We start from the raw sequence: 121,836 nt of genomic DNA, 5'->3' as shown, positions 1-121,836 counted from the left end.
ACTACGAAAGTCTGTTCTACTGTTCTTTCTCATTTTACTTGACTATAAGACACATCGAGCATTTAAGAACTTCCGCGGGTGTCCGCGATGTGAATGTGTGTCAAAAAGCACTTGTCAGAAAGTACTGTCTTCTAGCTATATCGAACGCTTTTTAAAAACCATTGTGTGCAACGTGTATTTTCAAATTGTATTCTCGGTCCTTTTTCATTACGTGTTGCATCTATTATACGGCGATTAAACTTGAGCGGCATTTGTGGAATAAATTTTGCATTCATCAAAGAGGGCACGGGATTAGCCGAGCGGTTTAAGGCGCTGCAGTCATGGACTGTGAGGTTGGTCCCGTCGAAGGGTCGAGTTCTCCCTCGGGCCTGGGTGTGTGTGTTTGTCCTTAGGATAATTTAGGTGTAAGCCTAGGGACTGATGACCTTAACAGTTAAGTCCCATAAGATTTCACACACATTTCAACATTTTTTTCATCAAAGAGATCTTCTACCTTCTTCTATTCGCGCTGCAATTTTACGGGGTGTATCATAATCAACAGCGAATCTACATCTATATATATATTCCACGAAGCACCATACGGTGCATGACGGAGGGTATCTTGCACCAGTGCTATTCATTTCCTTAACCTGTTCCACTCGCAAGTGGAGCGACTGAAAAACGACCCTCTATATGCTTCCGTACGACCTCTGATCTAAACTCTTTCAATAGCGTTTCGTAAAAAGAACGTTTTCTTCTTCTCTCTGAGGATTCCAGTTTGAGTTCACTAAGCTTTTCCTTAACACTCGTGTTTATCGAACTCACCAGTAATCAGTCTAGCTTCTAACTCTCCCTTTAAACCAACCTGGAGGGGATTCCAAGAACTCCAGCACTACTCAGGGACGGGTCGTATATATGCTTTGTGCGCTGTCTCATTTGGATATGAACCACACTGTGAATAAATTTTTTCTGTGTTTGTGACCGCATTGTCAATATGTAAAACTACCGACGGTTCGATCACTGTTACAAGTGACCTTCTTCAGGGTGTTTTTGTTTACTGACTGTGACAACGGCCGCGGAAACCTACGTTTATTACGAACCATATCCTCAATAAACCGAAATCGACCGTTCGCCTTCCGTATGCGCTCGATCCGTTTCGTCCCGGTTCGCAACGTTAAGCCTAATATTTAATAGATGTACTGTACCAAGCAGCACACCCATGACACTGTAAACGAACTTCACAGGATTGGTTTTCTTTCTCGCCTGCATTTACTTACATTTTTATAATTTAGAACAAGCTGCCATTCATCACACCAAACAGAAATTCTGTGCAAGTTATCGTGTATGCTCCGACGGCTACTTCAAGACCACCCTCTTCCGTACACCACAGCATCATCAGCAAACAGTCGCTTACTGCTGCTCGACCCGTCTGTCAGACCGTTTATGTGTGAAGGGAAGGAGAGCGGTCCTATCACGCTTCACTGAGTCACTCTTGGGTTAGCTTTGTCTCCGATGAACACTCGGATTCCAGGACAATGTAATACATTCTGGTGCCTAAAAGTGTTCGAGACATACAGTATACGCGACAATCTATTCCGTACGCTCGGACTTTCCTTAAGTCTGCAGTTTGCCACTTCGGCAAACGTTTTGGGAAATCTAGGAATATGGAATCTGCTTGTTGCCCATAATATATGGTTCGCAGGACATCGTGCGAGAAAACAGCAAGCTGAGTTCTGCGTGAGCGGTGATTTCTAAAGCCGATCCCATTTATAGACAGAAGCTTTTGTGTCTCAAGAAAATGTAATACATTCAAACCTAGAATATACACAAGAATTCTGCAGCAAGTCGATCTTAAAATTATTAGTTTGCAATTTGATGATTCTGTTGTGTTACTGCGAAAGTATACTTAATACTAGCGAACGCTTACCCGTGGATGTGGCCGCATTAACATGCTGTTTGCGAAACAGTTACAAAAGTATGGTTACAGGCCCGAGTGTCTTAAGTGTTAATTTTTGTCCTTCTTACTATAAACGTATTTCAATTGTAAACTTCTGAGTTAATCCGTATCCAAGTGTACTCAGTTTAGGCGTAAACCTCAAGCTGCGCATGAGACGTCGTGTCAACAAGTTTCTCACTGAATGTTTCGTTAGAAGTAGAAGGTGATCGTCTTTTGGAACATATATTCTTACAATAAAACTTCACGGACGACCTTCGGTTTCTTGTAGGAGGATGTTCTGGTTACGGAGTGTTGGGGAATGCGGTACCTGTGTGACAGGGCATCATCGGCGTATTCATCTACGACTTCAGTATGGTGTAAGACACATACGTCGAGCAGGGCCTGTATCTTGGCTTCCAAGGTCACATGACCTACTGGTTTTTTTTCTTTCTGGGATCATCTTGAAAGTGAAATGTACAGCAATACAGTTGATACAGTTCAAGAACTACAGAAGAGAATCGTGCAGTCTAATCGAGCTTTACGAGCGTTGTTTGAAACAGTTCGTAGGAAGGAAGGAAGGAAGGGAGGAAGGAAGATTCGATTTAACGTCCCGTCGATATTGAGGTCATTAGAGACAGAGCACAATGTCGAATTGTGTCAAGGATGTGGAGGAAATCGGCCATGCCCTATCAAAGGAACTATCCCGGCATTTGACTTGAACGATTTAGGAAAATCACGGAAAACCGAAATCAGGATGGCGGGACGCTGGTTTGAACCGTCGTCCTCCAGAATGCGAGTCCAGTGTCCTAACGACTGCGCAACGTCGCACAGTTCCTTTTACAAATGTGGAGCAAATCATAACATATAACGTCGTGGAATAGTAGTGTGTTTCTTGTTATGGGCATAATCGGAACTTGAGCCCAGTGAGCTGGGACTTAATTGGAAAACATTTGCGTAAAGTAGGGTAGTAGGTGATATGAAACTCAGTGGTCCGCCGTTACCTCGCAAACGGTTTGTCTGCTGATGTTTGTCTACTAGAACACTTTCCTTCCATTATCGCGTACTTACACTTCTGTGAATTCCATTGTTAATTATGATACCCTCCGTACAGCTGTACGTTATTGATAGTATTCTCAGTCAGTCTAACATCTTGCTCTTGTTCATGGGTTAATACCCAGTTATTTGCCTGCGTCATCCACCAAGCAGATACCGTTGCAGCCACAAAGTTAAGACAGCTGAAACGTACATTAGTGTCTGCAGGGCCTGTTGCTCAAGCATATCTTGATGCCTCACTCACGCTGTTTCTTATGTTTCTGTAATTTTGTGAACTTTCGAGATAGTGTCACACCTGACATCAACTGTCACCAAAGTAGTATCTGTGATTAGTACCTACACTGCTATACTGACGCATTTGTTGTCAAAATGTACTAAATGACAGAGAAATAACTTTTCCTTCTTCTACAAATAACTTGGAGGTAATTCTGAACCATCCCTTGGAGTGGACTGAAAATGTAACTACAGTCTGCAAGAAGGTGACAGCATCGCTTCAGTCACAACAAAAATATAACAAAAACATTTCGCACTTAAAAAGAAGCCAGTAGAGACACTGTTACTCCCCATACTTGACTATGGCCTTGCTATTCTCCAAGAACTTTCATATGACAGCTAACGCAGGCTGGAATATCCGATGAATGCTTCTGAACGATACATTTGCGACGTACTCTTTTACGACGGTATCTCTCCAGTCGAAGAACAACTACCGTAACTATGTGCGAATAAGCGTAGAAACTATCACATTCGACGGCCGCGGTGGCCGAGCGGTTCTAGCCATTTCAGTCCGGAACCGCGCGACTGCTACGGTCGCAGGTTCGAATCCTGCCTCGGGCATGGGTGTGTGTGGTGTCCTTAGGTTAGTTAGGTATTTAAACTTAACTAACCTAAGGACTGATGACCTCAGGTGTTAAGTCCCATAGTGCTCAGAGACATTTGAACCATTTGAATTATCACATTCCATTTTTGCGCTATCGCCCTCACAATCACTATAGTCTCTTATTTACCTTTAGTTCTTACACTACTATCTGAACAGCGGGAAAAATACTATTTCGGAACAAAGCAAAATACTCTCTCTACCATCACATATTCGCCAAATCATTGTCTGTATCAGGAACTCGACAGTGGCACAATCATCCTCAAAATATCAAAGAAATTAAATTCTTTCCAAATTTTAAGACATAGCTGTAGGTCCACCTTCTATCACAATAGGCATATCTCCTAAACACTGTGCAGCTTATTCTCCCTACCCCTTGTCGCAGATTTCTCTATTTACATTATTTTCTAAAAGCTATTCTCACTGTCATTTCAATCTTCTCCACTTCCTTTACCTCTTCCGTTTCTGATAGTACTAAATATGGGTTGAAATGTGCTAATCTGATCTATTATTATTATTATTATTATTATTACTGTCAGTTAGTAGTATGCGCTGTCTCTAATCAGAGGGACTGAAAGTCCTGATCTGGTCAGGCATTCACAGCATTAGTGACAGTACGTGTGTCATATGATGGGAAGCTCTTATCGACTCACATAATATGCACGCCTGGTAAGTGTGTGATTATTCACCACATTTACTTGCGACGGTAATGTATATTTACCACATGACTCATACGCCATTGTATAGTATATCAACTGTCGAGACTACATAAAGATACCAAACATTTGAATGACCGGACGGACAGTTCATAATGTTACAAAAAAGTAAGTAAATAAAAGTAATAGGCAGGACAGAGTGTCGAACACGGCTCGTCAACTTCGCAATCCAATACCGTGACCACTTAAAAACAACGCCGTGGCTGTTATCTTTCGCTCGATTTTGCACTTGTTGAGCTTAGAGCGTTCATTGCTTTTATTTTGCTCTTTTTCACAGTTCAGTACACCTTCTTCCTTTTTTGATGCTTGATCTGCGTTCAGTTTTTGACGGGCTACCCACTGGGGTGCGATGGGGAGTTTCCCTTGTAAGTAGTCAGCCAGGCCTCCATCTTGGGGAACATATGAAGGTCGACATGTCCGGCCTATAAGGAGGAGGCAGATGAATCTCCTATCCAAAAATTTTGAGTCTTATCTTCGTTCCATTTGCAGTACGGGATCGTTCATTGTAGTGAAAAACATGATTCCTTCGGGAATCTTCCCGCGCCGTTGTTTTGGGTTTGCCTTCGGAGTTTTGTAAAAGTTCCGCAAAAAGCCTGTGTTGTCACAGCATTATCACCCGTTACTCTCGTGAATCTGTTGTCAAAGTTCCATTAAAATACCAAAAAACTCTAACGATCATTTCATATCGTCTGCTTGAATAGTTTGGGATTACCGGGAGACTGCAAGAAGCCACTGCGGCAGATTGTAAACAAAGCTCCTGTGGTCTGTCTCCAATGTGCCCCCTCGATATACAGATCACCTCCCAGCACCTCAGCTGAGAATTAGAAAACTGTGTGCAACGGAAACGATTTCGAAATTGATATTATAACAAATTAGTTGAAGGTGTAGTCCTTGGCAAAATCCATTGTAATAAATGGCGTTATGGGGTGAATCTATTTTTTTTATTCTTTTTTTTTTTGGTCATCAGTCTACTGAGTCCGCAGCTCGTGGTCGTGCGGTAGCGTTCTCGCTTCCCACGCCCGGGTTCCCGGGTTCGAGTCCCGACGGGGTCAGGGATTTTCTCTGCCTCGTGATGACTGGGTGTTGTGTGCTGTCCTTAAGTTAGTTAGGTTTAAGTAGTTCTAAGTTCTAGGGGACTGATGACCATAGATGTTAAGTCCCATAGTGCTCAGAGCCATTTGAACCAATTTTGAACCATCAGTCTACTGACTGGTTTGATGCGGCCCGCCACGAATTCCTTTCCTGTGCTAACCTCTTAATCTCAGAGTAGCACTTGCAACCTACGTCCTCAATTATTTGCTTGACGTATTCCAATCTCTGTCTTCCTCTACAGTTTTTGCCCTCTACAGCTCCCTCTAGTACCATGGAACTCATTCCCTCATGTCTTAGCAGATGTCCTATCATCCTGTCCCTTCTCCTTATCAGTATTCCACATATTCCTTTCCTCTCCGATTCTGCGTAGAACCTCCTCATTCCTTACCTCATCAGTCCACCTAATTTTCAACATTCGTCTATAGCACCACATCTCAAATGCTTCGATTCTCTTCTGTTCCGGTTTTCCCACAGTCAATGTTTCACTACCATGCAATGCTGTACACCAGACGTACATCCTCAGAAATTTCTTCCTCAAATTAAGGCCGGTATTTGATATTAGTAGACTTCTCTTGGCCAGAAATGCTTTTTTTGCCATAGCGAGTCTGCTTTTGTTGTCCTCCTCGCTCCGTCCGTCATTGGTTATTTTACTGCCTAGGTAGCAGAATTCCTTAACTTCATTGACTTCGTGACCATCAATCCTGATGTTAAGTTTCTCGCTGTGCTCATTTCTACTACTTCTCATTACCTTCGTCTTTCTCCAATTTACTCTCAAACCATACTGTGTACTCATTAGACTGTTCATTCCGTTCAGCAGATCGTTTAATTCTTCTTCACTTTCACTCAGGATAGCAATGTCATCAGCGAATCGTATCATTGATATCCTTTCATCTATTTACTGAGATCAAAGAGAGGTCTACTTTTACGGTAGTTTGTTGTTATAAAAATGTAAAAGGAGAACCAAAATTTCAGGGTAAGATGTTCTAAAACTGATACACCCAGTTTGTTCATAAGGAAACCATGCCTATCACAAAAGTTCCTACTGTTGGTTATGCTGCCATTGTTTATCAATAGCTACTCATAACTTGTTTTTCCATTAAAAACCACATTGGACGTAACAAATTAGTTTTGATAAACATGCATGTTGTAACCGCAACAGGAACAGTGGCAGGGTTGCCGCTAACGAAAACGTGTCGGGACAGAACGGGAACAGCCTGCAAACGAAGAAGACGGACGAATGGGAATCGAGTTCCATGCCGTATGGCGCGGATTCGAAACCCACGGCGCGCGGTACCAGAATGCAACCCAACTTACTTGATCCACACCTAGAGCTGGCAGATGATGTAACTGGCTGTGCCCGTCTTAGAAATATTTCCTGGGCCACGTTTCTTCTGCCCATCCTTTATACATATGGCTCCAGTAAAACGGCAATTAACCTAGAAAAACCACTTTTCTTCAACGAGGTGTTACGACATGAAGACGATACTGTTGTCTTCAAAACCACTTCGATGGCCAGTACTTAGTTACAGTAAGACTACGGAAATGACGTACCTTTCCACAGTGCAGTCATACTGATAGTGATACGGCATTGCCCTCTTCGGGCACTTTATGAAGCGGCTGGTGGACGATTGCAAGAACTATGCTACGTATGGTTTGCGCCTGTCATCAGTCAATACAAAAGCTTAGTATTTAATATATAGGTGCCCAGTACAGTGATGAGCAGTTATACTCCACGATTTCTCCTTTTTTTGCACGCAAAATTCTGATGAAAATTTGTTCCGAGTTTACTACTAGAAAACAATTCGTCGAGAACTACTACACTAGCATACGTTAGAAACCACCTTCTAACATTGTCTCGACAGCATTTATTACTTTATATCATCCATGTGCTTGTACAGATTTAGTATTTATGTTCTTAACTGTTCTTCAGGAACATAGCAAGATATACCAAGTTAGATTATGAAAGAAGTACAGATATTAGGAAGGCACTGAAAATATTTCGTGTAAATTAAACGGTTGAAGAACTTAAGCAAGAATAGATATCCCTTGTGTTGCGAACGGAGGAATCAGGATTACCACTACATTTTGGCAATAAAGTCCGCAAGGTTAAAGGTGCACTGGAAGACCACCAAAAAGACGGGAGGACTAAATGTAGCTGCAGCAGTAGTACTAGTAGTAGTAGCAGTAGTAGTAGTAAAAGAAGAAGAAGCTCCTTAAGCGTCTGTCATCCATATGAACATAAATTCCATGCTTGTGAATATAGATGGCATGTTCTTGCTGTTTTCACAAGTTTTGTCAACATTTGAAAAATGGCCACATCGTCGATAAAAAGGATTCAAGACAGAAACTGAAACGAAGTTTTGCCATTAGTGCTACGAGGTTCGTCGTTGAGTACAACATCGCAGGCGCTCCTGTCTGTGATGCAGCGTCAATGGTAACCGCAGCCATGGTCTCCGAGTCGATAGTCCATACTGCTGCAAACGTAGTCGAACTGTTCGTGCAGATGGTTGTTGTCTTGCAAACGTTCCCTTCTGTTGACTCAGGGATCGAGACGTGCCTATACGATCCGTTACAGCAATGCGGATAAGATGTCCGTCATCTCGACTGCTAGCGATACGAGGCCGTTGCGATCCACCACGGCGTTCCGTATTACCCTTCTGAACCCACAGATTCCATATTCTGCTAACAGTAATTGGATCTCGACCAACGCGAGCAGCAATTTCTCGATACGATAAACCGCAATCGCGATAGGCTAGAATCCGAACTTTATCAAAGTCAGAAACGGGATGGTACGCATATCTCCTCCTTACACGAGGCATCACAACAACGTTTCACCAGGCAACGCCGGTCAACTGCTGTTTGTGTATGAGAAATCAGTTGGAAACTTTCCTCATGTCAGCACGTTGTAGGTGTCGCCACCGTCGCCAACTTGTGTGAATGCTCTGAAAAGCTAATTATATGTATATCACAGCATTTTATTCCTGTCGCTTAAATTTCTCGTCTGTAGCACGTCATCTTCGTGGTGTAGCAATTTTAATGGCCAGTAGTGTAAGTGTCCAAAGGGCACATTATTTCAGCAAACAATCATGTTGCCATTATAACGTACGCTGATGAGCTAACCACTTGGAGGCTGGCGTGGTGCTTTTATTCCCCCTTCCCCCCTCCGTCAGCCGTTCTATGCACCGTCCGCGCTCAGCGCCTCCTGCCGCTGTCCACCCGCCGACTCATTGCTACGTCCTAGGTTGGTGCCCAGGTACGCGTGGTGGGCTGGCGGCGCCTCTTCTGTTCCTCTGCCTGCACGCGAAGTCAGTTCGCTGTGGGATACCTCCTTCCTCTTCCTGAGGACGGAGCTGTACGTCCTCGGGAGGAGCGGGGACGAGCTACTGGGAGCGGACGGCAGACAGAACGGCAAATAGGAGAGAGAGTACAAGTAGCGAGTCCACCAGCTAACCTAATGATGGCTACTCGGTCGTTTGCCGAAATATTGAGCCCGTCGGACGCTGACATCCGACTGTTCACCCGTGAACTGTTTCGTCATGAAACATGCTGGGCGAAGCTGAAGAACCACATTATTCAGAACTTTAGAGAATCGGCATTTGTGACAGACTGCAGAAAGAATCTTCCGCCACCAAAGTACCGCGACGACACGATAAGAGAAATGAGGGCTCGTAAGGGGTCTATACACAGACCCTTTTTCATCACTCCATTTGAGAGTGCAACAGGAGAGGGAATGACTAGCAGTCGTAAGGCACCCTCCACCACGCCTCATACGGTGGCTTACAGAGTATGTATGTAGTTGTAAACGAAGAGGTATTTTGATTAACACCTCCCTGGTTGCGTCACTATTAACTATCGCTGGCCTCCTGCGGACATTTGTCCAGAGACAGTATCCAGACAAATTACGCTGGACGTACAGATCCCGTGTGGGGTCACATTTTGCGGATTCTGTGTTGTCATTCGAGAGAAGTAGAATCAGCACTGGTGTTTCAAATGTTGCCGGTGAAAGGACACCGCGTACTTTAGGGATAAGACGAACACCGTCTTTTCAGATATACCTGCCGCCTCTATCAGTGAAGCGAGAGTGCCACTTTCCGCACATAACGGAACCGCGACAGAACTTTTTTATTTTTTATTTTTTTATTTATTTTTTGGTAAATCAGAGGCATTGGTTTACTACAGCGCCATCAGAAGCCGGACTCTATTCACTGACAGTAAAGGGAAATTAGCAAACGCTCCCACTAGATTTTTTTTTTCATGTAGATGTGAGAGCTATGTATACTTAAACCATTAGCCGTTGCCGCTGCTACAAATGCGGTACGTGTTTCATTATATTGCCACGTTCCACGTACGCATACAGCGACATCTGTCCATCGAACGCTTTCACATTTTGCACTCTTCGCGACCCTTTATCAGCAGACAGTGTGAAATAGTGTAGTGGTGAGTTAATGGGGTCGTGCTGGGGAACAGAACCGTTTACGCGCCTTCGTGGTTCAGACTCCCCGCCGTTTGACTAATGTAAGGGCAAACTTGGCCAAGGCACGTTTCCTTCGCCACCCTCTCCAGTGAGATCGTGTTGTCCATTCCAAACCATGTACAGTTCAGCTGAAAGCGTAACTAGTGGCTTCATTTCTTTTGTGAAATTGGTTCAATAAAGAGACATCGCAACAGGCCGACATCAACAGCAATCAGTTATGTTAGAAAGCTTTTGTTACGGCCTCGTTTACAATGTTTAAATCATCGCAAAGAGCACAGTAATTATCCTGCTGTTAAAAGGTAGAAGTGTGCTGCAAAAAGTTTCCATAAATACGCTAAATAGTGTTTATCGCCTATAGTCCTGATATGTTTGTGTTAAAAATACCCGTTCGCGTGGCCTGTCCGTTTCCCGTCTTCGGCATCTATTCCGAGAAGAGATGCCGACTTCTACCTGTACGCAGTGGAGGGTTGGTTCAAACATTTCTGCTTCGGTGAACTTCACACAATGTCATAAGTTATATAGTTAGTAGGGAAGCCTAAAGTAAGTATTATGAGATGATTAACTGACAGTATGAGTAGTTACATTTTGTTACGTAATAACAAGTTCATGAGAGCAAAAAAAATTTTATATGTAAACTGTTGTATTTTTTTTTCCAAAGCGTTCATCTTTAAAATTTGTAGTCTTTTGCATGGGTTCGGGCAGTGGCACCTCAGGCAAGCGCATGGTTTTGGAAGCATACAGCGCCGGCCTGTGTGGCCGTGCGGTTCTAGGCGCTTCAGTCTGGAACCGCGTGACCGCCACGGTCGCAGGTTCGAATCCTGCCTCGGGCATGGATGTGTGTGATGTCCTTAGGTTAGTTTGGTTTAATTAGTTCTAAGTTCTAGGCGACTGATGACCTCAGAAGTTAAGTCGCATAGTGCTCAGACCCATTTGAACCATTTGAATCATACGGCAGCTCTTTTCAAATTGTTAAACTCGCTGTCGACGAATGTTTTCCGTCACAAAAGGTAACTGAATGAAGTCATTAGGCGGTACATCTGGTGAATAGGGCAGCAAGGCGTTAACTCCATGTCTTCCTTCGCCTCTTGATGAACGACCTACTTTTGTTGCTTGCAATTCACCTTCGAGCTACCAAATAGTTGGGTACTCCTTAGTTTCCGGCTCTTCCGAATACATCCATACTCATTTAGGATGTTGTTCTCGGATTCTGCGTTACCTCGGCATTTCCTTGTAGCAATTGACTTGAGCCTGCATGTCACAGTACGTCACGTGCCGCAATGTTCCGCACAGCATAGATGGTTTCTGAAACACCGGCGGTGTTTGGTCAGCTCTCACGGATTTCGTCGCTGACGGAGACACTACCACTACGATAATCTACAAACCAACTGTAAGTAGTCTGTCCTGAAGGTGATTTATTACCATAACATAAACGGAGCGATTTGTGGCATTCAAAAATGGTTCAAATGGCTCTGAGCACTATGGGACTCAACTTCTGAGGTCATTAGTCCCCTAGAACTTAGAACTAGTTAAACCTAACTAACTTAAGGACATCACAAACATCCATGCCCGAGGCAGGATTCGAACCTGCGACCGTAGCGGTCTTGCGGTTCCAGACTGCAGCGCCTTTAACCGCACGGCCACTTCGGCCGGCTTTGTGGCATTAATCCTGCGCTAGGCCTTTACGAAAATCATCCAGCGAAAAATTTGATTTCTTTCAAAAGATTGTTTGTTTAAACGCTCGTTGTAAATAAGATAGTCTGCCAAACTGTGAAGTGCTATTGTTTTAACAGTAACAAATGACTTATTTTCAAACAACAGTGATGTCACATCTCATTAGCCGATTCTAATGGTCGTTTATACCAAGTTAAAAGACAGGCCTCGGGCAATTGTACAATGTACCAGCTGGTGTCAAAGCAATGAACAATAAATACATTACAGGAGCACATAAAATCCCTCTTCCCGTAAGTGCAAGTTTATTTGGAGGGCAGCTCACGCACACAGAAAACATCATAGCATTAGTTAAATTTATGTAAGCCCGCCCGCTTAGCCGTGCGGTCTAACGCACTGCTTTCCGGGCGGGAAGACGTGCCGGTCCCGCGCACGAATCCGCCCGGAGGGTTAGAGTCGAGGTCTGGTGTGCCGGCCAGTCTGTGGATGGTTTTTAGGCGGTTTTCCACCTGCCTCTGCGAACGCGGGCTGCTTCCCCTTATTCCGCCTCAGTTACACTAATATCAGCGATTACTGTGCAAACACTGTCTCCACCTACGCGTACATCATACCTACTCTACCACGCAACTACGTGAGTAATTGGAAATTTATTTGAAAACAGGAATTGATGTCTACTTGAGTTGGTTTCAACTTGAAACTGGTTTTTGTTAAAGCATCTTCTTAATTTGATTTCACTTATTGATTTTTGGTGTGTACTAGAATAGTAATGTAACACACACATTGTTAAATACAGTACCGGTAAGATTTTCTAGATTACAAGACTTTTGAATTTGAATAGAATATTTGTTCCTAGATACATGACCACGTTGTACCTTCGATTAGTTACCCACATTCTGTGAAACCTTACTTTTCCAGAGTAATTACTGAATTTTTTAGGTAAAGACTAGAGCACCCATAAAGTGAATACTACAATTTTAGATCCGAATATGACGACGTATTAATGTTCTAGTACAAGGCTGGCTGGAGGCAGAAGTCTGACAAGTGTTCCAAGATCCATCACTCTTCCGTACCTCATATTATGCCTTTGAATTCTAAATTAATAATGTTGTCTTAAAGGAAAGTTTGTAATGATGCATCACAAAAACCGCTCGAATGGGAATGGACTATATTTTGTTTTCGGTTCGAATATTTGGCATTTATTGCTCGCATTTATACTTCATTTTATACTCGAATTGATTCATAAAATCTATCATAATTTTCATACTTCCCATTTGTATTCTAAATCGTTTGGACTATAGAACAGCTGAAAAATATATAATCAGTCACTGCCTTTGAGCACCATTGTCCTGTTCTTCACGAAACATCGACACAATTTTAAGTAATGTTGCAATTTTGGGCTTTCCATTTTATGTGCAATGTTTTCACGACCCACCTGGTCGTTTGTTCACGTGCTCCGAGCTATGCTCGCTGTGGAGTCCACGTAGCGAAAACACATAATAGCACAACTCTTCGCGCCTGAAAATGAGGACAGGATCGACCGTCAAAGTATTGTGTGTAAAATGGAAACAACAACTCGGCTGAATACGCTATGGCCCACCAAGTACGGAAGATGGATGAGCACCGACAGAATGATGGTGGACTCCTCAATACGCTGACTTTCCTAACAAGGTTTCGAGGTGAACACGTTGCACCTACGTTAGCCAAAATTGAGCATACGACAGCGATCCTCAGTATTAAGCATCGCGCAAGCCCGGAGGTAGTACACAGAATTCGTGACGACCGACAAGTACTACACTTCAAAGGATGTTCCATTTTTTACATGTCGGCTACACTCTCTGCGGAATGGGCTGATATTACGACGTAATCGCAAGGAGAATAAGTGCACGTCACAGAGCAAAATTTGTTCATTTATACAGTAGAGCAGGGTAAGATGGAGGGAGCCGTACAGTAATTAATATCACAAACAAACATCTGGACGTGGATACAGCGATGATTCTTACCAAAGGGGTTATTTTCAAGCCCACTCCAAAAAATGTTACCTTTAGCAGATTACATGAGCACCATGGGGCATGTAGCAGCTTCATCCCCACCGGAAGCATCAGAAGGGGTCTGCAATGACGCCTGTAGAGCTCATGCCAAGATGTCAGTATGCAAAATCTCCAACAAAAAACGAGTAGCTCTGAGAACATTTGTGAGAGGATGAGGGGGGGGGGGCACGACAAAATAAACTCTAACTTTGCTAGCAGACAAGGGCAGTAGTACGATAAAATTGAGAGAAAGATGAGTCAGACTTGCTACACCACGTCATTAAAGGTCCTGTAACACAAGTAGCGGTGCCACCATGACGAATGGATTTGCTAATGCACACAATAAAGACCCATGTGTAATAATACTGGCACACTTACGTATCGTGGTGTGCACTGCTGTTTATAGTTCTGACACTCCAGTTAAATCAGTTCATTCCTCTCAGACCTCGATTAAAAAATATGTGCTAAGGTTGCAAATGCAGACGAATTATGGCTGCCATGGTGCTGTTGATTATTATCACACGTACCATAGCGACCCAGGTGAATATCTCCCGTAGTATAATACTCCCGCACAGGCCTGCAGATGTGCCACGGTTCGTGTTTTGAGGAGCCGTTCGTCTGGACTACAGCGTATCCAGAGAGGACCATCGACATGGTGTGGAGAGAAACGTATTTGATCCCACACCTTTTCACTGATCCGCATTTCAATCTCGAAAATCTCGTCCGCACTTCAACCGTAAGTGACGGTGGCGCTGGGTGTTCATTGGAACACGCAGGGAACCCCGTGGTCGACCCTGTACCTGGTCAGATATACCACATATCACATCCTAAAAGAACGGCACGTCTCCTACGCTTTCTGTGATGAGGCGTAAACGTCTAGTGTGTTTTCGCCTACTCGTGGTTTCGGTGTCCTTCAACCACTTCCCAGAGATGCTCACGACAGTAGCAAGCGAACGGCCGACTAGCTTCCTCGCCTCCCAGACACCCGTCCCCATGCCCTTGGCAATGTGTCCTTTCTCAGAGTCACTTACAGCTGCGGATATCCCCATTTTCGGGCTCGATCGTCGCTGGAATGATTCCCCATTCGTCTCTTATCATTTCGTATGTTTTTCTTGCTGCGGCACCAGGTTGCATACAATCTCGTAGTGGGCAGTGGTCATAATGTTTTATATCGTCAATGTACGATGGTCATTCAATAATTAAAGAGACAAATTGGTCTGGGAAAAACCGTTGGCAGGACAAGTTTGGTACTTTTATTGTTTTAAGTTGGCATCACTGAGATAAGCCCTGATAAGCTGACGTATCAAAATTGTTTTGTTTATAACTTCAAAAAAACATTTGAAGATGGCGAGTACTCTTGAAACGTCCTCATTAGTTGAACAACGTTCAGTTATTCGTTTTTTACTTGCTGAAAGCGAGAAACCAGTGAATAGGTACTGTAGAACGTCTAAAGTTTGTGGTGAAGGTTGTATGAATTGCGCAAATTTTTACATCTGCCGGCCGCTGGTGGCCGAGCGGTTCTAGCCGCTACAGTCTGGAACCGCGAGACCGCTACGGTCGCAGGTTCGAATCCTGCCTCGGGCATGGATGTGTGTGATGTCCTTAGGTTGGTTAGGTTTAAGTAGTTCTGGGTTCTAGGCGACTGATGACCTGAGATGTTAAGTCCCATAGAGCTCAGAGTCATTTGGACCTTTTTTTTTACATGTGGGTAGAGCAGTTCAAAAATGGTCTCGACTCAGTGATTGACGAACACCATTCTGGCCGACCAGTTTCAAAGCCATCACTTGAAAACTGAATTGATGACATTATTCGTGCCGACCATGTTGTGACTGTGGAAATGATAGTTGATAAGATAAAAGTTAGTAGTGATACAGTTCATAACAGTATCCGTAACAAGCTGAAGTACCGTAAAACATGTGTAAGATGGGTCCAAAAGGAATTGACGCGGCTACCTAAGGAAACAGGGTTGAGTGTGTGCACAGGGCTAAAGGAACGTTATGAAAGAGAAGGCGAGCACTTCCTCAACAAAATTTTAACCTTTGATGAAACTTGGGATCATTATTTTGAGCCAGAATCACCTCCCAAGAAAAAATTGAAACACAAGCATTAGTAGGAAAAGTCATATTGATGTTGACGGTGTTTTTGTGATTATCTCGAAAAGCAGCGTACAGTGAAGAGCCACTACTAGTCGGATTTGCTTTTAACCAAGGTGAAGGCAGCCATGAGAGGGAGAAGTCGTGGATCTCAGAGGAGAGGTGTGATTCTCCAGCACTACGTCATATCGCTCAACTAACCTGTGAAATCATCGACAAAATGGGCTGCAACGTAGTCTCATCCCCCTTACAGTCCTCATTTAGGACCTAGTGATTTACATTTTTCTGGTGCACTGTAGGAGACATTGCTTGGTAAGAGGTTTCAGACAACGAGAACGGGAACAAGTTTGTTGGAAATTATTTCAAACACCAAGTTGGAATAAAAAAGCTTGTAGCCCGATGGAACAAGTGCATATATGTTCAAAGGGTTTGTGTTGAAAAGTAGAAAAAGTATTCTTTTGTAAAAATAAGTGCTTTTTTCTCCAGACCAATTTGTCTCTTTAATTATTGAATGACCCTCGTATGTGCCCATAAATTGAGGGTTCGTGATTCATAAACAAAACATTGCGTCACATTCCACGGTTGAATATAGTGTGATCGGACAACATGCACATAGCATGGCTGTACTGTACCACTTTATGTTTCTGTAATAGTCAGTGTGGACCGAGGACTGTACTTCTTAGAGTGATTTGTGCATCTGTTGCAGCGCTATTCTAACTTTAACGAATGCTGAAGGGAAAGTGAATATGGTTAGTGTACACTATACATGGCCTGTTCGCCGGAAGACAGCAGCAGTTGAGTCAGGACATGAATGGCGTCTATAGCACAACTTGACAGCTGTGGAGGATAGTAACACGGGGACGAGAGACTCGTAGTTGGGTCATCAATGGATCTCTTCTTCAAATCACTCTAAAGTCTTATTTTTCCTTTCATTTTTTGTTCGGTTCGAATACCTACATCATTTAAATATAAAATATAGCGAATACGTACCAATTAACCCCCATATAACTATTTTTATGAAAAAAAATGCATGTGTTCTTGTTCCTGATTACGTATCACGTAAAAATTCCAGTTTCTATTTCAAATATAATGTCTTAATTATCTATATTTCATAGAAGATGGTTAATAAATATGTAATTTTTCAATTTAAACGATCTTTATTAACAATCTTTTATGAACGACCGATAATTAAGAATTTATATTTGCATTTCATGTGTGGTTGAATTAGAAACAAGAAGACAGGCATTATTCATAAAAAATGATGTTTAGATATGTGTTAAATGCATATATTCAATAAATTTTATATTTAAGTGATGTATATTTGAACTGAACGAAAAAATAATAAGAAAGAAGAAACGTCATAGTGAGATTCGAAAGAACGATTTTCTGACGACGCAGCTACCATTGTTCGACATTAGTGTACGAGACACACAGCCCCTCGTGAAAAATCACCTTAATTTAGAGAATTAAAGTTCCTTGGAAATATTCAAAGTCGATTTGTTCGGGAAATTTTGAGAGCTCCATCGAACTGATTTGGGAGAGTGATACTTGAGTAACTGTACATACCATGAACATAAAAAACTACAAAATCCCGATAGTCAGGTGATCTCCTTTTGAGATGAATGTTGCAGCCTGAAACCAGCACCACGCACTGCCGCTCCTGCTGGTCATTCGACACACACTGTGATGGATAACGTTGTCGCATGTCGCGCTGAATGGCCAGAACCACGCTATGGTAAGCTGGTGTGCATCGTGTAATGTCAGCTGAGTGCATCACGCCGTGTATTGCTATTCCGTATGCCTCTGACATATTGTAACGCCACCCAGTATATGCCATAGACGTTTTGCCGAAATACTTTGCTTCTGTATCACTGTGCAGTCGGACAGAAGGATTCCGGAAAAGACCTGTGTTGTTTCGTTTATCTCGAAGATACCTCAACTTCTTTTCGGATGGAGTACTGTTGGCTGGGTAAGAGAGCTGACGGTGTTACAATCTTACTACCATGATGGGTTTGGATCAGAGTGCTCTACCCACCTTCTGTTGCACAATCTGTATGAATCATCATCATCATAATTTATTGCATTAGCCGGCCTTTAAGGCCTGTAACAGAAAAACAAAAGAAATAATCGTAAATAAACGAAAACGGCGCGTCGTAAGAAATTATAAAACAAATTACAAAAAGTTCAATAAAAAGAGAGGTTAGTGAGCCACAACAGTGGGGATATCTACACTGGCGGTCTCTGACTTCCTCTTCAAAGACTGTCGTCTCCACTTGCTTAAGGATTGTTAACACTCGGTTCTTCCATAGCGTCTTTGGACGTCCTCTTGGGCTGTGAATGGAGGACTCGGTATGGGAGGGATCTGTCAGCTCGAAGGATGTGGCCAAACCACTGTAGCCATTTGTGTTCTAGTATTCGGCCAATGTATAACCATATAAAAAACCGTCTGTTCTACTGTCATGTTCCTCCCTCTGCCATTGGTGTATGTGTTGTTCTTAGCATAAGTTAGTTTAAGTAGTGTGTAAGTAGGTGTAAGTGATCTCAACAGTTTGGTCCCTTAGGAATTAACACACATTTGAACATTTTTACTTTCATGTACAGCTGAATCTTTATGTCCTGTTAAAGAATATGCTATTAGCGTTAATTATTAGTTGATGAACTTTTTCGTCGCTTCACTTTTATTAGTCAGTATGGATCCCGGATACTCGAGTTCTTGAAATCGTTCAAAGTTATGCTTGTCAGCAACAGTGGAAGGAAGGAGAGCTTGACTGCGTGGTAAGAGGAGATATTTGATTGTATCATCTTTCACCAGCAGTACAGATATCTTCGCTTTGTGGAGCAATCGTGTAGTATTAACAGCTACTTCCTCCACAATGTCACCAAGAGTCATAACATCGTCAGCAAACGCCAGCATTGTGTCTGCTCCCGCCATCTCTGATCCTCTGAATTGATCAGTGTCACGCCTTTCTTTTTATCCAAGACAATGCCGAATAGTATTATACTAAAAATGGAAGCGATATTTACAGCTTGAGATAACAACAAGCGTTACATATATACGAAAAAAAGGACAGTGTGAAAAATGTAATACTGGCGAATGGTGTTTTGGAATGCAGAGCTAGGTGGATGTAGTATTACATGTAGATAACCATCCAAGGAATACAAAGCGTTAAGCGGCAAAAAATCATGAACAACAGTTAGCGTAAAACGTCGTTAACCTATAAATGTCATAGACGTAATTGGAATCAACCTAATGATTAGCTGTACCTATACAATATGTACTATAGATCTTCGATTTATTTTCTAGTTTTTCAAATCGATTCGTTCAAGTAAGACTTTGTTGTTTTTAGTATAATGGCAATAAATTACAAGGTCTTTCGTGAGGTCCACTTATGTACAACACTAAAACAATTTTCCGCTTCGTGCTTCTCTTCCCTTGACGGATTGCTTTTGTCAGTGTTACAACGTTCTTTGCACCGTATACATATTTTTATGCCTTTTTGTCCAGTGTAACACGTATGTCATAACAGTTGGTAGTGGGGTACTGGCTCATATTTATACCCTACATTGGAGTTAACTGTGTTTTCAGTCAGAAAACCAATTTTAATTCCGTTTTACGAAATATGTAGCTAATTTATCAGGTATTTGTTTGATATATGGTAATGCGGAAAAGAAATAAGAAAAATTGACAGTATAAGTAGGAGGAAAACTATATTAATTAATCAAGAAGGGGGAAAAGAAAACAAAATATTCCAGCTTATCACATATCACGCACGGTCATTCGTAGCTAGACTTTGCAACAAAAATAAAGGATCACTTTTTCGAAACCCGCAATTGTGTCCAGTTCTGACACATAGGTTCAAAATTAGGCGTAAAGGTGTCTACAACCTTCATCTGTAATGGTGCAAAAGCGCGGCGCCTTGCGATGTCACCCTCGGGTTCGGAGGCGCTTCAAAGAGCAAGGTGTCGACACATCCAAAGCTAAGGTCACACCTCAGAAGTTATTGTAAGCTGTACAGTGGGTTAATGATGTCGTATCCCCTTTTCCCCCCTTTTCACCCCTTTTTATGACGCCTCCTGCTGCTCAGCGCACTGCAAGCTGTGGATTACTACTGAAAAATGTATGGTAATCAATGCCACAGGGGAAACTGGTTTGTACGCCCCCTCCCTCCCCCGCCCCCGCAGCGAGGCCTCACCATGTCGATTCTGAGCGGCGGTGTGGCTGAAATACGAGGGTAACTCGGAAGGTAAGGAACGATAGGTCGCGGAATGAAAACCACAGTGAAAATCCGATGAAGTTTTGCACAGGCGTGTTGGGCAGTGTCTCCAGTATGCCCGTCGATCGCGTTACGTCCCTCTTTTTGGTTCTGAGCACACAGGGAGCACATAAATATACGTAGAACGATAGTCTCTCCCGCCAAGTACGAGGGCCTGTTGAGAAATGTCGCCTCAATCTATGCAGCCAACATTACATAAGTGTTGTGCGGTTTCTTCTTCAAGACAATTCTCTGCCGCACTCTGCATGGACAATAAAAATGCTCCTGCATAACTTTCAGTTGGAAATGTTTGATTAACCACAATACAGCCAGAAATTGTCTGCTTCTGAGTTTCATCTCTGCTCACATGAACCGCTGGCTATGAAGACAACATTTTGGCACAGACAACGAGCTGTAGGCCAGCGTAGAGAATTGCTGGAAGGCACTGGCGGGTGCCTTCTATAACGAGGGTATTGGAAAGTTGGCACAACGCTACGAGAAACGTCTAAGTCGGATACGCGACTATGGGGATAAGTAGCTGGAAGTTGTAGCTAACCGTTGCAAACGAAACAGTTTTGATTTTCACTGTGGTTTCCATTTCGCGACCTATCGTTCCTTATTTTCCGAATAGCCCTCGTATTTTCCACGGCCACCCATAAGAACTGTGTGATTTCGATGCTGGGTTGTAATTTTGCTCTCGATCACAGAGGCGTCAAAGAAGCGGTGAAATGTCGGTAAGAGGAGTATGTGACCACCTTCCCTCCGTATGAACGTCCACGGTGGCGTCGGGCAGAATTGTGGTGAAATGTGGTGCCAGTGTGACGTCACTAACCCACCTTGTACTTCATACGAACGTCTTTTTATTTGGCGTGTCTACACCTCGCTGTTTGAAGCGTCCCCGAGACCATGAGTGACTTTGCAAGGCACCGTGATGTAGCATTACGCAGGAGGGTTGTAGGTACCTTTGAACCTAATTTCGAACTTATGCATCGGCATGGCACACAATTACGGGGCTTCGAAAAAGTGATTCTCTAATTTGGTTACGTAGTGTGCCAGTGCGGTTTCAGAAGACGACTGCTGTAAATATACAGGTCCGTAAGGAACAATGAAACATATTAGTGTACAGAGAATTTTTCCCACTTTTTATACGTAATACACACCATGCTGTAGTGTAGAGTGTTCCTCAATGGGATGGTTGTTGTTGTTGTTGTTGTAGTCTTCAGTCCTGAGGCTGGTTTGATGCAGCTCTCCATGCTACTCTATCCTGTGCAAGCTTCTTCATCTCCCAATACGTACTGCAACCTACATCCTTCTGAATCTGCTTAGTGTATTCATCTCTTGGTCTCCCTCAATGATTTTTACCCTCCACGCTGCCCTCCAATGCTAAATTTGTGATCCCTTGATGCCTCAGAACATGTCCTACAAACGGATCCCTTCTTCCAATCAAGTTGTGCCACAAACTCCTCCCCAATTCTATTCAGTACCTCCTCGTTAGTTATGTGATCTACCCATCTAAACTTCAGAATTCTTCTGTAGCACCACATTTCGAAAGCTTCTATTCTCTTCTTGTCCAAACTATTTATAATCCATGTTTCACTTCCATACATGGCTACACTCCATACAAATACTTTCAAGGGGATGGTAATGTCAGAATATATAAAACTCATCTGCTCCGTGTGTCTGCAGATGGGCAGCCCAGTGAACAGATTTTCTGAGCGGGCTGCTCGCGCCAGTGCCACATAACTGAATCGTTTGTGAAACTATCGTAACCAGCAGAGCCCGTGGTGGGTGACTGACCCAGTATGTCGACCTGGGGCAGCCACCTGCTGGCCCGCACGTTGCCAGGCAGCCGCACACCGGCCGGCAGCTGGGAGGCGTCGCAGCGCAGCAGCACGCGCTGCTCCAGGGTGGACAGCGCCTCCAGGATGGCGCGCATCTTGTCCAGCGGCAGCGTGTGGAACGGGATCAAGCTGCCGAATGACACGTACACCGCGCCCTGGGCAGACCCAGACAGGAACTGCTACATGTCCTGCCAACAGACAACCGCCGTCCATACACCTCCCTCATTGCGGCCGCGTAACTAACGACTTCAGACCCCGTGTCTAAACTCCTCCCTGTGCCTTACGAGAAGACGACGTGTGGAGCGAAGTAAAAAGCCGTGTCCGTTACATGCAGAATGTGTCAAAGATGTTGGGTCAAAATTATAGAAACAGTGGACAAGTAGACGAGTAATTCTTCAGACGATCGCGGCGTATTTTATCTTCTTCGTACTTGGTCTCAGCCTATTCCTCTCGAATAGTGCGGAGGCGGTCTCCGAGCTTAACGTGCGATGGACGGATCGCCATAAATTGTCACATCTTCACTCACTGAGACACTAACAAGGGAACCTCCTCATCGCAGCCCCCCCCCCCCCATCAGATTTAGTTATAAGTTGGCACAGTGCATAGGCCTTGAAAAACTGAACACAGATCACTCGCTAAAACAGGAAGAAGTTGTGTGGAACTATGAAAAAATAAGCAAAATATACAAACTGAGTAGTCCATGCAGAAGGCAGAAGATAGGCAACATCAAGGATTATCTGGGGTCAGGAGCGCCGTGGTCTCATGGTTAGCGTGAGCAGCGGCGGAACGAGAGGTCCTTGGTTCAAGTCTTTCCTTGAACGAAAAGTTAAATTTTTTATTTTCAGACAAATATTTTGCAAAGCTGCACAGGTACACAGAGCACTATTGTTTACGTGATCGTGTTCAATTATCAAAGTTCAGGCACTCACACATAATCAACTTCGCTCTCCAAAATTCCAGGACATGTTCAGATTTGCTTGGACATATGCAGGATTTGACGGTCTACAAACGGAAAATTTTGAAAACGTTAAAAACATATGTTTTGACAGAGCACAGGGAAAACTGTGGGACTGTGAAACTGTTGCATTCATTTGTTGCAGTTTATGTGACAAACTCTTATGTTTTCATCACTTTCTTGGGAGTGATTATCACATCCACAAGAAAACCTAAAGATAGAAGAATCTTTTTACTCATTCGCCAAGTGTACAAGTTAGGTGGATCCTCAACATATTCCTGTCATGTGACGCACATGCCGTCACCAGTATAGTATAGAATATATCAGACGTGGTTTCCTGTGGAGGAATCGGTTGACCTATGACCTTGCGATCAAATATTTTCGGTTCCCATTGGAGAGGCACGCCCTTTCGTCTACTAATCGCACGGTTTGGCGGTGCGCTCGCAAACCACAGACAATAAAGTTATTACAGTGAACAGAGACGTCAATGAACGAACGGATTGATCATAACTTTGTGAAAATGAAGAAAGTAAACTTATCACTCGAGGGAAGACTTGAACCAAGGACCTCTCGTTCTACAGCTGCTCACGCTAACCACGGGACCACGGCACTCCTGAACTCACAGCCTATTCCTCTCGAATAGTGCGGAGGCGGTCTCCGAGCTTAACGTGCGATGCTGCGCATGGAGTACTTAGTTTGTATATTTTGCTTATTTTTTCATAGTTCCACACAACTATTTCCTGTTTTCTCGATTGATCTGTGTTCAGTTTTTCATGGCCTATCCACTGTGTCACCTTATAAATAAATCTGAGGGGGGTACGATGGGGAGGTTCCCTTGTAAGGAGACGTTTTGAACTCAGTACAGTGTGATGGTGCAAAGCATGGTGATCATGAACTTTACACGAACATATCGCCTCACCTCGCCGGGGAAATTCTAGGGCTGAATATCTTTTACACCACCAGGATTCCAAAGGCGTACCTCCGAAACGCAGGCGTGCATCAGCGACCTCATTTACGGAGGAGCGTTGGCAGATCTACGTAAAGAGCTGAGCGCAGTCGCTAGCTCACTGGACTCGCGTCTGGCCATCCAAATGTAGTTTTTCCGTGATTTCCCTATTTCGACTCAGGCAAATGCCGGGATGGTTTTTTTAAATGGCACTGCCGATTCCTTCCCCATCGTTGACACAAACCGAGCTTGTGCTCCGTCTCTAAAGACCTCGATGTCGACGGGACATCTTCCTTCCTTTTCGTAGAGATTTGTGACATCGTACTCTTTACGGCGGCTAGAGTAGTGATCCTGTGTATCCCTCAGACGCACCGATGCCACCATAGGCTGGGCATTTTGCTGTTCGCGGAACATCTGAGTGCTGAAATGTTTCGTGTGATCGGAACTGTAAGTGGTTTTAGCGGTACACTCAATATTGATACTGTTTGTACAGATTGTGTACCTTATCTAAAACATGATTAGTCCACTGCTTATAGACATGCTTTGTCTCGGAAATTCCATGACAAAACTAAAAGGGAACAGCTTAGCTATAATACTTCTATTTATTCAATTCGATAGCTGTGTCTCTGAATATTTATAACACAGTTGTTTTCGGGATACAACCTCAGACACTTTCTAGACGCTGCCAGTAACCTGACTCGCAAGCAGAGTGCGTATCTACATCTACATTTACTCTCTTCAAACCATTATGAGGTGCATGGCAGTGGGTACTTCCATAGTCTACACAGATGAAGCCTTCAGTACGACAACACCACGCAGCTTTGGAATGGACCTCCAGACTGACCGTATGAACGTTTCGTTGTACACAAAACACAAAGCTGTTTTACTCTCTATTACATGCCGCTGCACTGATATCTTCGTGTTTAAATACAGACAGATGTAATTTTGGCAGGTGTTGAAAATTATGCTACACGAAAGCTAAAAATTATGCAAGTGTCAAGTATAGCACAGAATGTATGGTACGCACATACATGTTAAAGAACAATTTTTTAGCAGCAACAAATGTAAAAGATGATGTTGAATTGATGTCATGTATTAAATATAAGATGCACAAAGTCTTTTGTAAGGTTATTGTACTATGGCGTAATTCGACGGAATTTCATTGTTTTGGAGTCCTAAAACTCATATAGCCAAAACTCAGTCTTCTTATAAGAAAACCATACCTGTCACCAATGTTCCAACTGTCAGTCGTGCTGCCATTGTTTGGAATAGTTAGTGATAATTTGCTTTTCCATTATAAACTTTACTTTGGATGTATAAGAAAATTTTTACCAACAGCACTTTCAGACGGAAAATAAATGTGCACACAGTTCCAGAAGACTTGCCACATTTATGCAAATATTGTATATACACGTACGAAATTTACGTTACATACACAGAAAGTTGTGTTCTAGTTGCTAAATTATTCGTTAATGACACAGTTGTTACGTGGAGATAAGTATTACGCTCTCAATGTAATCCTTAAATGTGATGCGCTCCATTCCTAAAAGTCGCCTGCGGCACAGCCACCTGCCGCACAGCGGAGTATTGCAGGTTGCCACACTTTCCGTATGACAACAAAACAACTGCGGGAGTCCATATGCCCGGTAGTTTACTCATTGCTGGAAAAAAAGAGTAAGCCAAAAGCCAGAAATATATGCCTGCGACAAATAACAAAAAAGAAAGGAAACCGAGAGACTGATTCTGATTGTGACATCTCTTTGAAGAGTGATGACAGCATGGATGATGTCGATCTCTTTGGAGAAATCACATCAGCTCCTATTGTAATGACTAATCCAGCAGATATAGGTGGATGAAACTATATCTTGGCTACATTTAGAGGAGGAAAGAGCAATTCATACTGCTACATTTATGCCAGCACCACACAGGAAGTGCTGGGAAATGACTAGAAGTCAGAATCTGTAGGCAACGGTAAAATAGTTTTTAAAATTAAACTTAAAAGCCATTTCTCATTAATAAGAGTGATATGATAGAGGAATCTACAATTCCTCATGTTGATACACGGGTGGGAAATATTAAATGAGAGGTCTGTCTTGTTGGTGTTCAGGAAAAAGAGAGAGAGAGGGATACACAAAGCAGAATCATTACCTTTCGCCTTTGTATTAGTGTCAATATATTAAGTATAATTCTAAACAAATTCTACTTGTTGCTGGTTGACTTTATACTGTTAAAAACGCGAAAAATAAAGAAATTTCTGTAGTTCACTGTGACATTCGTTTCATGCCTTAAATATCCTACAAATATCCGCCACAGAGATCTCCCAGTTGCATATATGCATCTTTTCTGTGTCTTCTATCTCATTTTTAAGACCTCAGTATTCTGTCTTCAGCCCACATAGCAACATAACATGTGCATCATATTCTGGGCCAAGTGTACCAATTTAAGAATTTCTGTCCAAAAGATAGTAAACTGTTTTTATTTTTGCTAGTCTAAAATTGTAACTTCAAAGTATTGAACAAAGTGTCATTTTAAAGCAGCCCTTACTTTGTTAATATTTACACTTCCTTTTCTCACCGCTACTCCTTTTCTTTCAAAACTACAGACAATTTTGTGATTTTGTATCATAATTGTTTCATCTTATGCTAATGAGTTGTATTGTTTGACAAAGAACACTCTATTGATGAAATATTTTGCTACATTCATTGCAGATGTTTGTACGTGCAGAAGCAGTTACTCAAAGAGCAATCTAAAAAATTATGGGAAACAGGAAAACTTGCGCAGTGAGAACTCAACTTCTTTTTACATAACTGTTTTAAACTTTTTGTGGTAGGATAAGATTGTAGTTGATGTTGTTTGAAGTTGGTACATAATTTCCTTCATGCTGTTTTAACACCACAGTTTCTTAATCAGGAAAAGAAACATGTAAAAATTAGAATCACATATATGAGAACAAGGTGTGAGATTGCTTGGATGTAGGTTTACATGATTTATTTTCAGCTGTGCTGTGTAAGAAAGTAATAAGTTAACAACTGTCAGCCTTTACGGTACCTTGAATTTTTGGAATTACTTCCAGTGACAATATGTGGAAATATAATGAATCGTTTATTACACTGTGATACAATTTGTTACTTTATGCAATCTTACGTACATTATCACACGTGTCTGTATAGCTGCTAATCACATTATTAGCCAGTCATTTCTCTTACGAATTTTTTGCTCTCTCTTCTGTATTCTTTCATTACGATCTTTTCCGGACCCAGACTTTGCAGATAGGTCTGCGATCTTTGAATGTCCAGGGAAAACATTTTACCAGACATTGCACACCTTACAAAAACTTAAGTCAAAGCGAACACAGGTCTTATTCCGCTGAATATAGCACTGCGTCAGTAGCAGGCCGTCTTCACATCGGTGCACTTATCATGTCTCCAGCTTGTGGTATTTCCCATTGTGCCACTTATTATGGGTTGTTTCTTTTCCATTCTCGTACGAGGCGAGGGAAAAATGATTGTTTACACGCCCCTGCGAGTGTTGTAGTTAGTCGACTCTCGTACTCATGATCCCTACTGGAGCGATGCGTAGGGGGTGCAGTGTATTCCCAGAGTCATCACTTAAAATTGGTTTTTGGTACAAGAAGGCGATCATGTTACAGTTAGCATCTACATTAAAGCGCTTCGCCTGCCTGTTTAGTTTTTCCAGCGTTTCTGCGACTTCCCCCATGTGTCAAATAGACGTGCTGCCATTATACGGATACACCCAATGTCTCCCGTTACTCCTATTTGGTTCGGGTCGCACGCACTGGAGCAATAATCGAGGATGGTTCGTATACTGACTGCATTTTCCTAGTATCCTACCAGTGAACAAAAGACAGCCTCATGGTATACCTACGACTGGGCCTTATTCTTCGGTTTCATATCGATAAAGTTGTTACACACAGGTATTTACATAAGTTCACTGATTCATTGAGAATGTAGGCATAGAATACTATGTTGTATAATTTTGTGAAGTGTTAAATATCACATTTATGAATATTTAAACCATGCCGGCAGTCTTTGGACTACTGTGAAATCTTGTCAATATCCGGCTGCATATTTGTGTAGCCAGGTTCAGACATCCCTCGGCTCAAGATTCCTCACAAACACCAGCCAACGAACTGCCCAGCAAATGTCAGGACAGCTCTGATTTCATTAAGGTTTTGACAAGTTCAAGAGTCGTTGGACTAAAATTATTTGTATACAGCACTGAAATGCCTTCAGTAACTGTAAAGCAATTGTGGACAATATGGCCACACAAATGAAGAATTTATTTATACTCAAGAAGAGCAGTTAGAAAAAAAAGAGTAAACATTGTTCAAAATGGTTCAAATGGCTCTGAGCACTATGGGACTCGACTGCTGAGGTCATTAGTCCCCTAGAACTTAGACCCGGTTAAACCTAACTATCCTAAGGACATCACAAACATCGATGCCCGAGGCAGGATTCGAACCTGCGACCGTAGCGGTCTTGCGGTTCCAGACTGCAGCGCCTTTAACCGCACGGCCACTTCGGCCGGCCAGTAAACATTGTCTCTTAAAAGTTATCTTCTACGGTCGACCAACATACATCAGAAAGTCCTATGTATGTGTGTCATTTGTGTTAACTCTCGTATGTATGACTGATACATGTTCTTGCAGTGTGATTTACTGTTTGTGTTGTTATAGAATGAAAGGTAGATGAAGTCACTGAGAAAGAAAGTAAGTCGGTTCCAATGGTTATAATAGAATAAAAATGATTTTAAGATACGGAGCAGTGTCTGTTGTATCACGCTTCAGTATTATTTGCCCGTAAAATCCTGCACAATTGCACCGTTGATGCACCGTTAACGAATCTAGAAAGCTATAGAATCAGAAGTCGCTACAGAACCAGTACTGTGCAACAGATGGTCATTTTTTTTTTTTACATAGCATAAACTCTATGCTTAACGTCTTGTTGATTTTGTCTTCTTGCAAACTGAGAATCAGCAGGTCAAATTAGTCCAGTTCAGTGCAGTTTTTTGCATGGTGCTTCAATTACATTTACAACAATTTGTCATGATGTAGAACTTGTCCTTAGATTCATAAACAGTGTGCATTTTTTCTGTGAAAACATGACTAAATGCTGGTCATTTTCCAAACTGGTTTTTATGTTATTGTCTTAATCTACAACAAAATTTTTGGAACCATGACTCTTGATACTAGACTACTGAAACACAAACACAAAAAATGATGTAGAACGTCCTCATGTTAGTTGTGCATACTGTTACATTGTGCTTCTTTCAATCATTTCCCTTAAACTCTACAGTTGAACTTCGATGACGAATAAAGGAAAAACGTACGACAACACAGCGGCTTCCGCTTTGAAAAATATGCTCTACAAATACCTATATGAAGGTGAACAATACCTGAAGCGTGTTTCGTGTTGTGTCCATGTTAATTTTACACCAAACGTTTGTCCTTTGTGTGAAAGGCTATTGAACATACAGCAGTCAAATTTCTACCACAATTAAGTGCCCACTGAGATTTATCTGAACCTAAAACACGTTCTTCAAGCGCTATTTTTCAAATTTTTTAGAAAACGAAACTATCCAAAATTTCGCACGTTTTTCTTGATTTACAATGTTATCTCGAAGGATACATCACAAACTTTCACATTACTTGCGGTTCCATTGTTGAAGATGGTTGATATCTACATGCATACTCAATGTCATTTAATTATCTTGAATGGTACTTGAGTAAAAATTACTTTTAGTAAAAGATGTTGTATCTGGGGAACCACTTTTGAAGGAAATGACATCAGTTTGAACATGTACATGTTCATGATCAAAAACAGCCTGATGGATATATTTTTTTTTCTTCTGTCTCTGGCGTGTCCTCCCGCTTTCTTTTGCAACATATAGCTAACTGTCCTGCATTTTTGCCATTACTGTCACATGTGTTTCAGCATGTTGCACTCTACAGTTGTCACAATGGCGAAGACCTGAGACCATGTTCTCCCCAGAAATAATTCCTAATTTTTATAACACATAACTCCTGGCAATATTTGCATAATATTGAGTGGGAACAGCATCATGGACATAACAATAATGAATCCTAGAGCTCCAAAGTTACAGGCCCAACCAAAAATCCATAAATCTTAAGGCCCTATCAGAACGATTTTGCTATAAAATCTCCAGGCTACGAAGTTAAGAGAAATGTACATTAAATTTTAAAAAACCAATACAAAATTCATACCTCTTTTTTCAGTGAAACGTTACCAACAAATACAAGGCATCAAAAAACTCCAGATTCCACTCAGTGCAAAATTTATTTCCCTAGACATAGTAAAACTACACAGCACGTACCCCATCAAAGAATCCATAGGTATAAATAAATATAACGGAATGGTATTTCCATCGTACAGCTACAGTGCACAGAAGAAGACCCTCACTCAACCCTGCAGCACAAGAAACAATTTCACATTCGATGGCAAAATTTCCAAACAGGATGTAGGCCTAGCAATCGTACTTTCACATCATATCGGGGCGTGACAGAAAAACACATGATTTTTAAAAAAAGTTCTGAAATCAGTTTTTCAGGAATGTATTTTAAAGAGTATATCAAAAAACCACAAACATTTAAATTTCCTCCAAAAATTCCATTTTTTGAACCACTGCCTCATGTTGGTCCCCTAAACTGTTTCAAGAACATGTCATCTTTTTGATAAATAACATCCCATATATGACTCTCGTAAATCTGCTGGCTATGACAGTCTGTTGCACGGTATTGTTCTTCTAGCTACTTGTCCTTCTGCAGTCTTAAAAGATTCGTTAACCTTCGGACACCGATTGTAGACAAAAACAGAATTTAACACATGACGTTGATGGGATACTGAGCAGACACTACATAATTTTTAATCATTTTTATCCTGCTTCCACCTTTAGAACCTCCATTCGGCTTACTCATTTCAAAAATCACCGACGATTCAAGATGCTGCAGTCGCTAACGCAAAATTTGTGAGTGAATGGTGACGGAATCACTGGCAGAAAAGGGAGTAACGTCATGCTTAACATCAGGTTTGGAGACGACACGGCAGTGATAAAAAGTGAAAGAATTCCGATACTGCGGATGTGTAATTACACAGAATGGTTATCCGAAGGATGGTATCATAAGCTGATTTCTACACACGAAGAAACGTTGACCACATGTATCAGATACTGACATGGATACGAGGAAGACGTTGGTGAGAGTGTAACAGAGTGTAACTATGTAGCGTATGGGATTAGGATGAAAGAAATTATTAGAGAAGGAAAATCTCGTCTATAAAAATCAACATAAATTCCGCAAAAATTGATCTTGCGATACTCAGCTCGCTTTGTTCCAAAGAGAGACCCAGGGTGCCATATATAAAGGCACCCAGCTTGATAGCGTGTTCCTCGCATTACGGAAGTTATTCGGTACAGTTCGGCGTAGTCGTTTACTGAAGAAAACAGGAGCTTATCGAGTATCAGACCCGATTTGAGACTGGATTCAGGACTTCTTAACGCAACTCGTCGTTCATAACGGAACAAAATCGAGAGACGTAAAGGTAACATTGGGAACATGACAAGAGGTGTTACGGGACCGTCACTATTTACTGTTTATTCGTGGTATTAGACGACGAAGGAGGCTCCGTCAGGCTATTCGTACGACCCTGATGTCTGTTGGAAGATTACAACGCCAGAGGACTGTAGCGAAATTCTGCAAGGACCTGCAGGGGATCGATGATTCGTGCAGTGACTGTCAGTTGACGGTGAACGTAAAAGAGTGTATTTTACATAAATAGGCGAATACATATACTACTGTTCCATTACATAACTGGAGATAAATCAGAAGAAACAGTAACAACCATGAGTTACCTATTAATAACCGTGGCGAACGACCTGAAGTGAAATGACCAAATAAAACAAATTCGAGGAAAGTAGTTGTTGGACTCATATAAGGTGAGAGTATCTTAAATGCAATTCATTTACGAAAGAAGTCCCTGACGTAAGTCTCATTCGACTGATTCTTCAGATTCTTGAATATTATTCATCGGTTTGAGACCTGTACCAGGTAGGATTAATGGAAGAGAGAACGAAGATCCAACGAAGAGCGGCGTGTATGGTCACGAGATCCTCACACAGATGCTCAACAAAGTATCTATAGAGCGGTATGTTCCAAGAAGACTTGGGCGACATGTTACTTCCTCCCACAAACGTGTTGCAAAATGACCTCGGTGTGAAAATCAGATAAATTAAACCTCGCACGGAGTGTGCTCACAAGTTATTGTTCCATTGCGCCATTCGTGGATGGAACAGAAAGGGGGAAAATAGTGGTACCAGAACTGTACTCCATCACACATCGTAAGGAGGCAAAATGTGGATGTACAGGAGGGGCAGAGTAAAACAGAACCGGAAAAACTTTTCATGCATCTCAACATAGGCAGCCTGGGTGTAGTGATGTAAGTTGTGTTGCCTATACCAAGGTGCATACAGTACACTGAGCAACAAAGTGAGACGATCACTTTTTCGAAACCCCGTAACTGTCTGCCATTGCGACGCATAGCTTTGAAATTTGGCTCAATGTCGTCTACTATCTTCCCCTGTAGTTATACAAAAGCGTGGCGATCTACAACTTGAGCCTCCGGCTTGGCGATGGTTTAAACACCAATTCAACCGTGCAGCTGCTCTAGCGCCTGCAAGTAGACAAACTTCAACTAATAGCGTCAAAGGGGTTTGCGAACCCTCAGGTGCTGCAGCAGCCTGGCGGCTGAATTGCTGTCGGGGCGTGGTTCCTTAACCTGGTCAAGAAAGTTGCATGGGTCCCACCGAGGCTATTGTCACACTGAGCGTTCTTAGAGGAATACTTTGGCATTTCATTCTGACCTGTCGAACCCTCTCGTGGTCACGCCACAGAACGACATGAGGGATGATAAAACATAAGAACACGTTACTGCTTCGGATGACGGATCCATCCTGCGTGGTACAGCTAGGAAGGCTGTCACTCTGCACTCCAAAGGGGTGAGATCACGGTAAATGGGGTTGCACCCGGCACTGTCCTTTTTTTTTTTTTTTGGTCATCAGTCTAATGACTGGTTTGATGCGGCCCGCCACGAATTACTATCCTGTGCTAACCTCTTCATCTCAGAGTAGCACTTGCAACCTACGTCCTCAGTTATTTGCTTGACGTATTCCAATCTCTGTCTTCCTCTACAGTTTTTGCCCTCTACAGCTCCCTCTAATACCATGGAAGTCATTCCCTCATGTCTTAGCAGATGTCCTATCATCCTGTCCCTTCTCCTTATCAGTGTTTTCCACATATTCCTTTCCTCTCCGATTGTGCGTAGAACCTCCTCATTCCTTACCTTATCAGTCCACCTAATTTTCAACATTCGTCTATAGCACCACATCTCAAATGCTTCGATTCTCTTCTGTTCCGGTTTTCCCACAGCCCATGTTTCACTACCATACAATGCTGTACTCCAGACGTACATCCTCAGAAATTTCTTCCTCAAATGATGGCCGGTATTTGATATTAGTAGACTTCTCTTGGCCAGAAATGCCTTTTTTGCCATAGCGAGTCTGCTTTTGATGTCCTCCTCGCTCCGTCCGTCATTGGTTATTTTACTGCCTAGGTAGCAGAATTCCTTAACTTCATTGACTTCGTGACCATCAGTCCTGATGTTAAGTTTCTCGCTGTTCTCATTTCTACTACTTCTCATTACCTTCGTCTTTCTCCGATTTACTCTTACACCATACTGTGTACTCATTAGACTGTTCATTCCGTTCAGCACATCATTTAATTCTTCTTCACTTTCACTCAGGATAGCAATGTCATCAGCGAATCGTATCATTGATATCCTTTCACCTTGTATTTTAATTCCACTCCTGAACCTTTCTTTTATTTCCATCATTGCTACCTCGATGTACAGATTGAAGAGTAGGGGCGAAAGGCTACAGCCACACCCTCCTTAATACGAGCATTTCGTTCTTGATCGTCCACTCTTATTATTCCCATTTGGTTGTTGTACATATTGTATATGACCCGTCTCTCCCTATAGCTTACCCCTACTTTTTTCAGAATCCGAACAGCTTGCACCATTTAATATTGTCGAACGCTTTTTCCAGGTCGACAAATCCTATGAAAGTGTCTTGATTTTTCTTTAGCCTTGCTTCCATTATTAGCCGTAACGTCAGAATTGCCTCTCTCGTCCCTTTACTTTTCCTAAAGCCAAACTGATCGTCACCTAGCGCATTCTCAATTTTCTTTTCCATTCTTCTGTATATTATTCTTGTAAGCAGCTTCGATGCATGAGCTGTTAAGCTGATTGTGCGATAATTCTCGCACTTGTCAGCTTTTGCCGTCTTCGGAATTGTGTGGATGATGCTTTTCCGAAAGTCAGATGGTATATCGCCAGACTCATATATTCTACACACCAACGTGAATAGTCGTTTTGTTGCCACTTCCCCCAATGATTTTAGAAATTCTGATGGAATGTTACCTATCCCTTCTGCCTTATTTGACCGTAAGTCCTCCAAAGCTCTTTTAAATTCCGATTCTAATACTGGATCCACTATCTCTTCTAAATCGAATCCTGTTTCTTCTTCTATCACATCAGACTAATCTTCACCCTCATAGAGGCTTTCAATGTATTCTTTCCACCTATCTGCTCTCTCCTCTGCATTTAACAGTGGAATTCCCGTTGCACTCTTAATGTTACCATCATTGCTTTTAATGTCACCAAAGGTTGTTTTGACCTTCCTGTATGCTGAGTCTGTCCTTCCGACAATCATATCTTTCTCGATGTCTTCACATTTTTGCTGCAGCCATTTCGTCTTAGCTACCCTGCACTTCCTATTTATTTCATTCCTCAGCGACTTGTATTTCTGTGTACCTGATTTTCCCGTAACATGTTTGTACTTCCTCCTTTCATCAATCAACTGAAGTATTTATTCTGTTACCCATGGTTTCTTCGCAGCTACCTTTTGTACCTATGTTTTCCTACCCAACTTCTGTGATGGTCCTTTTTAGAGATGTCCATTCCTCTTCAACTGTACTGCCTACTGCGCTATTCCTTATTGCTGTATCTATAGCGTTAGAGAACTTCAAACGTATCTCGTCATTCCTTAGTACTTCCGTATCCCACTTCTTTGCGTATTGATTCTTCCTGACTAATGTCTTGAACTTCAGCCTACTCTTTATCACTACTATATTGTGATTTGAGTCTATATCTGCTCCTGGGTACGCCTTACCATCCAGTATCTGATTTCGGAATCTCTGTCTGACCATGATGTAATATAATTGAAATCTTCCCGTATCTCCCGGCCTTTTCCAAGTATACCTCCTCCTCTTGTGATTCTTGAACAGGGTATTCGCTATTACTAGCTGATACTTGTTACAGAACTCAATTAGTCTTTCTCCTCTTTCATTCCTTGTCCCAAGCCCATATTCTCCTGTAACCTTTTCTTCTACTCCTTCCCCTACAACTGCATTCCAGTCGCCCATGACTATTAGATTTTCGTCCCCCTTTACATACTGCATTACCCTTTCAATATCCTCATACACTTTCTCTATCTGTTCATCTTCAGCTTGCGACGTCGGCATGTATACCTGAACTATCGTTGTCGGTGTTGGTCTGCTGTCGATTCTGATTAAAACAACCCGGTCACTGAACTGTTCACAATAACACACCCTCTGCCCTACCTTCCTATTCATAACGAATCTTACACCTGTTATACCATTTGCTGCTGCTGTTGATATTACCCGATACTCATCTGATCAGAAATCCTTGTCTTCCTTCCACTTCACTTCACTGACCCCTACTATATCTAGATTGAGCCTTTGCGTTTACCTTTTCAGATTTTCTAGTTTCCCTACCACGTTCAAGCTTCTGACATTCCACGCCCCGACATGTAGAACGTTATCCGTTTGTAGATTATTCAATCTTTTTCTCATGGTAACCTCCCCCTTGGCAGTCCCCTCCTGGAGATCCGAATGGGGGACTATTCCGGAATATTTTGCCAATGGAGAGATCATCATGACACTTCTTCAATTACAGGCCACATGTCCTGTGGATACACGTTACGTGTCTTTAATGCAGTGGTTTCCATTGCCTTCTGCATCCTCATGTCGTTGATCATTGCTGATTCTTCCGCCTTTAGAGGCAATTTCCCACCCCTAGGACAAGAGAGTGCCCTGAACCTCTATCTGCTCCTCCGCCCTCTTTGACAAGGCCGTTGGCAGAATGAGGCTGACTTCTTTTGCCGGAAGTCTTCGGCCGCCAATGCTGATTATTTATCAAAATTTAGGCAGTGGCGGGGATCGAACCCGGGACCGAAGACGTTTTGATTATGAATCAAAGACGCTACCCCCTTTTTTAAATTTTTTTATTGCTTTTTTTCTTTTTTTCTTTTCTTTTTGAAAACCCTTTAAAAAAGGGCCAAGTGCCACCGCCACTTTTCATCCAATAACAAAAAAATATGGTCCACTTCAGGCGTTGGCTCCTGATAAACCTACCCCAGAGAGCTGCCTATATACCAGGGGAAATATGGGAAATCAAGGTTAGGACTATCCGTTCAAACAAAACAAAATCTTCCTTTTCCTGATTTTTTTGTTTTTGTTTTCATGTTATTTTATTTATTATTTTTTGTTTAGTTTTGTTGTGTAATTGATCAGAGGCCTTCTGCGCCCCGCTGGTGATATGTTGAGTCACGTCTTCTCGAAATTGATGTGTTCCGTTCAATTGTTCAGAAATGTTCATTGGTTCAAACAGGAAACCTTCTTCTCTCTTGGCTTAACACATTCCAGCTGCGAGGTGGGTCGTGGAAAACACTCCCAAGGAAGTTCGAGAAAATTTGTCTGTATTTTGGGTGACGGACAACTACATAATGACGGTCATTGAGATATGTCCAAAAATCGAGTACAGAGTTTACAGTTTGTCCAAATAGGTAGTGAATGGCATGACCGCGAATCCAAGTCACAGCATTGGTCTTTGTTCGAGGAAAATATTCACGTTCCGGAAATAATAATGAAAGGGGAGTAATCCGATCCGGAATGTCCCGCGTTAGAAAAGCGACAATACGACGAATCAAGTGCCAAACCTCCGCCGCCGGTCCGCAAACAAACCGATGTTCATCATTGTCTGGCACTCCACACGTGGAACAGAGAGGTGATTGGGCGAGGTGGATACGATGAAGACGGAATTGCTTAATTTGCTTACCATTGACAGTTAAGTACCAGACAGATTGAACATTCGTGTCAAGGTAACAGGCGAAAACCGCGCGCCATACATGACGCCAGTCAACCTGGGGGAACTTTTGTTGAATCGGGTTAGGTGGACGATCTAATTGGAGAACATTGTATACTGCCTTTGTCTTGAGTAAAAGCTGTCTTGGTAAGGTGAGGCGTAGATAACTGAGTTCAAGAAAGAAGTATCGTATACAATGGAACTGAGCCGGAACATCCGAGATCATCACTGGGGCTGACAGTGAGACCGGCGAGTATGCCGACAGGAGGAGACCAGTGAGGTTCGTTGGGCAACGTGTCCATACCGTCATTGGGAGCTGACAAATAGGGCGCGAGCTCTATCCGGCACGTGAAACAGACCTATTGCACCTCGTTCACGGGGAAGAGCAGGGGTTGCATAGTTAACTTTGAACAACAACCCAGAGCTGACGGAAGATGCCATCGCTGCCAACATGCTACGTGCCACAGTAAGCGGGAAAGGTAGAACTTGTGCTACATGGGGAACTCGGGATGCGATATATATATTGACATATCGAGCTCGTTGGAGAATATCTAGGGATCGAAGGCGATGGTCCATAAGACCTGCTCTGATCATTAAAATGAGGCGTAGACAGTTGATGGCGGCTGAACGCCGGAGAATAGATGAAAAATCTATTCCCAAACAGCGAATGGTATCAACAGTGGTGAGAGGTGTAACGCACTCCACGGGAAGTCCCGTGCCAATGAACATAACTTGTGACTTACGTACGTTTAAAGAGCTACCCGACGCCTCACCATAAGTCGCTACCCACGTCAAAACAGTTCGAACCTCGTCGGCATTACGTAAACAGATGACTACATCGTCAGCATAGGCCGTGCAACAGAATCGGTATCGATCTATGGACAACCCTACCAAACGATGTCTGGGTCCACATAGCAAGGATTCCAAGAAAAAGGCGTACTAAATCGCTGATAGAGGGCAACCTTGACGTACAGAACCTATTTTTATCGGAGGAGTGAGTCTGCCATTGTACATAATCCTGGAAGAGGCTCCCCGCAGAAGGTGCATCACTAACGTGATAACGGCGGCTGGGAAACCCATATGTTGGAGAACGGCCATAAGGAACGAATGGACAACCCTATCAAAAGCTTGACTAAAGTCCAAAGACGCAAGTGCCCCAGAGAGGCGTTGTGCCTGGGTAACAGCGATCATATCCCTGTAGCGGCATAAAGCCGTGCGGATATTATTATCCCCTCCCAAAGATGCTTGGTCTGGCGACACAACATATCGGGCAACGTTTTTAAGTCGTGCCGCCAAAAGGCGAGTGAAGATTTTCATATCACTGTTAAGGAGGGTGAGCAGCCGATAATCACTGATATTGTTGCCACCATGCGGTTTATGTGCAGGAATAATAATTCCTTCCATGAAAGCGTCCGGCACAGGTACTTCCGGAGACATCAGTTCCCGACAGATGGAGGTGAAGGTGGACTCTAACAAATCACGGAAGGTGCGATAAAATTCGAGGGGAAGACCGTCGGGTCCTGGCGAGCGATTGATGGTTCCTGCCCGGATCGCATCGCGGACTTCATCATCAGTCACCTCTGACATCAAATCAATCGCCGCATCTCCTGGGATACCACCGAAGTTGAGCTGTGAGACTTCCTCGATCAACTCTGGGGAATGTGGAATTGCGGCGTAGAGCTGCTGGTAGTGGGCGTGAAGCACATTCCCTATTGCAGATTGGGTTACGTAACGACGCCCTTCTTGGTCTGTTAGGACGGGAATCAATTTTCGGCGTCGATATTGGCCTTCTTGGATGATATGGTACATCGATGGATGTTCATGAGGCATGCGATCAGCAGTACGAGATCGTACTATCGCTCCTTCTAAATGCCTTCGTATGAGATTGGAGATTTGGGCCTTAGCATGGTTCATCTTTGTATGGCGCTCAGGGGAGGCTGGCATCGTGGAGCATTCTCGTAGGATCCTGTAGTAAAAGTCCATAGTGCGCTTCCTCCAGGCGACAACATCTTTGCCATACCGGATCAAAGTTTTTCGAATAGCAGGTTTTGCACACTGGATCCATCAGGATATGGTAGACGGATACGTGGGACGGCGTCTATTACATGTGATCCAAGTGTCTTCTATTAGAAGTCGACAGTCAGGTGAATTAAGAAGTGCCGTGTTCAGTTTCCATAAACCACGTCCGTGCCATACTGCCTGTCTTGTGAGAACAACGTCACAGAAGTAAGCCTCATGATCTGAGAAAGCAACAGGCCAGATTTCAGCCTGTCGAGTGTGTTGAATTAGGGATCGAGAGATGTAGATGCGATCCAGTCGGCTAGAGGAGTGCGCAGTGTAGTACGTAAAGCCCATAAGATCACCGTGAACATGTCTCCACGTGTCGACAAATTGTAGCCGTGTGACGACTGTTTCCAGAGCTGCGCTTGGTGTGTGACGCGGCAATTGATCCTGAGGTCGCTGGGTGCAGTTGAAGTCTCCACCCATGACCCAGTCATCGTGTGGTTCCATAAAAAGGCATTGCGTTCACGACGGTAGCTGGAGCCCGACGGCGCATAAATGTTGACGATGCGTACACCAAAGAGAGTAAGGGCCATACCTCTGCAGTTGGGGAGGTATAGGACATCTTCGGCAGGAAGACCTTCTCGTAAGATGATGGCAACACCACTACCGGTGTCCGAAGCGGGAGAAAGATGCGCCGTGAAGTCATGTGGTGGTGAAAAATCGGCGACATGCACTTCCTGAAAAAGCGCAATATCTATGTCCGCACCATAAATCATATCGCGGAGCAGCGCTAGTTTGTGGGGCGCACGAATGGTCGCGAGGTCAATCGTCGCGACACGATAATGCTGGTGTTGGAGTCCCACAGGCACAGGTGGGGCTCCTTCTACAGGAGCGAGAGGTCGTCGATCTTGCCGGTCCGCTAAAGAGGCTGCTATTGTGGAGAGTTTGCGGTCGCGGGCGCAACCGATGGGGGCGCCCCATCATCAGCACCGTCCACCCCAGTCCCTTCGATCTCCACGTCGTCTGCCCAGGAGACTGATACTGCGGTAGGGTACCAGCTGTGTGCATCATCCATGTGGAGAGGAGACGTAGTTTTCGGCTCAGCGGATATACTCTCTTCAACGTCGACCTGTGGGGGCGACGGCGCCAGTAAGGAGGGGTGTTCGTTGCAAGTGGTCGCCTGTGTAGGGTCGTTCGCATCAGACTTTTGGTCATCATAGAGCAGTTTGTCGTCTATCTTCGGTTCTGCATCCCTGGAATCCATCTGTAGAATGGATTCATCAGGGGGTGTACGGCTACGTTTCTTTCTCTTTCGTGTTGACCCTTGTTTTCGAACAGAGTCTGATTGCGGGTGGCTTTCGTCTGACTCCGGACCTGTCTGAAGGAAAGCAGAAGTAGGTACCACTCCCGGATCAACGTCCATCTCAGTAGCATTTTCAGTCACAGTGCTGCGATGATGCGGCAGGTCAGGATCTGGCGTGTGTGGCACCTCAGAAGGAATCTCAGTAGCGGTTGCATCTACCTGATCAGACGACGTCAACGGAGCAGGAAGACCCTGTGTAGAGGTGCTACCTTCCTGGGCAACCTTGGCATATGTGACAGGGATCTGAGTGATCACCACTGGGGATGCTTCCTCGCCGACCGGCGTCTGGATCAGGCGGCGTCGCATGCAGGCGGATCTGACGTGGCCTTCTTGTCCACAACCCGCACATGTTCGGGGTTGGCCGTCGTACATGGCAATGGCTCGCATCCCGCCAATTGTCAGGTATGATGGTATATGTTTTTTCAGTTCAATTTTGACCTGACGCACACCATTAAGGGCATGGTAGGTCGCGAAGGTTTGCCATTTTTCCTCTACGTAACCGATGACGTTACCGTATGGTTGTAACGCAGAGACAACTTCGTCCTTCGGCACTTCAAAAGGTAGTTCAAACACCCTAATCGTGCGTTGACCGCACTCTGCGAGTACAAGTGTTACAGCTCCGACGTGACCATCAGAGTATTTGAACTTAAGTCCATTGGCATGGCGGCGAATAACATCTTCACACACCTCGGTGTTTGTCATTTTAATATGAACGACACTACTCGTGATCGAAAAATGGATTCCGATAACGTGGTTAGGATCTAAACGAACTTCCTCACGTAGGAACGTTTCAACTTCATGTGCACGAGGTCGCGCATGTTCAGCTGGGAAGGAAACTTTAAGGGTCGCACGGCGGTAAGCGCTCGACATGTTGTTCACGGTGGACGGACACAAGCCTTAAAGCTACGACGCGGAAGTAAACAACGCCTGCAGCGGAGCACGGGGCCGGCGTGCGTGGCCGTCCGCACGCTGCCACGGCTGAGAGCCGACTTACCCTAGACCACGGCTGTCTCTATGTAAACCCCGTATTACATCAAAATCCGAGAACGACACGTGGTACAGCTCCTTTCACAAGTGGCAGCAAACCCTAACATATAATGCTCTGGAATATTATCGTATTTCATCTGATGGACATACTTGAACCGTGAGCCCAGTGAACTGGAACTTAACTGAAAAACATTTTTGTCAGCTAGGACATTATATGATATGAAAGGTATTGGCGACTAAGCGCACATACACCTGTAACACGCCCGGGGGTTCGAATGGATGGGGAACCCTTCAACTGGTTGTCGTTTCGGGCCGTGCGCCCTGTCCACACTACGTACCTGATAATCCCGCGGCGGTCGTATTGTTCCACACTGCTGCTGGCTTGCCTGAAATTATCTATCGAAATATGCAAGCGGGTTTAGGGGAGCCACTCAAAGTTAAAACACAACACAGTACTACGTCTAGTATGAACAACTATACTGTGGGACGATAAAAGAAAATCGCAGGACGCACTGTTTACATTCTAATTCATGGATGATTACCAGTCCACAATATCACTCAGACGAGCGTACGCGTAACCGACACGACGTGGCTGATTGTTGATGATGCGGAAGCCGAATGATCGCACGAAAGTTCTTAAGCTAGTCACGCATACACAGATATTTGCTACCAGACCTCCTTGACACTAGTAATAAATTTTAACACTGTTCACAAAGTTAAATTTACAGTTCACAGTTCTAAGTTGTACGAGCGTGCGCGTAACCGTCGCGGCGCGTTTCATTGTTGATGATGCGGAACGCGATGACCGAACGCACGTTCTCACGCTCGCTACAAGATACTGGCACTTAAATGCTCTCTTTCGTGGTAAATAGTATTACTGATTGACGTTAGTTCATTCTGGGAGACCGCACACGGCGCGGATGATTGATGAACACCTAACGAGAGGATATACAAATACGTTATTAGCGGCACTGCTCCCTTTTAATTACATCATTACGCACTTTCGTTGAATCACTTCCATATTCCATCACTTGCAGCAACACTTGAACTTCCATAATTAACAATATTTCTTACATGCAGAGCTACGCACAGCACAACATAACATTTCCGTGTCCCATGCTCGACTCTGCAAACGCGCTGCCCGCAAAGATACTCCGCAACCAAGCCAGCGATATGACGATACGCTTACACACCGTTGCCTTGGAAACGGTTTGTTTGCGCGTGGATGTCTACTAGAACACGTTCCTTCCATTATCGCGTACTTTCAGTTGTGTGAAATTCCGTTACTAGTTACGATACGCACCGTACGTCTGTACATTATGGTTAGTACTATCACTCAGTCTAGCGTTTTGCTCTTGGTCGGGGGTAATACCCAGTTATTTGCCTGCGTCATCCACCAAGCAGTTAAGGTTGCTGGAAGGTACGTAACGTCCATAAAACACGTTTCTCAGGCATATGTTGTTGCCTCGCTCACGCTGTGGTTTATCTTTTCCTAGTTTTGTGAGCTCTAGAGATAGTGTCATCAAAAAAGAGTTCTTGTTTAGTATCTGTATTGCTGTACTGATGTATTTGTTGTCAAAATGTACTACATTCTGCAAAGAAATTGGAGATAATTCTGAACCATCCCTTCGAGTGGTCTGAAAATGTAACTACAGTCTGCAAGAACGTGTCACCGTCGTTTCACTCACAACAAAAATGTAAGAAAAAGTATTTCCTTTCGAACTTAAAAAGAAGCTGGTAGACACACTAATACTCGCCATACTTGACTGTGGTGATGTTACTCTCCAAGAACTTTCATACCACAGCTAACGCAGGCTGGAACTCTCGATGAGCACTTCTGAGCGATACATTCGTGACGTACACTTTTACGGCCGTATCTCTCCAAGCTACGAACTACCGTGGCTACGTGCCAATAAGCGTAGAGACTATCACATTCCATGTTTGCGCTATAGTCCTCACAATCACTGTACTCTCTCTTGCTTGTCTTAAATTTTTACAATACTATCTGAACAGCAGGAAAAATACAATTTCTAAACAAAGTAAAATTCTCTCTCTACCATCACATATTCGCCAAATCATTGTCTGTATCAGGAACTCGACAGTGGGACAATCTCCCTCAAAATATCAAAGAAATTACATTCTTTCCAAATATCAAGAGACAGCTGTACCAGGTGCACCGGTATGAAATGAGCGATTTTTTGTGAAAATGAAACACTAATTTTGAATAGAAAAGTAAAAACATTTATTTCAAAGTACTGAGCATTGTTTTCTATACATTTTTGACTACCTTTCTGGCAATTTGTGGACACCATGCCAATAGAAATGTTCGTCTTTTGAAGCAAACCAATCAGACACCCAATTTTCGACTTCTTCGTAGGGATCGAAGTGTTCCTCAGCCAATGCGTGTCCCATTGATGAAAACAAATGGTAGTCGGAAGGGGCCGAGTCTGGTGAATACGGCGGGTGGGGTAGCAGCTCCTAGCCAAGTGTTTTTATTGTATCCTGAACCAGTTTTGCTTTGTGTACAGGTGCATTGCTGTGTAAAAAGTTACTTTACTATGTCTTCTGGCCCATTCTGTTTTTTTTTTTCGATCAATGCATTGTTCAAATTGATCATTTGTTGTCTGTAGCGATTAGTATTCACAGTTTCACCGGGTTTTAGAAGCTCGTGATACACCACACCTTCCTGATCACACCAAACACAGAGCATTGTCTTCTTGCCGAATCAATATGGTTTTGCAGTCGATGTTGATGGTTGTCCCGGATTAACCCAAGATTTTTCCCGTTTAGGATTCTTAAAATAAATCCATTTTTCATCGCCAGTAACAAATCGATGCAAAATTGATTTTCTTTCATGTCTTTGAAGCAAAATTTGACAAATGGTTTTTCGGTTTTCCATCTGACTTTCATTCAATTCATGTGGCACCCATTTTCCACACTTTTGGATCTTTCCCATAGCTTTCAAACGATCAGAAATTCTTTGTTGTGCAACATTTAGCATTGCTGCCATTTGTTTCTGACTCATCTTCATCCAATATTGCTTGCAATTTGGAGTCTTTGAACTTTTTTGGTGGTCTTCCACTTTCTTCATTTCTTACATCAAAATCATTATTTCTGAACCGTTGAAACCATCTTTTGCATGTTGCTTCTGATAGAGCATGATCACCGTATGCCTCGAAAAGCATTCGATGCCACTCTGCAGCACTTTTTTTTCAAATGAAAACAAAAAATTAATGCTTTCCGCAAATCATTACTTTCTGGTACAAAATTCGACATTGTTAACACGATGAAAACATATGATGTTGTTTGTTCCATGACTTGATGTATACTAAATATCTTTGAGAGATGTCATATCAACCAAACAAAAAAAAAAAAAAAAGGCTCGTTCACAACAAATGTTCCCTGTAGACACATTTGTATCTTAACGCTCATTTCATACCGGTACACCTGGTAGGTCCACCTTCTGTCTCAATAGGCATCTCTCCTGCACTCCGTGCAGTTTATTCTCGACAGTCCCTCTCCCCACTTCTCCCTATCCCTTGTTGCAGATTTCTCTACCTATATCTTTTTCTAAAAGCTATTCTCACTGTAATTTCAATCTTCTCCACTTCCTTTATCTCTTCCGCTTCTGATAGTACTGAATATGGGTTGAAATGCTGTAATCTAATCTATTATTATTATTGTTGTTATTATTATTAGCGTCAGTTAGTAGTATGCGCTGTCTCTAGTCACATGTGACAGATCTGATCTGGTCAGGCAAAATAAACAGTAAAGAAAATATATATGCGAGGGTTATCATGATTAACCTCCTATTGGCTATTAAAAAACGACAATTTTTTGGGTCCATCCCGTACTTACTTTCTGACAATACGTCTTCACAAAGATGCCGCTCATTTTCAGAGATTTGTCTTACGCTGACAGTAGTATGTTCATCCCTTCGTCGAAGAGTGGTACCATCGGGGGTTCGTCGTCGGTCAGTCGTGAACTGGTAATAAAGGAAACTCCCCATCGCACCCCCTCTCTCCAACCCAGATTTTGTGGTAAGAGGGCACAGTGGACAGCACGTCAAAAACTGAGCACTGATCAAGCACGAGAACAGGAAGCAGGTGCGCTGAACTGTGGAGAGAAAAAAGAAAAATAGAAACAGTGAACGGTGTAAGCGCAAGACGTGTACCCGACATAGAGCAGGCAGGGAGAGCAACAGCGTCGGTCAGAGAGCTGGCTAGTCTCTGTAATAAAAAAAATCTGAGTGAAGGTATCAACAATGTGACGTCCGCTACGACCAAACACAACGAACAATAACGAACAAACTGAAAAATAAGAAAAAAGTGGTCACGATGCTGGACTGCCAAACAGGTGTTCAAAGATCCCTCCTGCAAATTATTTTTTTCTTTTTCGCTGCATTCAAATTTGTGTCTGTTTAGTGGGATAACGTCCGTTGCAACAGCAAAAAGTAAGGAAGGGACCTATAACGACAGTTGATTCTGCACAACTACACTGCTAGTGGTAACTGAGTGACTATTCACCACATTTACTTGCGACGGTAATGTATATTTACCACATGACTCATATGCCATTGTATAGCATATCAACTGCCGAGACTAGAGAAAGAGAACAAACATTTCGATGACCAGGCGTACAGTTCATAATGTTGCGAAAAAAGTAAGTAAATAAAAGGAATAGACAGAATAGAGTGTCGAAGATGGCTCGCAGTCCAATACCGTGACCACTTTAAAACAACGCCGTGGCTGTTAACTTTCGCTCGATTTTGCACTTGTTAAGCTTCGAGCGTTCAAGGTTTTTATTTTGCTCTTTTTCACAGTTCAATAAACCTTCTTCTTTTTTTGATGCTTGATCTGCGTTCAGATTTTGACGGGTTATCCACTGGGCTATCTTACCACCAAATCTGAGAGGGGTGCGATGGGGAGTTTCCCTTGTGAGTAGTCAGCCAGGCCTTCATCTTGGGGAACAGATGAAGTTAGCCATGTCCGGGCTACAAGGAGGAGGCAGGAAAATCTCCTACCAAAAACTTTGAGTCTTATCTTTGTTTCATTTGCAGTATGGGATCGTTCATTGTAGTGAAAACAATGATTCCTTCGACAATCATGCCCCGCCGTCTGTTTTGGATTGGCCTTAGGAGTTTTGTAAAAGTCCCGCAAAAAACCTCTGTTGTCACAGAATTCTCACCCGTTATTCTCGCGAATCTGTTGTCAAAGTTCCACTGAAATACCAAAAAAGTCTAACGATCATTTCATAGTGTGAGATCGTGTGCTTGAATAATTTGGGATTACCGGGAGAACTACAAGATGGCACAACTGCAAATTGTGAACGAGCCCCTGTGATCTGTCTCGAATCAGCCCTCTAGATATACAGACCACCTTCCGCCGCCTCTGATGCGAATTAGAAAACCGTGTTCAATCGAACGATTTCGAAATTGATGGTCTATCAAATGAGTCGAAGGTGTAGTCCTGGCAACATCCATTGTTATAAATCAAAGAGAGGTCTACTTTGAGTGTAGTTTTGTTGTTATAAAAATGCAAAAGGCTAAGGTGTCGTAAAACACACAGCTTTGACTACAGTGCGGGTGTCCGAGTCTATTTATAAGGAAATCATAGCTATCACAAATGTTCCTTCTGTTAGTTATGCTGCTGTTGTTTAACAACAGCTAGTCATAAATTGTTTTTCGTCACTTCGGACTAAGCAACAATTTTAACAGTCATCATTTTCAGACTCTAAATAAGTGTACACACAGTTATAGAACATTTGCGGCATTTACGCAGATATTGACTATATACCTACCAAATTTTTGTGACGTATAGTGCAGAATCGGTATGCTAGTGAGGAAATCATCTCAACACCGCAACAGGTTGAAGATATCTCTTTGGCAATACACCGTGTCCTGCTGTATGAAGAAGTCCGTAACTGCCTGCTACACTTCCTCGTCGGCAGGAATTGTCGACCACGAAGCCTGTTTTAAGGGACCGAAGGCATGATAATCACGTGCGGAGAGGTCACCACTATAGGGCGGGTGTCAGAGTGGGAGCCACTTCAGTTAGCGTAACTTCTGCAAATACCCAGGTCACGCACACCGCACCACAGCTGTGGTTTTCGACAGACGTGCTGTACCATACACATTCTTCATTCTCCGACGTATGTCGTCCAGTGTTTCATCATCGGCAGCCCAGGAAATAGTAATAATAAGCTGTTTCTGTTTGCACGCACTTGGTAATAGTTTACGTCTCCGCATTTACCACACGCTCGTCGGAAAGGTACGAGTGCCGCGCCAGTCCCTCGGCCACAAGTCGCTGCTTATATGGTTGCATCGGAGTCGCGCTGCGTTGCAAATGAGCTGCAGCAAGGTCCTCAAACGGAAACGTTATTGCCCAGCCACCGGCCATACCGCAATGTGCCGCCGTTTGCCACGCTACCCATTCGCCAGCAACAAAATCGTGAGAGACCACGCCTCCAGCAGTAACTCACAGCTGACAAAGACAAGCCTGAAAACAAGAAATGAGTACGCCAAAAAGCAGGAGAGAAACGAAAGCTGTGGCAAATACACGAGAGAAAAAAAAAAGAAAAACGAAACTGAGGCGACTGTTTCCGATTCCGACATCTTCAGGGAGAGAGCGGACAGCGTTGATAATGTCGATCACTTTTAACAATCCACGCTTTATTCTGTGAATAATAGTAATCAGGAAATGAAATCACGGATTAGCTCCAGCCTGACGCATTTCAAAATGAGTGTGCAGGCTCTGTTTCGATTGGTCCATATTTTCAGCCTTTACATACTGCACCCATGTCTCTTTTCCAGTCATGATTCTTCCCCCTCTTCATGGTAGTGCTGAAGGAATGTTAAGGCAAAAGCAAAACCGTTTTTTTTCAGTTCTGTCAACATTGGTTACACATTTTGATTTGTACTGTGCACAGATCTTATGGTAACAAAATCTGTCTTTGAGAATGTTCAAAATGGTAGTCCTTTAAATCTGAGGCACATCTGCAGAATGTTCGAAAACTGTGAGTTGGCATCTTGCAAGCTCTATTTCCTCAACGTGTTGCACAGTCGTTCACATCTAAATCGGTGACACTGCCAGAAACCGATCAGACCGAGATATCAAAAGCAGCGATCGGCAGACGGTATTGCTAATAAGTCTGGGAGATTAACGAATTACAATTATTAGAGGAGATAGCGAAGATGGTCACGAGTTTGTTTAGTGAGAGCGGCTTACGGAAATTATATCCAGACTCTAGCGTCAGGCACTGAAAGAGTGTCTTTGTGCATCTCACAGAGAATTCCGAGAGTTCTCGAACAAAAAGGGACACGTAACAAATTACTTCCTCCTCTACAAACCTTGCGAAATTGGTGGCAGACATAGCAGAAATTGAAGCTCATACGGATGCTTTCCGACAGCCTTTATTCCCAAACAACATTCGCGAAAGAAACATGATAGCAGTGTTGGTGAGCACCCATCAGAGCGCAGCTTGTGGAGTGTAGCTGTAGATATAATCTACCAGTGTAGCTCTCGACCGCTAGTGTCCGGCACTAACGAAAAGTTCACATGGCGAAGCAGTCGTCACTCGGCGGTTTATCTCTCAGCACTCTGTGGCCGTCAGTGTCACTGCGCTGAAATGTGGAGAAGAAGGTTAAGGCTTAGGGTACCACAGGCGCCGAAGTAATTTGAAGCTGCGAAAAAGTTCGGATGGTAAGAGAATAAGACATGAAGCATGCGATGACATTTTCTAAGAAACCATCGAAATATTCGTTTAAAGTAAACCAGCTATAAATTCAATATGGATTGCTGCAATGTGTACTGAAGGTTCCTGAATCTTAGTCACTCTGTCACCCCGACCTATAGTTGGGAACGAAGAAAACTCTCCAAAATTAAAGCAACAAACGGAAATTTTGCAAGGTTGCGTTTATTACGCCACACAACAGATAAACAGGTAACAGTAAAGTAGAAACAACGTAAAGAATACAGAACGCAATACACTCCAACGTGCATAACGGTTCTCCGTTTTTTTTCCTACTTAACGGATTTGCACACACATTCTGAAAACCTTTTAATGTGATCAGTATGCGGTGTGACCACCTCTGGCGGCAATACTGGCTTGACAACGACGGAACATGCTGTGAATGATGTCATCAGTCTCATGTTGAGGCTATAACGCCCATCCTTCCTGCAGAGCTGATCACATATCTTGGAGAGTGGTTGGGGGATACTGACGCGCTGAAACCCGTCTCCCTAGTGCATCCCAGACATGCTCTATGGGTTAACCTAGGTTTCGTCGTAGATAACCACACCTTCTTCAGAACAATAAAACCCACAAGTGTCTAAGAAGACCTTTGTCAATGATTAAAAGAACACCATAGCTATACATTTATAAAGGAAAAAAAGGAGGAAAAAATAAAAATGTATAGCTATGGTGTTCTTTTAATCATTGACAAAGGTCTTCTTATGCACTTGTGGGTTTTATTGTTCTGAAGAAGGTGTAGTTATCTAAGCCGAAACTTAGGTTAACACTAGGTGCTTTTTCCGCAATCGAGGCGGGTTTCTAGTTTTTTAATATATTAACCAACGATTGCTGACGCGCTGCGATGTTGAAGGTTCTTATACTCTATGGGCTTCAAATCGGGAGAGCGATAAGGCCACGCTATGCGTGCAATATCTTCCGCTTCCAGAGAAAACATCAACCACCCTTGTTGTATGAGGTCGAGGATTATCGTCTATCGATACGAAGTCTGTGCCCACAGCACCTCGCAACAACCGCATATGATATCCAAGATCTCCTCACGATACCTGACAGCGCTTAAATGTTGCTGATTCTCCCGTACAATTACATGAAGCGGTGTTCGAGTGGTGAACATAATTCCCGCCCACACCATCGTGGGGTTCGTCCTCGATATCGGTCTCTATCCACAATTTCTGGGTCCCAAATCGTGTTCCACGTGCCGTCCAGATGCTAATCCCTCTAGAATCAGTCCCCAGAGCAAATCGGGACTCATCTGCGAAAAGAAAATTGGCCTACCGTTCGATTGTCCGGATGGCATGTTGACGTCACCACTCTAGACGCACCCCTCTGTGAAGACAAGCCAGAGATAAACAGACAGCAGGTCTCCAACAATAAAGGCAACTCTGCTGAAGTCTTCTGTACACCGTTTGCCTCGATACAACACGTCGAGGGGATGCTGCGAGATCAAATGCCACTTGTAGTGCAGTAGTAAGGCGGTACCGGACGGACCACTCCCTCTGATGTCACCCGCGGTCGGCCCTATCCTGGTCTCCAGTATACTGTTTCGGTGACTGTCTTAAGGTACATGAAATATTTCCGGGGCCACTTTTCTTTTGCCCGTCCTGTATACGGATGGGTCCAATAAAACAGGAACTAACCTAGAAAATACACTTATCTTTAATGAGGTGTTACGGCATGAAGAAGATCCTGTAGTTTTAAAAACCACTTCGATGGTCCATTCTGGGTATAATAGTACTACGGAAATCATGTACTTTTTCACAGTTCGGTCAGACTGAAAGTGATATGACATGGCCTTCTCCAGTCGTTTTATGAAGGGGCAACTGAATTATATTCCACGATTTCTCCTTTTTTTGGGGTCAAAATTTTGATGAAACTTTCTTCCGCCATTACTATTACAGAACAATACGTCGGGAACTACTACACTAGCATACGTCAGAAACCACGACTTTCACTGTCTCGACAGCAGTTTTTTCTTTGTATCATCCATGTGCTTGTACAGATTTTGCATTTTCATTCCTTAACATCCATTCTTCAGGAACATAGCAAGGTAGACAAAGTTGGGTTATGAAAGAGATATAGATATTAGGAACGCATTGAGAATAAATCACGTGAACTAAAAGACTGAAGAACGTAAGCAAATATGGACACCCCATCTGTTGCGAGCGGAGGAATCAAGACTACCAGTCCATTTTGGCAATAAGGTCCACAAGGTTAAAGATTATTGGAAGAGCAGCAAAAATATGGGAGGACTATATATTGCTGCAAGAGAAGTAGTAGTAGCAGTAGTAGTAGTAGTAAAAGAGGAAGGAGAAGAAGATCCTTAAGCGGCTGTTAACCCTATGAACATAAATTCCATGCATGTGAATACAGATGACATGTTTTTGCTTTCTTCGCTAACTTTGACATCATTAGAAAAATTATCACCTCTCGAAATGTTCCTGCATATAGAATATTCGTAGTCCATACTTCAGATGCAGCACTGCGGAAATAATATATAGAAGATAATGATACAATTCAAGACTGAAACTGAAATGACACATCTTAATGAACCACAGAACTCACCACACGCCACAAATATTTGGCATCCTTTTCTGTCGTTATATTGGACACCAGGTCAGGTTGATATGTACAATTTAAACTCGTAGGAACTAAAATAAAAACAACTCGCTATCCGTAACCCCCACTGTTTGTTCCATGTTTCGTTCTATCGTTCCACTGCGATGCGTCAGGAAAATTATGGGGACTCATGGGAATGATGGACTTAATGGAAGTCTTATCGATTCACTGTGAAGAGATAATGGTACTGAGGTCGTCATAAACATTTTATTATTGAAATAAGATGCAAAACTCGGACATAAGAACTCTCGTACTCCACTAGTAAGCAGCAGAGGTACTTTTCGATGATCCACGTGTCTGTGCTGACCACAGCAGTTTGACACCGTAGCTGCCTGCTTATTAAACCTAAAGCAAATTAATTCTTACACTGTTGCTACACTGTTACATTCAAAGTAAATAATGGTGACTCCTGCTGACGAAATCTTCATTTAAGGGAAACCAACAAGTTAAAAGTCTTGTTTCCGCAATGACAGAGTGTCTCAGTGTAGTGCATATCACTTAGTCAACGCCGTTAGAAACTTTGAAACGTAGCCCAGCGAACTCACTTCATCTTCTTTTCCATCTTCCTCGCGTGATTTGAGCTCTTTTTGATGTTGAAGAGCCTCAAAATCCTGCGCACTACCAAGTACGTTAAGACGGAAACAGCCGACGCAGCCGCTATCACGAAGGCGGCGACATCTATGAGCAGGTACTGGTACCAGGCCAGGTCCAGCGCGGCGGACCTCAAGTGCGGCGCCCCCTGGTGCCTGATGACGTACTCCACCCAGTACACCGCCTCCTCCAGCGGCGGCCGGGGGCGGTCCCGGAACAGCTGCGACAGGTGTTTGGCGCGCTCGCGGTACCTGTCGACAAATGCTACATTGTTGCTAACATTCAGGAATGCTTGGTACTAGGATGACTGTATAAATTTCATAAATGTCTTTTTCCAAAGAGGCAGTATGACATCTGTATTTAAAAATCCGCCCCCCTCCACACCATCCCGAATTTTTCTAGTATTTAGAAGCATTCCTTTGACCAGAGCTATTACAACTACATGTTTACTCGCACAGGTAGCGAAAACTTGTCGAACCACATTCCAATAGTTCTCAATGTTAATTCGAGCATGTGCTTCTCAAGATCTCTTCGCAATACAATTATGGCTTTTGTAGTCAACAGTGACAGTTCGTGGTCAATGGATTGAAACAGACGTTTTAATGCATCTGACTACGTACTCTTTGACGCCATTTTAACATCCACAGAGATACTGATTTCCGGTATACCAACAAGCTATGCACATTTATCGTAATTATTGTACTACGGCTACTTGCACTACGTGTTCAAAATTCACTCTCTTTCAGAAAAAAACAAGAGTACTAATATCAGGCAATGGAGAATCGAAAGTTGTGCTTGAAGTCGCTTGACAATAAATGTATTCTCCAGCGTCATTCAGTGTTTTGCAGGAATCGGTTGTCGTCCATACGACAAATCATAATTTAAGGAAGATAGGCCTTTACGCTGTCTAAAGGTTCGTTTGCTCCGAAGCCTATAACGTCATGCATATGTAAGCTAGGAATTCAGCCACGTAGAACTGGTACAAGGTAAGGTAAATTCATGACACGGCTGAACACCAGTCGGCTGGAGGCGCGCCGCGGCCAATTCGGCTACGTGACGCTTCTGGCAGGGACGAGCAGGGCGGAAATGCGGAATATCCCAGCACGGCTGTTGCTCGCGTGGCGTTTATGCAAGAGACGCTCCAAGAAATGAAGGAGTGCCAGGCAAGCTTAAAGACGGCTTCTTTTAAAATATAACTCTTTGAGAATCTATACTACATTGAAGAGCAAAGAAACTGGTACAACTGCTTAATATCGTGTAGGGCCTCCGCGAGCATGCAGAAGTGCCGCAACACAACGTGGCATGGACTCGACTAATGTCTCAAGTAGTACTGGAGGGAACTGACACCATGGATCCTGCAGGACTGCCCATAAATCCGTTTCAGTACGAGGGGGGTGGAGATCTCTTCTGAACAGCACGTTGCAAGACATGCCAGATATGCTCAATAATGTTCATGTCTGGGGAGTTTCGTGGTCAGTAGAGTTTAAACTCAGAAGAATGTTCCTGGAGCCACTCTGGACGTGTGGGGTGTCGCATTGTCCTGTTAGAATTGCCCTAGTCCGTCGTAATGCACAATGGACATGAATGGAAGCAGGTGACTAGACAGGATGCTTACGTACGTGCCACCTGTCAGAGTCGTATCCAGACGTAGCGCGTGCCCCATGTCATTCCAACCGCACACACCCTACAGCATTGCAGTCTCCACCAGCTTGAGCATTCCCTTGCTGACATACAGGGTCCACAGATTCTTGAGGTTTTATCCATACCCGTAGACGTCCATCCGCTCGATACGATTTGAAACGAAACTCTTCACACGAGGCAACTTGTTTCCAGTCATCAACAGTCCAATTTCGGTGTTGACGGTCCCATGCGAGGGGTAAGGCCTTGTGTCGTGCAGTCATCAAGTGTACACGAGTGGGCCTTCTGCTCCGAAGCCCATATCGATGATGTTTCGTTGAATGGTTCGCATGCTGACACTTGTTGACGGCCCAGAATTGAAACCTGCGGAACGGTTGCACTTCTGTCACGTTGTACGATTCTGTTCAGTCGTCGTTGGTCCCGTTCTTCCAGAATCTTATTCCGGCCCCAGCGATGACGGAGATTTGATGTTTTACCGGATACCTGATATTCACGGTGCACTTGTGAAATAGTGATACGGGAAAATCTCCAGTTCGTCGCTACCTCGGAGATTCTGTATCCCGTCGCTGGTGCGCCGATTATAATACAACGTTGAAACTCACTTAGATCTGGATAAACTGCCATGTAGCAGCAGTAACTGATCTAACAACTGCGCCAGACACTTGTTGTCTTACATAGGCATTGCCGACTGCAGCGCCGTTTTCTGGTCGTTTACATATCTCTGTATTTGAATACGCATGCCTGTACCAGTTTCTTTGGCGCTTCAGTGTAATTCACAGTAAGTATTAAAGCAAATTTGAATACATTTGCGATCTCAGAAAAAAGAGGCGCATCCAGTGGGTCAACAGTATTCCAGTATCTTTAGAATTACAGAAGTTACTATTTCACGGCGAATAAAGATTTTCACAATGAACCTTTGCATTAACAATTTTGAAATGCTCCATGATGTTTCAACATACGATATCTCAGATGATAGCATTACGCTACAGGTATGATCTCTGCAAGATACATATCTTTAGCTGTTTTATTTCTTGATTTATTACGTTTTTATATCTTTGCATTATGCTAATGTCTCTCAAAAATGGTTCAAATGGCTCTGAGCACTATGCGACTTAACTTCTGAGGTCATCAGTCGCCTAGAACTTAGAACTAAATAAACCTAACTAACCTAAGGACATCACACACATCCATGCCCGAGGCAGGATTCGAACCTGCGACCGTAGCGGTCACGCGGTTCCAGACTGAAGCGCCTAGAACCGCACGGCCACACCGGCCGGCTAATGTCTCTCAGAACATCGCAACCTCCTCAGTTACATAGCCACTGAACACAGCATGAATACCTCAGGTTTTGTAATACTGGTGCTGTACATATTCAACGAAGAGTTTACTATTTTGCCAGTAATTTTATTTATATAATGATAACAAGCGATGATACACAATCATGGCAATTTACGACGTGGTCGGTCGCATATATTAACTGACACCACCTTTGAGAAAAGTGCCAAAAGGCGCTTCTGACAAGCAGGCCTAATAATTGTTCAAGCAATTTTTAATGGCAATCTGTTGTCATTTATCGGGAGTTCACTTGCGCGAGAATAGTAGCCCATTTATTTATAGGCAAACCTTTATTTATGTTTATTGTGAATTACCTGAGTGTGATCGAATGTTTATAACATATCTTCATTTAAATATTGTTGTAATATATTAGTGGAGTGGTCGAGTCAAGTGAAATGAAATATTTAGAATTTAAGAACGATGTATTTTCGGTTATACTGCCTTCAGCCAATGCAACAGCAGATGGAAGTCAAGTGGAAACTGCGACTTTTCGAATGAAGTGCTCAAGGGAGCGACTCTGGACACGATGTTCGGTCTCGAAGAGGGCAGACCTGCCTGTGGTATCGTTTGGTTTCTGATAGAGTGGCTGATAGACTGTTCGCTGTGAACGGGCCCCTACTGTACTTCAGTTTCTCAAGGGATTTATATTCTGAGATGTCTATATCTGTTCTAGAGCAGGATTCATATTTTTGCTTGTTTGCAGAATTGAGGATAGAGAGGGTGTAAGTTTCTACTCATCGTCTCATGTGTTAATTTGGTTAATCCTCATGTTGAACTCTGAACTGATTTGAGCTGGTGAATATTTCGTATATTGTGACCTCGGAATGAACTTAGTTTCCGCGTATCTTTGATGACTATTTAGTTTGGGAATTTCGCTACCATTCTCGTAACGCTCCCAATGTAACTTTACTGCATTGGATAACGGTATTTTCTGTCTGTATTTTAACTGAATATCGTAGGATCACTTCCAGTTTATTTCAGAGGTCCTTTCTGAAATAAACATTATTCAATACAATTCTACGTCTCTACCTTAGTTACAGACGTTAAAATAGAACGGTTGTTATTAAATTATTCATAACTAACTTTGTATTTCCGTGTATTTTATTAACTCGCAATTCTAGTCGATGCATAGACTATTTGACTGCAGGATCACTACTACAGGTTATTATTTACAGCGAATCAACTGCGGGGCATGAAGGACAACGTGCGCGGCTCGACCCTTTGACTACATCGAGCTATTCTTAAACAGACCCGTGCATAGCCCAGATATCTAAAGTAAGAGTAATCATAGGTAAAGAGGCAACTGGTTTGCTCGTATGGGATGCTGTTTAGAAGCGCTATTCAGCTTACTGTTTCCTTCTGACTATACTGCAGCAGACCGAGAGGGCAAACACGGGAACAATGTCAGCATGGGGTCTGGTTTGGCGAAGAAAAACTCGTAAACATGCTGATAACTGTTAAGAACAAGGGACTGCTGGACACGGCTGGTACATCAGAATCTATATTCCATACTGTTAACAAAATTAAATCGACCGTGCAAAGCTTTCATAAAACATTTTAAAAAAATTGACGTAATGAGGTAATATTATTCTACCTACAGTGACGACAGACTACAAGCAAATTAAAAAGTATTTCCTTCTAGTTGTACATAAATGCATAACATCATTAAACCTTCGATCACTGCGAACACATCTCGATGCTGACGGAATCTAACAACAATGGGGTTCATTATATTATGACAATGTCGAACGAAATCTCCGAAGCTCTGGTGAATGTCACTAACCACTCTCTGTCGGAAAAGGAGAAAAGTATGTGTGCCCTTCCGTACAATTGTGGTAAAACGATAAGCAACTAATTTTTCAGTCTAGGTTCTACAGTTTGAATTACAACATTGTTTCTGTAAAAACTGTGTACGTAGTGTCTGACTTGTAGATAATGCCGCCCTTCAATAAACAACGATAAGCGTTAATTTACGATCTCAGTTTACGAAGTACGTCTTACAAGGAGATGGCTAGAAACGGAGATATAGTGTAGAAGTTCGTAGTAGAAACAAGTTGTTGATAGGCAACAGTAGTAACTATATGCATGAGAAATATAAGGATCACTGTTTTGCTGATATACCACAAAACAATACTTATCATCATCTGGAATTACTAGTACCATAGCCAGTCAGGATGCGCGAGAAACAAAGTAGTTTGAAAATTTCAGCTTTTTTTCATGTAGAGGAAAATAAAGTAAACGCAAAAATTAAACAACGTTCTACACGGCTCGCGACGCTAACAGGTTACTAATCTTAGACTGTTACTGGGCAGCTGTGTGTTGATGTAAACAACTTTCTTATCGCTGTTTTTGTAAATAATGACAGCTTTGGAAACTCATGGCTGTTTTACGATACAGAAAGGTGATTGTACGCACATAGTTATTCGTAAGTATTTCTGGGATTGGTTTCAGAAGAATGCTGCGTGGAAAGTACGAGACATGCAGAAAACAGACACATGTCAGTGCACAGAGCATGTTCCCAAGTTTTTAACTCATTTTGCAGGTGCTTAATATGAATACCAGTTGTGTCGTGGCAGACGGCAGCACATGTGAACAGTTAATTGAAGTTGTTGAAAGGAACTGCGTGGGAAGGCGTGACAGCAGACTGGTTTGGATGTCTGTTCGTAGGGTTGCCTATCTGCAGGGCAGAAGCAATACTATTAGATCTTAATTAGCGGATGTTTTGTCTACACGTTATGACGTTATTGCCCCTTGGTAGAGCGCTTTGCAGCTATGGCACGCACGTGTTACAATTCAATACTGCTATACGTCATTCTCTCTATGTCCTACACTTTTCCGAACATCGCCTTTGCACCTCCGTAGGTGCTTATGAATGACGCTGTGCTTCGTTTGCAGCGTGGTCAACAGACAATATTTTGTGTTCGACAATAATTTTCCGCACTAGCTGTCGTGACCGCGATTAAAATATCCTCTTATTTTGCAGTCCGCGCTAAGGTACAGTCGTACATCGCCAGGCCGTCGCATTTTTAAAATCTATGACTAACCTATATTTTTGACTGTAACCAAAAAGATACGTTCCATGGGTTGCAGCATACACCTGGAAACGGATACACAACCAAAACTGTGCAGTAACGAAGGATATAATAGAAAACGACATTTTAGTCCAAATATCCATAGCGAGGTAATAATTATTCACGAAAAAATGCATTACCGTTTCAAAACACTCTGGACAATAGGTTGCAGCCTGTATCCTCCACCTTTCCTGTGTGAGCCCCTCACCTCGGATCGTTGAGGAGGGCGTCCATGGCGCTGGTCAGCGACTGGTGCGTGATGTCCTTGTACTCGAGCTTGATGCCGGCTCCCAGGGACTCCACCTTGAGGGCGTTGAGGAACTGGTCGCCAAACATGGGCATGCACAGCATGGGCACGCCTGCCCACAGCGCCTCTTGGGTCCCCATCAGGCCAGAGTGCGTTATGAACAGCCGCACGTTTCGATGATCTGCGCAACAAAAACGGATTGAGGACACTCATTTTATTTCCTGATCGAAGTCCGTGAGTGTACTGCCCGTTAGCCAGTGGGAGGATACAGGGTATATCGAGTTTAAATGCAGATACTCCTACTGGTGACTGAGTACGGTGTACTGAACAACATTACGTGAGCATTTACGTCATTTTATAATTATAGCTACGAGGCGTGTGTTCTAAGTAAGTACCGTTTTGAAATTTAAAAAAAAGACGTGCTAAGATATCTCAATAATTTTATTTTTACATGAAAGCCTGTACCATAATCTACTTTTCTACATAATTTCCGTCAATATTGAGGCACTTGTCATAACGTTGTACCAGTTTTTGAATACCCTCCTCATACAAGTCTCCCGCATGACTTGTTAACCACTACATCACCACTGTTTTGACTTCGTCATCGTCTTGAAGACGCTGACCGCCCAGGTATTTCTTCGAGTGCAGGAACAGATGGTAGTCGCTGGGCGCAAGATCGGGGCTGTACGCAGGATGATCTAGAGTTTCCCATCGAAAAGATGTGATGAGGTCTTTGGTCTGATTCGCCACATGCGGACGGGCATTGTCTTGCAGCAAAACGATGCCTTTGCTCAACTTTCATGGACTGTTGCTTTGATTCTGGTGTGACGTAGGCCACCCATGTTTCATCGCCCGCAGCAGTCTGCCTTAAGAAATCATCACCGTCGTTGTGGTACCGCTCAATGAAAGTCATTGCACTGTCTAAACGTTTGGTTTTGTGCACATCCGTCAACATTTTCGGTACCAAAGGTATGCAAAATTTTCGGTAATTCAAGTGCTTGGTCACAATGCCATACAAAATACTACGCGAAACATTAGGAAAGTCATCCCGCAAGGAGGAAATCGTAAAGCGTCTGTTATCTCTCACCTTATTGTCAACTTTCTGCACCAAACTTTTATTAATGACCGTAGGTCGCCCACTCCGTTGTTCATCATGCACATTTGTGCGGCCATCTTTAAATGCTCTCACCCACTTTCTTACCATTCCATCACTCATAATGTTTTCTCCGTAAACTGCACAGATCTCACGATGAATATCGATCGCTTTTAGGCCTTTAGCACTAAGAAATCTTATAACAGCCCGTACTTCACAGTCGGCGGGACTCACGTTTATCGGAGGGATCTTAAACAATCAGTACACAACGAAAACAAGGAAGAATCAGACTGTAATGGCGTCAGTGCGTAGATGTGCATTCATGTAAAAATAAAATTATTGAGATATACTAGCACGTCATTTTTAATTTCAAAACGGTACTTACTTAAAAGACACACCTCGTATTACAACTCGTAAGCGTTTATGTTGGTCAGTACCTCCAATTACACGTGGCAAGAGCGAGCCATTAAAGCTAATTTTCCTCTGGGGAGCAAGTCAGGTGTTGAAGTGCGAACGTGTGGAGAAAACGGTCAGTCTGTACTGACAGGCATAGTCGACTTAGTGGTGCAGTTAAGGCCATGCAGAAAAAAAATAGGGCCTAAAGATTGTGGCGTGTTTGTCGGAAGACTGTTCAGGGCACAGAAAAAACGACCAACACACCGATGCGTGTGCACATTAAGGTACCACATATAAAAATATGTGTACACCATGTACAGGGGTTTGGACAAAAATGCGGAAACAGCGCGAGAAGTGAATGCTTGAACATAAATACAGCTACTAGCCAAGCCTGCAGGTTCCGCTGTTGTATTTCACCATAAATGGTACCTCTGCAATGTCCTCTATACGTTGCGAGAATCAGTCGGGGCCAGAACAGTGTTCTCTGTAATTGTGAGAGCATCGTGTCAGAGATAAGTGAATTCGAGTGTGGGCAACTTCCTGGTGTTCGTATGGTGGGTGCTCCCGTAACCAAGGGATCCGACGTGTCTGGTGTTTCAAGAGGCACCGAAGATTTATACCGCATATAGGCAAAGCGGAAAACATAGGCTAAGTCACAATGCCAACGCTGATATGAGTGTCTTTCAAGTAATATCGATGGACGGTCATTGAAGAGGACTGTGAAGAGGCAACAGCTGCTAACGTCTTTGCAGAAGTGAATATCGCATTCACGAACACTGTCAGCGCCAAAACAACACGAAGGAAGCTCCATAATCCGGGAATTGCAGGGTGAATTTGAATTCCAAAACCGCTCATCAGTGATGGAAATGCCCGTAAGTGAAAGCGTGGTACCGATGCCATAAAACCTGGCCTGTGGAGTAATGAAACAAAGTTATTTGGTCAGGTGTGTCTTGTTTCACACTGTTTCTGACTTCTGGTCAGTTTAAGGCGTAAGTGTGAAACACAGCTGGGGTTTGATGATAATTTGGGCTGCCGGATTGTGGTGTTCCACGGGCCCCTTGGTTGCTCTGTAAAGTGCCACTATTACCCCAGCCTATGTGACCATTTTGGCTCAGCATTTCCATCCCATAGTTCAACATTTGTTCCTCAGTGATGACGCTGTATTCCAAGACGACGGTGCCCCTGTCCACGCATCTCACATCGTGCGGGACTGATTTTGTGAGCACGAGGATGAATTTTCGCATCTCCTCTGAACACCACAGTCACCAGGTCTCAATATTACTGACCCTTCGTGGTGTGCTTTGGAGAGAAGGGTATGTAATCACTATCCATCTCTATCACCGTTAGATAAAATTGCCACAATGTTGCAGGAAGAATGGTGTAACATTGTCCACTCCTAGACTACTGGAAGCTGTTTTGAACTCCAACAGTTTTCTTACACCGTACTAGGCACGGTAATGGGTTGTATTCCTAGTGTTTCCACGTTTGTCCACCCCTTGTGTATTTGCTCTATTGCGGTGGGACATTTTATTAGACACGGTAATGTGTTTTTTGGCGGTTCTATTTTGCTGTTCAACCACGGTAAGTCGGCCAAGTGCTCAGTTCGTTAGCGCATCTGACGACAGCGACCAGTCTGAATCCGAAAAATTGTGCCCGCTGAAATTTATGAACTGGCAATATATCCGTGGACTGTTCGGTCAAGTAATCCGTCTGGAGAAACTGTAGAATGCGCTATATTTCTTAACCCCTCACGCATTACCTTCCCACGTGGTCACCACAAACCCTTGTTGGATGAATCACACAGTTATAGCTTGTAACCGCCCCTATTTTTGAATATTAATGTGCACTCAAGTTTGCGGGACTTTGACGAGTAAAAGGGGTTTGGTACATCAGATATCCCAAGATGGCTTTTGAAATGAAGTGTGTGCATAAGCCAGCCTGTAAATTGGACAGGATACTTATAGGGAAATCATCAGTCACATTCTGTCGAAAGTCACTCATCCTACTTAGCTCCAAAAGTCAGTTTCTTTCATGTAGTTCACATTAAGAACATTTCACCGATTTGGTTGCTTCCCTGTAATTGTTCGAAACTACTTCTGATACCCAACTTTTGCACGCTGTCGTCTAAGAAATTAGGTTTCCCATGTCCTTCTAATGGCTGTCATGCTCATATCAGTATGCGATCTTCAAACAGTTCATAACTCATGATTCTTCACAATGGGCTTCTCAAAATTATTTTCATGTATTTTCATTTACTATAACAACTCAAATATTGGTTCTTATCAGTTTCAAACAATGAAATCTTTAGAATTAAACTTTTTTCCTGCTCTCCCCGGCTGACCCACTCAAACGAATCGAAAGCGTGCGGTGTACCTGCCATTCCCCGATAGTTGTCTCGAAACTGATATTTTGCGGGCATGTATTTGTGTTAAAACTCAAAGATATTCATCATCTTCTTTGCCAGGAGGGGAATGACTTCCAGGACCGATGTGTATCAGTTGTATGGTAGTGGTAAGCTACACTGAAGCGCACAAGAACGCGCACACTAAAGCGAACGGTGAAAGTCCCATGCGTTTAGACGCGGAACAAAGCGCGCGACAGTAGGTCCTCCAGCGATACACAGAGTAACCTGTCACGGTATGGAGTGATATACGGAGATTAACAGTTCTCGCTTGCTCTGTGTCCAATGCATTACATGCTGTGGCAATGGAAAATACGCAAATAAAACTTTAATTATGCTTTAAAAGTGGATGAGCGGACGGGAAGAGACAGGACTTTCGACATTTATTCGGAGATATATTCTTTCAGAAGAGAGTACACACTCATTCCGAAGTTAATTGTGGAAAAGCGAGGATAGTTATAGGCTCCTACTGGATGGTGTGCAATAGAAGTTAGCGGAGGAGGATAACGTGATGAGAAAAAGAATTACTTTTTCGGATAAGTTATCAGCGACTATTATGATTCCATACCATTGGTGAAACTAGATCTGTCATTAAACTACACTTTCAGCACGTAAACAAAATTCGTTCAGCACCACACCTCTTCGAGGCCTGAACGACATGTCTTTCTCGGCAGTGATGTGAACGCAGAGCTTATATTTCGTTTTTAATTTCCTCTCCTGTTCACTGCTGTCTACAGTCTTTTGTTGTACCTCATATTTCACTTAATGCTGTATCACGTTTGCTCCTTACGTCAAAAAGACATGGCTTCAGTTCATATTGTTAGTTAAATCACCACTGTGTTTTCTACACAAAAGTGCTACATTCTGCCTTATTTTTTCTCGAAATCACTTCGTTATAGCACTGTGAGAGCAGTGCAATGCACGGCTGCAGACATCTTCATCTCTTGCCAGTATGATTCAATGTTTCGACTTCTGTCAGCAGCGTAAAATGAGTTTACGTAGCGGATATCTTTTAAATCTGCTGCTTCACGGTACTGTCCGTAATGGTAGAGCTGCAAAGCGCTTGTGTCGAAAAATTTTTGGGATGGCTCCAATCCATGACATATTGGGTCATTGTAATTAAAGTGCAACTACCACAGTGAGATCCAGCGTTGGCTGTAGCTATCGCATGGCAGCGAAACTTGATAGGTGTGTTACTGCTTTAATGCTGAACCGATTTATTCTTGAATACAATTTACTTCCAAGTGTGTGCAGGGCTGGCGCTGTATACAGTTTGTATGTCAGTATGACATCCCCGTTGTCATTTGACAAGCCATAAAGTGATTAAAAAGTGTGGCTATCGAAAAGACAGACCCTCCACCGTTAGTGAAAATGTTTTGTGTGAACGGCAGCAATTACCAGTGCTTCATTGAGAGAGTACTCCGACAGAAACGTCTCAGGAAAGGCCCGATGTCATTAAATGGTTTAAAGAGGATGATAATAAAATTCGGAGACAAGGGTGAGATTGATGTGTCACCTGGAAGAAGAAGGCGTCCTACCACCGTAGAAGTTACTAATGAGGATGCTCTTGCTGTACCTGACCGTACAGCGCCTGCCCCGAGTAGTACCAGTGCTGGCCGGCCGATGTGGCCGAGCGGTTCTAGGCGCTTCAGTCTGGAACCGAGCGACCGCTACGGTAGCAGGTTCGAATCCTGCCTCGGGCGTGGATGTGTGTGCTGTCCTTAGCTTAGTTAGGTTTAAGTAGTTTTAAGTCTAGGGGACTGATGACTAAGATGTTAAGTCCCATAGTGCTCAGAACCATTTGAGCCATCTGAGTACCAGTGCTCGTGGAGCGTCACCAGAATTGCCTATCCCATGGACAACACTTCGGACGTTTTGCGGTCTATTTTACAATGCTACCCGTACAAGATCCAGATGGTACAGTATCCGAAACCTAATGACCCGCAGCATCGTTCTGAATTTTGTTAACACGGATCAAAGTTGATGATGTGTGGCCGCCCAATATTTTTACACTGCAGGGTTCAGCCAATACACAGAACGGCTGTTTTTGGGGTACTATTAAACAGCGTGTTGTACACAAAGAGCCACTGCACTCGCCGTTTGTGACTGTGTGGTGTGGATTCACAAGTTACTTTACTCTCCGTCCGTTCTTCATTGAAGAAAATACACCCAGACGGCCAGTCAGTTGTATGGGATTCTTGCTTTGGAAAAGCGCAACTGTGTGGAAACCACAGTTATCATTCAAGATAGGGGAACACCTCATGTCGTTCACCCAGTGATCTGTTTCATGCAGCCTTGCACGAACGTGCTATTCGCAGAGGGTTTCCAGATACATGACCTGCAAGATCATTTGATCTGCATCGATGTGACTTCTGGCTCTGTGGATATCTAAAACAGCGCATTTACCGGTGACGCGTTTACTCTCTACCCGACCTGAAGGCCAGAATACAGGAACACGTTGCTCACATTCTATCGGATCTGCGGAAAGCAACTGTTGATGACGTCGTTTTACGGATGTAACATCTCGTCGACGTTTACAGCGCTCGTATTGAACAAACTGTGCAAGCGGCGGTTAATAATAAAATCGACGTTATTCCTTTCTCTCTTATTGGGCCTTATCTGTCCACATCCGGGTCGTAATCCATTACATACAGACATTACGTCTTACTCGCAGTTACAGCGCCACATTTGCACCTGGTGGTCAAAGTTAGAACTATTTTTTTCAGCGTAAATCGGTTCTGTGTTACCGTATTAGCGTACCTACCACGTTTCGTTGCCGTACGGTAATTCACACTTCGTGAATAGTTGCACTTTCATTATAACCACACGCTACGTGATGGACTGAGGTGTTCCTGGAAATGTTTTCGAGAAATGCACTTTGTCGCTCTACCATTACCTACTCTACTATGAAGTGGGACATTTGGAAGTGATTGGATCTGACTTATTTAACGTCCAGTCGGGTATCAGAACTTACTTACTACGTCCCTTCTACATCTCCTACACGCCTGTAATAGGTATGGTGAGACACCCTGTACACGTCACTTTTCTTCCTTGCAGCGCGCGGGGATGGGCTGGGAGTAGCGAGGTAAGCAGTCTCCGCAAGTCCGTTGACTCTTCTTGCGCGCCAAAAGCAAGGTGTTAATTAGGCAGTGAAACACAACACTCGTACACCACGTGCAAAGGGACCACTGTACCCGTGGAACGGGAGCCTTGCATGTCCTCCCAGCGTACACTGTTACTACTTACTGAGCACGTCGTTCTGCGGCATCCACTTGCGCGCGAGCACGTTGGCCGGGAGCGGCGGCAGCTTGGCGGGGTCCACCCTCCACAGCACGCGCTGCGGCAGCGCCGAGAACACGGCCAGCAGCGCGGCCATCTTGTCCGGCGAGAACGTGTCGCAGCGCACCATGGTGCCCAGGCTGAAGAACACCACCCCCTGCGGGCTGTCGTCCAGGAACCGCTGCAGCTCCTGCAGACAAGCATCGGCAGCGGTGTTGCTAGGGATCGTCTCGTGTTTGCGTCTGGGGCAAGAAAACCTGTGTGGTAGACTCTGACTCGAGTTAAATTGAGGACGCAGCTTGCGGGTCCCATCTTTTCTCAGTGAGCCCTTTCTCAGAATTACTGTCTCTGACAAACTGCCTGTAGGCTTCTGTCTCGCGTTCTTCCGCCGACATTCGTCTGATGATTTTTCTGACGTTTCGCCAGCACGAGTCGCTGGCATTGTCAAAGTTTCATCCTCCATTGCTGGTGACAGACTGGAACCGAGTTCGGGGCCGCAGACTATACGTACGAGAGTCCCTCCAAAACAAATGCACACTATTTTTGTAAAAATACAGTTTTCATTCTGCATGTGTGAAAGTTTTACAGTGTGTAGATACTCGTACATCCTTCCTGCTTGATTCAAACTTAGTTCAACCTGTTCCCGTGAGTGGCGCCGTCACAGCATGTCTTCAAGATGGCTGCTACACTTGACGTTCGTCAGAAGCAACGTGCTGTCATAGAATTCCTGTGCTGTGAAAACGAGACAGTGTGAAACATCCAGAAGAGATTGAAAAAGGTGTATGGAGATGCTGCTGTCGATCGCAGTACAGTTAGTCGGTGGGCAAGCAGGTTACGTGATGAAAGCGGGCACGGCAATATTGGGGACTGTCCTCGCAGCGGCAGGCCTCATACTGCACACACTCCAGGCAATGTGCAGAGTGTTAACGAATTGGTGACTGCTGACAGACGCATCACAGTGAACGAATTGTCACGCTACGTTGGGACAGGGGAAGGAAATGTTTGCAGAATACTGAAAGTGTTGGCGTTAAAAATGGTTTGTGCCAGGTGGGTTCCCAGGATGTTGACAGTCGCTCACAAAGAAACAATAAAAACCGTATGCAGCCGAACTTTTGGAACAGTACGAGAATGGTGGAGATGAATTTCTTGGAAGAATTGTAACAGGTGATGAAACATTTTTCACCAGAGACGAAGAGGCAATCAATGGAGTGGCATCATGCAAATTCACCCAAGAAAAAAAAAATTCAAAACCACACCTTCTGCTGGAAAAGTTATGGCTACGGTGTTTTTCGATTCCGAAGGACTCTTGCTTGTGGACATCATGCCAAGTGGAATCACTATAAATTCTGATGCATATGTGACTACACTGAAGAAACTTCAAGCTCGACTGAGTCGTGTTCGACCACGTCGGTAAAAGCAGGATGTTTTGCTGTTGCACGACAATGCACGGCCACATTTCAGTCAAAAAACCATGGAAGCGATCGCAAAACTCGGATGAACAACAATGAATCACCCGCCTTACAGTCCTGGCTTGGCTCCATGTGACTATCATCTCCTTGGGAAACTGAAAGACTCTCTTCGTGGAACAAGGTTTCAAGATGATGATCCCTTGTGCACGCTGCCAAACAGTGGCTCCAACAGATTGGTCCAGAATTTTACCGTGCGGGTATACAGACGCTGGTTCCAAGACGGCGTAAGGCAGTTGAGAGGGATGGAAATTACGTGGAGAAATGAAAATATTGTTCCTAAAGGATGTATCTACACACTGTAAAACTTCCAAACATGTAGAATAAAAGATAGATTTAAAAAAAATAGTGTGCATTTCTTTTGGAGTGACCCTCGTACTTGGCGCGCCAAAGTCCGAGGGCTTCTCCGCGGTCATTTACGGTGCGGTTCTCTTGCTACCTGCGACGATTGTCGACTGCAGCACGGGGAGCGAGGATCCGTTTACCTTGAGGCTTTCCTCTTTCTTGTTGAAGCTCTTCTCGTGTTTGTTTATTTCTACAGCTTCTCTGATCAAGCTGGTGTGATAGTTCTTCTCTACGGCCAGAACTACCGTGTCGGCGAATTTTACTACGTGGTCGGTCTCACACAGCGAGTACTCTTTTACAGCCGATTGCTACTGCCTGTCGATAAGGGAAATGCAACCATCGTAATGAAGACCGAAGATTATGAGTAGAAGATCCGGGGCCTATTAGGTCAGTCGACGCACCGAAAACCGACACAGCGTATCACATCGAATACGAATCGGTTAATCAAGACGTCTTCTCTGTCGACGGATTTACAGAGGAATGTGCGCGACACAGAAGTCCTACCACCTCGGCTGTATGGATTAAAAGTTTTCAAATGTGTGTGAAATCTTATTGGACTTAACTGCTAAGGTCAACAGTCCCTAAGCTTACACACTACTTAACCTAAGTTATCCTAAGACAAACCCACACACCCATGCCCGAGGGAGGACTCGAACCTCCGCCAGGACCAGCCGCTGTATGGATTACCTAAGGTCCATAAGAAAAACGTTCCACAAAGGACGATTGCTAGCGCTCCTGACTCACCGACGTATTAACTGGCAAAGCACTTGGCCTTCTCCAGCCACACATGGAGAAGACTGACACATACATTAGGGACTCAGGACATTTCATTGAGAAGCTGAAGAAACTAAAACTTGCGCCAAACGACGTCCTGGTCAGCTTTGATGTTGTTTCTTTGTTTACAGGAGTGCCACTCAGGGACTTTCTGGAGCACATCGGTTCCATCTTCCCTCAAGACATCAGCAAGCTCTTTCATGCATGTCTCACCACGAGCTATTTCACGTGGAATGGCAACTTCTGCGAACAGCCGGAAGGCATCGCCATGGGTAGTCCTGTTAGTCCCAGTTGTGGCCAACTTCTTCATGGGACACTTCTAAGTACAGGCTCTGGACTTGGCACCTTGTAAACTTAAAGTGTGGTACAGATACGTCGATGATACCTTCGTTGTGTGGAGGCATTGTGAAGATCAGCTCGGTGACTTCTTAAGACGCTTGAACAGTCTCAATGCCAACATAAAATTTACTATGGAAATAGAGAAGGGCAAAAAACTACCTTTTCTAGACGTGCTGGTCACAAGGGATGGTGAAAACCTAGGACACAGCATGTTTCGAAAACCGACACACCCGGACCGACACCTGCACAGACTATCAAACCACCACCCGAGCCGCGCGGAGTGGTCGCGCGGTTAGAGGCGCTATGTCACTAACTCCGTGGTCGCTCCCGCCGGAGGTTCGTCCTTCCTCGGGCATGGGTGTGTGTGATGTTATTAGCATCAGTAACGTGTAAAGCTAAGGACTGATGACGTCAGCAGTTTGGTCCCTTAGGATTTCACACACATTTGAACTTTCTTTTCACCACCCGAACCAGAAAAGAGACACGATTAATAGGCTCGTAACGCGGGCAAGACGAATACGTGAGCCACCGCACCTCAGACGCAAAACACTTGGAAAGTGTTCTGAGGAGCAACTTCTACTCCACAAGTGATATTAGAAGTATAACAGAGCCAAACACTCGGCGAAGCGAGAAATCAGAAAAAGAAATCTCGGGCATGGCCTTTCTGCCACACATTCCCACAGTGACGGACAGAATCGGCCGATCGGACTTATATTGCACAAAAAGGCGTAAAGACTATTTACAAACCGACAAAGAAAATCAGAGAGTGTCTCAGATGGGCAGAAGAGAAAAGGTACCCACTTGCAATGCCAGGAATGTACCGCATACCATGCACATGCGGAAAAGTTCATGTTGGAATTACTGGACGACCGATCAACACCAGGATTACAGAATAAAAACGACGTTGCAGGTTGGGGCAGGTGGATAAATCGGCCGTGGCAGAGCACGCTCTGTGTGAGACCGACCACGTAGTAAAATTCGCCGACTCGGAAGTTCTGGTTGTATAGAAGAGCTAGCACAACAGCTTGCTCAGAAAAGCTGTAGAAATTCACAAACTCGACAAAAGCTTCAATAAGAAAGAGAAAAGCCTCAAGGTAAACGAATCCTGGCTTCCTGTGTTGCAGCGAACGATCGTTGCAGGTAGGAAGATGACCGCACCGGAAATGTCCGCGGAGAAACCCTCGGACGTTGGCACGCCAGGTATATATAGTTTGCGGCCGCGAACTCGGCTCCAGTCCACCACCATCAATGGAGGGTGAAACCTTGGTCATTGACTCGTGCTGGAGAAACGTCAGAAAAATCATCAGACGACAGTCGCCCGGAGAACCCGAGACTGATCCCAACAGACAGTTTGTCAAGAAATGGCCACGAAAGCCTTAACAATTTTGTATTACTGTCTCTGTTGTGGTCTTCAGTCCGAAGGCTGTTTTGAAGCAGAGTTCCACACTTTGTTCAAAAATGGTTCAAATGGCTCTAAGCACTATGGGACTTAACATCTGAGGTCAACAGTCCCCTAGACTAAGAACTAGTTAAACCTAACTAACTTAAGGGCATCACAAACATCCATGCCTGAGGCAGGATTCGAGCCTGCGACCGTAGCAGCAGCAGCGCGGTTCTCGACTGAAGCGCCTAGAACCACTCGGCCACAGCGGCCGGCGCCCACACTTTGTAATCAGCCGTACGCAACCCTCTATTTGTCTGCTAAATATTCCACTTGAACCAACTTACAGTAGTCAAACAGTGCTCTCCTTCGGCAAAATTTATTCTCTACCCCTCTTCTCCAGTTTCAGTATCGTGGTCATAACCGAGATTTATGTCGCAGAAACTACCAGGTACATCATAAGTGTGGAATCACCCTTTTAAAATAAAAACGGGTGTATAAACTAAAATTTGATGGGAAGAAGGGGGGGAGGGAGGGAGAGAGACAACATGGCGGCCATTTTGGAAGCAGCGTTTTTGATGGAACTAGCAATTTTCAAGTGGAGAAATAGTAAATAGATAGCGAATTACAATGAGTGATGCTATTCGTTTGAGAATGTCATCCTCCAGGTATGACTGATGTTTCTTCCTTAGAGGTAACTTCAAAGCTGGTGGCCTTAACACAAGTGAGATCGTCCCGATACCAGGAGAGAGCAGCACCTGTGTTACTACACTACATTTCAACCTGATTAGTGCGGCGGAGAAAATTATCGCAGAACTCTGTGAAACTGAGCATCGCGAGCAAACCAAAAACTGGGCGATCAGAAACGGTTACGGATGAAGCAACAGCAACCGCAGTTCCGATATCGCTCAGTGGGAACTCAGAGTGCAGTTTTCGCTGCATCTCGCTTCAAAATGGACTGTTTGTCTGCTGCACATACACCTTCGCGGAATTTCGTGTGAAGTTTCCTCATCGCACTCTAGGTAATGGGTGGTCTGTTAGTGTGGTGTTGGTTGGGAACCTCTGCGACGACACGAGTTCTCCTCTATTCTGATGTCAGGACGGTTTCAACGCACTCGGAGTGTGTTCACACTATCAGCTTTCGTGTCACCTGCAAGGTAGAAACATCAGTCGTAAATAGAGAGTGATTAAACATATGCTCAAAAATATAACCACCGTTTTTTCAACAATAAATCGCTATGTACTTAATATCTAGATAACCCCTTTCCAATGGAAAACTACCAGTGGCATTAAAAATGACGACCTTCAAAATGACCACCGTGTTGGTAACATACCCTACATGTATGCCAGGTTGCCTATCATAATGTGCATGGAATATTTTGCACAACAGTTCTGTGTATCCATCCCGTTATTTGACTTTGCGTGCAAGGCTCTCTCCAATGTACAGCGTCGTTCTGCTACCGTACCTCTGCAGTGGGGACTGGCCATCACGATGCTGTCATACTCACGATGGTTAATAAAGTTAATGAGTCAGTCAAGAAGGCTAGAACGTTAATTTTGCTAGAGAGGGCAATTAAGCAGTTGTTAGCATCCTACTTAGACGATGAATGGACGACATTAACTTTCGTTGTGATGGACGTAGAAGAATTGTGAGTAAAGATTAAGTTGATTGTAGCACAAAATTCGGAGAAAGCTAAGAAAATTGGGACTGTTGCATACTCGGTTCAAAATAGAATTCCGATATGTCGACAGGCAAAACGCAATAGAAATTCGTGCGTTTACAAAAGACTGATGCATGGAGCAGTTGGAAACTTCTACAGACATATGTTAGCGAAAGATCTTGCCGAGAACAAGGGAACATTTTGATCCAACGTGAAATCACTAAGCGCGTCGAAGGATTCTGCTATCCAGTCATTCGTACACCATTCTTGTGTGTGAAATTTAAATTTCACGTTTAAAACAACATTCACATAAGAGGATTGCACAGACATACCATAGTTTGACAGTCTGAAAGACATATATGGCGTTGAAAAGCAGCTGGAATGGTAGAACATGGGTAAGTCGGCAGGTGCAGATGGAAACACAATTTTTTGGAAATTTGTGGTAAGTTCCCATGGGACCAAACTGCTGAGGTCATCGGTCCCTAGGCTTACTCACTGTTTAATCTAAGTTAAACTAACCTACACTAAGGATGACACATACACCCATTCCCGAGGGAGGACTCTAACCTCCGACGGGGGCAGCCCCGCGAATCGTGTCAAGGCGACTCAGACCGCACGGTTACCCCTCGCGGCCACGGAAACCCAATTCGCTTTTACAAAGAGTACTCATCGCGTAATTAGCTTGTTTTTATCGCGAATCTCTTGCTGCAAGAGACTTCACAAAAGCGTACGTGCCTCCCGTCTATAAGAGTATTACAAACCAGTATCCTGAACGTCCGTTTGCTGCACAATTCTTCAGCTTGTTCCAAGTTTGAATATATTTCCTTCAGGGGGAATAGCTTAAATCCACAAATAAAAGGGGATGTGGAAAGTATGGCTCGTCCGAAGCTGAAGTTCACCTCATCATGTCCGGGGAACCACAGATTAGGGTACATCTACATCTACATCTACATTTATACTCCGCAAGCCACCCAACGGTGTGTGGCGGAGGGCACTTTACGTGCCACTGTCGTTACCTCCCTTTCCTGTTCTAGTCGCGTATGGTTCGCGGGAAGAACGACTGTCTGAAAGCCTCCGTGCGCGCTCTAATCTCTCTAATTTTACATTCGTGATCTCCTCGGGAGGTACAAGTGGCGGGAAACAATATATTCGATACCTCATCCAGAAGCGCACCCTCTCGAAACCTGGCGAGCAAGCTACACCGCGATGCAGAGCGCCTCTCTTGCAGAGTCTGCCACTTGAGTTCGTTAAACATCTCCATAACGCTATCACGGTTACCAAATAACCCTGTGACGAAACGCGCCGCTCTTCTTTGGATCTTCTCTATCTCCTCCGTCAACCCGATCTGGTACGGATCCCACACTGATGAGCAATACTCAAGTATAGGTCGCACGAGTGTTTTGTAAGCCACCTCCTTTGTTGATGGACTACATTTTCTAAGGACTCTCCCAATGAATCTCAACCTGGTACCCGCCTTACTAACAATTAATTTTATATGATCATTCCACTTCAAATCGTTCCGCACGCATACTCCCAGATATTTTACAGAAGTAACTGCTACCAGTGTTTGCTCCGCTATCATATAATCATACAATAAAGGATCCTTCTTTCTATGTATTCGCAATACATTACATTTGTCTATGTTAAGGGTCAGTTGCCACTCCCTGCATCAAGTGCCTACCCGCTGCAGATCTTCCTGCATTTCGCTACAATTTTCTAATGCTGCAATTTCTATGTATACTACAGCATCATCCGCGAAAAGCCGCATGGGACTTCCGACACTATCTACTAGGTCATTTACAATAGGCTGATTCCATATTGCTAGATTTCAGGGACTCTTTTGTTACATGCCACAGTACAGACTGTTAACGAAGGTCTGAGCATACGGATTGGGTTCTCACATACACTACTGGAAATGGAAAAAAGGACACATTGACACCGGTGTGTCATACCCACCATACTTGCTCCGGACACTGCGAGAGGGCTGTACAAGCAATGATCACACGCACGGCACAGCGGACATACCAGAAACCGCGGTGTTGGCCGTCGAATGGCGCTAGCTGCGCAGCATTTGTGCACCGCCGCCGTCGGTGTCAGCCAGTTTGCCGTGGCATACGGAGCTCCATCGCAGTCTTTAACACTGGTAGCATGCCGCGACAGCGTGGACGTGAACCGTATGTGCAGTTGACGGACTTTGAGCGAGGGCGTATAGTGGGCATGCGGGAGGCCGGGTGGACGTACCGCCGAATTGCTCAACACGTGGGGCGTGAGGTCTCCACAGTACATCGATGTTGTCGCCAGTGGTCGGCGGAAGGTGCACGTGCCCGTCGACCTGGGACCGGACCGCAGCGACGCACGGATGCACGCCAAGACCGTAGGATCCTACGCAGTGCCGTAGGGGACCGCACCGCCACTTCCCAGCAAATTAGGGACACTGTTGCTCCTGGGGTATCGGCGAGGACCATTCGCAACCGTCTCCATGAAGCTGGGCTACGGTCCCGCACACCGTTAGGCCGTCTTCCCCTCACGCCCCAACATCGTGCAGCCCGCCTCCAGTGGTGTCGCGACAGGTGTGAATGGAGGGACGAATGGAGACGTGTCGTCTTCAACGATGAGAGTCGTTTCTGCCTTGGTGCCAATGATGGTCGTATGCGTGTTTGGCGCCGTGCGGTGAGCGCCACAATCAGGACTGCATACGACCGAGGCACACAGGGCCAACACCCGGCATCATGGTGTGGGGAGCGATCTCCTACACTGGCCGTACACCACTGGTGATCGTCGAGGGGACACTGAATAGTGCACGGTACATCCAAACCGTCATCGAACCCATCGTTCTACCATTCCTAGACCGGCAAGGGAACTTGCTGTTCCAACAGGACAACGCACGTCCGCATGTATCCCGTGCCACCCATCGTGCTCTAGAAGGTGTAAGTCAACTACCCTGGCCAGCAAGATCTCCGGATCTGTCCCCCATTGAACATGTTTGGGACTGGATGAAGCGTCGTCTCACGCGGTCTGCAGGTCCAGCACGAACGCTGGTCCAACTGAGGCGCCAGGTGGAAATGGCATGGCAAGCCGTTCCACAGGACTACATCCAGCATCTCTACGATCGTCTCCATGGGAGAATAGCAGCTTGCATTGCTGCGAAAGGTGGATATACACTGTACTAGTGCCGACATTGTGCATGCTCTGTTGCCTGTGTCTATGTGCCTGTGGTTCTGTCAGTGTGATCATGTGATGTATCTGACCCCAGGAATGTGTCAATAAAGTTTCCCCTTCCTGGGACAATGAATTCACGGTGTTCTTATTTCAATCTCCAGGAGTGTATGTGAATGGCTCAAAGATTTTTTAACTAATGCGACTGTTTATCAGATACAAGGGTATTGTCAGTAGTGCCCCAGGGACTTTGTTAGGACCGCTTTTGTTTTCCATGTACACAAAAGATCCAGACGGGGTAAGCAGCTATCTTCGACTGCTTACTGATGAAGCTGTAGCGTATGGAAGAGCGTCCTCCATGAGTAACTGCAGGAGAATATAAGATGAATTAAATTGAATTTAGATTTGGTGTGATGAATGGCAGCTTGCTCTCTTACGCTGACTAAACTATTAATTGTCGTTCGCCTCCTGCGAACATTTGTCCAGAGACAGTATTCAGACCAGATCCCCTGTGGCGTTACATTTTGCGGATCCTGTGTGCTCTTTCGGGAGCACTAGAATCATAACTGGTGTTCCAAATGGTACCAGTGGAACGACACCGCACGCTTTAAGAATAAGAGGAGGACCGCTATCAGTGAAGCGAGGGTGCCACTTTCTGCACATATCATCCCGTCGACAGAAAAAGTCAGACTCTATTCACTGACAGTAAAGGGAATATACCAAATGCTCCCACTAGGTTTTTTTCATGTAAATGTGAGAGCCACGTATACTTAAACCACTAGCTGTCGCCGCTGGTACAAACACGGTGCATGTTTCATTGTATTGCCACGTTCCACCTACGCGTGCAGCGAACTCTTTCACATTTTCAGCTGTTGGCGACCCTGTATCAGCAGACAGCGTGAAGTGGTGTAGTGCTGAGTTAATGTGGTTGTGCTGGGCAGCAGAATCGTTTACGCGCCTTCGTGGTTCAGACTCCCCGCCGATTGAGTGAGAGAAAACTTGGCCAAGGCGACTTTCCTTCGCTATCCTCTCCAGTGAGATCGCGTTCTCCATTTCTAATCATATACATTTCAGCTGGAAGCTAAACTAGTGGCTTCATTTCTTTTGTGAAATTATTTCAGTAACGAGAGATTGCATCAGGCCGACATCAATAGCAATCAGTTATGATAAAGCGGCGTATACAGACACCTGGAAGATATGTAAAAAAGTTTTATTATGGCCTCGTTTCAACCGATTAAACTATCGCAAAAGTGCACAGTAATTATCCCACTGTTAAAGGTGGAAGTGTGCTGTTAAAGTTTCCGCAGATATGCTAAGTAGTATTTATCGTCTTTAGTCGTGATATGTTTGCGGTGAAAACACCCTTTCCAATGGTCTGTCCTTTTTTTCCTTTTCGTCCTCGGCATCAATTCCGAGAAGATATGTCCAATTCTTCTTGTACACAGTGGATGGTTGGTACACGATGTTGTAAGTTATACAGGTAGTAAAGGAGCTTAAAATGAGTATTATGAGATGGGTATCTGACGCTATGAATAGTTAGGTTCTTTTTGCGTAAACAACATACGACGGAAGCACTTCATATTTTTACAGAATTAACGATTGAAAAAGTTTTTTTTAATATTTAAACTGTTGTATTTTTTTCTCAAAGCGTTCGCCTTAAAAATTTGTAGTCTTCTGGATCGGTTCGGGCCAGATGCGGAAAATTTTGTTTACTCTGATATTGCCACCTCACGCAGGCACATTGTTTTGGAAGCATTCAGCAGCTGCTTTCAGGTGGTGAAAGCCGCTATTCACAACTGTTTTCAGTCACATAAGGTAACAGAATAAGCCACTAGGCGGTAGATCGGGTGAAAAGGGCAACGAGACATTAATTCCATGTCCTCCTTCGCCTCTTGGTGAACGACCTACTTTTATTGTTTGCAGTTCATCTTCGAGCTATCAAATAGTTGAGTACTTCTTAGTTTCCGGCTCTTCCGAATACGTTCATACTCATTTAGGATGTTGTTTTCGGTTTTTGCATTATCTTGGTAGAAGTTATGACGATTTCCTTGTATCAGTTGACATGAGCATGTTTCTATCTTTGATGGAATATCCAGAGTCCAACGGGAACTGATTATTTTCCCAGCTAAATTACTGCAAAAACCGATACTACTTATGGCAGTGTTCGATATGCCTAAGTATCCCTGCATGTCACAGTACGTCAAGTGCCGACAATCTTCCACGATGTTCCGATCAGCATAGATGGGATTTGAGACACCACCGGAATGTGGTCAGCTCTCACGGATTTCGTCGCTGACGGAAACGCTACCACAACGAAAATCTACAAACCAACTGTAAAAAGTCTTTCCTGAAGGTGAATTATTACCAAAAGATGAACGGAGCGATTTGTGGCATTATTGTTGGGTTAGGCCTTTACGATTTTCATCCAACGAAAAATTTCACGCAAAATTTTAATTTCTTTCAAAACAATGCTTCTTTAAACGCTTGTTGTAAACAAGATAGTCGGCCAGTTTCTGAGGTGCCGTTGTTTTAACAGTAACAAATGACGTATTTTTGAACAACAGTGATGCAACATCTCATTAGCTGAGTCTAATGGCCGGTTATGCGAAATTAAAAGACAGGCCCCGCACACCTCATAGCAACGACTGAAGCTCCTGGCAATTGTTCGAAATGCCAGGTCATCTCCAGACGATGAATACATTCAGCGGCACATAAAAAGCGCTTTTCCCGTAAGTGCACGTGTGTTTGGAGCACTTCATTCATTCAGAAAACTTCATAGCATCAGTTGAAATTACATATCATGTGCAGCCTACAACAAACAGATTTCAGCGACCACATCAGTAACATTAAATTTGTTGGAAAAGAGGAATTGGTCTCTACTTGAGTTGGTTTTAACTTGAAACTGTATTTTGTTAATTCTTGTTCTTAATTTGATTTCACTTACAGATTTTTTGTGAGCTAGAGTAAAAATGTAACACGTACACTGTTAAATACGGTACCGATAAGATTTTCTAGATTACAACACTTTTGAATTTGGGTAGGATATTTGTTCCTGGGTACATGACCACGTTGTACCTTGGATTGAGAGAAACCTTAATTTTTGAATTTTTTAGGTAAAGACTGCAACACGCATAAGAGAATACTATCGTTTCCGAGCGGAATAATAAGAAATTTTTCTGGAAATTTGTGGTAAGATCTTATTGGACCAAACTACTGGGGTCATCGGTCCGTAAGCTTACACAATATTTAATCCAATTTACGCTAAGAACAAGACACACACCCATGCCCGAAGGAGGACTCGAACCTCCGACAGGGGGAGCCGCGCGAACTCTAACAAGACGCCTTAAAACGCGCGGGTACCCTGCGCGGAAATAAGAAGACGTATTAATGTCCTATCAGAAGGCTGACTGGGGGCAGAAGTCTGAAAAGTGTTCCAAATTGCATCACTCTCCCATACCTCATATTAGGCCTTTGAATTCTAAATGAATAATGTTGTCTTAAAGGAAAGTTCGTAATGATGCATCTCAAAAACCGCTCGAATGGGAATGGAATATATTTTGTTTTCGGTTCGAATATTTCGCATTTATTGCTCGCGTTTTTCACTTCATTTTATACCTGAATTTAATCATCAAATCGTGTCATTATTTCCATATTTTCCATTTGTATTGTAAATAGTTTGGGTTACAGAGTAGTTGAAAAATATATAATGCCACTGCCTTGCAACACCATTGTCCTGATCTTGACGAAATATCGATACATTTTCATGTAATTATGTGATTAAACGCGTTCAGCCGAGTTGTTTTTTCTATGTAATGTCCAATGTTTTCATGATCGACCCCGTCGATTGTTCAGGGGCTCCGAGCTATGCTAGCTGTAGAGTCCACGCAGCGAAAACAAAAACCTGAGATATCTTCTGGTAAACCTTGCGGGATGTAAGGTCGTGGTCCATGAAACTCTTCAGCTCCTAACGTTTCGTCCAGTGCTTCGCTGGACATCTTCAGAGGGGTGTTTCTCCTCCGGTGAGTCTTGCCGACTGACGGGTCGGACGTCTGAGAGCGACTTATGTATCGTAGAAAGTGGGCGTGACCAGAGTTACACGTGATATGCAGAGATAACCTTTGTCAGAGATAAAACTTAACTATCGATCGTAATCTCGTCACGGATAAAACTGTCTAGCAATTCTGTAGTGCTACTGTCCAAATATCACTAAGTTTCATGGTCTCTTCTTTTCGATTAAAATTATCCCTATGTTTATATATTTCAATTGCTTCTCTACAAAGCCGTGGGTAATAGTTCGTCGTCGTAGAAAATATTTTTGTCTCGGAAAACTTCACTTGATGATTTCCTGGCTGAAAAGTTTTCCGAGACAAAAATTTTATCTACGACGACGACCTATTACCCACGGCTTTGTAGAGAAGCAACTGAAATATATAAACATAGGGATAATTTTAATTGAAAAGAAGAGACCATGAAACTTAGTGATATTTGGACAGTAGCACTACAGAATTGCTAGACAGTTTTATCCGTGACAAGATTACGATCGATAGTTAAGTTTTATCTCTGACAAAGGTTATCTCTGCATATCACGTGTAACTCTGGTCACGCCCACTTTCTACGATACATAAGTCGCTCTCAGACGTCCGACCCGTCAGTCGGCAAGACTCACCGGAGGAGAAACACCCCTCTGAAGATGTCCAGCGAAGCACTGGACGAAACGTTAGGAGCTGAAGAGTTTCATGGACCACGACCTTACATCCCGCAAGGTTTACCAGAAGATATGTCATCCGGTCGTGAAAGCCTTCATACTAAAAACCTGAGAGTTCGCATTTTTCTTTATGGCGAAGCTATGGTAAACAACCTACTTATGTACTATAAGCACCGTCAGAATGATGGTCGACTCCTCTGTACGCTACCTTTCCTAACAAGATGTCGAGGTGAACCTGTTGTTGTTGTGGTCTTCAGTCTTGAGACTGGTTTGATGCAGCCCTCCATGCTACCTTATCCTGTGCAAGCTTCTTCGTCTCCCAGTACTTACTGCAACCTACATCCATCTGAATCTGCTTAGTGTATTCATCTCTTGGTCTCCCTCTACGATTTTTACCCTCCACGCTGCCCTCCAATGCTAAATTTGTGATCCCTTGATGCCTCAGAACATGTCCTACTAACCGGTTCCTTCATTTTGTCAAGTTGTGCCACATACTCCTCTCCTCCCCAATTCTATTCAATACTTCATCATTAGTTATGTGATCTACCCAGCTAATCTTCAGCATTCTTCTGTAGCACCACATTTCAAAAGCTTCTATTCTCTTCTTGTCTAAACTATTTATCGTCCATGTTTCACTTCCATACATGGCTACACTCCATACAAGTACTTTCAGAAACGACATTCTGACACTTAAATCTATACTCGATATTAACAAATTTCTCTTCTTCAGAAACGATTTCCTTGCCATTGCCAGTCTACATTTTATATCCACTCTACTTCGACCATCATTAGTTATTTTGCTCCCCAAATAGCAAAACTCCTTTACTACTTTAAGTCTCTCATTTCCTAATCTAATTCCCTCAGCATCACCCGACTTAATTCGACTACATTCCATTATCCTCGTTTTGCATTTGTTGATGTTCATCTTATATCGTCTTTTCAAGACACTGTCCATTCCGCTCAACTGCTCTTCCAAGTCCTTTGCTGTCTCTGATAGAATTACAATTTCATCGGCCCGAATTTTTCTTTTGTTTCCTTTACTGCTTGCTCAATATACAGACTGAATAACATCGGGGAGAGGCCACAACCCTGTCTCACTTCCTTCCCAACCACTGCTTCCCTTTCATGCCCTTCGACTCTTTATAACTGCCATCTGGTTTCTGTATAAATTGTAAATAGCCTTTCGCTCCCTGTATTTTACTCCTGCCACCTTTAGAATTTGAAAGACAGTATTCCAGTCAACATTGTCAAAAGATTTCTCTAAGTCTAGCCAAAACTGAACATACGATACCACCGATCAGTATTATGCACCGTGCAGAGACAGAAATCGTCACGCCTGACAAATACTAAATTTTAAACGATGTTCCATTTTTACATGTCGGCTACACTGTCTGCGGATTCTTGGGAATGGGTTGACATAAGGCAAAATGAGTACAGTTGTAAACGACTGCACGTCAGAAAGCAAAATTTGTTCATTTATCGAGTAACGCAAGATAAGATGGAGGGAGCTGTACAGTAACTAATATCACTGACAAACATCTGGACGTGGATACAGTGATGATTCTTACCAAAAAGCTTAGTTTCAAGCCAACTCCAAAAAAGTTGCCACTAGCAGGTTACATGAGCTCCACGGAGCGTGTTGCAACTTCGACCCCACAGGAAACAGCAAGAGGGGTCTGCCATGAAACCTGTAGAGCACATGCCAAGAACGAGTAGTACTGAGAACTTGTGAGGAAGACATAGAAATTCTAATTCTGCTGGCAGACAAGGCCAATGCTACTGTACTAACGTGACATGTGGACTATAGTAGGATAATTTTCGGTCTTTTGATTGAATGTGTCTACACACAGATAGATTTAGATCGTACGGTAACATTGACAGAAGGATGATGACTCGTCTCAATGAGTCAGCCCTGGTACATAACGTCATTAAAGGTATTATAACACTAGCAGCTGTTCCACCGTGACGAGTGAATTTGCTAATGTACACAAGAAAGACGCGATGGTAGTAAGACACACTTACATACCGTGGGTGCGCACTGCTGTTTATAGATCGGAATCTCCAGTTAAATCAGTTCATTTCTGGAAGGCCTCGATTAAAAAATATGTGTAGGGTTGAAAATGCAGACGAATTACGGCTATCATCAATAAAAATACGCAAATGTTCCTTCCAAAATTGTGAGCAGAGAAATCTATGACTATTAAATGATCATCATCTTCATCAGTTATCTGCTATATTAGCAGGTCCTTTGCCACTCCATTTTCTGCGATCCATTGCTTCCTTCTTAAGGCTGCTGTATGTTGTACCGTCCATCATGTCATCCAGTATCTGGAATCTCTTCCTTCCTCGCTTCCTTTTCTCTTCTACATAACCTTCTAAAACTGTTTTTATCAGTCCGTCATTCTTTCTTAATATATGCCCAATCCAATTTCTTTTTCTTCTCTTTATTACATCTAGTAACTGCCTTTTCTCTCCCACTCTTCTCAGTACCTCTTCATTTTTTACTCTGTCCATCCAACTTATTCTTTCCATCTTCCGCCATGTCCAGATCTCAAAAATGATACAGCGTTCTAATTAGTCTGACTTATTACAATAAAAACGATTATTAAACAAGTGGCAACCTCTGGCAACATTATCATGATAAAATCATACATAAATAAATGACAACATCTGGCAACATTAAATCCTTGGCATATGTGACATGTTACTAACAGTCGCGCAACAACATTATTTATAATCGCCAAATGCCTAATAATCATCGTAAGGTTAATGGAAATAAGCAATACTACAGGAGGGAATATTCCTTTCCTGTGAGCGAATTGAAAGCATACCGTTCATTGCTGAAAAAAGCAAGTCTTTAGAATGGTACTTGAAGTAATCGGATTAAGAATAGGTAACCCTAAATTCCTTACACCTCGTCTCGCGGTTGCTGCGCGATCTCACGATAATACTGCAGGTGGTGGCAGAAGTGGCTGTATTGGTGGAGCCAACGACCCTCGCCAGTGGCTAAGTCCAAACGTTTCCAAGTCCCCAGTGCATCAGCTTAGGCGACTCCGCAGTGGCTCCCAGCGTCGATGCCTGGCGATGGAGGCTCCGGATCTCGATCTCAATTTCACTTCCAATCGTAATGTCAAGTAAAAGCAAACCTCTTAGGACCACGTTTTTTGTTTCTCACTGAATTTTGACTCTCTCGATTCCAGTTCTTCTGAGCACCGTCTGATCCAACTGATACTTACAAAATACTTGTCTCATTTCCCCGACTGATTAACCAATGACTTGTGTCATACCGTCCTCTACCGAAAAAAGTCATGTCACTTTCTCCCTGTCTCTTTTGGCTGTTTCGCAAGGCAGTGAGGAGTTGTCAATGTCTAGGCAATACTGGCAGGGATATATATATATATATATATATATATATATATATATATATATATATATATATATATATATATATATGTGTGTGTGTGTGTGTGTGTGTGTGTATCTTTTCAATTCAGTGGTCATTTGGATATTTATCTTTAGTTTTCCGTGCTTTTCTGGGTAAGCAGTTATTTTTGTACACCTCCTGTGCCTGCCCACCAAAAAGGCGAGTCTCCTCACTCCATTTCGTGGACACAAAATATTTTTGCCAGACGTATTCTCTATGAGAGGCGCTACCTCTGTGTCTGTATAGCAGCCTGATGTCCTACTATGGTTCCGCACAGCAGAAGCTGCTGGCCGGTGGCCAGCGACAGTCGAAACTCCCCCCAGAAGCCTTTCAAGAATCTGGCGCTAAGGGTGGCTCTGTCTTACGGCTTCCAACATGCCCGTATCCATTTCAATTACACAAGGTGCTTCTAACATTTTCCATCAACTTCACTGCATGCTAATATGAATTAAGAGTAAGAGAATAGAAAGGCTGCATTAGCTAGTTACCGATAATGGCTAGCAGTGTCACATACTTTTTACTGACGTGAATTAAGTATTCCGATAAAGTGCGGTTTTCAGGGTGTATACGACCCTGGACAACCGGGAGATCCGGGAAAAACCCGGGAATTTTTCCATCCGGGAGAAAACCGGGAAAAACCCTGGAATTGTTTAGATTTCCGAGAATTTTTCATTGTTTTAGTTTTCAGTTAATTTTTTGTGATTTTGACTGGTAAGAACCAACACTCTAACAAAGGATATCATTCTATCCCGCTACTGCAGAATGATACTGCAGCAACTAAACATGAACGGGAGAAAAAAAAAATAAAAGAAAACTTAAGTTGCAAAGGGAATTCGCCGTTTACAATAACAAAACAGTGCTCATACAAGCGTCTGCCAACAGTAAAGTGTGTCAAAGGCTTTAGGAACACTATGCAATGCTTTATAACAACAAATTGCCTCCGATGAGCGTGACGTGACAACTGTTTAAATTAGATTCGTTTGAGCAGTAGCGGGCGGGCTCTTGCGCATGCGCAGGTGAGTCGCGTATGAGTAGTACCTTCTCCCGCTTCTGCTTACGGAAGTGTGGATGGGCGCCACTACTTATTATTGCCCCTGTTCGGAAATATCGCAGATCCGGTGCTGATGCACAGAGCAGTCCGTCCGAGTTGTGGTGGGGAGGTGGGTCTCCACGTGACCCGTGTTTACGTTCAGTGATTTTGTTGTTTCCTCTTCGTTTATTGCTCTCACGTTAAATGATAACAAAACGGATTTTTGTGGGCGGGAGCTAGCAAATGAATTAAAATACGTTCGCATAATTACGGCAGGTTAAAATACACTCCTGGAAAAAAAGAACACATTGACACCGGTGTGTCAGACCCACCATACTTGCTCCGGACACTGCGAGAGGGCTGTACAAGCAATGATCACACGCACGGCACAGCGGACACACCAGGAACCGCGGTGTTGGCCGTCGAATGGCGCTAGCTGCGCAGCATTTGTGCACCGCCGCCGTCAGTGTCAGCCAGTTTGCCGTGGCATACGGAGCTCCATCGCAGTCTTTAACACTGGTAGCATGCCGCGACAGCGTGGACGTGAACCGTATGTGCAGTTGACGGACTTTGAGCGAGGGCGTATAGTGGGCATGCGGGAGGCCGGGTGGACGTACCGCCGAATTGCTCAACACGTGGGGCGTGAGGCCTCCACAGTACATCGATGTTGTCGCCAGTGGTCGGCGGAAGGTGCACGTGCCCGTCGACCTGGGACCGGACCGCAGCGACGCACGGATGCACGCCAAGACCGTAAGATCCTACGCAGTGCCGTAGGGGACCGCACCGCCACTTCCCAGCAAATTAGGGACACTGTTGCTGCTGGGGTATCGGCGAGGACCATTCGCAACCGTCTCCATGAAGCTGGGCTACGGTCCCGCACACCGTTAGGCCGTCTTCCGCTCGCGCCCCAACATCGTGCAGCCCGCCTCCAGTGGTGTCGCGACAGGCGTGAATGGAGGGACGAATGGAGACGTGTCGTCTTCAGCGATGAGAGTCGCTTCTGCCTTGGTGCCAATGATGGTCGTATGCGTGTTTGGCGCCGTGCAGGTGAGCGCCACAATCAGGACTGCATACGACCGAGGCACACAGGGCCAACACCCGGCATCATGGTGTGGGGAGCGATCTCCTACACTGGCCGTACACCACTGGTGATCGTCGAGGGGACACTGAATAGTGCACGGTACATCCAAACCGTCATCGAACCCATCGTTCTACCATTCCTAGACCGGCAAGGGAACTTGCTGTTCCAACAGGACAATGCACGTCCGCATGTATCCCGTGCCACCCAACGTGCTCTAGAAGGTGTAAGTCAACTACCCTGGCCAGCAAGATCTCCGGATCTGTCCCCCATTGAGCATGTTTGGGACTGGATGAAGCGTCGTCTCACGCGGTCTGCACGTCCAGCACGAACGCTGGTCCAACTGAGGCGCCAGGTGGAAATGGCATGGCAAGCCGTTCCACAGGACTACATCCAGCATCTCTACGATCGTCTCCATGGGAGAATAGCAGCCTGCATTGCTGCGAAAGGTGGATATACACTGTACTAGTGCCGACATTGTGCATCCTCTGTTGCCTTTGTCTATGTGCCTGTGGTTCTGTCAGTGTGATCATGTGATGTATCTGACCCCAGGAATGTGTCAATAAAGTTTCCCCTTCCTGGGACAATGAACTCACGGTGTTCTTATTTCAATTTCCAGGAGTGTATGTTAATAGTTTCAGATTTTATTTCCATCTTTGACAGTCAAGCATTAATTGCCTTACAGAGCAATGAAGTTATTTTTGCTGGTTTGCTAAAGAGATTCGGCTATTATTAATCCTTTCTACTGAGGCAGTCAATTTATTTGAAACGTAGTGTTTAATTTCACACTATTGGCTAGTTTCAACTGTTCGCTGCATTTCAAGTGCACGTATGGCATTATGCTATAATAAAGAACCAAAGCCGGCGGCGGTGGTCTAGCGGTTCAGGCGCTCAGTCCGGGACCGCGCGACTGCTACGGTCGCAGGTTCGAATCCTGCCTAGGGCATGGATGTGTGTGATGTCCTTAGGTTAGTTAGGTTTAAGTAGTTCTAAGTTCTAGGGGACTGATGACCTCAGCAGTTAAGCCCCATAGTGCTCAGAGCCATTTTTGAAAGAACAAACCTGAGTACTGGTACTCCAAGAATACTTACATACGGATGTGCATTTTAAGCCGAATTATGCACTTTAGTATGGTTCGCGAAATCCCGACGCTCTTGAAGTATCCTTTGATGTTTTGTTTCTTTTATGACATAATATAAGATCTTTTAATGTTTTACACGTACGAACATATGGGCTTCCTGCGTAATCGTAGCTGCGCAAGCGCGGTGACGCCTGTCATCTGGCGCTCTCTAGCAACTGCTGAAACGAACCTATTTCTAACAGGTCGCGGGAAAATATTGCGGATGGTGGTTTGAAAAGCGTTACATTCAAAGCAAATTTCCTTTTACGCAAGATGAATTATGTGCGAGAATGTACGATGAATTTCTTAAATCACAAAGCGTTTGACTCTCATTTAAAAATCAACTCTTTGAGGACAACCATGTAGAAGTATTTCGAGCCCAGAAGATGAGACATTTGCGTCGTCATTAAAAAATTTTACTGGCACATTTGTGTGTGTATCTTAAAGTGCAACACGCGCAAAAAAGATGAACATTATATGTGGAAACTTAGCTTCTCTTCCAACTTATTAATCTTCGAGACCAATATTATATGTGAATGCTATGTATATTAATTTAAGCCAGTAACTTTCCTTATTTGTGTATTCGCGCTACTTAAGAGTGATCTTGCTATTGGCTGACTACATCACGTGTCCTATTGCTGTCATCAGTTGGCGAGATCACGTCAATGAGCTATGACGCTTACAAAAGCGTATCGCAGTCTCAATTTCAATGCTTCAAAAAGTGACATGTGTTATTTGGTGAAATTCAAATCTATACCTTCGCAATACGAAAATATGCGGCGTACATGTTGCTGCACATCAAAGGTCTTTCAAAACGTGTTTTCCCCTCTGAGTTTCGTTTTCTGAAGTGCCGGGAAATTCTACGTCGCTATATAAAACCATAAACATTCAAAGGATTGACGACTTTTACAGTGCCGAGGAAGGGTATACTGTCAATTAACACGGAAAAAGTGTATTTTCATCTGGGAGAAAGTGTATTTTTAACCGGGAAATCTGGGAAAAATCCGAGATTTTTTTTCCTTGTCCACGTATACACCCTGGTTTTAATTACTGGTTTGCGTATTTTGTAAGACTGTTTCCACAAAAACTGCTCCGTAACATTACCAGCTGGTAAAATACCCGAAAAGCAAGCTCAGTGAATAGTGGGAAATTGTGAACACTACGTTCGGAAATCCGCTCATTTTGTACACTACCCCAGTAGATTACAGTTATAGGATACGGACATTGTGGTAAGTTTCAAATGGTTCTAATGGCTCTGAGCATTATGGGTCTTAACATCTGAGGTCATCAGACCCCTAGACTTAGAACTACTTAAAACTAACTAACCTAAGTACATCCCACACAACCATGCCCGAGGCAGGATTCGAACCTGCGACCGTAGCAGCAGCGCGGTTCCAGACTGAAGCGCCTAGAACCGATCGGCCACGACAGCCGGCTGGTAAGTTTCGATACATTCTCCCTCCTTACAACAATCCCACATTGTAAACGCTTGGAGCTTACCGTAGGAAAGTTATAAGAATGTTTACTTGACATTTTAAGTCTGTTCCGATGTTGACTTTTTCCCTGACTGATGAAAAATATTACTAATTATTCGATGGCATGTCGCCTGTTGTGATGAACTTACATATGGGTTAGTTTGAAGAATAGGGAGTAGACCCCACGAAATTTAAACCAACTTGTTTCTGTCTATACTCAGATGCCTTTTTGAGCGGAAAACTTCAATAATTCCAGGAACATTTAAACTCTGTCCATTCTGATACACAATTCGCGATGAAACTTGAGAAAGAGGACCAACTACCTTTTCTAGAAGTCTTAGAAGAGAAGAAGAACGTAGGAAACTTACACACGCTGACCTCTGTCTTCACGGCCCAGCCATCACCTGCCACAAAAAAATTCGTTGCTACGGACTATGGTCTATGTAGCTCGAACAGTTTGACACGAAGAGCGTCGCTGAAGAACTGCAACACTTAAGAATAGTGCTCTGATGGAATGTGTACTCAAATAATAAAATTGAGGGTCGTTGCAGTCAAAACCAATTTCGCCCGAGAAACACGTCTAGAATGGGACAGAGAAAGAGCACCCAGGTATCGCTTACTTCCCTTCTACTGGCCCATTATCAGGAATGAGGTGTAGACTTCCAAGGAAATATTATTTCGTTTCCGTCAACAAAGACAGGTTGTCTTTTTCTGTAATGCTAATGAAGATCTAGGTCTCCGCAAGCAGAGTATTTATCACATTCCGAGCGCCTATGGCATGTCTATTAAAACAATCGAAGAGAGATGCAAGGAGCATCAGCGACACACCAGCTGAAACAAAGATGCAGATTTGCTGTCGCCGATCACTGCCTCGAATAAAGGCGTGAAACGAAACATAGTGAGGCCAGTAACGTGTTATAAACGGCTAGTTTCTGCGACAGCGGCCGGCCGGAGTGGCCGAGCGGTTCTAGGCGCTAGTCTGGAACCGCGCGACCGCTCCGTAGCAGATTGAATCCTGCCTCGGGCATGGATGTGTGTGATGTCCTTTGGTTAGTTAGGTTCAAGTAGTTCTAGGTTCTAAGGCACTCAGAGTCCCATAGTGCTCACAGCCATTTGAACCATTTCTTCTGCGACAGCGTAATTACGAAATCAAGTAAAATCAGGAAACGTAGTAAACAAGGGCGGAAGTACCAGTTTAAGCTAGGCTTGGAATTTGGCTTTCAGTTTATTAACATGTCACTGGCCATCACGTCCTCCACGGCTGGGACACGCTGACAGAATGTGCGTTTCTCGGAATATCATGGCATACCTGGAGAAAAAAAAAGTCAAAGAGCGTAGCGGGCATCGGGAGTCCAACTCGGCCATAAACAGCGGCTCAACAGTTCACTGTTTGATTAAAGTCCGCGCTGCGAGGATACGTAACAGCAATGCTCATAAGAGCTGAAGAGGATGGCTGAGTCGGCCGTCGAAACGTACTACGGAAACAACAACACGGCTGAACATCCAGAAGAACACCGTTAATTAGTCACGACCAGAAAATCTGAGACATTAAAATTTTAAATATTTTATTATGGGGAATAAAACCTATATATTTTCTTTTACTGTTTACTTTTATGGCTAACTAACTGCAATTGATACCGAAACAGAAATAACTTCATTTCCAGATGCTTAGGGTGGCACTCGATGCAAATTATGTACCCGCAAGTGTGTCAGGTAACCTTCAGGCAGCATCTATATATTATCAGCAGGTACAGTTCACCGCAACATCGAATAACGCATTATGCCTTAGCATGAAATCTATTGTAACTAGAGACCTGACAAAACTAAATAAAAAGATACCATCTTTCTGCTCCATAACAAGATATTTAGTAGCCCACATCCTCATCTCCTCTTGTGCTACAGTAAAAGTAACTCTGCGATCAGTTCCGGGGGCGGCACAATGCTCATCGGCTACTGTCATCCTCTGTATCATGAAGTAATTTGGATCCTTTCGGAGGGACTTGGGGGCAGCACGTAGGTCTCGCAGCCATTGTTGGCTTGGAGTCGCTTGTTATCATTGAAGAAGTTCCTCTGCTGGACTCATGACCCTGAGGAGAGTCCCAGGGAGAATGTCCTCCGTTTGGCAGTCATACGTTCTGACTGCTCAAGAACAGAGCTGGACTCAACGGTATCGGTGGTAACAATGTCTTATGTCCTGGCATCAGTGAGGAATAACGTAACCAATGTGGCTTTGTAAGAATGTTGAGTGAACTGTGTAGTACGACACGTCGATACTCACGTAAGGCGCCTTGGAGGAGAGTGAATGTCGTTGGCTGCCCATCCTCTTCCCCTTTCTCTCGGTACGGGCCTAGTATATCTGGGGATATGGAGGCGTAGTGTCTTTGGCTATTATCCTCCCCACACCAACAATTCCTCTGCATAATATGCATAATAGAGTATTGTATGCGTGGATATGCAGCTGCAAAACACATTGACTGGTTCCGCCCCAACACTTCCTACGGATGCGGAAGTAATATATCTAAACTGCACATGAAGCAGCGAATGTCTGGCTGTTCATCCTCTCCGCCCCAATACTTCCTCTCCATAGTGAGGTTATTTATACGTGGATGCATCGGTGCAAAACTTATTACTGGTCATCATCTCCCCTTCTGTGGATATGAAGCTAGTGTATCTGCGCATATGGAGGGAGGCGCCAATCGCCTTATCTGTTCATCCTCTCTCCCACAACACTTCTTCTATGCACTTAGGTAATATGTCCGTGGATGGCCAGGCGCATTTTTTCCCTGGTGTTTCGGCAGATATTTCAAATCTAGTTTCTGCAGTGTGTAGCTGGAGTTGCCCAGGCGAGTACTGCTCACCAAGGCCGGTATTACACTAACAAATATCTTTGTCAAAGATTTGATCAAATATGTGATCAAATATTCCGTCAAATATATTTGACAAAGATCTTTGACGTAGCGCTAGAAGGGGTGTTACATGTCATCATATTTTTCGTCAAAGTTCAAGATGGCTGACAACAACAACTTGTTATTAACCGCAGCGGTTGCATGTACCACAATTGCACTGTGTGCACATGTGGAGGAGAAGCGAGGGGAAAAAAAGGAAACATACCTGGGTGAAGCCGTGGGTTTTACGACGACACGATAAAAGCATTCAACAAAACTTGTTACGTGAGCTTATATTGGCGGACGTCAAGTCGTACATCAATTACTTAAGAATGGTTGGGTATACATTTCTGTACGTGCTCAATGAAATGTGTCCTCATATCACAAAGCACAATATTCACCTGAGAACTGCTACATCTGCAGAAGACAGGCTCACTGTAACACTCCGATTCCTTGCTACAGGAGAGGGTTAGGTTAGGTTAGGTCAGGTCAGGTCTCCAATCTTCTTAATCTATTTTTGTATTCAGCGTGCCTCACGTTGTAAAGCGTCTCATCAGCTTCATACATGTCTATTAATTTTGTAGTTGTCGGCACACACCAAATGTATTTACCAGCAAAGTTTATAAAAACACTATACACGACAGAATGCTGCAGCGATGCTAGCGCTCCACGTGGTAACACATCACATTGCAGTGAACAGAAGACAAGCGACTTCTTTGATCAAATCTACAGTGAGGCCGTAGATTTGATCAAATATTGGACGACATTTGACAAAGTTCCCTATTACACCATCAAATATCTTTGACAAAGTTATTGGCCAGGATATTTCACAAAGAAATTTGATAGTGTAATACCGGCCTAAGTCATGCAGGCGACGCCCAGCGTCATGGGAAAGCGTCGGTTTGTTTCGATTTCCAAATGAAATCATTTTTGAAGCTGAATTTTACGTGTTCATTCGGTAGAGCGCTCCCAAATGAGTTTAGTGCGATATTTGTTTATCGCTATTAATTAACAGGGACAGTAAAACACCAAGAATAATCAGTACTCCAGTAGCAACTGAGCAGCGGCGTTGCTGCACGGCGATGGCAGTCATCGCGGGCCAGGGCGGGGCTGTCCGTGCTGGAGTACCGGTTATCCTTTGAGTTCTACCGCCCCCGTTCATTCATATATAGGAAGCAAATATCTCAATAGACTAATTCAACTTTAAAAATTTTATTTGTAACGGGAAACAAACCGACGCTTTCCGTATAAAAGACGTGATGAGCTGTTTCTTTTTGTCTGATTCCAGCTGTACATTACGAAAACGAAATTGCAAACATCTTGGGAAATACGAGAGAAAATGCACCTGACGACTTTTAGAAGAGACACCTGTTATAAGTACAAAACTTCTTGGCTACTCGTCCTCTGCCGTCTTACAATTGCAACGGGTACGATGCTAACATGTGTGTGAATGTGGGGCTGGCAGTATCTTTGGCTGTTCACCTTCTCCACCCAACACTTTCGCCACTTAGTGACGTAATTTATCCGTGAATATAGGGGTGCAAAACTTACACTACTGGCCATTAAAATTGCTACACCACGAAGATGACGTGTTACAGACGCGAAATTTAACCGTCAGGAAGAAGATGCTGTGCTATGCAAATGATTAGCTTTTCAGAGCATTTACACAAGGTTGGCGCCGGTGGCGACACCTACAACGTGCCTACACCAGTTTCCAACCGAATTCTCATACATAAACAGCAGTTGACCGGCGTTGCCTAGTGAAACTTTGTTGTGATGCCTCGTGTAAGAAGGAGAAATGCGTACCATCACGTTTCCGACTTTGATAAATGTTGGATTGTAGCCTATCACGATTGCGGTTTATCGTATCGCGACATTGCTGCTCGCGTTGGTCGTGATCCAATGACTGTTAGCAGAATAAGGAATCGGTGGGTTCAGGAGGGTAATACGGAAAGCCGAGCTGGATCCCAACGGCCTCGTATCACTACCAGTCGAGATCTACGTCTACGCCCATACTCCGCAAGCCACCTGACGGTGTGTGGCGGAGGATACCTTGAGTACCTCTATCGGTTCTCCCTTCTATTCCAGTCTCGTGTTGTTCGAGTAAAGAAGGATTGTCGGTATGCCTCTGTGTGGGCTCTAATCTCCCAGATTATATCCTCATGGTCTCTTCGCGAGATATACGTAGGAGGGAGCAATATACTGCTTGACTCCTCGGTGAAGGTATGTTCTCGAAACTTCGACACAAGCCCGTACCAAGCTACTGAGCGTCTTTCGTGTAGAGTCTTCCACTGGATTTTATCTATCATCTCCGTAACGATTTCGCAATTACTAAATCATCCTGTAATGAAGCGCGCTGCTCTGCGTTGGATCTCCTCTATCTCTTCTATCAACCCTATCTGGTACGGATCCCACACTGCTGAGCAGTATTCAAGAAGGCATCTTATCCGCATGGCTGTAACGGGTCGTGCAGCCACGTCTCGATCCCTGAGTCAACAGTCGGGGACGTTTCTAAGACAACAACCATCTGCACGAACAGTTCGACGACGTTTGCAGCAGCATGGACTATCAGCTCGGAGACTATGGCTGCGGTTACCCTTGACGCTGCATCACAGACAGGAGCGCCTCCGATGGTGTTCTCAACGACGAACCTGGGTGCACGAATGGCAAAACGTCATTCTTTCGGATGAATCCAGGTTCTGTTTACAGCATCATGATGGTAGCATTCCGTGTTTGGCGACATCGCGCTGAACGCACATTGGAAGCGTGTATTCGTCATGGCCATACTGGCGCATCACCCGGCGTGATGGTATGGGGTGCCATTGATTACACGTCTCGGTCACCTGTTGTTCGCATTGACGGCACTTTGAACAGTAGACGTTACGTTTCAGATGTGTTACGACCTGTGGCTCTACCCTTCATTCGATCCCTGCGAAACCCTACATTTGAGCAGGATAACGCACGACCGCATGTTGCAGGTCCTGTACGGGCCTTTGTGGATACAGCAAATGCTCGACTGCTGCCCTGGCCAGCACATTCTCCAGATCTCTCACCAACTGAAAACGTCTGGTCAAGGGTGGCCGAGCAACTGGCTCGTCACAATACGTCAGTCACTACTCTTGATGAACTGTGGTATCTTGTTGAAGCTGCACGGGCAGTTGTACCTGTACACGCCATCCAAGCTCTGTTTGGCTCAATGCCGAGGCGTATCAACGCCGTTGTTCTGTCCAGAGGTGATTGTTCTGGGTGCTGATTTCTGAGGATCTATGCACCCAAATTGCGTGAAAATGTAATCATATGTCAGTTCTAGTATAATATATTTGTGCAACGAATATCCGTTTATCATCTGCATTTCTTCTTGGTGTAGCAATTTTAATGGCCATTAGTGTATTACGCACCTCATCCTCTGCCCTCCTACAGTTCCTATGCATACGAAGGTAATGAATCAGTGGATACGAAGGTGGCCATCTCTTTCGCTGTTCGCCCTCGCATGTTCTCCGTGAAGCAAACAGCTGTACCTTTGGATACGGTAGCGGCACGTACCTCCGGCAGAGGCTGAACCTCCTTGATGTGGAGGCCGCCCACCTCGACGATGGCGGGCACGGTGGGCCGCGGCTCGTTCACGCTGTGGTGGCTGTTGACCAGCACAAGGCTGGAGCCGCGCGCCACACTGCTGGCGGCCGGCGCGTCCGGCCCGAAGAAGTCGCGCGCCAGGGCGTCGATGGGCCGCTGCGAGAACCACCAGTCGCCGAGGCGCAGCGCCACGTGCCACGCCGCGTTCTCCAGCCGCTCCAGGAACGAGAAGGGCGCCGTCATCGCCGCGTAGTAGCACTCGCTGTACGCCGGGTGGTCGGGGTTCCCCACCTGCTCTGCAGAAACCGCGGCACGTCTCAGCGCGGGCGCACAGTGCGTTGCACTCGCCTACAACATGTATCACTGCCAACCACTTAAACCACCATCCACTGATAAATCATATTATTGTAAGTGAATTGAGATTCCCCGCCATATATTGCTGACGAAATCTTTTCAGGTTTCCATGCGGATGGCGTGGAATTCCGTGACATTCCAACACAGCCATCCCGGAGGGAAGACACAGAAGATTTCGTTAAAACAATTTTTTGCTTACCATTACCGGTTTCGAACATTTTGATTATTACAATTTCTCTTAATTTCCATTATTTTTCGAAGTACTGATCAGCTGCTGATTGTTTATATGAAAAAGATAGTTTTCGGAAATGACTGGGATCCTTTTCTTTTTACATAATGCCGGCCGCGGTGGCCGTGCGGTTCTAGGCGCTGCAATCCGGAACCGCGGGATTGCTACGGTCGCAGGTTCGAATCCTGCCTCGGGCATGGATGTGTGTGATGTCCTTAGGTTAGTTATGTTTAAGTAGTTCTAAGTTCTAGGGGACTGATGACCTAAGATGTTAAGTCCTATAGTGCTCAGAGCCATTTGAACCTTTTGTTTTTACATAATGCTACTGTAAACATGGAACACCTCATCAATTGCCCGATCACTAAATGCAATACACTGAGGAAAAACGTCCGAAACGATAATGGTCAGAAACAATAAAATATATATTTTTAAGACTTCATCGGTTTAGAGGTTGGTGTTGTTGTTGTTGTGGTCTTCAGTCCTGAGACTGGTTTGATGCACCTCTCCATGCAACTCTATCCTGTGCAAGCTTCTTCATCTCCCAGTACCTACTGCAGCCTACATCCTTCTGAATCTGCTTAGTGTGTTCATCTCTTGGTGTCCCTCTACGATTTTTACCCTACACGCTGCCCTCCAGCACTAAATTGGTGATCCCTTGATGCCACAGAACATGTCCTACCAACCGATCCCTTCTTCAATTGTGCCACAAACTCCTCTTCTCCCCAATTCTATTCAATACCTCCTCGTTAGTTATGTGATCTACCCATCTAATCTTCAGCATTCTTCTGTAGCACCACATTTCGAAAGCTTCTATTCTCTTCTTGTCTAAACTATTTATCGTCCATGTTTCACTTCCATAAATGGCTACACTCCATACAAATTCTTTCAGAAATGATTTCCCGACACTTAAATCAATACTCGATGTTAACAAATTTCTCTTCTTCAGAAACGCCTTCCTTGCCATTGCAACTCTACACTTTATATCCTCTCTACTTCGACCATCATCAGTTATTTTGCTCCCCAAATAACAAAACTCCTTTACTCATTTCCTAATCCAATTTCCTCAGCATAACCTCACTTCATTCGACCACATTGCATTATCCTCGTTTTCCTTTTGTTGATGTTCATCTTATACCCTCCTTTCAAGATGCTGTCCATTCCGTTCAACTGCCTCTGCAAGTCCTTTGCTGTCTCTGACAGAATTACAATGTCATCGGCGAACCTCAAAGGTTTTATTTCTTCTCCATGGATTTTAATGCCTAGTCCGAACTTTTCTTTTGTTTCCTTTACTGCTTGCTCAATATACAGATTGAATAGCCTCGGGGAGAGGCTACAACCCTGTCTCACTCCCTTCCCAACCACTGCTTCCCTTTCATGTTCCTCGACTCTTATAACTGCCATCAGCTTTCTGTGCAAATTGTAAATAGCCTTTCGCTCCCTGTATTTTACCCCCGCCAGCTTCAGAATTTGAAAGAGAGTATTCCAGTCAACATTGTCAAAAGCTTTCTCTAAGTCTAAAAGTGCTAGAAACGTAGGTTTGCCTTTCCTTAATCTTTCTCCTAAGATAAGTTGTAGGGTTAGTATTGCCTCACGTATTCCAACATTTCTACGGAATCTAAACTGATCTTCCCCGAGGTCGGCTTCTACCAGTTTTTCCATTCGTCTGTAAACAATTCGCGTTAGTATTTTGCAGCTGTGACTTATTAAACTGATAGTTCGGTAATTTTCACATCTGTCAACACCTGCTTTCTTTGGGGTGTTATAAAAGGAACGCTGGTGCGCGAAACTTAAGGATGAAATTAACTAACACATGATATGTCACTGCGAAGTAACGTAACTCGATGAAACTTTGACCATACACTGATAGAACTCCTGCTGTATAATAGAGTAGATAACTGAAAGAAATACGCAGTGAGGCTAACAGAAACCATACTTTTATCCAAAGTGACTGCGATGTATCGTGGTCGCGTGGTCATTCCAAAAGGCGGGACTTGGTTGTTAAGAGGGTACGTGGTCACCAAGGACTGCAATGCATGCTTTGCAACTTGCTTGTATGCTGGCCACAAGACTGGTAAATAGTTATAGTGGAAGGGTGTCGATTTTTCCACCGACTGCGTAGGTACGTCAGGACGTGCTGCAAGATGTCTCCACCAGCAAAGATTCAGGATAAGCTACTGTGTAAGTGCTTGAAAACCAACAGGGCTCTTAGTACCATGAGCCAACACCAATTTGGCTTCAGAACCGGCAAATCGATAGCATCAACCGTACCCTACACAAAGTTAATACTACATAACAAAAATACACCCTAGCAATAATGATTGACATTGCCGGGGCATTTGATAACTTCTGGTGACCCGCAATACTTCAAAGGCTAAAACATCTGGAGGTACTGCAATCACTGTACAACAGTTTCCCAAACTACTGTAAGAAACGAGTAGTCGAATGGAAGATGTATAGCCGGATATTAATTAAAAGAACTGCGACAAACTGTCTTCAAGGGGCGATCTGCTGCCCTATCTTTTTGCGTATAACAATCGAACCACTCCTACAACTTTCTGATGACAGATCAGAAGGAATTGTCGCCTACGCAGATGCCCTATTTGTTATATAGTCACTGCAAACATCAGAGCCCAGTTAGAAGAGAAAGCCGGTGGAATACCACAGACAGCTACGCAATGGTGTCACAAAAACAAACTCGGGATAGCCTAAAACAAAACAACATACGCAATACTGAAAGGATTACTCCAAAGGAACACATCAGGTAAAATAGGGGACACGAACATCAAACGAGTACACGTTATACGCTATCTTGGGATACACTTAGATGAGAATTGAATTTCCACGATCGTATAAGGCCTACAACAGATAAAGCAGAAAAAATACTACATAAACTGGTGAGGCCAAATGCAAAAGATCACAGACTATCTGTACCAGACCTACGGACATACCACGACCCGCGCCGCTGGATTGCCTTGCTCGGTTGGCGCGGCTCGCCCCGTCGGAGTCTCGAGTCCTCCCTCGGGCACGGGTGTGTGTGTTGTCCTTAGCGTACGTTACTTTAAGTTAGGTTAAGTAGTGTGTAAGCCTAGGGACCGATGACCTCAGCAGTTTGGTCCCGTAGGAACTTACCACAAATTTCCATATCAATGCCGAGCTCTTAGAATCGTACTCAAAAATGGTTCAAATGGCTCTGATCACCAGAGCACTATGGGACTTAACTACTGAGGTCATCAGTCCCCTAGAACTTAGAACTACTTAAACCTAACTAACCTAAGGACATCACATACATCCATGCCCGAGGCAGGATTCGAACCTGCGACCGTAGCGGTCGAGCGGTTCCAGACTGTAACGCCTAGAACCGCTCGGCAACTCAGGCCGGCAATCGTACTCAGATTGGCAGCTAGCACGTGGGCAGACAGAGTGAAACTGGAGATCAACAAACCATCAGCCAGACGTGGGCAGAGAAGTGTCCTGCTTAGGATATCTGGAGCCTTAGCACCACCTCAGTGGTTGCACTGAGTGTGGTGCTCAGAATATGCCGCATAGATATCACAATCAAATACAGATCAGCGAGGAACTGGTTAAAGATGGAAAGACTAGACAAGTACACACAATAACTGGTGTACCGATAAGGACTATACATCACGTTAAAAGATGGGGTTTGGATACAAGGTGAGTGGGATGTAAATGATAATGGACGTAGGCTGCACGATTTCCTTCCTGACATGCAGGGGCGGTTGACAATGAAATATATTGGTCACAGCCGCTGTATGGTACATTTCTTAACCAGACACGGATCTTATCCCACGCACTTACACCGCGTGATTCCACGACAGACACCTAGAAGCACATACAGTGAAGAAAGTTCCCCAGAAACCGATATCTTCTTCTCCGGACAATACGCGAACAACAGACATATACCAGACTTAGACGACACAGAAACAGACATACATGTATACACCGCAATGGAAATGGAAATGCCGCGTGGCTAGGGCCTCCTGTCGGGTAGACCGTTCGGCTGGTGCAAGTCTTTCGAGTTGAAGCCACTTCGGCGACTTGCGTGTGGATGGGGATCAAATGACGACGATGAGGATAACACCCTGAGCGGAGGAAATCTCCAACCCAGCCGGGAATCGAACCCGGGCCGTTAGGCATGACATTCCGTCACGCTGACCATTCAGCTACCAGGGGCAGAATACACAACAGTAAGAGACAAGGAACAAAGTTCACAACCAAATTCGATGACAAACAGTATTTCAAAACAAGACACGACATGACAGATGTATCTACACCCAACGTAACAACGATCTCCAGAGGGTGGACGGCGGCACTCACAGTGACAGCGGAAAGACTGACACTGAAGACGATCAGGAGGAGAAAGACGAGATGTAACAGTAAATAAGTGTAAGGTGCCTTCAAACTAGCCACGAAAGCACCAAATGCTGTAACGGATGAGCACCTAAAGTTAATCCATAGCATTACCAATGATGTTTCTCTTCTACTAACAAAATTTTTTGTTGTGACTGGCGGTCAACAGCTCGAAGAAACCATTCCGAGGTATTCACCGTCAGTCACAATCGGTGACGGCACTAACAAATGTCTCCTCTATCCCATCATCTTTTTATATTCTTGTTGTTGTTGTTGTTGTTGTTGTCGTGGTCTTCACTCCTGAGACTGGTTTGATGCAGCTCTCCATGCTACTCTATCCTGTGCAAGCTTCTTCATCTTCCAGTACCTGCTGCAACCTACATCCTGCTGAATCTGCTTAGTGTATTCATCTTTTGCTCTCCCTCTACGATTTTTACCCTCCACGCTGCCCTCCAATACTAAATTGGTGATCCCTTGATGCCTCAGAACATGTCCTACCAACCGATCCCTTCTTCTAGTCATGTTGTGTCACAAATATCTCTTCTCCCCAATTCTGTTCAATACCTTCTCATTAGTTATGTGATCTACCCATGTAATCTTCAGCATTCTTCTGTAGCACCACATTTCGAAAGCTTCTATTCTCTTCTTTTCTAAACAATTTATCGTCCATGTTTCACTTCCATACATTGAAGCACTCCATACAAATACTTTCAGAAACGACACTTAAATCTATACTCGATGTTAACAAATTTCTCTTCTTCAGAAACGATTTCCTTGCCATTTCCAGTCTACATTTTATATCCTGTCTACTTCGACCATCATCAGTTATTTTTCTCCCGAAATAGAAAAACTGGCTGGTTCAAATGGCTCTGAGCACCAAGCGACTTCTGTGGTCATCAGTCCCCTAGAACTTAGAACTAATTAAACCTAACTAACCTAAGGACATCACACACATCCATGCCCGAGGCAGGATTCGAACCTGCGACCGTAGCGGTCGATCGGTTCCAGACTGCAGCGCCTAGAACCGCACGGCCACTCCGGCCGGCTAAATAGCAAAACTCATTTACTACTTTAAGCCTCTCATTTCCTAATCTAATTCCCTCAGCATCACCCGACTTAATTCGACTACATTCCATTATCCTCGTTTTGCTTTTGTTGTTCATCTTATATCCTCCTTTCAAAACACTGTCAATTCAGTTCAACTGCTCTTCCAAGTCCTTTACTGTCTCTGACAGAATTACAATGTCATCGGCGAACCTCAAAGTTTTTATTTCTTCTCCACGTATTTTAATACCTACTCTGAATTTTTCTTTTGTTTCCTTTACTGCTTGCTCAATAATCAAACATCTGGGAGAGGCTGCAACCCTGTCTCACTCCCTTCCCAACCACTGTTTCCCTTTCATGCCCCTCGACTCTTATAACTGCACTGCCATCTGGTTTTTGTATAAATTCAGAATTTGAATGAGAGTATTCCAGTCAACATTGTCAAAAGCTTTCTCTAAGTCTACAAATGCTAGAAACGTAGGTTTGCCTTTCCTTAATCTTTCTTCTAAGATAAGTCGTGGGGTCAGTATTGCCTCACGTGTTCCAATATTTCTACGGAATCCAAACTGATCTTCCTCGAGGTCGGCTTCTACTAGTTTTTCGATTCGTCTGTAGAGAATTCGCGTTAGTATTTTGCAGCCGTGACTTATTAAGCTGATAGTTCGGTAATTTTCACATGTGTCAACACCTGCTGTCTTTTGGATTGGAATTATTATATTCTTCTTGAAGTCTGAGTGTATTTCGCCTGTCTCATACATCTTGCTCACCAGATGGCAGAGTTTTGTCAGGACTGGCTCTCCTAAGGCTGTCAGTAGTTCTAATGGAATGTTGTCTACTCCCTTTTCTTCTGTTTTTCTTAAAGCAGCAAAATTTTATATTTCAACCTTAAATTATTGTAATTTTAAAAATCATTGTTCTTTGTAAAATGTTACAGATAGAAACAAAGCAAAAGAAAACTACAAAAAAGATTAGAAAAGAAAACTGTAAGATCTACAACTTGTTTTAAATCCTGTGGTAACAGGTCCATAATTTGGCAATAAATAAATCTCCCTAATGCATCTTACCTGTGCTCGATGAGATTTAAGTCGGTGGAACGGCTAGGCCAGTCCACTCGCCCAATATCCTCTCTTCCACCTACATTGTTCGATGGGGTCGCTCATTGTCATCAATAAAAATGAGGTGAGCGACTAATGCACCTCTGGAAAGACGGATGTGGGGAAGGAGCATAGTGTTACAACACCGTTGATCGGCGAGTGTACCCTGTACAAAGAATTGGAGGTGGCGCCCATTACTCCCATACGGTGAGAGGTAGGAATACGTAATGCACCCAGCAACACGATCATTTTTCTGGTCCAGGTGTTACGGTGTGGGGAGGTGTAATGTTGCGTAAGCGTACTGACCTTTGAACACGGTACACTCGCACGTACGAATTACTGTGATACCAAACTCCTTCCGCATTTGCGTCTTTCCAGGAGTGCATTCGGAACGTACTTTTTATGGATAAAAATGCACCAACGCATCTAACAGCGCAGGCAATGGAACTCTTGGAATGCGAGGATATTCGCCGAATGGACTGCCACGTCCGTTCCTCCGTTTTTAATCCCATCGCGCACGTTTCAGATGCTTTGGACAGGCGTACTGCTGCACGTCCACGTGCACCAACAACCATCCAGCAGTTGTCAACCAAACTGGTGGAGGAATGGAACGCCCTGCCACATGCAGTCCTGACCAACCTCGTGGCCAGCATGGGACCACGTTGTAGAACGTGCTTTGCCGTCCGTGGGATCACACACCCTATTAACCCCCGTGTCCTGCGTTTTGTAATGTCCAAGGAAATATCGTAGAACACTGTGGCTGGCTCTGAGCACTATGCGACTTAACTTCTGAGGCCATCAGTCGCCTAGAACTTAGAACTAATTAAACCTAACTAACCTAAGGACATCACACACATCCATGCCCGAGGCAGGATTCGAACCTGCGACCGTAGCGGTCGCTCGGTCCCAGACTGTAGGTAGAACACTGTGACTTCAGTATAATTGTTGTTGTTGTTGTTGTCTTCAGTCCTGAGACTGGTTTGATGCACCTCTCCATGCTACTCTATCCTGTGCAAGCTTCTTCATCTCCCAGTACCTACTGCAGCCTACGTCCTTCTGAATCTGCTTAGTGTGTTCATCTCTTTGTCTCCCTCTTCGATTTTTGCCCTCCACGCTGCCCTCCAATACTAAATTGGTGATCCCTCTATGTCTCAGAACATGTCCTACCAACCGATCCCTTCTTCTAGTCAAGTTGTGCCACAAGCTCCTCTTCTCCCCAATTGTATTCAATACCTCCTCGTTAGTTATGTGATCTACCCATCTAATCTTCAGCATTCTTCTGTAGCACCACATTTCGAAAACTTCTATTATCTTCTTGTTTAAACTATTTATCGTCCACGTTTCACTTCCATACATGGCTACACTCCATACAAATACTTTCAGAAACGACTTCCTGACATTTAAATCTATACTCGATGTTAACAAATTTTTCTTCATCAGAAACGCTTTCCTTGCCATTTTATATCCTCTCTACTTCGACCATCATCAGTTACTTTGCTCCCCAAATAGCAAAACTCCTTTACTACTTTAAGTGTCTCATTTCCTAATCTAATTGCCTCAGCATCACACGCCTTAATTCGACTACATTCCATTATCCTCGTGTTGCTTTTGTTCATGTTCGTCTTATATCCTCCTTTCAAGACACTATCCATTCCGTTCAACTGCTCTTCCGAATCCTTTGCTGTCTCTGGCAGAATTACAATGTCATCAGCGAACCTCAGAGTTTTTATTTCTTCTTCATGGATTTTAATTCCTACTCCGAAGTTTTCTTTTGTTTCCTTTACTGCTTGCTCAATATACAGATTGAATAACATCGGGGATAGACTACAACCCTGTCTCACTCCCTTCTCAACCACTGCTTCCCTTTCATACCCCTCGACTCTTATAACTGCCATCTGGTTTCTGTACAAATTGTATATAGCCTTTCGCTCCCTGTATTTCACCCCTGCCACCTTCAGAATTTGAAAGAGAATATTCCAATCAACATTGTCAAAATAATTACCGTCCTTGAATAAAAGGGTCATTTCTGTTGAGGATTCCTTTCAGTTACCTTCTGTATTATGCTGTAGACGTTCTTGCTATGTATGGTCCAATTTTCATCGCATTACGTTGCTTGGCAGTGACACATCATGCGAAAGCTACTTTCGTCCTTAAGTTCTGCACACCAGTGTATTTCAGCACACAAGGAGTGCAGTCTGCAGATGTCATCTGTAGCACTTAAGAGGCCCATCAGTCAAACAGATCAGTGCGTGCTTGAGCATTGTCCTGAAAAATGATGGTCAGGTCCTGCAGAAAGTGTCATCACTTCTGGTCGTAGGTTGTGTTTCAAAAATGAACAGCATAGGGAAAGAAGTGATGACACTTTCTGCGGGACATGACTATCACTTTGGAGGACAATGCTCAAGCACGCACTGATTTGTTTGACTGATGGGGCTGTTAAGTGCTATACCATCTACTTTATTTATCGTACCGCAATACAGGCACGTAAGAAAGAAACAGACAAACAACTAATACAACAAACGTTAATAATTGCAAACAAACATGACTAATATAACGAAGTTTAAGGATTACAAATAAACATCAAGTCTATTAATATAATCTATCGACTCTGGAGTTGCTAGCAGGAAATCGTCCGGGCTCCCATTATAGGCTCTTCTGGAACACTCTTCAACAATGTGGCTGATGGTCGTGCACTCTGGGTAACGCTAAATGAACTAGCACATACTGGCAGTCAGATAATCTGAGGATCTCCTGACTATAAGACACTTTCAGTAAGAGTTATGTCACCAGACAGACCACACGGCCCTTCTCAGGTCCCTCTGACCAGGAAACTCGGACCCGTGATTCGAATTTGTCACATAAACATGCCATCTACTGCACTCCCCTTACTGAAGCCCTCGTAAGTTCAACTCGATTTCTAAACTGAAGGAAGCACTTCACGGCATTCGCTTCAGAGCTGCTGCAAATTCGTCGGGCAATAGACCGCGCCGCTCGAACTTTGAACACAACTGCCACTGCTAAAAGTATCCTACGACTTCCACATTGATGGCAACACGTATCTATTTTGTACGAGCTGTAAGTAAATAGTTGCCTCGTATTTGCAATAAGTAACGGAAATAACAGCTAAACCTGAAATATGGAAGTTCGAAGAATTTCATTTCATTTCCTTCTCTAGATGTGCCACAAAAACCATTATAGATTCATTTCCTGCATCGCTATTGCTATACTCCTCGCATGACGTGACCCACGAACATCTTCAGTCTTTGAATTTCTTTGGAACTTCTGTCAAAGTTTCGTCTGACACGCACTATGTTAAGGAGCACTGAATCCTGCGCGCTGTCTCACAAGGGAACCTCCACATCGCACCCCCCTCAGATTTAGTTATAACTTGGCACAGCGGATAGGCCTTGAAAAACTGAACACAGATCAATCGAGAAAACAGGAAGAAGTTGTGTGGAACTATGGAAACAATAAGCAATATATACAAACTGAGTAGTCCATACGCAAGATAGGCAATATCAAGGAGAATGTGAGCTCAGGAGCGCCGTGGTCCCGTGGTTACGGTGAGCAGCTGGGGAACGAGAGGTCCTTGCTTCAAGTCTTCCCTCCAGTGAAAAGTTTACTTTCTTTATTTTCGCAAAATTATGGTCTGTCCGTTCGTTCATTGACGTCTCTGTTCACTGTAATCAGTTTAGTGTCTGTGTTCTGCGACCGCACCACAACACCGTGCGATTAGTAGACGAAAGGACGTGCCTCTCCAATGAGAACCGAAAACATTTGATCGCAAGGTCATGGGTCAGCCGATTCCTCCACAGGAAAACACGTCTGATATATTCTATACGACATGTGCGTCACATGGCAAGATTATGTTGTCGACCCACCTAACTTGTACACTAGGCGAATGGGTAAAAGATTCTTCTACCTTGCCCGATTTAGGTTTTCTTCTGGATGTGACAATCACTGCCAAAAAAGTGATGAAAACATAAGAGTTTATCACATAAACTGCAACAAATGAATTGTCTGAAAATAAAAAATTTCGCTCGAGGGAAGACTTGAACCAAGGACTTCTCCTTCCACAGCTGCTCATGCTAACCACGGGACCACAGCGCTCCTGAGATCACACTTTCCTTGATGTAGCCTATCTTGCACATGGACTACTCAGTTTGTATATTATGCTTATTTTTTTCATAGTTCCACACAAGTTCTTCCTGTTTTCTCGATTGATCTGTGTTCAGTTTTTCAAGGCCTATCCATTGTGCCAACTTATAACTAAATCTGAGGGGGGTGCGATGGGGGAGGTTCCCTTGTCAGAAGACGAACCTTATTTGGGAGATTGGCACGACAGCACTACACGCGGCGCGATTTGTTGGGTGAAGTGGTGGTAGGGGGTGGGGAAGGGGGGGGGGGGGGCTACCTGCCCCCGACATCCTGACAAGGAAAGCTCGTCGGTCGCTCGGTAAAAAGTCCTAGACACGTCGGTCGGTAGGTCGGTCGGTTGGTGCGTGTGTCTTGTATAGGCCCTTTAAGATAGCTTCCCTGACACCAGGAAACGATGTAAACCGATGACGTGAATCCACACTCGGCAGTCAGCAGGCGACGCAGCGACTCACCCTGTCGTAGACCCAGGGGAAGGCGACGCTGGAGACGATGCCGACGAGCGGCGCTTGGAACACGTGGGCGAAGGGCACGAGGCAGTCGCCGTGGAAGATCTCGGCGATGACCAGGTCGTAGTGGGCGGGTGTGTCCCGCAGGGCGCGCAGCTGCGGCAGCGCCAGCACGCGCGAGCAGAAGTCGCTGTTCTCCTGCCAGTTGAGGACGGCCAGCGAGAGAGACTGGTACTCGCCCACCAGGTCCATCGTCACCTGCCGCAACGGGACGCTAGCAGACAACTATCACTTCTACCTAGCACACCGTCTACCACCGTTTGGTCGCGAAATTAAACCTGCAGTGAAAATGTGATGAAGTTTGGGGCAGATGTGTTGGGTAATGTGTTTAGCATGCCCGTCGATTGCGTCACGTCACACTTTCCACTTCCGAGTGCACTGTGAGCGTTTAAAGATGCTTTGAGCAGTATTGTCGCCTGGCGACCGTGACATGCCTGCTGAGGGGTTTCGCCTGATTTCACGCAGCCCACACAACGTAACTGTCACACATTTCCTCTTCTGTGACAGTGATCGGACGCTCAGTGCAGGGGCAACAACGAAGGTTCTGCAGCGTTTTCGATGGGAAGTGTTTGATCACCCACCACACGGCCCGGACTTTGCTCCCTCTGATTTTCATCTCTTGCTCACACAAGGTGCTGGCCGTGACGGCATTTTGGCACAGCTCCAGATCAGCATAAGGATTTGGCAGAAAGAACAGGCGACTGCTTTCTATGATAAGCGAACTGGAAAGTTGGTACCAAGCTACAACAAATGTCTAAGTCGCAGTGGCAAATATGTAGATAAGTAGCTGGAAAGGGTGGCTAAATGCTGTAAATAAAACATTTTTTTAATTTTCTCTGTGGTTTCTATTTCACGACCGGTAAAATCGCCCTAGGACGTTTGTAGCACGCAATTAGTGTCGCTGGGCTGCTGCAGACTGCACCACACATGACACGACAGGTGCATCAAGTTTTGCTTGGGAACTGACACCGGGCAGGCGGGCTCTGATCGCCGGTAATGCTGAGGCCCATTCCCCAGACTATGACATGGGGGCATCGGTTTTAGGTGAACCGAGGGCTGAGGAATCGACTTGGAAGGAAGCAAAAATCTCTTTGCGATTCAGCACTTCATACTGGTGTGCCAGTAGCACCTGCTCATACAACTGTTCATCGTCCCAAAGCCTATCATAGAAAAACCTCGTAATAACGTCAGAGACACATTGGCATTGGTTGACCTTTCTTTGTCCTCCGCTAACTAAGCATCAGGTAATGTAATATCACTTCTTCGTTGGTTTTTTATTGCACAAATGTAACGATTTTATACGATTAGCAAAGGCATCTTGAGAATCTCTCACATTAAAAGCCACAAATGACAAGTTACGAGGGCTGTTCAGGAAGTAATGTCCAATCGGTCGCGAACTGGAAATCACAGTGGAAATCAAAAATGTTTTATTTGTAAGATTTAGTTACACCTTCCAACTACTTTTCCACATAGTCGCCGCTCTGACTGAGACATTTGTCGTAGCATTGTACCAACTTATCAAAAATTTCGTCAGAGAAGACAGCCTCTGCTCGCTACCAATTCTCTGCGTTGAACCGCAGCTTGTTTTCTTTGGCAAAATGTTGTCTCGATATCCATCGCTTCATGTGAGCTGAGAGGTATCTCTGAGGGAGCCAAGTCCGGGCTGTAAGGTGGGTGACGAAACACTTCCCATCAAAAACGCTGCAGGAGCCGCATCATTGCTCCTACAGTACGCGGACGAGGATTGTCATGAAGACGGAAACGCATGACAGCTACCTTGTGTGGGCTGCATGAATTCAGGTGAAATATCTCACAGACACTCATACTTGGCGGTACACACCGTTTTCCAGGCTTCTTTAGGCGCTCACTGTGCGATCAGAATTGAAAACAGCGACGTGATGCTACTGATGTTCACACTAGAGACACTGTCCAACACATCTATGAGAAGCTTCCTTGGATTTTTACTGTGGTTTCTATTTCGCGATCGATCGGGCCTTGCGTTCTGAATAGCCCTTGTGTCTTACATTTATCTTGTATTATTGTATCTTATGTTGAAGCTGTTTCACTACTACACTAACTTATTACTACATGTTATTGAGTTTATGGAGTTTATTTATTTTATAAGCGATGACTGTATGGTCAGATCTATAACTTTTAGCTGCTATATCGAAAGATTATCTGCACTAACGCCAAGTAACGAATGCAGCTTCTTTTATTTGAAGCAGCGTGGGTCACAATTTCGTGCTTCTCTTTTATACTGGAATATATGACAAGATACAGTGCACTATGTCCTCTAAATATGAAATGTCTCACTTTTCTATACATGCATATATCTGTCCTGTGAGATACTTCTCGTTTATGTTTTTTTATCCGACAGATTTTAAAGATATCTTAAACCCGAAAAGCGTTCAAATTGTTAAATTTATATAAAGGAAAACAAATCAAGTTACCGCGTTACATTGTCTAGTGCAATTACGATAATTATTCTGCGTCATCCATTGATAAAATTGCTTAGGCGTTACCGTTAGTTGTTAGCTATCTCAAAAAAGACTGCATTCCATTGTTCAAACACGTTTCAGGAAACGATCGGTGCAATAATTTGTGTTACACCAATTCCACCCTCCTGTTTTCATCATATGCAGAGGCTTTTGTTGTAAGTGGTGAAAGTTTTTAAAACTCCACTTGATTGTTCTCTAGTTCATCTACCCCATTGTATCCACCACAACAATAGGCATGTGCTGATAGTCTAGTGGTAAAGCCCGTGCCTGGAAATCTAAAGGCTGTGAGATCGAAACCCAGTCTTCCTTTAATCCAGCCTTAAACTCCCAATGATGTGACTATTCACCAGGAACGACATGTAGTTCGGTTTCCACCGTAAGTTGCCCCGGTAGGATTTCTGGGGTAGGTTAGAGACGCGCAAGTAGTCGAAGTGGAATCCAAGTGAAAGATTTGCAACAGCCAGCCTGATACACTGACTTATTAATATTAATAGAAAAATAATAACATTTCAGGATGACTTTCTTTATCATGTATGGGGTGTCGGTTGCGCTGTTTAGTGTACCCCTACATGCTATAGTCCCACTTCTGGTGAGCAAGAGAGAAGGCAAACAACCGATATGCTCAAGCATATTAATTAATGGAAATGATAGTGCTGCCGCGAGGGGATTAGCCAAGCGGTCTAAGGCGCTGCAGTCATGGACTGTGAGGCTGGTCCCAGCGGAAGTTCGAGTCCTCCCTCGGGCATGGGTGTGCGTGTTTGTCCTTAGGATAATTTAGGTTAAGTAGTGTGTAAGCTTAGGGGCTGATGACCTTAGCAGTTGAGTCCCATAAGATATCACACACATATGAACATAAATGATAGTGCTGCACAACGTAAACGTGTTACTGAATGACACTTAAGAGGAGTGGCACAGTCAATATGGTTACCACATCACGCACATGTACATATTAGTAAAAGGACACCTCATCTAATCTATAACACAAGCAAATTGTCGCTATAACAGTCAAGTTTATTATCGAAATGCAAAGCACATGAGTTGTTAACTGAACGTTTAATACTGGCAAAACACATGAGTTACCAACTAAACATTTAATTCGTGGAGATATGTACCCTGTATGCATCTATGCAACTACTTGAAGGCAGATTGTTTATTGCCATACTCGTTTCGCTCCTTTTACTTGGGAAGCATCATCAGTGGCGATTTCCATTGCTGTTAACTCATTCGTGAGGTCCTCGAGATGCATTCGTTAGTTTCCATACTCCAGCCGGCCGATTTCGGGCGTTTTTTTCACCCACATTTGTCACATCGAATATATCGCTTGTACTTCTTGCAATGAACATATATGTTGACAAATGTGGTTGAAAGAACGCCAGAAATCGGCCAGCTGGAGTATGGAAACTAACGAATGCATCTCGAGGACCACACGGATGAGTTAACAGGGTTGAAAATCGCCACTGATGATGCTTCCCAAATAAAAGTAACGAAACGCGTATGGCAAAAACAAATTTCCTGCAGTTAGTTGCATAGACGATACATAACTCCACGACTTTAAAGCAACTAAGGGATAAACGGGAAACAGAAAATTGACGCGAACATTTAACACGTGCACAAGGGGTTCTAATGGTGAACTCTTACCTTGGCACAGGTGGGTGAGGACGATTAATGCAAAGTTACGCAAATAACACACGACGTGACTGTAAGCATGGTTAATAAATTACGGGCTGCACCCGCAAAAGTAGTTCTGAACATGAGTAAGGTTGCTAAAGTGCATATTGGAAGCAACTAACTGGGTGCGAAGCATTAAAGGTCAGTAACTGCAGTCTGAATACCGTGTCGCTACAGAATCGGCGATCGCAATGGTGGTTCATCATACCAAACTCGTGGCATAAATTAGGAAAGCGGCGGCAGTTGCAGCTGGACATCCTGGGATCAACTCTCTCTCATTATTCAAATGGAGACATCTTTATGTACGAGAACAGGGCTCCCCATGTCAGTCGACCGATAACAAGTCTTCACACAGTTATCTCCCACCGGCAAGAGTTTATTTCAGGAACTCCTAGCAGCCAATGATTTCAGTGTAAGTGTCCTCAAACTTCGCTTTTCCTGTCGGATTAGGGAACTCGCCGTCCAACAGAAGCAGACATTGCGACTTCCGTCCAGTTAAACTTAAGCAAAAAATTAAATAACCTCATATTGTTTCGGATTTATGCTGTATCTGACCAACAGCGTTCTGGTGCTGGAAGGAAGGCAGAAAATGTGGTGTCACCCGCCAGACACCACACTTGCTAGGTGGTAGCCTTTAAATCGGCCGCGGTCCGGTAGTATACGTCGGACCTGCGTGTCGCCACTGTCAGTGATTGCAGACGGAGCGCCACCACACGGCAGGTCTAGAGAGACGTCCTAGCACTCGCCCCAGTTGTACAGCCGACTTTGCTAGGGAAGGTTCACTGACAAATGCGCTCTCATTTGCCGAGACGATAGTTAGCATAGCTTTCAGCTACGTCATTTGCTACGACCTAGCAAGGCGCCATAGCATTTGATATTTATCTTGTGAAGCATGTACAGTCAAGAGAGATGTTCTCCAATTACGTATTAAAGTTAAGTATTACAGCAACTGCGTCAGTTTTTCTAAGTTCTCATTTCCTTGTAATGTTCCAGACCTCACGCCAGCCTGCGTGAGCTTGAACGCGTGCCTTTCGGCATCCTCGCATAGTGACTTGGCTGTCTTGCCAAGTCACAACAGAAAATCTGTGCCACTCCACGGTACAATTTCGAAACAGACCTATGACATGCTCGGCATCGGCGTATGGATGCAGATGAGGCAGTGAGATCCAATCAGATCGCTGGATTCTGAAATTTCAAACAGAACATTGGTTCGTGGCATGGTTCATGAGGCAAACGGATTTTCACACCGTGGCTTCTGGAAAAGGGCACCTGGCTAGAAATTCCTTATCTATCTAAAACGCTCCTTTGATGCTGTGGTCTGCTCTGAGAGACGGCTGTCCCGTCCACCGCCCGGAGTGCGCGGTTGAGGGCGACAGAATGCTGTATCGGCTACTTGTGCTGAGATCCAGCGGTGGACTATGAACATTTTTGTGGTTTAGCCTGTTCCTTTTAAGAACACGCTTATCTTTTGCTAGACAGCTCGCAGGGTCTCGATTCAGTAGACTCTTAACAGTATTAAAAAGAGAAGTGAAAAGAAAGCAATGAATGTGACAGCTGCTGGATGTGATGAACCCGGCTTGCAATTATTATGCGGCGTCAGAGATCGACTACATTGATCAAGAGAATGAGAATAACACATTATGAAATATGTTGCGTGACATGCACGCAACAAATTCCAGCGCTGTTCGTGACGCAATGCACTAGGGTTTCAGTTACGGTTTCTATGGAGCTGTGTGACCAGGCGCTACTGACACAGCTGTCTCAAAAGCTGACTGCGCGTATCAGTTCAGTCAGACCTCCGCCAAAGGCCACGTCTAGGACGGCTATGACCGTAACACAAACTGCCTGAGTCCGAGGGAAGTCCCTGACTGTATGTAACAGTCGAAACCTTCTCCCCTCCACCGAAGGTAGGACTCGGGCTTCTGAAACACGCGAGACTCCCGATATTTCGTACAGCAAATAGGTTTGTTGTTATGCTTAACTTTATGGAACTAGTTTGTATCATGATGGATTTCTTATGTTATTAAGCATGAGAAACTACTTTACATTAAACATATTTATTAATCACGAACACCCGGTTTATGGTTGGCGGTTTCAAAGTACAGAATAAAGCTACGGGAAACAAAGTACATGATAAATGTTCAGATTTCCATAAAGCCGATCTGTTTTCGATTAGAGCTTAATTTATTACCTTTCATAAAGTTACGCTCAAAACAATTACCATCTTTTCATAAGAGTCCAAAGAATTGAATGCTATGGCCGTTATGTTAATTGAAGCGCCAGGGTCATTTTTGTGAGTGTTATTTACTAGCTTGAAAGAAATATAAAAGTGACAGGCAGACATTTACCTGACTACTTTAGTGGTAGTGGTAAGTTCCTATGGGACAAAACTGCTGAGGTCATCGGTTGGCTTACGCACTACTTAATCTGACTTGAACTAACTTATGCTAAGGACAACATACACATCCATTCCCGAGGAAGAACTCGAACCTCCGACGGCGACGAGCCACGCGAACCGTGGCAACGCACCAAGACAGCGCGGTTGCCCCGCGCGGCTTACCTTAGTGCATACAATTACCAGGCAAAGTATAACTGATGAGTGGCCATGACGAGACCCATGCAAACACGTGTTGGCATTATTTTTTAGGACTACGATTTGGTGTCATGTAGGTCGTGTGTGCTTTAGTGGCTGTGGAGTTTTGAATACGGGTGTGTACTGACAAATATAGAGATTTATTGGCGATAAATTTGTATGTATTATGAAGTACTGTGCCACAGTTTCTGTCTGTATGTATTGGCTAATTTCAGGAACTACTGTATGGATTTTGATACGGTTTTAACTAATAGGATAGGCTGATTCACGAGGAAGGTTCCTGTCTCTGTACAAATTATAAACAGGTCGTCCGGTCGTAGATACTTAGTTTGACGTATACAAAGCCAGGGCGAGTCGCTAGGAGTGTATGAAGAGGAGTGGAAAGAAGAAGTGCTACTATGTTATTGAGAGGTAACGTTTACAGGTGTGCTGGCAGAGGGGTACGTGTTATCAATGTCGCTATGGAAAAAGCATTTGTTAGCGTAAAACGGCATACGATATAGCTATTGATTGAAAAAGAATTGGATTGGGAAAAAAAATAAAAATCGAGAAGAGCACTGGGTTGTATGTTTCAATGAATTATTCTGGTAAGGTGTCGGTTGCGGATATTAGTTTTCTCCTATTCTATTCAGCTTATACTCGGAGAGGCTGGGGTGGCCGAGCGGTTCTAGGCGCTTCAGTCTGGAACCGCGTGACCGTTCCGGTTGCACGTTCGAATCCTGCCTCGGGCATGGATGTGTGTGATGTCCTTAGGTTAGTTAGGTTTAAGTAGTTCTAAGTTCTAGGGGACTGACGACCTCATATGTTAAGTCCCATAGTGCTCAGAACCATTGGAACCATTTATACTCGGAGAAGACTATGAAAATGAGAATTATTTGTTGGTGTGAAAAGATTACAACTATCGCATCATGTGTTGAAGTGAACGAAATAAGACTGCTACAAAACAACAACAATGACAGTTTGTCTGTGAAAAGCGGAATGTATATTCGACACCCACTCACCTCGTCTGCGAAGAAGGGAATGCTTCCGAGGATGCTGATGTCGGTGTAGTTGGCGACGGGCGTCTTCTGCGGGAAGTGGCTGACCACGGTGACGTTGTGGCCCCGCGCCGCCAGAGCTTTGAACAGCCGCTCGAACATGACGAAGTGGCTGGGCGCCACGAAGTAGACCAGGCACAGGATGTTGGCCGCCTCGGACGCGCCGGCGGCGCTCAACAGGGCCACCAGCAGCAGCGGGCGAGTGCGCATCTTCCCAGGGACGGGCGAGGGCTGCGCGGACCGGAAGAACACCGGCGATGGCGTCACTTCCTGCTGCGAGAAAGCGGCCAGCTGTCGTACATCGCCGAAGTAAATAGAGGCAGAACAACCACATCCTGCGCCTCCATTCAGTAAAGTTGATTGTCTCCATCACTTGGCATAAAAGAGACTATCGTAATGCATTGCTGGCAAGGAGGTAACGACGAACTTACTGGGGATGTTGTTCAGGAGCCTAATCGAAAGGGTTTTGTTCTTACGCTAACAATAACCAATTTGCGCTCAACGTATAACAGTAGCGTTTTACGTATAGGGTAACTGAAGGTGATAACGCCGTACAGGCTTAACGTCATGCACGGTTTAATGGCTAGTTTGGGAGTATTCCGATGGTGGCAGCAACATGTAAGTAACGCATAAATGTATATCTAGATCATGATATGGCTAAGCCCTCTCAAAATCGTGCAGAGGCTTCAAGGACATTTAACATTGCATGACGTTTAACATAGCTGAACAAGGCTGAAGGGAAAACACCAGCTAGGAAATTTGGCCGTAATCCACAGCAACAGTTCTCAACAGAGAAGTGTTAAATATTGTTTCAGCACCAGCATCACCATAGGTCTTGTAAATTCTGGCAAAAAGGACCTCAATCAAAGAACACTTAAAGTCCTGTAGTAAGGATCTGTACTGCGATAAGTGCGGTGGCTACTTCTAGAACAAAGGGAGCAAGTACGACGTTATTCAGTGCACAAAATGTAAAACATGGTACATTGTGCGAATATATGGCTGTGCTGAACCTCACAGGTACTGAATTATAAGTTCATTGTATGCTTAAATTTTGCATTGTTTCCGTAATTGTTGAATGTATCAGTCCCATTATTCGTTACAATTATACGTTTATTCATTTTTGACTAATGTATTGTACGTTGGGTCTCATAAATGTGAGAGAATTTCAAGATGGCGGTATTACGTTCACCACTTCTTACAAACACCACTTTTCTCTTTCCTATTGTATCTAAAGAAATACTAACTATCTACAGAAATACTAAATATAGGACACTTATTTTTAAAGCAATCCATAAGAGTGTGTTACGCCATAACTCATTAAAAACCACAATTTCACATGCTTCACTGTGTAAGAGACTGCGGACTGGTTTGGGATTTAATCCACTGGCGCTAGACCTGTCAATCACGAACTTTATGCCATCACCTCTCCTATTGCTGGAGAAACACTGACGATGGAAAACAGTCGCAAGCATTCTGTCCATCTGGCTGCTTGCATAATGAAATTAAGACAAACTGAGTGGAAAACAATTATATGGGTAGTAAATTAAACCATTTAATTTACTGTGCACACGGGGTCAAAAATTTTGAGGTAAATGACTGACACAGAAAATAAAATTACTTGTTAAAAAATTTGCAAAACCAGCCAACTTCACGGTGTACGGTACACCGCTAATCTCCACCTTGTGCTATCTCTCTCATCTGCAGCCACTCCGCACGCTGCCAGGACTCTTCTGTTCCATTTTTAAAAGCTTTTATTGATCATCCGTGTCTACTCTTAGCCTCTACCTTTTACTTTTTTTCGGGTGATAAGTCTTCTGACTCTTTTGATAAGTCTGACCACGAATTCCTCTTGTGTACCAATCTCTTCACCTCAGAGTAGCGCTTCACCCCACGTCCTCCAATTGTCTGTTAGATACATTCGAATGTCTTCCCCTATAGCTTTTACCTTCTACAGCTCCCTCTAGTACTATGGAAGCCATCGTTGATGTAACACATGTGCGACAGTCGTGTGCTTCGTTCCTGTCAATGTTTGCACATGTTCCTCTCCTCGCTACACATATAACCACACAATGGCACAAACAATCATTAAGAACTGTGTACCATGTAATGATGAGACGAAGGTGACTCGAGACTGGTTATACTAAAATTGAACCATCACAAGCGGCGACTCAATGTAGTAATTTCTGGAAAGCGTTGTTCATCACCGTTCAGCCTTTTTCACAACTTATTTGCCCCTAGGAATATACTCTCTGGGGCATAGCATATTATTTCGAAACACCATGTAGGAGTTTTTATGATGAAATTTATGTTCTCAGATTTAGTGAATATCATAACTGATTATAGTTAATGATACGAGGCATGGTCATAAGGAAGTTGTACTAGATTTTTATAATTTTTTAGAAAAAGTGTGTTTGAAAGAAATTACAGGATATTGTTGATATACTTGTTGACTACTTCCCCACATAATCGTCACCCAGTTCGATGCTGGTGGTGAGCCTTGCACAAGCTTCTTTATGGTCTCTTGGAAAATCTCTCTCCCCCCCCACTTTAGAATCTCTTTCTGATCTGCTTGTATGTTGAAAATTTAATTACACTAATGTGTGCCTTCAGGGAGGTGAAAAGGTGATAATCTGCAAATATCAAGTCAGGAAAGTACCGGGGGGTGGTTCAAAACATCCCAACCAAATGAGACCAAGAGCGCCTTGGTGATTAAGACTATGTGAATACGGGTAACGAGCAACAAGTATTCCCCTTCTTTTGTTTTGAATGCTCTTTTATAGCTTTGTGGGGTCTCAGAATATCTATGTGCATTGATCGTGTCCCAATGAGGCAGAAATTCGACCAAAATGGTATCTTTTAGGCCCCAAAACAGTGAGATCATAATATTTTGCCTAAACATTTTGGTTTTTAATTTTTTGGGAGATGGGGAATTGGTGCGACGCTACTGTGGTGACTGTTATTTTGACTCAGTAATGAACCACCTACATTTCGTCTCCAGTCACAATAGAGCTCAGAAAAATCTCACCTTCCAATTCAAGAAACTCACGGACGTCTATTGATCCGATTTTTGTAGTGCTGTTGTGTCATCTGTTTTCGGATCTATCTTCTGCAGTTTTCCGTATCCCAGCGTTACTGTGTTTCTAGCATAAGCGAGTTCTGGATAACTGTAGAAATTTCACAGACATTTCATCCACTGTCAATCGGCGGTCTTCACAAACCGTTTCCTCAAATTTTTGCAGCAACTCATCAGTCAAAATGGGAGGTCTTCCACACCTCTGTTAGTCATGAACATTTGTTCTGCCTCCTATGTGTCATTCCCTCCAAGAGTATATGCCTCCTGTGTTCGCTGACTTCTCTATAGAATGAATTAGTGTGGTTAAAGGAATGTGAAGGGAACGGCATGGGAAAGAAATTTGAAGTAAATAATGATTTCCAGCCGCAGTAGTCATTGTGGCAGTTCAATAGCGAGAGATGAAAATGTGTGCTCCGCTTCTGGAGAAGATTGCCTTAAGCGTCTTTTTTCCCTTCTTTATTAACTTTTTTACCAAGCAGATTCTCTGACCACCTTTTGTGCTCTAACGACTTTTTAATTTATTATAAAGTACGTTTAGCTTAGAGCTGGTGGAGACATGGAGGTCAGGGGCTGAAACCCGAGGCCTCCCCCTTCCAGTATGTGAGCGACTCTCATCTGTTTTTTGTATAACAGGAAGCAGGTTAAACGAAATATCTTTATTCGTACGAGTATAAATACAACGTGAAGACCATACTTCAGTTAGAACCAACATTAGCCAATACACTTAAGCAAGGCGTGCGAAGTGTGAGAAAAAAGTAACTGAAAGTAAGCGAAGAGGTGATCTCGGGTATCTGGACAAGCTTTCCGTTAGACCTAAATTCCCAATTTCCCGCTTGCCGTAGCGCAAAGAACTGCCATCCATCCCTACTTGCAGGTATTTGGTTCCCGTAGGAGTTCGGATGGCGGTTGTGCATCTGCACTGAGACTTTTCATGAAACAGCGATGGCGCCCTTAGAGTTATAGATATAGAAGGTGTATGTTTTGTTGGACATGTCCAACACAACAGACACGACTCGAACCTATAATTATCTATAGAAATAGGCTCTCGAAGTTTTGACAGTAAATCACGCCGTGATGGAAAACGCGTGCCTATCTTTTAGCGTGAGCTACTGGCGTTGGATAAACCACCTTTCGGTTCCAGACTGAGAAACAACATTCCACTTTCTCAGGGTTTCGTAAGCGTCGTCCTTCATGGGTGGACAACTGTTCCTGTGAATTCTTCCAAAGAATCTCACTCGGGAATCTAATATTTCGACAATTAGCTTTATTCGGATCATTGCACTTAATCTCGCCGTGTGCGTACTACGCAGTTTAACACTTGAGACTGTTTCAGGTAGCTTTTCAGCAATCGTATAATCGTGTATCCAAACAGATCTCTTGTTCATGCGCAATTTGTTACATCTGCTTATGTTGAGAGTCAACTGTTTAAGCCTACACCAAGCGACAATCCTGTGCAGGTTTCCCTACGTTTTGTTTAATAATTTTGTAACGTTGTTGCGACATATATAGATACATCACCACCATTGGCGAACAACCTCATACAGCTTTCGGCGTTCTCCATTAGATCACTACCCAGTAGATCGCTGTACATTAAGCCTTTGCCCTCATCATGGTTCTACTACCGCTGTGTGACGTAGAGATCAGGAGCCCTATCAGCGTTATAATGCTGGATCACGTTCGCTAAAATAGTGTGAGGCCGTAACTGGAGCGTCTCGGGTTAAGGAGGCCTGAAGATGCTACACTTCCATTACAATAAGTTCGTTACTAACGGGTTAGTGAGTGGCCAGCCGCCAGCCAATTAGATCTCTCTCTACTGCCGCGTGCATTATGCTGTGTTGTCTGCTTTGTAAATACGAGCTGAGTCTCTTCAAGCGCGGCTGGATGCACGCCCATAACCAGAGACCACATTATAAATCATTAAAATAGGCCGGGAAAACGGCGTGGTAAACAGCTAAAATCGGCAATAAAAGGCAATAAACTACACCTTAACATTAGGCCTATTCATTTACTGCACTATTCAGACGATCACACAATCCTCACATTTATGTTAACCTCTTGTGGTATTATCATTTTGGCGCGCGGGATTAGCCGAGCGGTCTGTGGTCTAAAGCGCTGGAGTCATGGACTGTGCGGCTGGTCCCGGCGGAGGCTCGAATCCTCCCTCGGGCATGGGTGTGTGTGTTTGTCCTTAGGATAATTTAGGTTAAGTAGTGTGTAAGCTTAGTGACTGATGACCTTTGCACTTAAGTCCCATGAGATTTCACAAATATTTGAACATTTTTTTTATTATCATTTTAACGCAATTTCAGAGTTTTAAACCAAATACACAACAAAAGAACCAGTCTTTTCGAATTTCCGAATCATTTTCTCCAGACTCACGGTAGTCATCGAGCCGATGCCTTTTCTCAAACTCTTTAGTGTCTGTGCACACACACGTCGCTCTGCAGAAGTTCCAGTCATCATTCTTGTGATACAGCTTTACAAGCAGAGCGCGATCCTGCATTGAGACAGTCATGGTGAACGTCGCAGACGCGAAAGGAGGAAAGGCCGTGTACGCGGCGTATTTATACCAACTTCAGTGGGTCGTGCGCATGACTGGTGTTTTCATTTACGTATTATGACACATACAGTGTCATTTATTGATCAATTTGACGCCATCCTGACCAGTGGTGTTATTTCTACAGCGTTGAGAAAGTTTAACGTTAATTGTAATCACCGTGTACTAATTGTACTTGAAGGAAAAACGAAAATGTTTCTTGGTTCAAGATGGCTCTGAGCACTATGGGACTTAACTTCTTAGGTCATCAGTCCCCTAGTACTTAGAACTACTTAAACCTAACCAACCGAAGGACGTCACACACATCCATGCCCGAGGCCGGATTCGAACCTGCGACCGTAGCGGTCGCGCGGTTCCTGACTGTAGCGCCTAGAACCGCTCGGCCACCCCGGCCAGCTGTGTTTCTTGTACCCAATACATTCACAATCGCTTACCGGCTTACTAGTTGCACATGACAGTCAAATTCATTATAAAAGTTTCTAGAGTTCTTTTAAGAATCGTGTTAGATAATCTGAGAAAATAAGCTGTCAACATCTACAAAGGAAATTAGAGCATTGAACTATTTTAGGGTCCATTTCTATTGCTATAGGACTGTCACCTTGTCCAGTTTTTGAAATGTTTCTAAGTTTCTCAACATCAGGACTTTTCAAAAACACCATTTTATATTTTTCCCTGATTAATAAACCACATTTCCGTGGTACACTCTCCAATCTATCCACTGCAGCGTCCAAAATTTTTACTGACTCCGTCAAAGGCTCTCCTGTTTCTTGAAGATGAAAGATCACTTGTGGCAAGAAACAGGCCATAACGAAAATTAAGTCATTTCTCACTTCCGGAAATTCTATGAGTTTCTTTGTTGGTATACTTGAAGATGATACATCCTTCAGAGCGATAACCACCTTAGGTGTTCTCTAAAAATTTGGGGCGCAGTAAACTGATGCTGATATCTACCACTTCGTTATGATAGGTTCATGGTGCAGAGGTATGTCTGGTCTTCCAAAGTCTGAATTCTTGACGGGGCGTTCTCAAAAATCTTCTTTGTACTGGACAACGGTATTACACCATCAATAAAAGCTTCACGTTAGTCGAGTGTAAATTTTGATTTTAGAATCGACGTTGCAGTTTCCTTTGCCGGCCGAAGTGACCGAGCGGTTCTAGGCGCTTCAGTCTGGAACCGCGCGACCGCTACGGTCGCAGGTTCGAATCCTGCCTCGGGCATGGATGTGTGTGATGACCTTAGGTTAGTTAGGTTTAAGTAGTCCTAAGTTCTAGGGGACTGATGACCTCAGATGTTACGTCCCATAGTGCTCAGAGCCATTTTGAACAAAGAAACATTTTCGTTTTTCCTTCAAGTACAATTAGTACAGGGTGATTATAATTAACGTTAAACTTTCTCAACGCTGTAGAAATAACATTTGCAGTTGCCTTTGGAAGCAAAGAAATATTCTCCCTAGTAACCTTGGAAAGTGCGTTTTTGTGTTTAGGTTGTACTGATATGTTGGGAAGTCAAATATTTCTTTTCATATTTTCCTGACTGCTCAGATATATCGCACAGAAATATTTTAACATCAGAAAAAAATACGTCGTATCCGAAAGTATTTATGTAAAATAGAAATTTACTGTGTATTTACTAATGTTACAAGCTACCTTGCACAACAACGTCGCAATCCGAACTAACAATAAAAGAAATTTAGAACAACAGTGAACCACGTTTTAGCTCCGGAGTTCACTGTTGCTTTTGCAGGATATATAATCTGAAAGCCAAGTGAAGCTATCGTTAGTAATGTTAGTTCCTGTTACCTCTTTTTACAGCGGCATTTATTGTAGTTTTTAATAATGAAGGCCGCGTGGGATTAGCCGAGCGGTCTAGGGCGCTGCAGTCATGGACTGTGTGGCTGGTCCCGGCGGAGGTTCGAATCCTCCCTCGGGCATGGGTGTGTGTGTTTGTCCTTAGGATAATTTAGGTTAAGTAGTGTGTAAGCTTAGTGACTGATGACCTTTGCACTTAATTCCCATGAGATTTCACACACATTTGAACATTCTTTTTAATAATAAAGGAATAAATAATAAACAAAAAGGCAACATAAAGCATTCGTTTCGGCGCTTAAGCATTTATCTAAAAGCACAGAAAAACACAACAAAAAATTTCGGTATTTCACTCACAAAGAAGTAAATAGTACATAGTCCTGTTCCAGTATAAAATATATTTAATACATTTAAAAAGGCTGTCGGCCAATTTTTCGGTGTTTGGTTGTTAACACTCCGCGCTGCAATCCATAGATCAGAAAGTGTTTTAATTGGAGCTATAGTTA

The 121,836-nt window shown here is 43.9% G+C and overlaps 1 protein-coding gene across 1 annotated transcript; it reads right to left on the bottom strand.

Moving 5' to 3' along the window:
- Positions 1–8,825: 8,825 nt before the first annotated feature.
- LOC124798736 (UDP-glycosyltransferase UGT5-like) lies at positions 8,826–114,104 on the bottom strand. Its single transcript, XM_047262264.1, has 9 exons — positions 113,859–114,104; positions 106,045–106,296; positions 94,316–94,693; positions 65,901–66,123; positions 58,726–58,945; positions 52,428–52,724; positions 25,413–25,476; positions 21,963–22,161; positions 8,826–8,944 (listed from the first exon to the last, which is right to left on the bottom strand). The coding sequence occupies exons 1-9, from the start codon at positions 114,102–114,104 to the stop codon at positions 8,826–8,828; spliced, it is 1,998 nt and encodes a 665-aa protein (XP_047118220.1).
- Between the last annotated feature and the right edge of the window lie 7,732 nt (positions 114,105–121,836).

This window comes from Schistocerca piceifrons, chromosome 5, assembly GCF_021461385.2.
Source record: "Schistocerca piceifrons isolate TAMUIC-IGC-003096 chromosome 5, iqSchPice1.1, whole genome shotgun sequence".
NCBI classification, from domain to species: domain Eukaryota; kingdom Metazoa; phylum Arthropoda; class Insecta; order Orthoptera; family Acrididae; genus Schistocerca; species Schistocerca piceifrons.
Note: the sequence above shows the minus strand (reverse complement) of the source record. Positions and strands in the feature narration are given on the sequence as shown.

Bases quoted from the DNA above. Each gene is read 5' to 3' on its own strand.
- LOC124798736 (XM_047262264.1), bottom strand. From the start codon at position 114,104: ATGCGCACTCGCCCGCTGCTGCTGGTGGCCCTGTTGAGCGCCGCCGGC. The intron at 106,297-113,858 runs GTGAGTGGGTGT...CCGTTGCGGCAG, and splicing joins TTCCCTTCTTCGCAGACGAG to GTGACGATGGACCTGGTGGG. The intron at 66,124-94,315 runs GTACGTGCCGCT...GCTTGTCTGCAG, and splicing joins AGGTTCAGCCTCTGCCGGAG to GAGCTGCAGCGGTTCCTGGA.